The sequence below is a fragment of the Topomyia yanbarensis genome, chromosome 3 (assembly GCF_030247195.1).
Source record: "Topomyia yanbarensis strain Yona2022 chromosome 3, ASM3024719v1, whole genome shotgun sequence".
Taxonomy (NCBI): Eukaryota; Metazoa; Arthropoda; class Insecta; order Diptera; family Culicidae; genus Topomyia; species Topomyia yanbarensis.
The window spans coordinates 295,635,783-295,764,897 of NC_080672.1; the positions used below are offsets into that span (position 1 = coordinate 295,635,783).

Here is a 129,115-nt window from a genome sequence, read left to right on the forward strand (position 1 = left end):
CAAGAAAATGCCGTTGAATGAAAGCGGGACGGTTTGTCTCTTAACGTATCTGCACGTGATTTCTTTTTTATAAACTTCCACAGCTAGTTATTTATCTTAAAAAATGAGGAAATTTAAAGTATAAAATCGTCAAAATCCCTGCTTACATAAACGATAAGAAATTGATCTCTGATGAAAAGAGATGTGCATTAGTAAGAGGTAACTGTTGTACGAATTCGATATTCACGAGAAATTAAATTCAAATACATTAAAAAAATTGTTTTTTGTGGAACCACCCTAAACGAAACAAGGAAAATCGCTGTAAATCAAAAATCGTTACGGATAGAGTTATGAGATTTTCAATAAAGTTACTCAGAAATGATTTTTCTACATTTCTTTGGAAGATTGTGTTATCCTATCTTTTTTTCCGTTCAGGAGATATTTTTATTAAAACATTTGAGAGAGCCACCCTAATTTTGTTTACTACAATATTAAGTGCATTTAATGTGGAGAATTTGTTTCGAAGACACTGAATGTCTTGTACTTTCGGTTCACAAGTACTGGATTTTGGACCAAAAAAATTAATTTGTCGCCCTTGATGACCAGATGAATTAAACCAGATCCAATAGGCGTTTGGGACCAATAGGCGTCGTTGGGCGTAATTGCGCAAAAAAAAGATCTCAGTATGTGGACAGGAGAAGATCGGGGAACGACTACATTATCTATCACTGCGCTTCTGCGACATAGTGTCAACAAGATTCATTTCACAGTACGGAAAAGATAGAATCAGCTCCACATGACACATGAACAAATACATTCATAGGTACTTCAATGGCGATATGTGATGAAAATATGGATGGATCGACCTATTCTTTCCTTCCTGTCGCTACAAAACAAAAAACAAAGCGCTGCCATTACACAGACAACACTTTACACTTATCAAGAACAGATTTCTACCTGTCCATTTTGTGTTCAAACAACTCACTACTCGAGCAAAGTCGAACATCAAAATTATAACAAGTAGAAATCATATTTTGATAATAGCATCAAAATGAAATCTTATTTTGCCATCAGTTTTAGATTTTTTTAATATGACATCAAATTTTTATCTCATTTTGCTATCCTTGTTTCTTAGAAGAATTTTCTATGTTTATTGGTAAAACAAAGTGAATACATATTTTATCAAAAAAAAAATCTCAAAATCTCAATAAGCGTTCAATTTACTCTCACTGATAGCAGAATTAGTTTTTTTGTTTGATGTCATAGGACAATTTTGCTGCTCTCCATTTTTATCTTTTAACCGTTAAAACGACCAAAACGACAACAACCTGAGTAGTCATTTGCCGAACATCACAACATCAAGTTTAGTTTTCAATTTGTTGTCAGACTCAGCTCGGGTACCGCTCACAAACGGCCGACAAATTAGTAGCTGCTGTTCATGCAATAATGGTAACTGAACAATCACCGCCGCTTCCCAGTACAACCAAATCAAAAGCCAGCGCCGTCAGCAAACGCTTCTAAAAAAGACGTATTTGAATTCATACCATAAGTGGGGAATCCAAGCTCATTAAATTTCCTCAACAAGCCGTCGACACCAAAATTTTATAAATGTAGTGACAATTTTCGAATCTGTACTTGTCTTAACGATGCAGAGGTCGGTTACTAAGCATTGCATGTATCCATTCCGTGATATATAAAGCTACTGCATGACTTCATGTTACTTCTATATCTACAAATAATCCTAAGCTTGATTGCTTCTGCGAAAAAGTTTTTTCAATGTTATAGATAATATTGTGTAACAAGGTGGTAGTTTACTTACTCTATTGATAGGTATGTCTACCAAGATAAACTCGCGATTCTAGTAGTATTTTATACGTTCCTCTGATTTGATAAAGACCGATCGGTCTAAAGCTCTTTTCCTCCTCATAGGTCACGCATCGTCCTTTGGGAATGAATTTTACAATTATTTCCCGCTATGCTATTGCAATGTATGGTGCAAAAATTATCGAGCACCACACAGGTCACGAACGTCGTCAACCCTGTTGACGCAATTTCAACGAAACACATTAGAGTATATTATATATCCACTGATTATCAGTATGTTTCAAGAATTTTCAACGTCAACATTCATCTTTTCAGTACAAAATCGGCAACAGCGCATTCAGAAATATCGATGTATATCAGAAGAATTATTCCACACTAGTCGATGCCAAAATCAATAAGGGCCTAGTCGAGAACTACGGTCTAAGAGCATACACCGAAATAGAGTATTGTGATAGAACAAATGTTGATGAGTTCCCAATCGGTAATATGATCTCATAGTCATCAAACTGAAATTGATCCTATTTCTATTCCACCGAACAGATAATCTAGATGTAGCCTTCCTAGTGATTTTGGCCACTTTAATAGTTCTGATGATACTATCCAGCTGGTATGACTACTCGTGTAAGCTAAACATTGGCCTAGACCATTACCGCGAGAATATGCCCAGTAAAGGTAGGAAATGAACGTACCTGATATCTTTAACCAGCTTCATAAGTTTTTTGTCTCCTCCAGCATCCATGTTCCTTGCAGCGTTCTCAGTAATTCGCAACTGGTACCGCCTGACATCTCACTCGAGAGACCCCGTGAATCGTGATTTACGGTTCATACAATCGGTGCGGTATTTCACATTTGTTCTAATACTGATCGGGCACGCATGCATGTTGATGCAAACTCGCACCGCCTGGTTTTTAGAGGAGAAATTCCGGAAACCGGAGATCATGATCATCGTAAACGGGTTCCAGGTTGTGACTACGTTCTTTGCAATCAGCGCCCTAGTGTTTACCATAATGTACATTCAAAAAGTTCGAGAAAGTGGTCGGAAGCCAGGAGGACTGGGGACGATACTGATCATTATATTTCGCTATATTCGGTAAGAAACGTTGGCGTAAACCAGGCCTAAAGTACTATAACAGAAAATACTTATTTTCACAAGGCTTACGCCAGTCTACGCGTTGGTCCTCTTATTTGAAGCCACATGGTTTGTACGCCTACAGGATGGCCCATTCTGGCGAAGGGCTACTGAAACAGGACTGACCTACTGCCGCCGCAATTGGTGGATTAACCTTCTGTACCTGAATAACTACTTCACTCTCGATCAACCGGTAAGTGATCAGATATTGAAGCACATAATCGTGATACCATCTATAGTATTTTCCAGTGTATGCAACACTCATGGTACCTGGCCTGCGACTTCCAGTTATCGATAGTCGGAGTTATTCTCGTCACATTAATATTGAGATTACCGAAACTGAAGCTCTCGGTACTGACGGGCGCACTCACAATTACCTTTGCCATACCTGTAGCAGTTATCTATCTGAATGGTTTCGATGGGGTCTCAATTTTTTCTCCAGAGTAACACTGATGAGTGAAAGTGATGAAAAATGGTTTATCATTGATTTACGTTGTTCCGATTTTATTTCAGAGGCCGACGATTATTGTTTTGGTACGATGTTGGCTATCACAAAACGTATTTGCCGACGCATATGCATCTTAACATGTGCGTAGTTGGAGTCGTCCTTGGATTTCTATACTGGAAGGTTAAAAACTCTAACTACAATTTACGTTCGAAACGGGTAAGAAGAGAATATTATGTTTCATATTAGATTTTTTCGCGTGAAAATATGTTAACCATTACAATAGTCACAAAACTGTTTGGGATAGTTCTAATTTGACCTTGAGAACTGTGCAGTACGCCCATTGCAAATCGTCGATCGATCTGTTCAAGCCTCCATTGCTGAAGGTCATTTTAATTGGTCTTCCATCAGATAACATCCAATAGGTAATGTTTGTATCTCTTCTGTGCGACTGTTTTTTAAAATAACAAGGGGACCGGGAGACCGATTCAAAGTGCCACTACCATTTAGTAACCTTTCCCATCTCAACTGGTTCCAATCTTGGTTGTTGATCATACCCGCATGTCTTCCAAATCTTGACAAAGCCTCGCGCTGGCTGTGCAAGCCTCTCCTTGTTCTATCCATAATTTTTACGCCGGTAATTTCTTTTCTGTCCCCTTATCAGAGGTACACAAGACAAGCATAATTACTCATTTGGTGGATCACCATAGGTTTTCGAACAACTACGATTTTTTATTACTTTTATTTAGAAGGCAAATATGTATTACCTCTATCTGTTCCAGATCTTCCGAATAGTATGGTACCTATTGTTCCTACTTTGGCCCACTCTGTTCCTGTCGGGTCAGCACTTCTACATCAACGATTATCCCAAACCGTCGGTTTGGATGTCCATATATTTCACAGTTGCTAGAAGCTTGTGGGCACTGTTACTATGTATCGGATTTTTCGGATTCATCTATCGGGTGAACAAACCGCTGACCCGGCTGCTGAGCATTCGCCTATTTGAAGTACTAGGACGGTTAACCTATGGAGCTTACGTGGTGCATTTCTTTATCATGAAAATTATGTTCTACAACGTGCGACATTTGGATGATTTTGATGCATTCGATACAGTGAGTGGATATTTTATTTTTTCCAACATTCTAATTTTTCTCCTATCTGTTTCAGTCAGTACGAATCAACGCCACACTCTATTTGTCCTACGTACTTTCGTTGGCGTTAACTTTGCTGGTCGAACTTCCAGTTTCAGCTATTCAGAAGCTGCTTATTCAGAGCATTATGAAACCTACCAAACAACATAACCGCGAAGATGGCAATGCGGGACAAACGGACGAGGATCAACATTCAAAAGGGAATGGTCGCATCAATGGCGGATATGTCTTAGAAGCAACGTTCAAAGGTTTGCCGGAATTTCAGCAGCAATCGTAAAAAAGGGTAAACTCGATTAGCTATTGCACAGTTGGTCGCATGCCAGCCGCCACATGTATGGGATCGATAAATTTTCTCACGACCTTGTACGTTTTCCCTAAACTCTAGTGTATATCGATGTGGTGAACAACCCAACCTGCTCGATGGTAGTGTTAAGATTATATAGAATTTATACAAACAAGATTTTCTATTAAATATATTTGTTACAGTTGCATATCGAAATACTCCACTAGCGCTGCGACAAATGTTTATTCACTCGTTCTATGCGTATGCATAATTGTTCGAAATATGCACACTAGCTGCGACGATACGCGAGCGACTGGAACAGTAGCAATAAATGGTAGTAGAACCTCCAGTAAAGACCACGACTTTCTTTGTTTAGCTTCTCAACCGAATTTTTCATTATGCTATATTTTTCCTTAGTAGAGAAATATTTCTAAGATAAAAATTATTTTTCTCCATTAAGGAGAAAATTGTCTAAAGCCGTCATGCGCAGAGATCGTGAAGAACACAAAACCTATAAGTAAAGTAGTTAGGGAATTTGCGTTTCACTTCGTGTGATCAGAATCCGACAGTAACCTAGCGACAGGACTGAGCAAGCGCCGAATTGACACATAAACGAAAACACTATTTGTGAATCTGAGTAAACCCCAGTCCTGCGTGATGTCCCGCAATAAAAGGAGTTCTGATTAAGCTGATGGGAATTAATGATATTAATTATTCAGAACTCCTTTGCTTGCGGAACATCATGCAATACTAGGGGTTTGCGCAGAAACACAAATAGCATTTCGTTGTGAAGCTAGCGTCAATCCTGCACTAGCTTAGTCCTGTCAATAAGTAAATGTCGGATTCTGATGAGATTTATTTATTTGTTTATTTTGTTTAATACATCAACAGGCATATCAAAGCCCCAATGATGTTGGCCTAAATATTAATCTTATTTCTAATAATCAAGTCGCACATAAAAACAATAATCATACAATAGTTACAAACAAAGAATAAAAAGGTCAAGTGTTGTTAAAGATTTGATTAAAAAATCTGGAAAAACGTATACGTAGAGTTTGTCGAGAAACGTTGAAATTGAATGCTAAAGCAACCTTGTTAAAAATTCTTTGCAGACCAGTGATGGCTCCTGTAACCTCCAGACTAGCTCAGTGGGTGGTTGGAGGGGATTATGCTGGTACTCGTTTTGTGCGTACACATACGCACCCCGGGACTCATTCATTATGGGAACAATATGAAAACGGACCATTCATCGCCACTGCCGACGAAGGTAAAAAAAGCTAAAGGTAAACATATTATCTAAAGTGACTTACAAGCGGAACCCAGAACCGCCTTCTAGCTGAATCATACGAAGACGAGGGGTGACGACTCCTTTTGAGTCCGGAGAACGATTCAACTGTAGTGTTAAATGTGCAGGCAACGTTTCGTGAAATACTAAGCACGGTTTAACCACATTTACAATTTATTTTAATCCCCCTTTTTGTTCTTAAATCTATGTGACGTCACTTATCTAATCTACTACTTGCGGGTTATTTGTTGGTGTAGGATTGGCGAACCTAACCATCGATGATAACGGGCGAAAACTTTTTTTTTGTTTCGATTATAGAGGTTTAAACCTTAAGGTCATTCGCCTCTTCGGGTTAGAAAAATCTCTTATGGGACTCGAACCTAGGTGCGCTGCGTACAAGACAATCGATTTACCAACTACGCTACGCCCACCCCGGGCGAAAACTTGTAGTATAAGGCAAAATGTCAACAGTCTTTCCGTTACGATGACTCATGCGGCTGTTGTGTTAGCAGGAAGCGGTGTGGATGTCGCTCGTTGCAGGAAACTGATTCCGCCGACAATATGGCGACGAACTTCCCGTCGCTCTTGTACGGGCTTGATCCTTGCTTGTAGAAGGAAAGCTGTTCATTAGAACAATGGCGACGAACCTACGGGGGCGTCGTACTGGTAGCTCTTCGTCATCACGATTTCTTCCTGCGAATTAAACCGCTTCGAAGTTCAAAACCCGAAATAAAAAGGCCCGCTGGGGACCTGCCCAGCAGAAATTGGCATGTGTGTCGCGTGTTTTACAACCTTAACCTACACCAACGTTTTATCCGTTTCATTTTAGAATGTTACCTTTTTGACTCTTTTAAATCTTATGTTCCGTGCTTTCCATGTTTTGCTTCTCGTTTTGGTAACACTGTTTAAAATATATTTGATTTTAACAATTAGCCCTAAGACAACAGATTTTAATTTATTTTTTGACAACTAAACTTACTAACACCTTTTACTTCACATGACACAATTTTACTATAGATTACTAATATTCATCTTCATTTTAACTTGCTAACCTGATCTATAACAACAACAACCATTATAAGAACATTTAACACCACTTTAGAAATTTACAAAAAAACTTTACATTAATTTTAGTAAAACCGCGCGCACTTCTGATTTCTTCGGGCGTTGGGAGCAGAAAGAATGTTCTTGGCCGTAGCTGCGTATGGCTAACGTCGGATGATACCGAGAAAATCTCAGTTTTCGCGATATCGTCCGATCTGACATTTACATTGTCCGCTTTTGGCAGCCCTTCCCATGGCTGCAACAGCGATGAATGACTTGTTGCGCGACATTAATTGATCATACCGTTGTGATTGAGTACCCTACTGAGAGTACGTCCCAGACGTAAACGTCAGACTTGGAGGACTACTACTCACACAGTTGACAGTACAGTATACCTAGGGTAGGACTTAGGATGGATTGGTGGAACTAATTGAGCAAATCTAGAGTGTTTCTTTTATTGTGGCAAAGCTAACAATCAATACTGTAACCAGCGGTTACACTCCATACATACTATAATTTGTGCACCGGAATGGTAATCGGAACATAATGTTGTTGCGTAGTGCTCGAGGTGCGACGTTTATGTTGATTTGTTCCAAAATAGCTGAGGCAGCTATACGGCCTTGGTGAGTGTCAGCGATGAACAAAGCTCTTGCGGTATTCCTTTGAACATGTAGGGGCTCTAGTTGAATCAGCTGATATCGATCTCTCCACGGCAATCTACAGAGCGCGAAACGTAAAAAGCGGCGCTGCACACTTTCAATTCACTCAACGCCATTATTATAGTTCGGGCTCCACACTTTAGGGCAATATTCTAGAATTGATCGGGATAAAGAGCAGTTTAGCGATTTGAGACAATAAACATCCGTAAAGTTTTCGGTTATCCTGAATATGCATCCCAGTGCTCGAAGCGCTTTACCAACTGCATAGGAGACGTATTATTTAAACGTAAGTTGAGAATCCAGAATCACTCCCAGATCCTTCACGTGACTGACACGTTCGATTTCTGTTTCTAGTAGGTAGTTAAAATAAATCGAATCATTCTTCCGTAAAAAAGGTATTACCGACCACTTCGAAACGGGTTTACATACATGCGGTTCGTATTGCACCATTCAGCAAAGACTTGAAGCTGCTGTTGGAGAACTCTGTAATCTTCACCAGAACGAATTAGGCGAAAAATCTTGAGGTCATTCGCGAAGGATAATCGTGGAGTCTTCCAATTTAGATGTACATCATTGAGGTATATCAGAAACATCAACGGTCCCAAGTGGCTTCCATGAGAAATTCCAGACGTAGAAGTGAATGTATGGACCTGGCATTCTCCTATGACAACCGCTATCTCTCGGTCAGTGAGGTAGGATCGAAACCACTGCAAAATACTACCATTTATTCCAAATTTCTCCATTTTTGCTATTGCGATATCGTGGTTTATCTTGTCAAAAGCGGCAGATAAGTCGGTGTAAATAACGTCGGTTTGAGCGCGAAGTTCCAGACTCTCTGTTATTAAGGATGTTAAACATAATAGGTTAGACGCAGTTGACCGTCCAGACGTGAAGCCGTGTTGATCGTCACTTAGGTACTGCTTACAGTGAGCCTGAAGAGGTTCCATAATCACAAGCTCGAACAACTTCGAGACAGCACTCAATGAAGTTTTTCCTCGATAGTTATTGACGTCTCGCTTATTGCCCTTTTTATGGACTGGGAACATGTTCGCTGATTTCCAGCAAGATGGAAAAATACCTCTGTCAATAGATGTTCGAAAGATGTGAAGAAGCGGATTAACGAAAACTTCGATGTGCCTTTTCAGATAAGCGGAGGGGAACCCGTCGGGTCCCAGATTGAAGGATAACTTAAGTCGAGAGGAAGCTCTGGTAATCATCGTTGCATTGACATCGATAGCACCCAGAGTTTGACCCATAAGTGGAGTTCTGCTAGCGAACGTTTAGGATGCGACTTGAGATTACGCTGAATATTTTGCTGATATCGATAGAAACAGTTTTGACTGGCTCGTTTATACGCATGGTTGAGACTGACGTAATATTCTCTGAGTGATATTGTACGATACTTGGTAAACCTCCACAGGGCAGCTCTCTTGATAGACTTCAACCGTCACAGTGTACTCGTTTGCCATGGAGGGTCGCTTTGTCGATGGTGAACTTTCTTTGGAACGAGCCTGTCAATAACGTACACCAGAACGCTGGAAAAAGTTTGAGCTGTGGATTCACCTTCAAAGTCCAAAATATTTTCCCAATCGATGGTGGAAAAAAGGTCTGCGATACTGCGATGGTCGGCTTTACGGAATCCGGATAAAGGAATCCGTTGCGGGAAGACTCCGGTCGCAACGAATTACCTCGTATCCAGTACCGAACACCTGACTGGAAAGCACATCATCGTTCAACCACGTTTTGACGAAGACAATGATGTCAAAGTTCGCTGGCAGGAGGAGCGGTATCTGGTGCTGATATGACGCATTTAACGGAGAACTGGAATCGGGGAACATTTCAGCGCTTGAATTATTCTGAATGGATGGGTACTTGCCGCAGTAGGAAGTTTGGAATACCCTTTCTCCACTCGCGCAGACAGGACCGGGACGACTGGTGAACGTTGGCTGCAGTAGCTGGACTGTGGCGGGGGGATCAAAGGCTTTCTTGATACAAGCTGCGGTGCATCCCGGTATCCCATTAATGAAATCTATCCTGCTTTGGCTGGTCGAAATTGAATTCACGAACGAGTACTCCAGTGGGCCAAGTGGACGCTTTGAGTGTAGTGTCCTTTAGCTCACTCGGAAGCTCAACTCGGAACGAGACGGAATTGAGTTTCGTGATATCGGTGTCTTTTTTGACCAACAAAATTGCCTTGGGTGTGTCGCTTATACCGAGGCCTTCTTGGGTCGAGGTGGCTCAGATAAACTCAGAACTGATCCCGTTCATCAGAAACTGTTCTGATTTCTCACTGAATGGCTCTAGTACCACAGACAGCGGATGCATTGGCGCGAATTTTTGCATTACTCTCACGACTTCGTTTTTAAGTGGGCAAGTCCCCCGGAAGTCACTTCACAAACAGCTTCCTTTGAGTTAAAGAGCCAGAATTAGCCGGAAAGTGAGTCTCAATGCGGCTCGAGAGATTTGATACGACCGCGTTTAGATTGTCTACTGCCTCACATAACTTGTTTGTGTCCACGATAGGAGCAGCGGAATCGGATTGCTGCACCCATGTATTGAAACAGCAAACACAATCGTCACACAGCCAGTACAGATTCTTACTGAAGCTAGACAATAAGTCTAGTGCAGATCGCTGCCTACCAGGAATACGCGTGTGGTGAAAAGCCGATCCGCAACGGCCTCGGCATGCAATTCTCTCAATCCCATTAACGGGAGAATAGCATGACTTGCAACTCATACTCATGGTTGCTTTCAACCCGCCCTACACACTTAATTTTGTTCTACCGAATACCAGCTTTTTTCGTTATTTTTACCGAGTTTTACACAGCCGAGCACTCGGCTAACAAAGCTTTTACCGAGATCTCGGTAGAAGTGACGTTTGATTTGCTGAAAATCGGAAAATATAACGCTGAAAATCAGTAAATTGACGCCACTTTGCTGAGCTATCAGTTGAAAAATTTTACTGACTGTTCAGCTGTGCGGAAATTACCGAACTGAATTGAGTGTGTATATCCTGCTTTTTCGATCTCGTCTCGCTATGCGCCAAATCGGAATGTGGGGAACACTTTCCGCTGTTCGCGAGAAGACGAAACGAAAATTCCGTAACTAATTTAGAATTCTGCATATTTCGATAGCTACTGCTAACACAACCGGTTTCAAATCATTTCATTACCGATTTTTTTCCAACTGTGGGGATGGATGTGAAATATATTTGTTTGATGCAAGTTTCGCTCGTCAACTCGCTTCTTTTCCTTTCAGCTAATCTTAGCTTCGAACACCCGAAGACAACGAAAATCACTGCAATAGTCAAACCAACACCACTGAGGAATACATTTCGACTAATCAAGCTAATACAGAAATATTTTTACACTTACCTGAGATCCTTGATCAGTAACAAACTTCCTAAGCGCATCGAATAACCAAATTTGCTCCATTTTTTCTGATAGTTCTAAGGACACCATTCACGAATGCAAAAGTAATTATGTCGTTTAATATCACTTTCGTTTTGCGATTTCACTTCCACCAACTGACCTTTAATAAGTATTACACATAATGGTGCATCCAAGAAGAACTCTATGGTCATAGCCATCAACAATGGTAAAATTAGTAGTTGTGTTGAGTCTGAAAAATAAGAAAAAATATGTTGAGACTGGACCGAAACCTTTTTTTCCTTTCTCATATAAAAAAAGGTTATGCAATCACTCTAAAATTCGACTTTTTAACTGAGGTCCGGAAGGCCGAGTTTCATATATCATTCGATTCAGTTCGACGAGATCGGAAAATATCTGTGTACGTTTTTATCGAGGGAGAATCTTCAAGAGAGACCACTACCGAGTTGGCCGTGGCACTGTCGGATTCTTACTGCAGCTTTTTCTCCAGCTAGATTACCGACCAAACCTCAACCGTCTGTATCTCCGTATCCTCTTCCTCCCGGGACCACCATTGGGTATTACTTCGGGGGTGGATTGTGCTCTTGCACCTTTTCTTTCCTGAGCCCCTTGGCTGCTCGACTGCTCCTGTTCGTTGTGTAGGTGTTTTATTTATTTTTTTTACTCCCATTTTGTTTTACTTTTTTATTTTTGAAATATTTTATTTTTTTGCCCTTTTTTCACTTTTTATACCCACGTACAGTTTGTTGCGTTACCCGCCCACCGGCGACTGCCGTCATCAACGTCGGAATCCGTCGAGGCGTGAACCGATCCAGTGATACCGAAAACCTAAGCATCCCTTCACAGCCACCCACGCAGAATTTTTAACCGACGTGAAACTACTTGTTGATGTTGCTAACTTAGTGCTCGTTTCTCGCTACGTAGCCGGTCCACATGCGACCGTCACTGCGCTGGAGCCCGTCGGGACGTGAACCGATCTGAAGGAGCCATAAGACCTGGCTCGCGTCCCTTCGCGATCACACTCGCAATCGACTTGAACCACTCACCCATATCTTGCTAGTTGGTGTTGCCAGATTGTTGTTCTATTCGACATTTTTTCTTAAGTTCCGACAGTAGTAGTGTCACTTCTCTGCTGACGGCATTGCATGTGCCCTCGTCTCGACACATCTCTGCCTCTACGATAAGCGAAAGTATCTCCCTCCGCGCTCTGTCACAGCGGGTGACACAGAGTGTCCGAACTAATGTAGGTGCTGTTAAAAACAACCATGACCGTACAAGAGCTGCGTCAGATAGAAGGTTACTTCACCATGCCTCCCAGGTCGAAAGAACCGGTGTGAGTCTGTGATTGTGAGTCCAACTTCCTTTTTCCGACTAGTCCCAATCATGCTGCCATTTGGCCATCGAGTCAGCTGTCATTGTTTTCCATATTCCCCTGATCCCCTTCCGCTTATAGCGTTCGTTATCTTACACCAGGATGATGCCGATAGGGGTCATTTCTCCGATAACGCAGTATCGACGATGATACGCTAGCCAGAAAACGCCTCTTGCTACTGCATGGCCCGGCGTCGTTCGGCTTGATTCCGTTCATAGCTTTGGCCGACTACTCGCAAGTATAGTCGACATGGGCGTTGTAGTTCAGCCGGTAATCTACCATTGCGTCCTGCAGTTTCAGCACCCGCTTCGAGACTATGACATGCTCCCCGAGAGCGATTTCTGCTCGCTGCAGTACTTTGCAGTTGCTGTCCGATAGCACCTCCGTTTTGTGGCTATATGCAACTTCACTCCTTGCATTCAGTTTCCAATTCTGTTAATCGGCTCCATCGCCAACATTTCCACCTCTTCCGGTGTCTCTTCTAGTACCGCTACCGTCCACGAATCCGACGATCTCCACGCTCCTAGGTAGCTCAGGCGTCAGCACGTCGTTCTACATCCCGTTCCATAGCGTTAGACCCAGGATAGAGTCTTGCGGGATCCCGCCGTTATTCTATTCGATTTTTGTCCCACGTTTGTCTCATAGATCAGAACTCTGGTTATGGAAATAACTCCTTAGAAATCTACACAGGTAGCTAAGAACCCTGATTTTGTGCAGTGACTCCGCAATGGCTTCCCAACTTAAGCTATTGAACGCGTTTTTAACGTCTATCATTATCACCGCACAGTATCGATCTCCTCTTCTTTTCTATGTGCGCGCCATATCGGTTCTCTCAATAACGGTCCAAATGGCGTCCACGAACTAGTTCTCGCTTTTCATAAATATTGTCAGCCATATTGGCCTATACGACGATGGATCCTTGGGGGTTTTACCACCATAGTGGTAAGCCTAGTTTACACTTGTATAACGATGGAGCTGTTCAAACAGGGTTGCTATGATTAATAATAAAATCCACTTGTTTTGAAGTCATTCTGCTTCTTTAGTTAAAAACTTTTCTCAGCGAATTTTCACAAACTTACAATGTTCCACGAATGTGTTCAGTAGAAGAATACCTTTAGAAATATATAGTGTTCTTCTGAATGATTGATGAGGTGATTTTTTAAGAATTTATTTTCAATTTTAACCGATTTTCCATACTAATTTCCATATAAACTTTGAAATTTTTGGAGGGTCCGTAGACGCAGCCGATTGGTACCAAAATTTGCACAATTACTAAGGGCCATAAAAGGAATCAGTAGAACTTGGTGGAGCTAAAAGTCAAAAATTGAACCAGACTTCTGCACATCGGTTACTTAGTGCAGTTTCTTGCAATGTGTCCCTTCTCCCCACATTTTCTGCACAGATCAGCTCTGTCCGAGCCTTTGCAATTTCTCGCCTGGTGACCAAAGCCTATGTATTTGAGATATCTCTCCATTTGTTTGGAAACTCTAGACACAGCCTTCAGTGAACACACTGACTACCAAACCTTGATTCGGCCTTATTCCAACAGTTTATTAGCTACGGTCGTGGAAAGCCGTATCGACGTCGTCTGCGTGCTGCCGTACCCCTTCCTTATCTGGATTACCATTGGTGTATGTCCCAGATCATCCTTCAGCGCACTCCTCAGCTCATCTCCTGTTGTTATTTCGTCTAGGTTCCTACACTCAATCACTGTTTCATGGGCTGGGGCCCTTATGGTTGCCTCCTCGCTTAGAGACTTTTTAATGAGTGTCTTGAAGGCTACGCGTTTGACTTTCTTCAGTTCGAAGAGCATCTCACCTTTCTAAATAGGACGGCATTTTACCACATCCTCTTCCAACTGCTTCAACTGGCTGGCGAACTTAATGGTCCTCACTACATGGCGTTGTAGAGCTCTACTTTCTTTTTGAACTCCACCGTGTTGGTCCTCCCAAGCTGCAGTCCTACTTGGGGTGTGCTATTACCAGTTTTGGATGTAAATCTCTGATTCGGCACAAGGTCACGAGGTGGCCGCCTGGTTCGATACTGCGATCTCGTAAGTTTTCCGCTTCTTGTGAGCAAGATCGCCTCTCCGCATGTTGCTGGGATGCAGTCGTCGTCGTTATTTTGTGTGTGTTTTTTTCTATTTTTTCTGTATTTGATTTTGATCTTTTCTCCGTGATTCTCCATTTTGTTTGATCTCAACTCTGGGCCGCTGTCTCTACTAGTCGCCTCTCGTGATCCCATGATTATCTATGCAAGCAGGGAAATCACGTTAGGGTTGACACTATACTTCATGGGAAATAGTGTCCAGAGCTGGATCGGCGTAAAATCATGGGAAATAGTGGCCAGAGCTGGATCGGCGTAAAATCGTGAATGGTTCATCCAAACCTAGTGCCTCCATCTAAATGGTGACGAGTTTTGAACGTACTCGGATGGGACGGAGGGAGGCGTCCTGTTAGCCCACTCGCCATTTCAAGTCGGTGTCATCATTCCTTACTCAAGGAGATAAACAGCACGCCTGTCAGCCCAAAGTCGCCCAGAGTGATCCGTATCCTGTTCATTGACGTTCGTCATGGCCAGTATACCATAATCATGAAGTTGCTGGCGTGCCTGATGTGCAGGTTGGGCTGGAGTGCATTTATTGCTAAGGGACGATTCATAAATTACGTAACGCGTTTAGGAAGGAGGCGGTTCAACAAGTTGTGACATATTGTGACAAGAGGCGGAGGCGGAGTAAGCTAGAACGTTACGTAACATGTTTTTACCGAAGAAAATTTTTTTAAAGATAGATAAATTTGTTACAATTTGCTACATGGGGGGAGAGGGGAGTCCATTTTGGGCAATTGTTGCGTTACGTAATTTAATAATGGTCCCTAATCCTTGATTAGTGAAATCTTAGGATCTTAGCAGAAACGGCACAGACTCGCTTCGATTGAGTTGCTTTCGGAATTATAGCTTCCTTTAGAGGTTTGGCAGAGCTCATTTCAAACCCCACCATATCCTAGTACGATTTCCATGTGCCATGTGTGTGTGTACCTTACAATGTAGAGGTCGGATTTAGTCCAACCGAGTCATTTTTCATTACGTAATTTAAAGAAAAAATATTAAAAATTTTAACCAAATTCATCTATGCACTTTGTAAAACTTTTATCAAAGAATTTACATCCACTTTCTTTATGCGATCACTTCAACAAAAAGAAAGATCCTGTAGTCAATTATGCACAAAAAAACCAAAATTGTTAAAACACACTTCTTGAGCGTTTTTTCAAAAAGACATCTACAATGAGTGACTCTCATTGTTTACTTTCTCTTTTATTAATAATTCCGTCGCATTAACATTTATCCCTCAACTCTTTGCATAATATGCCAGTCAAAACCACCTTCTTTTGATATATACTGTAAAATAAGTGAAAAGTGCTATAGTGACTCCGTTATAATCGAAAGAGAAAGTAAACAAAGAGAATCACTCATTGTAGATATGTCGTTTTGAATAAAAGCTCTAGACTTTTGCCGTTTGCGCATTTCAATGTAGACTAATAAAACGCTGTCATGCCACCATTATGATTATTTTCGATGCACTACAGGACAACACTGCTATTAGTTTGCGTAGTGCTACTGATATTTGATAACAGATGGAGGTCGGGTTTATCCACACTGTCTGATTTGCCTCACCTTATCCTATGGTTTATTGAGAAAATGACTGAAAGTTTCAAAGAATCTCAAAGTCAAATAATATCTCTAATAAATCTCGTATTTTTCATTATTTGCGTAAAAACAATACAGTGGAAGAAATACTAGACAAATTTCAAAGTAATACTTCTTGTTATTAACTATGTTGTAACAATTTTCATCAACATACGCCGAAAACTGCATTTATGAAACAGCTTGATTCATCAAAAATATATAAGAGGGCGGCATATTTAACTTTTTGCTCCGAATGGCAAATATCTTTGCGTCGCAACTGGTATAAACTGGAGCATAAAGTATTTTCGCAATATGAAATGATTGAACAACATCTTCAAGCAAAGATCAGTCTTTATACAATACGCACTGCCAATCAACCAATTACCAAGCCGAATATTTTCCTTTTTGTCTGAACTGCCACTAACGATCGATTGAATATTTAATTAGGCGCTGGTTCTTTTCCTATCCATGTGGTTCGATTCGAGGCTGTCAAGTTCAGTCGGAAGGTTGATATTTAGGTACAGACCATTTCAGCATGGTTTGATTCCGAACGGAAACTTTTGCCATGATACAACACTGGTGTGTATATTGTACCGTGGCTTGTGCAAGCAGTTGGCATGTCGCAAATTAGTAGGAAAAGTATAATAGAAGAGGGCTCAAGCGCTAAATATAGAGCTTCTGTTTACGATGTAAGAAACCAAGGTAAAATCGATAAAACCAATATAGAACAGTAGATGATATAAAACATTACGAACTCGATGAGAATCCGCACTACTTTAAACGCAAATTACTAAGTAAAGTCATATTTTCGTGTTTCGGATCGTCCTCGTTAATAGCTAACATCCGACGAAACCACTAGCTAGACACTAAATCCAAAAAATGACTCAAAACTTATGTGTACAATTGTAACGACCGATCGAGGCAGATAGCACAGTTGGTGCCCTTCATGTTCCAAGACCATAAATCCTGTCTTCGTTTCCGTAAAGTAGATTTCAATTTCTAATTATTTCTTTTTTTTTTCCAAAATTTAAAAACTTTATGAACCAATAGTTTACGCAATGACATTCATTGTAACGTGTTTTATAAAAAGGATGTCAGACTACTGGGCCATATATGAAAGCTGTCCTTCAATGTTAGCTTCTTTCTTCGAGCAGCCTGGATAAACCGTGTATTGTAGTTAGTGGCTGTTTCAACCGGCTAAGGGTTAAACAATGGACCACCTGTTCCGGCGGTAAAAACCCAACAAAAGTGAATAGTCCCAATGGCGAACGGATTATGGGAAGAGCCAAACAATGGCACGACAAATCAACGTGAATTGCCTCGTGCATGTATACTTGCGAATAGTGCTATTGACGCATGTCTTATATCCGCCCACACAACTCGCGATATTTGTGCTGTCACTGTAAATAACATTAACAAGAAATACGTCTATTGTTTGACATATTTGCCATCACCTTCTGATGATTTCAAAAGGGTTGTATCATACTGTGGCAGAAACGGGTTTCCCCTCACAATCGGCAGTGATGCAAATGCCCACCACATAATATGGGGCCGCTCAGATATCAATTTGAAGTGCACCGAATTAATGGAATACTTAAGTAGTACACATCTGCACATTCTGAATTCAGAAAACCGCCCAACATTTGCACGAGCTGACAGAGAAGAGGTGTTGGATGTAACTCTCTGCTCTGACGGTATTATGCATGAGTTGGATAACTGGCTCGTACCAAACGACTTCGAACCGTTGTTATCTGATCATAAGTACACAATCTTTGATCATTTAAACGTCTCACTACATATCGTCACATATCGTAATCTCAAATCTACGAACTGGGACCTCTACGGAGAAGGCTTGGCGACCAGGTTTCATGGCTATCTTCTGACGATTGAATCTTCCAGTGACTTGGACGAGGTCATGGATAAAACAAGCTCACTCATAGTAGCAGCATACCATGAGGCTTGTCCGCTTCGAGTTATGCGTGCTTCTAAAGGAACACCTTGTTGGAATACCGAATTAATTCTACTAAAAAACTTATGTAGAAGAGCTTGGAGTCGCTGACGCAGGGACGGGTCGGAGGCATTTAGGCAGTTTCCTTTCTGTATGCTTTGCGATCCTCTGAGCGAAGTGGTTGGAAAAGCCTCTGCGCAAATGTCTCAAGTTTCAACGAGACTAGTAGATTAAATAGGTTACTTTCAAAATCGAAAGACTTTAATGTCAGTTCAATTAGAACTGCTAATGTTGAATACTCGTCTGACGAAGATGCAGTACTCAACTGTCTTTTTAACACACACTTTCCAGGCTGTACGGAGCCATCACTGACGACTGCCCATGAGTTCGTTTCAGGTAGGTAGGATGTTCTCAAGGGTGTGTGCTGTCACCACTTCTATGGAACCTTTTCGCCGATGGCTTATTGAGGAAACATAATGAGTTTGGGTTTCCGACGTATGGTTTCGCCGATGATTATCATATAATGCTCACCGGTATTTGCATTAACAAACTTTTTGATTTGATGCAACAGTGAGAAATCCTCTTCGCGAGGAATGGCTGTCTGGCTGGATGGAGCGACAACTTGAAGAATACGTAGTTTACTATTTTATACTGACGGATCTTTGTTGGAGGGCCGAGCCGGTGCTGGCGTCTATTGTCATACTGCCCTTCAGGCCCTTCTAAATATCTAACCATTCCACATACATGGTTACAATGGAAGAAGAAATTCTTGCTTCCAGTGATATTACACCCACATGTAGTTTTCCTTACAGAACATTCCATTCCATCCCTCTCGAGAAGATTGGTTGTCTGACTATATAGAAAGACAACAACATACACAAGCGGACAATTATATTGACGACTTTCTGATGGAGGCACGTGCTGATATCTACTGTCGTGAAATGAAATTAGAACAGCCTCAGTCGCTAGGTAGGTACTGTACTGTACTCCAAGCAGAAATCTTCGCGATTATGTGCGGGGTGCAATCGGCCCTTCACGCTGCAATCAAGGCTCTTAGCTCGGACAATTGGCGGTCCAAGCCAGTGATTACATGCCGAATTAAAATAGAAGATCTTAGCGTTAACAATACTATCAACCACAGTTAAAAATAATCGAGGCTCTTTTTTGACGGCTGAAAATGAACCTATAGCGACTCGCGGTGAATAGAAAAAATATTCATTCAACTATCCATCTTATTCATTCAGTTGAATATCGTACAATATATTCACTACACTAATTATCTAGAAAAATGTTTTCAAATGCCGATAAAGTATATGAAACAACAATCATCATGGCTTACATTGTGCCAGGGCCCGCTTTGATGCGTTTGATTCGTTGCTGCACGGTCGCTTCGTTTAATAATCGGAGCCGAATGAAAATCTGCATGGATGAATGGGCGGTTTGTTCGTTTGACGTTTTCAGCTGCATCACTGAATATTGAAAATGCGGCTGAATATGATCAATTTTCATTCAATGAATTTGAATATTTTTAACTCTGCTATCAACCTCGTTTGGGTGCTCGGACAATCCGGTCTTACTTGTAATGAATGCCGCAGAAAAAAGATTTTGTAATTTAAAATTCATTTTCATGCACATATATGGAACATGAATATCAATGTAAAATTAAGTTCCATCACTGAGAACTGAGATACAAGTAAAATTTTCAACTTGTGTAAGAAATAAAACTGTCGCTTTGAAATGACAACAGCAAGTAGCAACTTGCCACTGACCGGCGCTTCGATCGGCTAGCAATCGCTATACGGGATTTGTGTGCAAACTTGGATACAATGGTGACTCACGCATGCAAACCTGTGTGCGATGGTGATTTTTAACGTTTACACAGGTTTTTCGGGAAAGTTTGTTCCATCTTATATGTCTGTTTTCTGTGGTTCCACCACAAATACAAACAACTTTTCGAGCTTAATTGAAAATTACAGCTCCATTATACGGGATATCAATGCACTGAATTGAATTTTTTAATCCAATATAGCTGTAAAATAAACGGCATGAAATATCGCACGAACGGAAGTGTAAAATCATATGGGTTTTTGATGCTCCCATTGAGTGCATCGAATTAAACTTAATTTTCAAACAATTCTGATGCAAGCTTTGTATGAATACATTCGTATTGACTTACATGTCATTATATTTTGGTGTGCGGGCCGACGAATTAGCCAGAGCAGGCGCAGGGATTTATTGCATTGGTACTGAGTCTTCTTGATCAATTTCAGCTAGGTGGATAAAGGGCCTCTACGGAGCACTGCAACAACACTGTGGCATGATGAACAGGGCTTTAACCCTTTTTTTTATTCATTTCGTTTATTTGATAGGCACAAATGCGTTAGCTTGGCGGTGCCAAATTCTTTTGTTTTTACATTTTGGATATATTTAAACTAGGAGGTTACAATGTTGAAATATTTTTTTTTTAAAGAGAAAAATTTTACAGCTATCTTAAGACTAGAAATAAGATTCTATATAAAAGAGATCTTTAACCCTTTAATTACATTATTAGAGCCTTTTTCAGCAAATGTTATTAATTTCACGAAAAACTAAACAGAAGCCAAAATGTTGAATACTCACCTGCAAACTTTCTGATAATCTGGATTCATAAACATAAACATAATCCACTAAGACCCACATAATTGATCCGATGCTAGTATTCACTAGCTATAACTTACTACTATGACCTTTGATACAGGTTTTTAACAAACTATTTGAAATACAAAACTGAGCACTTTCCTTCAACTTTACGACACAAACGACATCGCTATTCCCCAGAATGTGCTTGGGAGTGTCTAATATCACTTTTTCACTAGCCATGAATATCAAAATGTCACAACAACGTAAATTTACCTAGTCACGACAAAAGGCAATAATCCGTTTGTTTCGAAAACTTTTCAAACTTATCCAATAGCAATTATTCTTGACGATCCTCTGCTCGTCTTTGATTCCACGCTAGAAACTTTCACCTTGATAAAAATCCGCTTCCGTGGAAAATAATCCATCACTGAATATTTTCAATACATCCGAATGACTAAAACCCGCCAAATGGAGAACGCGCGTGCTTTCAAGTCGACCGAAAGGAATACACTAAGCTTTCCACAGGCAAAATAAATACTACTAACCCTCATTTGCTGATGGCTGGCATGCTTTTGGCGTTCGTCCTCGTGGGCCATATACTCCGCCGTTTCCACTCATCCCACACGCAGGTTTGGTACTATGATACATACCTATGTGGGACACCGGGTCGTGTATCTTAACGTTGTATCCTTTTGCCGGTATGACATACAAACACTAATTCCCCCTCCCACTGGTGCATTGTACCGCGTTCTGCCATTACAGGTTGGATCTACTGCGTTACCTATCCGGAAATCAATTCCAGTCAACCACAATAGGACACTTGTAGGTAAAAAATTACCAAGGTAATTGGATACATAGTGGTTTAGAAGGCGAATAACGTATACTTTTTATATGCACCTTAAGATTGTTGCATGCTTCTTCTAAAAAATATGACTTATCGTTCGAGGATTAACATCTATTCCACCAAGACATTAGATCCGTGTGCAATTTGGGTCTAGTCCGTGTCCAACCATCTCCTCCCCGTGAGGGTTTTAAACTACTATTGAAAATTCCCTAACTCATTAAGCAGAGAAAATTTGAATAAATACTGCCAGCCATTTTGATACCTAACATCAGAGCTACAAATATTTTTTTTTATTTCGATTATAGAGATTTTAACCCTAAGGTCATTCGCCTCTTCGGGTTAGAAAAAGCTCTTATGAAAAAATTATAACCCGATGTGCGGGATCGGGACTCGAACTCAGGTGCGCTGCCTACAAGGCAATCGATTTACCAACTACGCTACGCCCACTCCCCAAATATTCAAATTCATTGAATGAAAATCGATCATATTCAGCCGCGTTCATTTTCAATTTTCAGTTAGGGTAATTTCAGGAGAGAGCCGCGTCGGGTGAGATGCCACACTTTCTATATCTCGTCATTTTTATACGGTAATATGATATTGTGCGTTTGTCTTTCGAAGAATTACAACACTGGAGATATAAAATAATCCTTATTTTTAACTCACGGCAATTTTATTAACGTTTATGTGCGTCCAGTCGCATCATGAAGTGCCGAAAGTTTTTCAGCACCAGTTTACAAATTCGTTTTTATTTAATTTACTCTTCAAACAAATTTAGTTCGAGATTTAATATCTACAGCAAAATTTTCGAAAATGCTATTTCAAAAAACTTTAATGAAGGTAGCGGGCATAGCTTAGTTGATCAGTCGATTGTCTTGTACGCAGCTCACCTGGGTTCGATTTCAAGCCCCGGGTCAGGTTAGAAATTTTCCAACCTGAAAAGAGCCGAAACACCCAAAGTCTCCATAATTAAAATAATAAAAAAAACCTTATTGAAGACATTCCACAACTAATTTTGTTGAAGACATGAATACTCCGTGTATTCAGAACATCAAATTATTTTTCACTATATGTACAAGAAAACCTTTAAAACAAGTTATTCTGATATTACTGTAATTGATAAATCTCACCTGTTGTGTATAAAGAATCTAAACCACATTTTATTCAAGGTAGTCTCTGTAACTTACAATAAAAAAAATTGGAAAGAACTGGCTTTAAAAAAATATGTCGTTTATTATCTCGTTATGCTGCATTCATATTACCTTCACATTTCCAACAAAGTTGTTTAAAATGACATTATCAACAACTTTGCTGAAGACACCAAGTCTCTTACTATTTTTAAAGAGTTAATTCTCCATAATTACTTCTAGTAAATTTAATCATTAAAATTATTACATCAAAAGATGCACTTTTTATGTTGGAAAGCTTTCTCAAGGTTGTTAAAACTCCAAAGTTGATGCTTTCGAAATAAAGTGACCTTGACTCTTAGAAAAATCAACGATTTTCAAACCAAATTTCTGACCACTGGATTTAAGCATTCAAACCAAATTTCTGACCACTGGATTTTTCCACGCCTCTGGATTTAAGCATTTTTCGAACACTTACCTACTTCTTGCTCAAATATTCTCTGAAACAAAACAATCAAAGATATTGCTACTCGTTAGTGAATAATATAAAGAGACAAATCGACTACAAAAATCATTTTTTCTGTCTATTTGATAATGTTCACAGTTACTAGAATGAACCTATAAACTAATATAATGATTCTTCATTGAATTCATTTAAGGTAAATTCACAAAAAACATCTCTGTAGAAATTGCCAAGAAAATAAGTCTGTAGAATGTTTTTGTCCGCTTTTTATGCTACGGGTTTAAGGCTCAAGTTACCTCAAGGCTTGGTAGTATGCGTAAGAAAAATTGTGTTCAGCTTTGCCACCAGATTATCCATTTAAACCTTTTCAAAACTCTAAAAGAAGAATATCAGTCGATTTATTAGATCATCACGATTCAATTCATGCAAAATACCTGCTGGAAAAACAATCGGCTTAGCTTGATGGTGCTTTTGAAAAGTGGCTGTGATTTTTTATCACACTACCACACCGAGCTGGGGTACGCACCACAACTGCGCAATGAAAAAACCACAGCCACTTTTTCAAAAGCACCGTTTAGCTAAGCCGATGGTTTTTCCAGCAGGTATTTTGCATGAATTGAATCGTGATGATCTAATAAATCGACTGATATTCTTCTTTTAGAGTTTTAAAAAGGTTTAAATGGATAATCCGGTGGCAAAGCTGAACACAAATTTTCCTACCCACACTACCAAGCGTTCAATTCTAACACATGCTTAAAAAAGGTAACTTGAACCTTAACCGATTCTTACATCGAAGCAAATTCATGCTTTACACTTAAAATGTATTGCCGATTTTTATATTTTTGTCCAATCTTCACCGTCCGGTCCCATAAATAACCTGTGAAAATCCTCCATTGTTATCCGGCCCTCAGCATAGTCGTAAAGTTTCTTGAATCATATGTTCTATGTTCATCACTAAGAACTTGGAAGTATGAGTAAACAAATTCTTGGCGCCAAATCGCTTAGTACCTAGTTAACCAACTGTATACTCTGATCTTCAATGAAGCCGGTGAATTAAAATCGGTAATTCAGAAAATACGGAAAGCTGGATGAATTTCTATATTAATTAAAACACAAACACTAATCTATTGCTCGATGACTAAGTGTACCCATAGCTTTCTGGCAGAAACCAGTCGCAGTCTTCCTGTACTTTTCTCGGTTTTCTGGTATGGGTGAACTGGCGCTACGAAACGCTGTCGGCAGAAACTGCAGGTTAGTAGCAAATGTGTCGCCTTAGACTATCTCGAACGGCTAAAGTTTATACAATTCCGGGATCACTCGGAAGTAGAGAGACTCGTTCCCGTAAGAGTTCTTCACCTAAAGCATAGATGAAATGCGTGGCAGATAGTTACAAAAACGACGCTAAAATATTAGGATATTTACCAATTCTTGTTGATGTGTTTCCTTGTTTTGAATAACACGCGTAACTAAGGCTATTACGGTACCTTTAGAAATTCATTGGATATGTTTATTAAAGTGTAACACCCTCGCTTGCGTTGATGTTTTTAGGCGCCATCAAGCGGCGAGTGTGGTCAAATCTGAAGGGACCGAAGTTACTCATTCTAAAAGGAAAAAAATGGCCACCTATTTTTGAGACGTTCTTCGTTGGTTTTACGTCTTTATTATTGGTCCTTGTATATTACTAATATTGTTGAAATACAAAAACGTACACAGTAGGCGTAGGATTAACAGTTCTAATTCGGTCCCGACAGCATGAAGTAACAAGTTATTTTACGCTTGTCCGGACATGCCGTAGACTCAGGTGATTCGCATTTCTAATGACTAAAGATCTTGACTCCTACGGTAGCAGACAAAAAGTTAAGTCGCCGGTAAGCTCTAAGCTTGCATATATGATCCTTCCACGCTTTTCTAAACTTTCTCCCTTCAACTCCTTGCTCTCCCTTGAGTACTATGGCTCTTAATATTGAAAAATATACTTCACCTTCCAGTCCCTTGCTAATTAAATGCCGTAACAACAGTTGACAGTCCTAATTTCATCTTTACTTTCCATCGGATGTCAATTGATGCTAAACCACATATTAGGCAATCAATCATAATAACCTTAATGTTACAACCAGTTGCAGCATTTTAGTCGCCTTCGATGGTTTCCAATTAATGTCTATGTAAGTTTGAAAATGACGTGACGATACAGTGAGCAGACATCAGTAGGCTATCATTTCTACCACCGTCAAGGATTGTTATATTCGGTTAGCGCATAAATGCTGAGAGCTCTAGAATATAAATTGTTGTAACGAGAGTAAATTGTAACTTGATAATTAATAATAAAAATCAAATTCAACATCAATAATTCGTTGATTTACTATAGCCTTTCTTGAGACACGTTTTTAGAATTGTCTTAGATTTGGAATTGTTTTCATTAAGTACTTTTCAAAATTTCATCTTGTTTCTAGTGGCTATACAAGTCATCAAAATTAAAAGCTTTATCCAATAATTTTTAAGCCCCTTTCGAAGTAAAATCCTGGCTACGAGTCTGTTTGTCAGTGATTACAACTGCGAGTTAAGAGAATACGAAAAACGGACCATTACACTATGACAATACTATCTGTCGTTGTGCCATCGTCGTTTGCTTCTTTATTGAGGTTGTTGCTTTGGAGGTACTAGATGCAATCTTTGTTTCTGTTCAGTTGGTACTGGCAATAGGTTTCGAAATACAACATATAACAGTTATTAGGTGGCCTTTTGATTGTGTTTTAGCAGCGTATGTCAAAAACTGTTTGTTGGTGTTGACTGTAGTAGGTTGTTTTTTGCTCGGATTCGGCGCATGGCGCGCTGCAAACGGCTGTAATTTAATATCTATTGCTCCGATCTGGATGAAATTTCGCACAGATATTTTTAAAAGCATGTACTTTAAGATTATTCAATGATTTTTTTTTTCGATTTTTTGAGTTTCAACTTTGTATACAACCCTTTAAGTAAAAGAAGTTATTCTTATCTAGTTCGGTTTCTCATCTTACTCAGTTTAGAAGCTATAAATCGTTCCGCTGCTATAGCAGGCCAAGTGATCAAATTTACCCGTGCGCCGCCGCTTTGCAAAAGCAAAAATTGATTCCTTCTACCTAGTGTGTGAAACGTGAACAAACAATGAGTGATAATGCAAAGCAAGAGTATGTACCGTTGCAGATAAACTGTGTTGCTGTTGACTGTTGAAGGTGAACATGAAGCACAACATGGCGGAAGTTAGTGCTGTGCAATTCCATCATTTACGTCATGCGGTACTGATTACGTTCAAAAACATTAGTCAAGCAGAATCATTCGCTTCGCAGAACAACTTGAAACACGCCGTCGAATGTAATGACATTTTATACAGCATCCCAACGTATATTGATAATGACAGTATTGAAATAATGCTACATGACCTGGCACTACGTACTACCACGGAGAGGTGAATCAACGTGAATAGTGTAAGGGAGGATACTTGGAGGAATTTCTTCCCAGGATTTGGCAACGGCGCTCGTGTAGTGAGACTGCAGCCGACAAAACCTATTCCCTCCTACTTGACCATGTCAGGCAGATGCGCTCAAGGTATTGTACATTCGCGACGAACACTAGTCACGTACCCAGGGCAGATTCCTACTTGCGAACATTGCGATCAGCCGCAACACCACGGAAAACCTTGTGCAGAGGCTGCTAAGGGAATTCCACCTGCTATGACCAAAGCCGATATACAGTCGTCGTATGCTAAACCACAACCGTTTGGTGAACCAACGACTGCGGACCGGGCAGTAACAAACACCAGCTCAACAACGATCGGGCCTAGTACCACTAAACCAACTGCCATTACCAACATCGAAGTAACAACGATTACACCAAATGCCTCCAAACCAATCAAACACCGATGAAGAAAAATTTACAACAGCGACCCGGAGGTACAAGAAACAAACAAGAACATCCGACCGTGAGCATCATGAATGCAGTACCGATGACGACATGAACGTGAACGAAAACGTGAGAGAAGACGGACCGAATGACTCTCAAGGTGCGGCAGACAACGCACCTCATGCGTCAACAATACGCTATGGATAGTTAACTTTAATTTTTACACGTTGTAAAAATCTTAAAGACCCACGGCTCAGTTATGCTAACGCATTGAGCCGTGTCAAATAAACAAGAAAAAAATGTTATTCTCATTATCTACTATATATAGTAGGTTAAGCAATAATAAGTTAATGTTGGCTAAAAGAGACAGAAAGAGGTTGGTTTGGTCAGCCACATACCACTCACACAAACGCCGTTATGAACTAGTTCGGTGCACAGTGCTAGGTGAACGTACTTCGAGTTCGAAATCGATGTAATCAGGGATTTAAATTTTAACGTTGTTATGTTCAACTTAGTGTTACATGTAATTCTTTGCAATAAAGATTTCTGTCAGGCCTAAACTTCTAAACGTCACTATTACGGACATGGTGGAGCTGTATGTATGCTTAAGATTAAGCTCCAATAACTGTTTCACCTCGTCTAGTGTTGGTCTAATATGAGTACATGAACAGAGACAGCGTATTCCCGTACGCATAACAATATTAATTAGTCAAATTTCGTTAAAAGTACTAGATAATTTAATAACCTTCATGAACATAATTAAAGGGAAGGGAAGAGCTTGAACGGTTCTAGAGATATTTATGGTACCAAAGACATGATACCGAGAAAAATGCATGTACAATTGTGTATACGATTGCTTGCAGATTGAAATCGATTTAGTTCAATGTTTTTATCTTCATAAATAATAGTCCGAATTATTTGAAATTTTCAGCGAATATTGTTGAAAAAAAGTCGCATTTAGAAAATATATAATAATCGCTTTTTTTTAAATTATTAATAAAACCTTCACTTTGAGGTGAAAATCTGTGGTCTTCCTTCGGAAGGAAAGTAAAGCCGTTGGTCCCTGTCCATGTATTGTCCCGGTCCATGTATTGATGGACCGATTTCTAAAATCCATACGGTAAAGTCATCTCTCTGCTGTCGGTCAGTTGCGGACAGAGGCCGACAAAAAATAAAATACGAAAAAATAAGTAAAAAAACTGTTCTGGTATCGGAAACTCTACCAAAAATCGAACCGATAATGAAGGCTTGACGAAACAGAAATGAAAAAGGCTGCGCACGCCTATGCATTCAATGTCATTTACACAAAAAAGAGCTATGACACGACACACTCAGGTAGAATTTTTTTGATGACGTTCAATCGTCATGCGAAAAATGTGCTTTGCAGAAACCAAATTTAGAAAAAGAATTTAAATTCTGTGACAGATCATGCTGGTGCAGTTTCTATGAACAAATGTTAACCCCTAACACCCAAGAAAATTAATGTGATCTATTCTCGACGAACATATTATTACAACTGTCAAAATTCACTTTTGGGGGAAATTCCGGACGAACCGTTATTCACCCAGCACAACCGTTTATAGCAAACAAAAGGGTTTTCTCTTTCGTTGGCTGCTATGCACTGTGTTTAGGTATTAACGGTTTCTCCAGAATTTCTCCTTAAAGCAAATTTTGTCATTTGGTTTTTGAGCCCTAATCATATGTTTGTCGAGTATTCTTTGTTAGTATGAATTTGAATTTCAATTTCCATTGAAAGCAACGTAAGTCAATTGTTCGTCCCATTGTCCTGGCAGAAGCCAAATCGGGAATCTGATAACAGGTGGTTTCCTGTGCCTGACTACAGGAAAGCATTGCAATCGGTCGATATGTGTTGTGCTGTTTTTCCCGGTTTTGGAATAGCGATCACTGTCACTTTCCTTCAGTCTTGCGGGACCGTGTGACAGGCAAGGAACTTCTTGATTAAATCCAACAAACGTCTTCGCAGTTTCCGGCATATTCTTCAACAAGTTGAATTTGATTCTGTCTAACCCCGAAGCGTTATTGAGGTTTGAGAAAAGAGGCAAGTAAGAACTCCGCCATCAAAAACGGTGATCCGCTCGCGGGACCGATAGTTAGCTCATGGATATTTCTCACGAACCACCTAATTTAATGTTAAGTTCACATGTGCACCAAATTCGTGGGACCTCCAATTTTGCTCCCTGGGAATAACAATCAATAATGTGTGACTGGAATTGATATGTTCCAACACATCGGCACGAGTCACATGACCCCTTGATTTACAGCTTGAACTTGAGTTGGAAACGATGGGGTAGGAAGCCTGATATGAAAGGGGAAGAGCTTAGATGTGTACCGATCATTCGCTTACCAACAAGGTCAAGTTAAGCGGCATCGTGTTCCATTAAGGTGTGCTGATGTTACATGGCATGATGGCATTACCCAAAATGTATTTTAGATTATATGGATCGTATATCGAATATGTGATACCAAAAGATACGAACAATCCACTAACAATCGAATTGCTTCGACTAAAGTACATTGCGACCTTCCAATTTCAAAGTCGTAGGATAGCAAACATCGCCCGATTCTCATCTTCACTCACCAAGCGACACAGTGAAAGAAATCTACGAAATAAAGATCACGTTCGGATTCAGTAAAAAATATAACCATTTCAGAAATAATGCTGAATTTTATATTAAATGTTGCTCATATTTCTAAAAGCATTCTAACTATCTTCTAATCTTCCATGATCTTACGAATATTTATTTAAGGTAGCCTAGAGCTTCGACAATAGTGACAGTATCATATGTATGCAATCATGAATGGTTCTCTGACAAGTTGGAGTACAGAACATTTCACATATTGTATTATTGGTATCAGTTTTCCCCCGCGAAGAGAGCGCAATCAACTTTTTTTTTGTGCAAAACTGTCGTCACGCATTCAATTCCGGAGAAACACAAGAGCTGAGAAGTGATCTCGACTATCGCTGACAGTATACGAAGGAAACATGGATTTTTACTTTTCTTTCTACGTTTGCTTACTAATTCGATATAATGTAGTCGGCACACTGAAACACTTAGCAAATGCCTTCAATTTTAGTTAATTAATTTAATTTATCCATTTTAATTATTTCTGTTATTTTCGCTTTGCAAGATAAAATCTATTCGAACAAAAGGAGTTGTTTTTTCTTTAAATAAAGCTTATCGCTAGTGCTTATTCTCTTACTTTGCTAGGTTTTGAAGGATTAAAACATTTGAAAATTTCTACTACACACTAAACGCCTTAAGCTACCTTACCAGGGGTTGATTCGTTCCACGTCCGCGGTGGACTAAACTGCCCAACCCGCTGGTGCTCATCGACAGCCCTCACCGCAAAATGATACCGTTGACCCTCCTGGAACTGTGTCAAAGTGACGGCCATCGGCAAGAGCATCGCCTTAACATCGCCTACATGGCGCCACATGTCCATTGAGGGCGGTGCGGTCGTTTCCTGGTACGCATAAATTTGATAGCTCACAATCGTTGCGTGAATCTCCGATAGATCATCCATGGTCCAGGATATTACGATGCCTGTTTCAATGTTGTTAATCCGAATGGATGGACGGGGCGGTGCTTGCTTCCATGCGGGATTGTTAGCCTGGATGCCTGGCTGGGGCAACGGTGCCGGATGAGTGAAATGGGTGGGTGCCGGGGTTGGCTGACGTACTGAACGAGCTATTATGCGACGATTCATATCTAAAATTAGAGGAAAAAACGCGAATTGGTTAGACACCGTTATTACCGTTTCAAAGGTGATTGAAAAACTTACCCATTTGTCCGTTCGCCATGCGCGGTTTGTAAGCTTGCTGTGTAGCAATCGCCCGAGGAAACCCATTGGATGCATTTCCCGGTCGTTGTACCAGCATTGGACGGGTAGGGGTTCCAATACCATTAACCATGCCGCCCGTCTGTGTTCCCGCCATAGGGCGTTGATGTAACACAGCTCGATTAACTACTCGCTGTTGCTGGTTGATAACCACGAGCGGTGGCATGGAGGCATTCTGTCGTTGAACGTAGTGCTGCTGCTGCCCGTTGAGAATGGTGATCGGTGGTTTGGGTACGACTGCTGCTTGCGGTGCGGTAGCGGTCGAGGCAGTTGCTGGCGATGCTGCTGTTGCTGGCTTCGGTGTGTCATCTTCGTCGGTAAGATCTATTAACGAATTATCCATCACGGGTGTCGTCGGCGTCGCAACGCTGGCAACCGCCTGAACTGTCCGCACGTTGGCCGTCGAAACGGCTGTGACCATCGAAGGGGTCTGACGGTTGATGATTTGCATAGTGGCGGGAGTTCCCTTCGCTTGGGGTGTTACTTTCTTCATCACAATCGGAGGAACGCGGGCGGGTGTTGTTCCCAATGGCGATGCCGCGGGTTCTGGTGTGCGTGTTCTGGGAAGAAAGGATTGAGAAATTAATATTGGAAGATACGGGGTTTTACTAGAAACTATCAACAAGATACTTACAATGGCGATCCTTGGGGTGATTGTGTTACAGGACTTTGGGGCTGACTTCCAGTGCCGTTGGTTGTGTTGTTAGCACCAGTGTGAACGTCCTGAATTTGTTGTCTCATTAGCTGTTCTTGCATTTGTCGCGTTTGTTGCTGCTGCTGAACCTGCTGAGTGATGGATAATGGTGGCCGCATGGGAGTGAACTTTTGCAGGGGCTTTTTTCTGGTGAGTGGTGGCACCGTACCAGGACTAGGTGTTGTCGGTGATGCAGCAGGCAATGCGGAATGTTGTTGCGGGGAGCTGGTGTTTGTCGTCTGGGATTGCAATGCACTTACACCTTTGTTGGTAGTTGGGGTAGCAGATGAACTGGCCGGCGAAGGTTTGCTTAATGTTGTAGGTTGCGTGGGGCGGTTGATAGAGTTCGGCTGTGGGCATGCCTTTATCACAACAGGAGGAGCTCGTCCAAAGCTTGTTCGCCGGTTTTGAACGATAGCTTGAGGAGCGCTTCGGTTAGGAGAAGCGGAGGGAGTTCCAACAGGAGATCGATTGATGGTTCCCTTGGGAGAATTGGTTCCGGATACAACATTACCCATCGACTGTCGGTTTCCGGAGACAAAGCGTGGCTGGGAAACCTGCAGACCGACTGCTCGTGTTATCTTCACTGGGGTAACGAAGTGTTGATTTTTCTTTTCCAAATCTTTCACAACCCGCTCGTGAACCATTTCAAGGTCTTTAAACTGCTTGTTTAAGTCGTGCACCTTTTGGCGGTAACCTAGCAAAAGCACATCCTGCCCGTCCAGCTGGGTTCTCATTTCGGCAATGGTTGATTTGAAAGCAACACTTTCCACAATTTTCTGGAGGACGAATTCTTCCAAATCGGAACGGTTCATCTTCTCCAGGGGTTTTTTGAACTTATCCAGGAAATCTAACCGAATTGTTTTCTTCTCCTTTGGAGGTTCTACGGGTTCTGGGTTCAAAACTAGTTTTAGCGCTTCAATTGTTTCCAAAGCTGACTTCTTTTCTTCTTTCGGCTTCTTCCGTTCCTCTACTGCGGACTCTTCCTTTATCTCCTCCTTGGGTTCCTTATCATTGTCCTCAACTTTGACCGGATCAATTTTCTCTTCTGTTAATCGGATTTTCTTGACAGACTCTTGTCCGTCTTTCTCTTCAGACTGATCCTCTGGACAAGGACGTTTTCCTGTGATTACAGCCGATGAATCATCTTTTGCCGGTCCCGTGGAATCTGTCTCCGATTTTAACTCGGGTTCCTTTTTTTCTGGAACATCCTCGTCGTCATCTATTATCAAAACCTCGTCCTGAGCCGACTTATCTTTTACCTCAGTCTCCTGCGACTTTTTCTCGGAAGACTCTTTCTCTTCAACCATGGCTTCCTCCTCTTTGCAAGTTTTAACCTCCTTGGATTCGACGTCCATCTTGGAAAGTTGACCGGATTGTTCAATGTCCATTGGAAGTTCACCTTTTACGGAGTCATTCTTAACTGTAATTGTCTCTGATTCCTGTTCTTCGGAGAGTTTCATCTCCTCAACGACAGTCTTATCAGAAGGGTCTACCTCTTCGACTTTTTCAGACTTAGCTTCTTGTAAATCTTTTTGAGCAATGTCTTCGTCCGCTGTATCTTGTTTATTTTCTTCGACTTTAGCTTCGATAACTTCATCAGGTTTAACCTCCGTTTCGTTTTGTGCAACAGTTTCGTTCGATTTTTTAGACTCCGTAATGGCCGGACTCGGTTCGTCAGCTTGCTCTATACCAGGTACTTCTTCGGGAGTCGATTCCTTAACAGCAACAGTTTCTTCCGGTTTTTCCGTAACCTCATCAGCAACATCCATTTCTTCACTCATGACCACCGAAGCTTTTGACTCGCCCTTTGCGTCTGTTTCAGGTTTCTTCGGTTCCGCTGTCGCCTCAACGACTTGATCAGAAGATTTATCCTGAACTACCAAACTATCTTCCCCTACTTTAGTATCCTTATCACATTTCTCTTCTTGAGCTTCCCTCACGTCGACAGAACATTTCCGTTTACTGGGCGGCTCCCCCTGCGTTATCTCGTCCTCCGCAGAATGAACATCATCGGTTCCATCAGCAACCTCCTCGCGATCCTCTGTATTCCTACTGGCCTCATCTTCCTCCATACCGGTACAATCTGAACCTTCAAAATCATCCTCATCATCGGCTTGCGTTTGCTTCGCACTACCGGATTCACTGCTGTGATCATCCGGATCTTCTTCGCCGTTTTCATCATCAGCCTCCATCCGGTCCGGCTCCTCCATCATTTCCAGCAAATCTTCCTCGTCAGCTGCTTGCAATGCCTGCCGGCAGGTCGGTAATTGCTGATCTACCTCGTCAACCAATATATTTGCATCTTCGGCCGGAACAGCTTCCTCCGTATCATTGGGTGGTGTTTTATCATCCTCCGTCTTGACATCAACAGATTCTGGCAAATTTTCCCGCGGAGCTTCTGGTATAGCGACGTCTTCTGGTTGTTCGCTGATCGGTTCCTCCTTCGAGGTGCAATCGTTTTTGAATTTTATTAGATCCGACAATTCAGGCTCGATTTCTTCCTGATTGGATTCTTCTTCAGCTACAATAGCACTATCAAACTTGATCAAATCCGATACCTCCACTTCGCTTGTTTTTGCTGCAGATAAAACGTCCTCCGATGCTGGCTTATCTTCTACGATTGTGTTATCACCTGGAGATTCCATCAAATCCGTATTTTCAGAACATTCCGTACCAACAACTGCACTGTCTGGTGCGTCATTTTGTTCTACCTCGGCCACAATTTTCTCTACATCAGGAAATTTAATCAAATCACTAAGTTCCGGTGAAAGCTGAGGTGTTGCAAAACGCTCTTCTTCTTCTTCTTCCAATTCAACCGTCGGTTCAGCTTCACTGTCACCCGGTTTCAAATTATCAGCTATAGATGTAACCATCTCTTCCATCAATGCAAATACTGGTGGCTCTTCGTTTTGTTCTGCTGTTGATAACAAGTTCAATTGTTCGGTATCCTCTGTTACCGAAGAATCTTCCGGAATTATTTCCGCCGATATCGTCGTTTCTAGCGTTTCTTTCTCATCCGCCATTCTCACAGACACATCCGCAGTTACATCGCCAATATCGACCGCAGCAGTATTCAAAATACTCAGTCCACTTTCGTCAATCGTCATAATACTTCCATCTGTAACTGCTGTCGCATCTGCATTTTCCTCAATTACTACGCTATCCTCAATTTGAATAGCTGACTCTGGGGAAGTGCCGTCTTCCTCTTCCGCTTCGACTCCAATGTCCTCCTCTTCTAATAGCAAAGTTTCATCTGCTTCATGGGGTACATCCATTTCAACGTCGTCTTCCTCCAGTAGTAACAGATTCTCCTCCTCATCCAACTCACTAACTCCGTTCGTCGAAGGTGGTGGCAGCTCATCCAACTCCATTAATGTATCGCCTTCTTCCACGGTACCGATGCCGTTGATGTTTTCATCTTCTCCATTGGCTGTGCCTTCCCGTTCCGTAGACGATTGAACCGAAGGTGGTGCCTGTTCGGAACATTGTTCCTCTTCCAACCCATCCATATTTTTGTCATCGGTGTGCTTTTTACTCTTGTTCAGCAGAATGATGTCCTCGATTAATGTATCTGAGATTGTCTGTGCCAGTTCGGTTTGGTTTGCGCTGGCATCCGTTGCTTGATCTGAAAATGACCAGACAATAAAGTGGAGTCAGAAATTGCTACAAATAGAATGTATGCCGTTGCTCATTCTGAGGGAACATTACATCTTTAAAAATTGTTTTATTTTGAACTGAGAGTAAATATTGTTTCATACTTTCTTATCAATGATTTAGTACTAATTCTCTCTAAATATATCAAATGAATCAATTAGAATATGTTCAAATCCTATCCAACGGTTGATATCTAAAAAAAACAATCCGAACTCACCTTCATTCTCCACATCGTCCAGGTCGCCGTACGTCAATCGTTCCATAGAATCTTCGTCCTCCGCTGCTTTAGTATCGTCAATATCCATTGTCACTTCCGACAGTGTTTTATCAACGACACTAATTCCATTTTGCTTAACTTCCGGAGATATGTCCTGCAAACTTTCCGCACTGCTGGCTACCGCCGATGTCGAGCTCATCTTTTGTAACTCCAGCACACCGGTTCCCAGCGGTTGGTTAACTTCCATCATTGTATTCTAGCGTTCTTTTGACCAATTTGTACTGTCTTTGTTACAATAGTTCAAGCATTTCTGGAAGGAAAAATAATTATTGAGGTTATGTAGAAGTAGAAATTAACAAAACAAATTCGGTACAAAACTAAAATTTACAATAGATAGGTTGATAAATTATATCACCTTGAGCAAACTATATCAGGTATAGTCGGAAAAGAAACAAAATTTTTTTTTCTGCCAGCGTCGGGTTGACTTGAAACGCGACAACAGTATACACAAAATCGGTATCGAAATATACAATGTCTTCTACTTCAGCATGTTACTCAACGGTTAAACCTAGTTTTCGGCTTTAATTCTGAGAATATCTAAATATTATATCACAATTAACTATATTCACTAACTTAATCATAAAAGTACACCATGAAAATGACTATTTTTAAAACAAAGTAATCAACTTCTCCCACTGTCTGTAATTTTTTGGCTCCTAACACGAGCGGGAGAGACGCTTGCACACACACCAGTGGCGACGACTTTTGACAGCTCTCATATATCGATGGATGTGTAGGTATCTTATGTCCGTATCTTCCATAAAGTAAATAGAGATAAATACAGCCATTGTATATATTCAGGTCACGGTATATAAATGAAACACATACGACCTGGGATGTATTCCACGGTAAAAGGAAGATGCAACGAAGCGACAGAACTATGGTTGCCGCGCTACATTACATGGACGGGTGCAACACTTCCTCCTATCGCTCCCCTCTAAGAACGGTTGGTTTCAAAATCGTCCAATGAAGGACGTTCGTTGGACCAATTTCGACATCGTCCAAATAACCGTTCAACGAACGTCCATCGTTGGACCCGTGTTGAACGATTTTGAAACAATTTTGTGGACGTCTCAGTGGGTCGTTGCACCAACCTCGGCACCAACGTTGTGCGACGTCCACCAGATCGTTCAACATGCGTTCATTATTGGAAATGTGTTGGATGATTTTGAAACAAATTTTTGAGCTTCTACGAACTTTATTTATTTATCGGTAGCATAATTTTCTATCTGCCTCTCGCAGTAAATTTTATGCATTGGACATATTCGGTCTATCTAGGGTAACCATACGTCCTGGTTTTTCACTGACTGTCCTGGTGTCCTGGGATGTCGAGAAAAACGATTTAATTTGTCCTTGCTTTTCTTCTGTAAGCCTAAAATATTTATATTGAGTCTATGCTGTAGTCGCTCTTATCCAGCACGCAGTTACGACCGACCCGAGTACGACAAACGAAGCTTAATACACGTGAATTTTCCAATTATAGCATCCGATGTCTTTTTTAATCCTTCAAAAGTGCTTCGTTATTTCTCTTTTCAACTTCCTTTTCTTACATAGAAATTGGAAAGAGAAAGAACGTTCGTATGTACGTTGGATATGAATGAGGTGTGTGTAGTCCGTTTGCAATGAAATTTGGCAGCCGAATAAATCCAACCGATTCCAGTTGTGGACCAAACTCTGGCCGATATCATTTTCGATGAAACGAGTTTCTTTTCGGCTTAATTCGTCGTTCAATCAGGGACCTGGAGAATTTCCTTTTGTTTCTGAGAAGACACATCGAAGTTTTGGTGACTCATCTTCTGCTAGAGTTATCTGGCCAATGGGATTTTTTTGATTTTGCTGGAAATTCGCGAACATGCTTCCAATCCTTAAAACGGGAAAAGGCGACACATCAATAACTATCGTGGAATAACTTAATTGAGTGCTCTCTCGAATTAGTGATTATAGATCCACTTCAGGATCAATGCAAGCAGTACCTAATCTAGGATGAATATGGCTTCACGCCTGGACGCTTAACAGCGACTAACCTACCGAGCAGTGTTGAAAAATCTTTTCTATATGTACTCTTCTATAGAAAAATCTGTACCGGATACTGTACCCAAACAATAACAAGGTTGTATTAAAAAATCATTTTTCTGGTACATATTTTTCATTCGGGGAATCAAACCAGACATTCTGACTCGGTTTTTTATTTGAGCTGGAATTCCAGTTAGAATTCCGGATGATGAGTTTGACTGGGTAATCTAAATGTCAGTTCCAGCTCAAATTCTCGTTGCTACTTTGTTTGCAACCAAAGGTGGCGGGAAGCTGAGATGGGGCTGGTAATATCAATAGGAAACTTGCTTGCAGGAATTCAAATGGAGCAAGTCAGAGTACTCGTATGCACTTCGAGAAGAATCGCTCGGCTTTTACTTACTTACATCATCCCTTTGATTTGCTGGAAGCAGGTTTCTCGCATTCTAATGTCAGCTTCAGTTCAAGCTCAATAGGTATCAGCTCCACTTCAGATTCTTGCTATCACTGCTGCCCAACTCAACGTTTACCTGCTGTTTACTGGGATGCATCGCAGGGTTAAAATATTTTACCTTGCTGTCAAGTAAAAAATCTGTACCAATTTGTACTTTTTTACCAAAATCTGTAATCTGTACCGTACAGAATCTGTACCAAGAATGCTTCAAAAATCTGTAGCTTTCTAGATAAATCTGTACTTGTGGTATCACTGCTACCGAGTCTAGCATAACAGAGAATATGGAATGTCGTGCTCAAACTGATTTGATTTACACCAACTTATCCCCTGTTTGACATACAACAATCGAAAATTTGAAGTTTGGAATAAACGGACCTAGCTATCCTATCGAGAGATGGAGATTGTCACGTACTTATTTTTACATCAGGAATGGCGGATGGAAGCTACTTGAGACCGTTGATGTTCCTGATTTACTTCAATGACTCGTACTTAGTGCTGAAAACTCCTCACCGGTCCAGTACACACGGTCTTAAAATATAAATAGCATGAAACCTTCGCTGAATGTGGTGTAGCAAGAACTGGGTGTGTTTACGAAAACGTGTCCGGTGATTGAATTAAAATGGAAGACTTTCTGGCCTACAAAACCCCAGAAGTTTTAAATTGCCGAAAGCCTGCGGAGAAGGCACAGTCGATTGAGAGGTAACGAAACTCGGAATTTTATTCATGAATCCATTCAATCCACGTGAACTATTTCGTGATGCCTAATATATTAGTCAAGACTTACCATTCGTGCTCCTGAAACAGTTCACAATATCATGAAATATTATTCATGTATTCGAGAACTCGTTCAAGATTCCTGGTATAATAGTCACGACTGACCATGCGAACCCGTGAAATAAATCACAAAATTATAAAATGTTATTCATGTCGTGAACTAGTTCATTTTATCTAGTGTAATAGTCACAAGTTACCATTCGTGCTTGTGAAATAGTTCACAAATCCATCAAATATTCTTCGTGTAATCGTAAACAGGTTCATGATTCCTAATTGAGTTCTACAAGATGACGGCACGAATGAAGTCATGATGAATGAAGTACATGTTTGACAATTCTCGGTTGTTTGTTTACTTTGTCAGTTGCATTAGTGCGAGTGTAACGGGTGCTCATCTGTTACATTCGAACTCACGTAACTTCCATGTAAACAAACCACCGAGAATTGTCAAACGAAGTTCATCCGGCTCATTTTATGGGGTTATGTCGGTTGATGTAAAACCTACTATATTGCTCACGATCCAATATCAGTGCTCGTGAAATGGTTCCCAAGTTCATTACATATTACTCATGTATTATTGAACTGGTGCATGATTTCTAGTATAATGAAATTTTTACGTAGACTAATTTCACAAAATTTGGAGTATTAGTCGTGGAATCATTCCTGTTCCGTGCACTTTTCATGAAATATTCAGCTGCTAGCGACCAAGAATAGATACAAGCTATAGATACAAAAAAAATATTAGGACCTCGAACATCGTTATTCATTTGATGCGGTTCAGTGTGATGTCTGGATAGAAAACGAAAACTGCGCTGAGCGCCAACAAATTGCGTTCGTGAAATAGTTTACAGAACAAGATACCGCGAACCAGTCACATTTTTATGATCCAGTTCACCTTATCACGTTACAACGAGTAAAAACCGATAGTAACCAAAAAAGAACAGATCGCGACAAAGCGAAAAGAAATTACGAATACCACGATGAAACTGCTGATATCATGTAGCATTACTCCACGTGTCAAATTTGAAAGTAAGCTCTAGAATAAAATATCACGATAAGATAAACAGAAATTACAAAAATCGTGACTAAGGTCCTGAAATTATAATCATAAATCACACAACTCGTGACAAAAATAGCAAAAAATGTCACTAAGATCCTGAAATCATGAACATAAATAAAAATGAATCCCTGCTCGTGACTAAAATATTACGACAAAATGAACAGAAATTATGAAAACAATGACAAAGTTCCTGCAGTCAGGGACATAAATCACATTACTCGTTAATGAAATATTCAAAATCGTGACTAGGATTCTGAAATTATGAGCATGAATCACTTTACTCATGACTGAAATCTCACGATAACGTGAATAGAAATTACGAAAATCGCGACAAAGATCATGAAATCATGAGCATTGATCCCGCTACCTTGGTATAAAAATCGGATAGTAAACTCATGAATAAAATAGCACGGTAACGTCATACGAAATGACAAAAATCGGGGATTAGCTCCGGAAATCATCAAAATCGCTTGACTGTCGGATGTGTATTCCCAAATTATGAACAAGAATCATAACAAAATCTGAATATGTCCAGCGAACAGTAACAGTAACCCAACCAAACATTTGAATGTAACGCCATGTATATAGTCGGGACGATCTAGTTTTGTGGAAACACAAATTGTTTCATGGATACGAGGTTTTCGTAAATCGTTCAGTTCACGAAATAGCAATAATTTTTTCATGGATTTATGATCGGATTTTTTCCGTGTAGGCACTACTTCAGTGGGGATTGTACTCATGCTCTTTTTATTTTGTGTTAATCGTTCATGTTTTTTCCATTGATGCTTTTTCTTGTTTGCTGTCAAACCTTCTCGGTATATCTGACCTGCTCAGATCTGCTGCAAATGTCGTCATCTGTTGAAACATGAATCGATCCAGAGATATCGACCCTAATGATTTACATCTCTTTACAACCACCTTCGCAGGGTTTCTTATCCTTCTTGACGTTAGTCGTTCCTATTTATTTGCTAGCTGCTGCTGAGAATTTTTCGGCGGCGGTATTCCTCCCGATACCGATGACAATTTTCGCGGGCTGTCAGTCACTCCGATGGAGAGATCATCGGCAATAAATAATAATAATGATATCTTGATTTTATCTGAGATCATGCTTTTTCCTTAGATCACTTTGCTAGTCCGCTGACCGACCTTTGCTGTGAAGCTGATCTACTCATAACTAGTGTTAATATCGAAACATGCCGAAACATGAACCGATCTAAAGATGCCAACCAACATAACGTACACACCTTACCAGCTATCGTCGCGAGGTTTCTTCCTTGGTTTTTTCAACGACTTGTTTTTAGAGTGACCGAACTTGAATGACACGGCTCGCTGTATAATTTCATCCCTGGACAGGAAGTTTATAATATTTTGAAAGTAATTCAAAACCCCCATGGGAGGGGTTTGAACCCTTAAAACCCTCCCCTTGTGCACGGGCCTGATCCATTGGTATTGAAAGCTTTTACACATTCTTCATACCATTTGTTATAAAATTGGTAGGATTCAGTCGTACATCGAGTAACGATAGATGACCAAATTTTGTATTACTACCCTCTGAGCTGTCTTTGAATTCATTATATGTATCTTCCGTAATGTCTGTCTCTGCCTTCGTATTCTTTAAGTTTTCACTTTACAAAGGACTCTAGGCTCGTGTATAAATAATCTCTTCTTAAAAAACCTAGCTTATGGTAAAATGAATGTCGAACAAGTCATCAGAGACGCCGACTACCCATTTAAAAACATATACATTGTTTTCGGTCGGAGCTTCTTTCGGATCAAACGTAATCCACAAAATATTCTAAAGATTTTGAAAAAAACTGATACCGACACCAACGGTGACAGATATCCCGAAAGTTTGCCCAGATAAGCTCAGAATTGTAATATTTTATCTAAAACAAGCAAATTACGTTAATGGCGATAAGGCTTGTATGAAGGACTACCGCGTCTACATGTCCGCTCACAAAGTTGAGATCGACAGCGGGGTCACTGATTCAAGTTTGTCATGCCTGGATCTACTAAAGCATGGAATTGGCTGTTTTAAGGTCCCTTTGCTCATTCGAGTGAAGTTTTTTTTAATGGCAATCGCACTGAAAGATACAAATTTATGTGTCCCTTCAAACTCGTTCCGGGGGACCTTTGGTGTTTAATTACGTCTTCTTCGACAAATCGGCGAAACCGTATGTCGGAAACCAAGCTCATTAAGTTTCTTCAACAAGCAATCGGTGAAAAAGTTCTATAGAAATGGTGACAGCACACCACTTCTATTGAACCTTGGAGGCTAAAGATACGTTATCAGAACCACCTTCAATATCAAGAACAACTCCTAAACTTGATTGCTTTTGCGAAAAAGCTTTTTCTATGTTGTAGACTGCATTGTGCAACAGGGTGGTAGTAGACTTACCCCGCTGACATGCATGCTGCATTGCAACATCCCGAATGTTGTGGTCGATTAAACGTCATACTAATTTGAGAAGGAGGTCAAACTGATCGGTCTAAGCCTCTTTGCGTCCTCATGCCACGCTATGCTAATGGAATGTATCCTATTGCAAGACCACAAGTAAAAGCTTTTTTTTAAATATACTTGACTATCATATCCTCTTTAAAGAAGAACTCCCAAGTAGCATTTCTAGTTTTATAGCACACTACAAGCGCAATCTATGTTTTGTGAAGGGCTTCAAGAGAACCATAAAATCTGAATTGTTACTAGGGCTGGAATGATTCCATCTTTTCCTCTAGACTTATACGGAGCAAAACCTTCAATCGCTCATTTGATAGATTCGGTTGTCACAATTTTAAGGGTCAGAACTACCTCAATCGTCAGTAATGGATCCGTATCCGTGGAAAGTGTATGTCAAAAAGACAGTTGAGTACTACATCTTCGCAGTTTTAATCGAACTGACATCTTTTGATTTCGAAGGTGACTTATTTAATCTACTAGTCTTGTTGATACTTGAAACATTTGTCCAGAGACTTTCCCAATCACTTCGCTCAGCGATCGAAGTGCATTTCCGTATGCTTTACGAGGCAACTTAAATGCCTCCGACGCGACCCTGCATCTGCGATTCTAAGCTCTCCTACATAACTTCTAAAGTCGAACAAGTTCGGTATTCCATCAAGGGGTTCCTCTAGAAGCACGCATAACTCGAAGCGGACAAGCAACTTCTGGTTGATACCTACGATTACGTAGACCTCGTCGCCTAAACTAACCGGTTTCGACTCACCAAATCTCTTAGTCTTCTTGTTCAGCGAAGCAACGTACATCTAACCCAACTTTTCCACAGTACGATGGCTAACGGCAACGTACGCTGTGGCGCTTCTCGAAGCACTACTGTTGGATGGGGCGCAGGAAGATTCACACTTACTTGATTTGGGGAAGATTTCCGCTGGTTTGAAGTGAGTGCCTCCGATTGGTATGACTGCTGAGACACGTACGTTAGTGGACGAAAGTGTTCATCTCTTCATCCTCAACAACCATTGTCCGGAGCATTTCGTTCGTCAACTGTCTATTATTATCGAGCGCCACGAGCTGACCGAATGAGACGTTTCCATACCTCTCCCATGGGGGAGACAAAGGGCGATTAAACGTCCACTTAATTCCCGCATTTCTAGGAAGTTCGTCCTATTGTCGGACATAAACTCTATCGACCAACCTCAGTGACCAATGAACTGGTGCACCGCCATCAAGCGTACTGTACGGGGTATCAAGCAGGTGAACAGTGCGATCCACCTCATCTCAGTTCGGCATCCAACGGTTACATCAAACAGACGTAAATTATTCCCATCCGTATATCTAAATGGGCGATGACTCGGTGTTGGTCGCTACATTATTAGAGGAACTCGAGGTAGACTTCACCATTCGTAAGACGGCAACACATTTCGGATACTGTGTCAAGCTGCGGAATGTAGATCACTTGTTCGTTCTTCACCGCCTGTCGATATCCATGGCCGCTCTTCTCACGGTAATGTTGAACAACCAGATGCGTAATTCTGTGCCTTTGTGGCATGACCGTTAGAAAACGTAAAGCGAATGACAGCAACTCTACTTTCTCGGCTCTGCCCTCCATTCGAGATAGTCCGTTTTCATCACCTAGCGGAGTGAGCTTGTAACTATTAGTATGACTGGGTTTTTGATCAGCACCTTCAACTCCTCGTACCACTTTGCAGTAGCGCCACACACACTAACGTGGCTGTATTCGATTTTAGTACCAGGCTCTACTCATTTGTTGCTCTTAGTTTGTAAAGCGGCAACCTTTTTTAGCTCTTCCGTCTCCAGCCCGATACGAATCGGATTAAGCATGCCATAGTCCACCAGCACTGTCTACTTCGAGAAGCGATTGGGTTCCACAATAGTGCCACTGTCACGTCGTACAGCAACAATTAAAGCCTCCATAGTGGTAAATTAAGAGCATACTTCTACCGTTACATCTATTCGGCGGGACTTCCGTAGCTTTACCATCTTCGTCGTTTCGCTCGGATTGATCTGTCTATCTAACGGCATCTGATAGCCGATCTACTTCGAACTCCCGACTTTATCAGGCGTTTCCGATGTTATCGCTGTGAAGAGACAACGCGATAATCATACAGCATCCACTCTTCCTCCTTCTATTCCGGTTTGGACACAAAAACACCATCGACCAGAGGTAACGGCGCTGGTACTCGAGTGGTTAGCGTTACTGCTTTTCACCCCTGGCGGTCTGGATTCAATCCCAACCGAAGTCGTTGAGATTTTCTGAAGTGAGGCACTCTGGTCACGTCTGTATTCAGAAGTAAAGCCGTTTGTCCAAGTCCCTTTGATGATGGGCCGATGTCTAGAGTCAGGCCCGTACGCAGACAATTCTCAAGGGGGGTTTCGATTTTTAATTAAGTTTCTTAAAAAAAAGTTATGGAAACCTTCCAACATTGAATATTTTTTTCGCGGCCTCAAGGGCCGTAGAATAAGTCTGGTATCAAAGCGAAATCTTCAACAGACACCCCTGTCTGCTGGCTCATGCTAGTGTCGAATTCTTACGGTAGTGGTTTGTAGTAAGCCTACTGGCTATAACCTAAACCTATTGGTACTCCCAATTATCCTGTCGGGGCCATCGATAGGTATTACTTTGGGGATCATCCATAAATGACGTAGCATTTTTTGTGATTTTTAACACCCCACTCCCCCACCGTAGCATTTCATCTCAAAACTCTAAATACCCCCCCCCCCCTCTGGAAATTACGTAGCTTGACGGTACCTCTTCCCCCCCCCCCACCTTGTCCTTGTAAAAATTCAAAACGATGTTAGTTAGATGAAACGGGTAAAGTTGTCGTGACATCAGGTCAACTCCTATTCCCCTATAAAAAAGCTACGTAGCAGGACATGACTCCCTACTTTCTGTCGTCACACATCATCACAAAATACAAAACTCCCCCCTCCCCCATATAAAGCTACGTCATTTATGGATGGTCCCTTGGTAGAGATTGGGGTCTTGCTGTTTTTTATGTGTATATCTCTCGTATTCTTTCCGTTCCCGTTGTTTCTTGCTTGTTGTTCAACTTAAGTGGTATAATTGATCTGCTTAGGTCTGTTGCAAGTATCGTCACCTGCCGACACGCAAACCGATCTAGAAATGTTGACCATAATAACTTACACCTCTTTAGAACCACCTTCCCAGGGTATCTTATCCTTCTTGGCAATACTCGTTCCTAGTTATCTGCTACAGCTGGTGCTGAGAGTACCCCCGCGACGGAATTTCTCCCAATAGCGATACCCGTTTTCGTAAACTCTCAACCATTTCGACGGAGACGTTATCCCCATTGTCTCCGACTTCATGTTGTTCGTTCGTTGTGTTTCCTCCTTGGATGCTTTTGCTATATTGTTGACCGACCTTTGATGTGTAACTGCCACCCTCGCCGGCTTTCTTTGACAACTTGTTTCTAGAAAGACCGAACTAAAATGATGTGTCAAAACAGCGAAGTATAAAAATTTTTCCTGATCAGGAAATTAATAAATTTTCAAAATTCAAAACCCTCATGTGAGGGGTTCCAACTATTGACCCCCCCCCCCCCCCCCCTATCGTTCTAGCAAGGCGCTGCTTCCGCAACTCCATCTGCTTTGCGAAGGACTCTTCTGTTACTACCAATTCCTCTTCCAACTGTTGCTCAGTTAATTCAAGTTAGTTTCCACGCTTCTTAGCCGTAGTCTCTAGAACTTTAAGACGCCTAATGTTTTGCAGATAGTGGATAACGCCTAGTAATATTCAACACCTCTTGGTTGACTTCTTTATACGGAAAATTGGCCAAATACTGACATTCTTCGCATTGGATCCAATCAATGTGATAGTTGACTGTGCACTTTCTTGGTTCGAAGGAGAAGAAGCTCCTACACACAATCCGAGAAAACCATTATTAGATTGGTTCGAACGGCAACCGAAAACAAATATTATTGCGCATCCGCATTTAGGACCATTCATAAATTACGTAAAGTAAAAATGCCCAAATATAGTCCCCCACCCACCATGTAACAAATTTCTTCGTCTCTCCTCCCTAGTACACAACAAATTCTTTTAAAAAATTGTTTCTTTAGTCAAAACATGTTACGTAACATTCTAGCTAACTCCCCCAAACCCATATATTACATTTGATCGTCCTCCCCCCCCCCCCCCCTATAAAAGTGTTACGTATTTTATTTTTCACTACGTAGGACATCTCTAATTGTTGGTTCTCTATATTCTGCAGCTTCCCATTTTCTTCCTCTACTCTTGTCTTAATAATCGAAGAGAACAGCAAACACGCTGACTCGTCAAGTGAAGTCAAGTAATTATGTTCACACTATGGCTTGAAACGTTTTTTGAAACTATTACCGTGAAAAAAAAGGAAAGTAGCGCTCACATGAGACAACTCCCTTAAGCTGGCTGGGGTTTACTTTGATACTATTAACTTCAAATTTTACTTTAAAACTGCCTCGAGCCTTTCCAATTCTAACAGCGTGTAACATTGCATACAACCACGATGGTGAACACACCTAAAAACAAGTACCCATACACGGACTTTCCCAGCAACTGCGATAATGCGAGAATAACCTACACATTCAAGGGAACGACCCAGTGAAGTGAAGTAAGGTACGAGCGAAAAAACAGACTGGCTATGGATTCGAATGACCGGGGATGAGGAACATTTTGCACATGCGTTGGAAATGGCTTGATGTGACAAGCAAGAATTCATCGGTTGGATCACCACGTCGGCCCAACTAACGAATTTGATCCGTTAGTCTGGTTCACTTACTAACTTACTAGACAATGGATGTAGTCTAGTAGATAATTACACACCACTATTATGTTTAATTGTCAGAATCCATTTGATGTAAGCGTTGACATTACGTTGCTTTTTAATGTGCCATGAATCAAAAGGATGAAGCACAACTAAAAAGCAACCCACCCAGTTAAAAAAGTTCAACCAGTGAATCGACAAGTTTTAATAACAATAAAAAAACAACAGTAAATAACAGTTTTTAATTGATAACGAAGAAAATAACTCAGTGATGACGGTAATCGATGTAAGAATGTAACAAACGATAAGTAGGCCAGTCGTAGAAGAAAAGGCTTTCTCAATGTTGACATTGCACTATACATCGGCGAAACACCGATATTGTATGAGACAATAAATCTAGGGTAACGAGAATAGTTTGGCTCTTCGAAAGCGAGTGCCACACTATTTTGTTAAACTTATGGCATATTCGTTTTTGACAGTGCACTACACCGGTCATTCAAACTTGGGTGTAATCAGTCTATCTCTTTCTTTGCACTACACCGGTGTAGCACCAAGAAAAAACGAAAACGCCATTAGCCTTCATTCGATGGAATGACTATAAAGTGGTATCCTTAAGAACCACTGTAATAAAAAACTGTTGCATCACTCATATTTCAGTGCAACAAAAACTGTCCAGTGATCAAAATCTCACTCTATCACTTCAAATGAAATGGAAAGGAGTATGGTGAAAAAAGGTTAATTGCCCTATCTATTTATTAAACCACGCCGGTGTGGCGAACGAAAGCACACTTTATCAAACATACTGTCAAACATACTGTTCGACTAGTAATGAAAATTATTAAGATTGACGATTCCCAAACAAAAATAAAGATACCGTTTAACACCTCTTATTTCTCGAAATTGCAACTACATTTATATATTTCTGTAACACACGACTGTGAACCAAGCATAGAAAAACGCCAAAAAATCTGACACAAAAACCAGCCTGCCGTCAGAGTAATAACTGCAAATGCTGTGAATTGTTGCGTTGCCTTGCCTGCCCGAGACTACCCGAGAAACGAGCACCGTAGGTACACGTGCTCTCAAAATGCTCACAAACATCAATGAGCCTCCTGCTTTCCTGTTCCACCCAACTTTTTTCATACCAAACTGGGGCCTCGCTTCTCCTTGAAAACATTTTAGTGTTCAATTTATCAAGTGATGAAAGAAAACCGAAAGAAAATAGGTTATGTTGTATCGGGCGAACGAAGTTTACCACAATTGGATGGTAAGATATTATCGCTACCCTGGTTACCCAGGGTTACAAACCGTTGTATTTTGTTTGACAAAATGCATACATAGCTTTATTCGTCAACAGAAAAACACTGACCAAAATCGTGGAACCGACTGGGATGTCACACAAACAGTTTGTGAACGATAACATTGAAATTTCAACCAACGTGTATGATTTTAAAGTACTTTCTTTTGTAGACGATTCTACACCGGTGTAGTGTAAAAAAGAGATTGATTACACCAAGTTTGAACGGTGGCATTTTAGTGCACTCCACTGGTATAGTCGGTGCTTCACACATTCAAACTTGGCTGTATGAACTCCAAGTCTTTTTCTACACTATACCGGTGTAGCACAATGTAAAAACCAAAATCCTATGAGTGTAGCACAGACTCCGCCAGTAAAGTGCAATAACAAAAACAAAAATGGCATTAGGTTATTCAAGGGCTTGTAATGCACCAAACAAAACAAAGCAGTCTGCGACCACCCGCATGAGATCGTGACAACAATCAAAACGGCGGTCACAAGGATGATAGAAAGTGAGGTTATCTCAAATGATATTGAATTTAAGCTGAATCGCGAAAACGCACCACCACATTCAGTAGAATATCGTGAGCATGAACAATAATATAATTCGTATAAATTTTCCTCTTACCGCTAGCTGAGTTGAACAGGGCACAACCGAAGCAACAAAAAATAACACGTCTCACCGCTAGCAGCACTGCACAAATACTAATAAGCCGTGTGTACAGCCTGGGTGCCACAACCAACCTAACTACGTTCGTTCTTTGCTCGCCATAGCCGAATGTTGCCGAAGATAGCCGAGTGGTAAAAATGAATTTAATGCAGTTGAAATATTTGTTAACTAATATTTATACAAAATATTCCATACATTTCAATAGTTACGACTTATTTTAAGAATTTTTAAAAAATTATACATCCTTTTGTTCAATTGCATAAAAATTAACAATAGAAATAAATCTCAATTCAAACTTTTACATCATTCAAAATATGTTTTAAATTAGTTGCTATACAATAGCAATGCCCAGCGTGTGAATGAAAAATGTAGCATCAGCCGACACCGCATGCAACACGCAGAAGCAAGGGCGCGCACGGGAAGCAAAAATAATTATTAATCTACTCTGAACCTGTTTTTGATGTATGAATTGGTTTAATATAAAGTGAAAATATATTTTAACTTTTCTTATATAAAGTTTAAATGTTTTTGAGAAATTTGTTAAATTAGACCTAATTACCAAAATTAACATAATTGGTTATTTTTTACTATTATACGTAAATTACATATAAAATATTTAAATTCAACTTCAAATGTAAATTTTATCAATAATCGACAAGAAAGCCAGTGAAACAACGTCTCGAGAAAAAAATCAATACTTCCAATATAAAAGCAAGATGGCTGCCACCGTCAATTTGGAGCACATCTTTGACCTACTAGTGAATGAGTAGCTTTGTTATATGAAATATCATTTCCTAGCACTGAAATGACATTCATTTCATTCACTATTGAAGCTACCATCAGCTTCAGCAGATTGTGATCTACGATAAAATAAAATTTCAATCGCCGATCCTATTCCCAACGCTAATAGCAATTCCACACAGCCAGTGTAGCAAGCAGCAAACTTCACCGTCCCTCTTTTGGTTTCACCAACGCGTATACCGCGTCGACTGTACCGTGATCTGCAGTGCAGCCATCCTACAAACACTCGCAAGGCGAGCGTGCCTTTGACAGGCCTATCGTAGAAACGAATAACCAAAGTATCGTAGTTGGCCACTACGGGCACCATAGATGTCTTGGAGTTGTAGTGTCCAATAATTTAAATGGAGCACTCCAAATCACATTACCACTAAATCAAGAAATCATGCCAAAGCGCCATAGTGGTTGCATTTAGGACTGAAGTAATAAGAGTGTCTACGAATTCTAAGTTATCAGCTAGTTGCTGGCTCCTAAACAGTAGAAACGTCGCAACTGTGTAGTTGCTTCGTCAACATACATACATATTGCGATTGCTTTCGAACGCCTCATATCAATCAATCAAATGGCGGCACGTATGAAATTGAAGTGCGAAACATCAAACGAATATTTTTTTTAATTAAAAAAAATATATATATTTGATTGAATGAATAGGAGTCACTACAAACAATAGTTTACCGCTGAACAATAGGCCCCATTTTTAGAAGAGAAAAAAAGGTGTACACAGTGCCACTTCACTAATACATATGCAGACAGGCAGTCAGGAAACCAACATGTATTTATAGCATCCATTGAAAAATAAATGTAGTTATATACAAGCATAGGTTCAATTATCGTTCGAAATCGAGTTTTAATTTTTCTTTAATCTGTTTTATTCCGTCATATAGCGTACCTACAAAGCTATTATATAGGTTAATGGGTATATTATAATAAATTTGTGAATTGTATTAAACATTGCCAACTCGGCACGAAATTTACATTATGAAACTCGAACATGCCTGTTGCACCACCAAATCATTGAGAAATATAATCCCAACAATTTTAGGTAACCTTGACTTTAATACTTTAATAGAATTTGTCGAGCAACTCGAGCCATATATAAGAAAATGGCAATGTGAAGTCCCTAAAATAGACAGTAGACCCACCGTTAAATTGCTTAACACTAGACTGCTGATTGCACTGAAACATGTCAACCAAAAAGTTTAGGTAAGTGCAGCAATAAATATAGCATAATATTTAATAAAAGTGTTTGTGAAAATTGTTAGTTTATTTACCATTTACTATTAAACTGAAAAATATGATCGTTTTCGATACGCTTTCAAGGCGTTGTTTCCATACTGTATCATTTTCCGAGGGACTCCACATGCGACGGCACTCTGTAAATGTAGCAACAGCTAGTGCGACTGTTACGTTCTGTTTGTGGTCATCCGGTTGCTGTGTATCCGAGGAGGCGCGGTGTAACGAACGTTTACGATTGTTAAAAGCATTTGTAGTGACATTTATCAGCAGTATTTTGAATTGTTCTGATATTTAAAAAAAATATGATTATAGGTTTGTTCCAGTACCACGACAAGCTGGAAGTACTCAGGAGTAAACTGGAAGGATATCATTTCCGTATTCTCTTCTCTTTTTTATTCTGACAGCAAACCGGAGTAAAAAGGAGCAATTTTTTTTGAAGCTCCTGTGTACTCCCCCAGTTAATCTCAGCCGAAAATGAACCGGAATTTCGGCTGGTTTCAGGTCGTATTCCGGCTCCAGTGACACAACCGGTTCTAGTTGTGTCACTCGAGCCGGAATGCGCACTGGAACCAGCCAGAATTCCAGTTTATTTTCAGCTGAAGTTTACTGGGCCGGATCAACTGGGAGGAAGAAGCGTGTAGGGGTACTGTAGGAATGGCGAACAGGTAGGGTAAGGCGGACACATGTTTTTCAGGCGTTAAACTTTTAAAATATAAATGCATTTAAGGCTCAAGTTACCTCAAGGCTTGGTAGTATGCGTAGGAAAAATTGTGTTCAGCTTTGCCACCAGATTATCCATCTAAACCTTTTCAAAACTCTAAAAGAAGAATATCAGTCGATTTATTAGATCATCACGATTCAATTCATGCAAAATACCTGCTGGAAAAACCATCGGCATAGCTGCATGGTGCTTTTGAAAAAGTGGCTGTGATTTTTTATCACACTACCACACCGAGCTGGGGTACGCAACACAACTGCGCAATGAAAAAACCACAGCCACTTTTTCAAAAGCACCATTTAGCTAAGCCGATGGTTTTTTCAGCAGGTATTTTGCATGAATTGAATCGTGATGATCTAATAAATCGACTGATATTCTTCTTTTAGAGTTTTAAAAAGGTTTAAATGGATAATCCGGTGGCAAAGCTGAACACAAATTTTCCTACGCACACTACCAAGCGTTCAATTCTAACACATGCTTAAAAAAGGTAACTTGAACCTTAATATGCACTCCAAGGGGTGAGTCGCTTAGCACAAATCGAATTGTGCTCAAAAATAAACAGTGTGGTAGCTTGTGCCATGGTGTTCATTAAAACAAAAGCAATGGTTGCTATGACTATTTAACTACACTTTGTTGCCAGTTTTTGAGTTGCCAGAAGTGTGCCTCATTGTGCCACACATTGTGGTAACGAGTGAAATGAGTGTCTTACTGTGAATCGTAATCTTATACATCTCGTTATCGTAGGCGATACAGTGTGTATGGCACATTATTCTAAGCGACTCACCCCTTCATGCACTCTATCATTTTAAATAACCTTGACTAATGAAACGTCTCAGTAGACCTTGAAAACTGTCAAATATGGAAAATTCAAGCAAACATTGAAGACAGCAGTGCAACTTCGTGCGGATGTATTTTTCAAGTCGCTAAATTAAAGGTTTATTGTGGAAAACAAAGGAAACTTTGTCCTATTCACATTTTAAGACTAATGAAAGTCGAATAGATGCGATACACTGTTGAAGAGGAGTTAGGAGCATCCGCTGTGTGATTAGACTGACGAAGCTCTGGAGAATGTTGCTGTGCAACGCTTTTGATCTAGCTTTGACGTTAACACGCATTTCTGCGGTGATGAAGAGTGTCGTGCTGAATTAATTGACTGCGGCTCTCGTAGCTAGGAAGCCAGAAAGCATCGCGCCCAGGGAGCTGTCTCAGAACGAGCGGTACAAATATGCGATGGACACCTTCAATTGGATCGCAGTCATTTATGCAGCGCGGGTGTCTAGAACGGCGGGTAATACTCCGGAGATGACCGAACTAAGGAACAGTACAGATTTTTCAAGCAGTATATATCCGTGAATGGATTGGCGGTACCGAAGGTAAACCCTACCCTAATAAACATCATTTGATTTAAGAGCCTAACAACGTGTTCAGGATATCATTCTATTATTAGGGCAGGTTGGGTTACCACCTCGGATCGAAAAGCTCGATTTGTGCCTCCCTGCTCACAAGTACTTTCGTCGTAGGGTTTGGTCCCTTACAAGGTTTATACCGCTGGTGTTAGTACTGATCGGACATTGTCTCGCTCTTGCATATTATAGCTACATTAGTTTGACATCGATATTGCACTTTGTACATGTCAATGTAATGGGGCGAGGTAGAATGATACGATCAATAAATGTATGGAGAGAGTAACGCTTTGTACGCTCAAGATGTTATAATCCCTTTACCCACGATTCTTTAGAAACACTTTTCATTGATCAAAATAATTCAGCCTCCGACAAAACTAAGTTTACTGGAACAGGGATATTTTACGCCAACGCTACCTTGGAAAATGGAAATTCAACTCCCACCAATAGAATCCACGCAAGCGATTGTATTGAAACTGAATACGTAGCTTGATTTTTGAATAAATCGTAAAATTTATTTCCATATACCACCAAATGTGGAGAATGCAGGGATACTAAATACCGCCACTATTGACATGTAATTCAACGTGCGATTTCTGTTATATCCCTGTAATATCTAAAATAAATAAAGCGACTAGCGTCTTACCCGCCACAGATCGTTTCAAACAACGAAACGTCAGGGAGGTAATAAAATGCGATTATCTCGAACAAAACCTAACTGCAAAAAAGAACCACCCCAATCAGTCAAATATCATAAGCAAAAACAAGTATAATTCGTATAAATTTTCCTCTTACCGCTAGCTGAGTTGAACAGGGCACAGCTGAAGCAACAAAATTTTACACGTCTCACTGCTAGCAGCACTGCACAAATACTATCAAGCCGTGTGCACAGCACGGGTGCCATAACTTACCTAACCTCGTTCGCTCTTCGCTAGCAAAAGCCGAACGTTGCCGAAGATAGCCGAATGGTAAAAGTTAATTTAATGCAGTTAAAAATATTTGTTTAATAACATTTACATAAAGTTTTCAAATATTCTAATAATGATGAATTCTTCTACGAATTTTTGAAAAATAATGTATCCCTTTGATCAATTTCATTAAAATTAACAATATAAATAAAATTCAAATTAAACTTTCACATCATTCAAGAGATATTGCAACCCAATTATTATACAGTAGTAATGCACGATAAGACCAGCGTACGAACAAAAAATGTAGCGCCAGCCAACAGTGCATACAACACGCAGAAGCAAGGGCGCGCACGGGAAGCAAAAATAATTATTAATCGACTCTGAACCTGTTTTTGGTGTATGAGTCGCTCTTATATTAAGTTAAAATATATTTGCACTTTTTTATATAGTTATAAAATATTTGCGAGAAATATAAGTAATTTCTAAAATTGAACATAATTACTCATTCAAAGTTATATAACACTTTTTTGTCATTATGTAAATTAAAACTAGAATGTAATTCCACTACAAATGTTAGTAATTTTATCAATCAATTAGGAAAGTAAGTATAACAACGCCCCGAAAAAAATCAATACCAGCGAAATAAAGGCAAGATGGCTGCCACCAGCACTACGTAGCACATGTTTTACCTATTCGTACGAGTTAGCTTTCTTCTACGAAATATGATTTTATAAATCTGAAATGAGATTTATTTTATTTCCTATTTTAGGAACCATCATATCCATTATACCGATTGTGTGTGATCCACCATAGGAATATCAGTTGCCGATCCTACAACGTGCTTAGCAATCCCCACAAGTAGTGTAGCAAGCAGCAAGCATATCCCCTCTTCTGATCCCTCCAGCGTGTGCATGCCGCGTCGGTTCGGTAGTACTGTAGATCACAGTACAGCCATCTTACAAACACTCGTAAGGCGAGCGTGCTGCTGTTGACGGGCATATCATTGAAACGAATGAATAAAGTACGTAATATGATGGATTTAAGTGTAGAATTTTTAGTGTCCAGTAAATTAAACTGAACACTAAATATTAACACTTAACACTGAAAGTTGCAATTCTCACCAAAACGATAATTGGGTTACTGATACATTTGGCACTGAATTAAGCGAAGTTTCTACTAATTCTAAATTATCGGCAATTTGCTGACTCATAAACAGTAAAATCGTCGCGTCTGTGTAGTTGCATCAGCGGAATTGCGATTGCCATCGACCGCTTCATGTACTGTCAATTCCATGAAGTTTCAGAAGTTGAATTCATACTTTTGATGCCAAATGTCTTTATAATGCATGAAATGTTGAGATTTGATGTCATCTAAAAAAAAAATTGACTGCAATCGCACCTTTTTACCTTTCCCAATAGAAAGGTATTGCAATTGCTCTGAAAGCCAACTTGTTAACCGAGGCCTGTGGATTTTTCAGAGAGCAGAAAAAATGTTTAAAACACCCTGAGCAGGAAAAAATGTACAAAAACCAGCAACTCAGGGAACGGGTTTGGACTGCCAACCGACCCGTTAAAACAACTACTCTTGCACGGAACCTGATTCCTCCCCGGCCCTACCTTACAGCATTGCTTCAAGAAGGGGTTATTATGTGCATAGAACACGCTTTAATCCAACCACTTAGTAGTTAGTTGTTCCAGTAGGGTTACAGCACCCCTTCTCGTCACACTACCAGTTTTCGACTATCCACACAACGTGAAAATATCTGTGCGGCAGTAGGAAAACTACCTGTCAGTGGAGAATTAGTGCTCTACCCACTACGAGGGCAATCTGGGTGGCAAACTCCAGATTGTCTAATGTACTGAGCCCTTCGGTTCTCTTGTACCATTCAACACTTCATGAGCGCCTTGGCTCTCTATTCGGTGTTATTTAGCATCGCAACTACTTTAGACCCTTTAGCTCCCTTCTGGTGCCATTTAGCAGCACTTCGCGAACTGCTCGGGCTAGTCCCCGATGAACGACCTACTCTGACGGAGAATTCACCGGCGAGTTCTTCCTAAACCGAGTTAACCAGCCAGGGCAGTTCGGTGATTCCGGTAGAGCAGGGCGTACTGTTCGCTGGTGCCCCGATGACTCGCGACTGGTGGTGTCTCGTCGTGATGTACACAGTCGTCCCCGGCGGTGAATCTAGCTTACGCCGACGGAGAATTCCCAGGCGAAAGAAGTTCTTCCGATACCGATTCTTCTTTGATTTTCGCTATTTCTCGCAGGCAAACTGGTAGGGTGCCGTGATCGGTCCGGCGATTCCGGGTGGAGCGTGGCGTCTGGTTCGATGGCGTCCCGACGACCCATACCTGTCGCAGTCCACTCGACTAGTCCTTGGCGGTGTATCTAGCCTACTCCGCCGGAAAGTTTCCCGGCGGTAGTTGCTCTCCCGTAACCGTTGCTTGCTGTTCATCACGTCATTCCCTCTGTAAAGCGGTTGTGATCTACGCATCACTCCGTTGACCGCGTTCCACGTGTTTACGTCGCTTGTCATTATGTAGACGACATTAGTCAAGTTGATGTCCGGCCCTCCCGCTTCAAGCATCTCGCTACGTGTCGCTTCGAACCTCGGACATTTGAAGATCACTTGCTCCGTGTCCGTGTCTCCTCGACGTTCTCACACTTCGGCCACAGTGTTGACGTTACGTTCCTGAACCGTTAAAGATGCTTCCTAAAGTAGCCGTGGCCCGACAGGAGCTGTGTCAGGTGGAAGTTCATCTCTCTGTGCTTTCAATTGACTCGCGTCGACAGGTTTGGGATTACCCGGCAGGTCCTTTTTCCTGTATTGTCCCATTCCTGCTGTCACGTCGCCAACGAATTCCTCACGTTTCTGGTGTTTCTTCGATTGAAACACTCAATATCTTCTGCCAAGGTGATAAAGATGGAGATCATCCCGGCGATAACGCATACTGCCATCGACGATATTGATATGTACGCACTCGCGGCTCGTACGGCCATCAGCCGAAACGTACTGTTCAGCTTTTCGCAGTTTCGCCGCACTCCAGGGAGAAACACTATATCGCAGTATCGATGCCCAAAACACTAAACAGCAGACTGACCTCTCGGACTACCGAGAGGTCCGACATCTCCACTTCTTCTCGTGTTTCTTCTGCCATTGTTAGTGGCACGTCGTCCCGCAAAACCCACGATTTGGACTTGTTTGGGCAGCCGCAGTGGAAAAACCCCTATCTTACATCTTACATAGAGTTAGACCGATAATGGAGCCTTGAGAAACGATCGCTGTGACTCGCATTGACTTCTACCCTTCATTCGTCTCGTACAGCAGCACTCTGCTCTTGATGTAGCTCCTAAGGATTCATTCAGCAATTCTCCGCTAGCGAATGACGGATCTCAATCGTAGCATGTCTGTAATAATATACGTACATGGAACTATTGAGAACCAGAGCTACAGGTCCAAAGCCCTGGTAATGGAGGATGGTTGTGATGATCTGGGCCGCGGTCACCACGTAAAGCAAGATAGGTCATAACCTCAATTCCAAGGCGTGAAGCGACCCGTGCCGAGGGATGAGTGATCGAGGGGGTGAAAAAGATGCTCGATCGTTAACGGAGCTTGTGGGGTACCTGGGCAACCCCCACAATAAGCGTCCCTTACCACGTTAATGCGGAGCTCTGGCGTGGCGGACATTTATTCTCGCGCTACTCGTGGGTACTAAAATGGAGAACAAAAATAAAAATAACAATAAACAAACGGAGGTGCCGAACCCCTTTGCTAGAGGTGGTTTGGCGAGGTCTCCCCCCCGTGGGGAGAGTAGTGGAGCGACGAGTGCTGCATCTGATAGCACCAGTGACCCCCCAGTAGTGGTAGGAAATAGTCCTACCAACGCACTGGACGGGCCACTATCCGCGATGCGCAAAGTGGTGGAGCAGCTCGATTCAATAATCGAGTTCACTAGCGCAAAGCAAAACATAAGCAAGGAGTTGAAGCAGAGCCTCCTCGTGCTCCGGAAAACTGTTCGTGTCGCAAGACAGGAACAGCAGGCTTATGCCAAGAGGGTGGAATGTCGGGAGAAGTCCGACAGAGAAACCCAGACAGTGGCCTCCAAGAGGGAGGGAAGAGAGAAGGTCGATACAGGCACTCAGACAGTGGCCTTCACCTTCTATGGAGCAGCCATGTCGCTCGGAGCGGCGGCCGAGTTCCCCTCGAAGGGAAAAGACAAGGGCAATCGTAAGACGGCGCCGAACGCGAAGCGCCCTAGGAAGTCACCAGGCGAGGGTGCAAAAACCGACATCACACGGCGTGCAACCGTTAAGGCCAGACGCTGTTTGGTCGAGGTAAGCGAGGGCGAGAGTGACCTCGCTGGGCAGAGCGATGGTACCAGCATCAGCAACCCGGCGCGACCGGGGCAGGGGGGCGTAAACCCCTGGACGCTGGTCACCAAGAAAAAGCCGACACCGACACCGGAGGTACCGCGGCCCGCGAAGAAGGCCAAGGACAGAGGTGAGGCCTTGTGGTTAAAAACCGACAAGGACAAATACGCCAACGTCCTAAAATCGATGAAGGCGGCCGAAAGCCTCTCGGCCCTTTGGCAAGATGTGCGTAGCGTGAGACGCACCAACACGGGAGAAATGCTTCTGGTGCTGAAGCGAGGCGCACAATCTAGTGCGGTGTACAAAGCCTTAGCCCAAGAGGTCCTTGGTGAAGGCGCCCAAGTCAGGTCGCTAGGGGTGGAAATGACTCTCCAGTGCAAGCATCTGGACGAGTTCACGACCGCAGAAGATGTCGTCGCAGCCGTTAAGGAGCAATGCGACATGACAATCGAGCGGGCCTCTGTGCGTTTTAGAGAGGGACCCTCCGGCACCCAAGTAGCCTACCTCAGGCTACTGAAGGCGGATGCCAAAAAGGTAACCGAGAAAGGTAAGCTGAAGATCGGCTGGTCGGTATGCCCAATTAGCATACCCCAGCCGCCTTCAGTGGATAGGTGCTATCGGTGCCTTGAGTCCGGCCACAAAGCCTACGAGTGCAAGGGCATAGACAGGAGCAAACTATGTCGTCGCTGCGGCGAGGAGAGGCATAAGGAGCGGGGTTGCACTAAGGCGCACAAGTGCCTTATCTGCACCGCTAAGAAGCAAGCCCATAATCATGCTGTGGGCGGACCTTCGTGTCCCTTCGGTGAGGCAAATAAGAAGAAGCCGTGAACGTCACACAGCTAAATCTTAACCATTGTGCAGCAGCCCAACAGTTGCTGTGGCAGTCGGTCTCGGAGGCGAGGACAGATGTCGCCCTCCTATCAGACCCGTACAACATCCCTGCCGGCAACGGCAATTGGGTGTCGGACGGGTCTGGAATGGTGTCAATCTGTACACCGGGACGGTTCCCGGTTCAAGAGGTAATACACTCATCCGCCGAGGGTGTTGCGATTACCAAGATCAATGGTGTGTTCTATTGCAGCTGCTACGCTCCACCAAGGTGGCCAATAGAACAGTTCAACCAGATGATCGACAGGCTCTCGTCAGACCTAGTGGGGCGGAAACCCGTAGTCATAGCGGGAGACTTTAACGCTTGGGCAGTGGAGTGGGGTAGCCGCTGTACAAATAGCAGGGGTCAAGCGCTAATGGAGGCGCTTGCGAAACTCGATACTGTGCTAGCTAATAATGGCTCCGCTAGTACATTCCGTAGAAATGGGGTGGAGGCGTGGATTGACGTAACATTTGCCAGCCCGAGTCTAGCTCCAGGCATGGAATGGAGGGTAGACGAAGGCTACACCCATAGCGATCATTTAGCAATTCGCTTTAGGATCAACTATGGTGTGCAGCATCCGAGGGCGGGAGATCCTTGTCAGGTACGCGGATGGAAGTCCAATCACTTCGACAGCGAAGCTTTCACCGCAGCCCTGGGACTGGAGGCCAACACCGACAGTCTAAGCGGGGATGCGCAAGTAGCTGTCCTAACACGCGCGTGCGACGCCACTATGCCGAGAAAAACACAGCCAAGAAACGGTAGATGCCCGGTATACTGGTGGAGTGCCGAGATTGCAGCTCTACGGTCAGCCTGCCTCAGAGCTACACGTAGGATGCAAAGAGCTCGCACCGAGGATGCAAGAGAGAACCGCCGTAAAGTGTTTCGAGCTGCGAAATTGGCCCTTAACAAGGCTATTAAAAGCAGCAAGAGAGCGTGTTTCGACAACCTGTGTGAGAGTGCAAACGCGAATCCGTTGGATGACGCCTACAGGATTGTGATGGCCAAGACCCAAGGGGGCTCTTCACCCCCAGAACGGTCTCCGGACCGGTTGGCGACGATTATCGAAGTACTCTTCCCGTCTCGAGCCACAAGCCCCTGGCCACCTGCACTACGAGACAGTGCGGGCACGGCCGAAATGGTGGCTCCAGTGACGAATGAAGAACTACTCGCAGTGGCTAAATCCCTAGCAATGAACAAAGCTCCAGGGCCGGATAGAGTTCCACACAACGCTCTCAAGGCAGCGATCATAGCGAACCCGAACATGTTCAGGCTAGCTATGCAGAGATGCCTTGACGAGTGCCGTTTCCCCGATAAATGGAAAAGGCAGAAATTGGTGCTGTTGCCGAAGCCCGGGAAGCCGCCAGGCGGCCCATCGGCGTACAGACCAATCTGTCTGATGGACACGACTGGCAAACTGCTTGAGAGGATCATCCTCAACGGGCTAACCCCGTACGCGGAAGGTACGGACGGCCTGTCAAGCAACCAGTTTGGCTTTCGGAAGGGTAAGTCCACAGTGGACGCTCTCAACTCAGTGATAAATATTGCCGAGATAGCGATCCAACGGAAAAGGCGAGGCATTCGATACTGTGCATTAGTGACACTTGACGTGAAGAACGCATTCAACAGCGCAAGCTGGGATGCCATCGCGCTCTCGTTACACCGGCTTAGCCTACCGGTGGGTCTGTACCGGGTCCTGGAAAGTTACTTCCAGAACCGCGTACTGCTATACGAGACCGATGCCGGTCAGAAAAGGGTTCCAATTACCGCCGGAGTCTCGCAGGGCTCGATCCTAGGCCCGGTGCTATGAAACCTCATGTATGACGGGGTTCGGAGACTGAAGTTCCCTTCTGGGGTCAAGATCGTCGGCTTTGCCGATGACGTAACCTTGGAGGTCTACGGGGAGTAAATCCCTGAGGTAGAACTAACCGCAGAATACGCGATCAACACGGTGGAGGAATGGATGAGCGCGAGAGGCCTGGAGCTCGCTCATCATAAGACGGAGGTAGTTATCGTCAACAACCGCAAGTCGGCACAACATGCAGTTATCCATGTGGGAGAAGTCGCGATCACTTCACAGCGGAGTCTGAAGTCTCTCGGAGTCATTATAGACGACAAGCTGACCTTCGGCAGCCACGTCGACTATACATGCAAGAAAGCGTCGACTGCTGTCGCGGCTCTATCGAGGATGGTGTGCGCCAGTAGACGTAGGTTACTGGCAGGCGTTGCCGTATCTATCCTCAGCCCGTCATGGTCAAAAGCACTGAGGGTAACCAGTTACCTACAGAAACTGGAGAGCACCTACCGCGTGAGCAAATGCTCAATCGTCATGTATGCGCGGAAACGTCATCCGATCCAGTGCAATTACCGTTTGTTCGACTCGAGCTTTCCAAGATACTCTCACGTCAAGGATCTTAGAGTCATGTTGGATTCGGTATTGACGTCCAAACTACATACTTCATACATTGTGGACAAGGAATGAAGACAGTTAGGGTTCATCTTCCGAATAGCTAAAAACATCAGGTATGCATACTGTCCTAAATCGCTTTATTGAGCATTAGTCCGCTCAACGTTAGAATATTGTTCAGCGGTTTAGAATCCGTACTATTAGAACGAGATTGACAGAATCGAGGCTGTTTAACGCCGGTTTATATGCTTTGGCCTTCGACATCTCCCGTTGCGAAACAGATTTCAATACTCAGCATCTCGTCTGTAATAAGTTTCTCCTGCGACTACCTTTTAAGAGAACCAACTACGGATGCAACAGCGCTGCTTCGGACTTCAGCAGATTTTCAATAGAGTTGCCACAGGATTTGACTTCCACTGGACTAGAAATATGATTACAAATAAGTTTTTGTTCATCCTTCAATGTAACTGCACTAACATCCACAGATGAGACAAAGGGATTTGTTAGTGTTGATACAACAAATAAACAAATATCGTAGAGTACTGCTTCTTGGAAAACCCTTTATTCTTAACATGTATGTCTTAACCCAAGTTCCCCTACAGCAACAAACCTAATATCTTCTTTCCAGGAAAAACATCGAAGCATAGCCAACCGCGAAGAAATGGTCGGATCCCGTTTGAAATCAGCAATCAGTGCTCTCTCATTTTTTGTTCGCTGTTCTCGGTTTTTGTCCAGATCCTGACTTGTGGTCCACTGTCATCCGTTCCTGGAACCTTTGGAGGACTATTGATATGATTATGGTCAAATGATGGATATTTATTAGTTTTCCCAATATGCGATGAATATCGTGTCACAGTTTCTTGAATTCTAAGTATCACTTGCACGTTGGTGCGAAGAACTTCGCCAACGTGCGGAACTACAGATCCGGCATCTACAGGATCTCCGACTTGCTGGGCGAAGGAAAGAGTATCGAGAGGAACGCGCGTTCTGGTCGTCTGACGGTCATGCACGATCGGAAAATCCAGCAGAAGCTGAAGCGCAAAAGCGATGAGAACGAGTCAAAACCCTTCTATGCCTTGGGCCGAGAAGTCTGTGCAACCGGATATACCGCCGTAATGTACATCCAGTCCATAGACTTCTTCATGCGAAACCGCATGTCCAATACGGCCGTTTCGTAGCTGCAGGCCACCACCCAGAAGCAGCGGCTGGAGGCAACGGTTAAGGAGATTTTCCCGACGAAATGCGATGTAATTGTGGTGATAGACAATAAGACATATCGGACTCTAAACGGCAACGATTAACTCCCACCAAAGAAGTGAGCAGCGAGGTCAAGTCCACACCAAGATCCCGAAGAAGGTTCTCTTGTGGCTGACCATCAGTGAAAAAACGATGCCGAAGCTACTGTTCTCTTCCTCGGTGCTGCTGCGAATAGGGTGGTTTACAGCACCAAACCCCTGCCGGCCAATTACATCCACCTCCGGAAAGGATGATAGTTTGGTCGGACCTGTTACTCGTTCACTACGCCAAATGGCCGTTGGAAGAGATCGGTCGTTTGAACATCACTGCGGTACCGAGCAAAGGGAACCCTCCGAACGTTCTCTAGCTACCGTCAACCAAAAATTTTCGGGAGGAGCTCAAACGCAGAATCCATTTCGATAATAACCAACACTACAAATGGGAATTTAAAAGTGAAACAAGGTACGGGAAAACAGACTAATTGTAAATAGAAACGGAGGATTATTTTTACATATGCGTTGGTAACCGCTAGGTGCCACTACATTGATGATTCGTTAGTTGGGCTACCACATCGGATCGAAAAAAAGATCGATCCATTTTTATATGAAATGTTAATATTCAGTTTGCTGTAAATTTGATTAAGGGTCAAACAAGCACCAAAAAAGTCAAAACATTAATTGACATGTTTCATTATATTAAAAATTTAGATTTGCTCTTCTTAATTTGATATCTTAGAAACAATCGATAGTGCAAGTAATCAATATAAGAATGCAATATAAGGTGAGTAGGCCTGTCTCCATGAAGGAGACTTTATAGTGTTTAACAAAAATACAAAAAATACATCACGCGTGTCCACTGCAATAGATTTGAATGTAATTGAAGTTTCATCAATATGAACATTCAGTGATCAACACTCCACATTTCCCCAAACACTCTTCTGGAACATTCTTCTAACTAATCGAAAATGAATAAAAATATATATGAAATTGTGCAGCAAGCGTCAACAGCAGTTAGTTTGCCGCTAGAGACCAGCTGTGTGACACAGAAGCACAGTGTATACGTGCTATCAACATGCTGTTCTGCCTCCTGCCTCCCTGTTCCGAAGTACTTTCGCCGTAGGGTTGAGTCCTTCACAAGAGATACCCATAGAAGATTCATATCGCTGGTACTAGTACTGATCGGACATTGGCTTACTCTTACATATTACAGATACATTAGTTTCACATTGATTGTAAGTTGTACGTTCATTTCAAAGTAATTGGAAATGATTTGCTAGAGCGAGATAGAATGATACGATTAGTAAATGCAAAATTTGTACTCTCAACATGCTATAATCCCTTTTCTCACGATTTATCATTAGTCAAAATAGAAAAGTTTTTTCAACATCGGACAAAACGAAGTTTACTAGAACAGGGTTTTTCGCGCTAACACTACCTTGGATATGCAACTCCAATAGAATCCACGCAAGCGATTACATTGGACCTGAAAACTTAACTGGATTGGCAAGCAAATCGCAAAATCTGTTACTATATCCTACCAACAAAATATAAAGAAAACCAGGGATACTGAATACTGCTACTATACAAATGCAATTCAACGTGCGATTTTAGTCATAGCCCTGTAATACCTAAAATAAACAAAGCGACTAGCGTCTTACCCGCCACAGATCGTTACAAACATTAAAACGTCAGTTACGGAGCCAATGAGCAGTGCGATTAGCGCAAGTGAAACATAACTGCGAAAAAAGTGTCACCCCATTCAGTCAAATATCGTGTGCAAAAACATTTATAATTCGTATAAATTTTCCTCTTACCGCTAGCTGAGTTGAACAGGGCACAGCCGAAGCAACAAAATTGTACACGTCTCACTGCTAGCAGCACTGCACAAATACTAGCAAGCCGGGAGCAACGGGTGCCATAACCTACCTAACCTCGTTCGCTCTTCGCTAGCAAAAGCCGAACGTTGCCGAAGTTATCCGAGTGGTAAAAATTAATTTAATGTAGTTAAAATGTTTGTTAAATAACATTTATACAAAATATTTCAAACATTCTAATAATGATTAATTGTTCTACGAATTTTTAAAAAAATATGCATCCCTTTGATCAATTTCATTAAAATTAACAATATAAATAAATTTCAAATCAAACTTTCACATCATTCAAGAGATATTTCAATTCAATCATTATACAATAGAATGAACGATAAGACCAGCGTACGAACAAAAAATGTAGCGCCAGCCAACAGTGCATACAACACGCAGAAGCAAGGGCGCGCACGGACAGCAAAAATAATTATAATTCAACTGTGAACCTGTTTTGGTGTACAAATCACTCTTATATTATGTTAAAACGTATTTCAACATTTTCAAGAGCGTTGGATAATATTTTCGAGAAATATGGGTGATTTCTAAATTTTTAAATAGTCACTTATTCAAAAATTTAGTTACATCACACTTATTTGTTATTACATAAATTAAACATAAAATGTAATTCCACTACCAATGTTAACAATTTTATCAATATATCAGGAAAGTAAATATAACAACGCCCCGGAAAAAATCAATACATGCGAAATAAAAGCAAGATGGCTGCCACCATCACTGCGTAGCACATGTTTGACCTAATACTACGCGTAGGCTTTCTTCTACGAAATATAATTTTATTATTCTGAAATTGAGATTTATTTTATTTTCTATTTTAGTAACCATCATATTCAGTATACAAATTTTGATCTGCCATAGGAATATCAGATGCCGATCCTACAACGTTCATAGCAATTCCACACAAGTGGTGTAGCATGCAGCACATATCGTACCCTCTTCTGATCCCTCCAGCGCGTGTATACCGCGTCGGTTCGGTAGCATCGTGATCTACAGTGCAGGCATCTTACAAACACTCGCAAGGCGAGCGTGCTGCTGCTGACAGGCATATCATTGAAACGACAGATTAAAGTAGCGTAATATGACAGATTTAGGTCTGGGAATTTCAGTGTCCAGTAATTAAATGAAACACTACAAATCACATTAACACTAAATGTTGTATTTAGCAGCAAAACGATAATTCGGTTGCTGATACATTTGGAACTGAATTATTCGGAGTGTCTACGAATTCTAAGTTATCAGCAACTTGCTGACTCAAACAGTACAAACGTCACGTCTGTGTAGTTGCATCATCAGCATTGCGATTGTTATCGACCGTCTAATATGCCGTCAATCCAATACCATCAAACTAAAAGACACGAGAGAAGTTGATGTGCAAACACATCAAAACTCGTTATCTAACGAAGTTCCTAATACAAAGAAAATTATTTTATTCAAGCAAGAGAAGGCGTAAAATTACAAACAATAGTATATTGCTGAACAATAGGAAGCAGAGGGTGGTAGGACTGTATTCAGTGCCATTTCAGTAGTGGCTATGTAAGCAGACAGCCTTCAGACTACACATTAAATATTTAGCTTACATTGAGAAATAAAAATATTTAAATACAAGTAGAGCTTTAATCTGTGGTTATATTCCGGTTTGTATATTATGTCTAGTACATACAAACTCATATAATTGAATATACTGCCCATAATACCGCCTTTACTTAAATTTTATATTTAAAATCTCGAACAAGTCGATTGAATGCGAAAAATTATCTTCACATTTTTAGGTCAACTCGTGCTTTAAAAATTCAATACAATTTATCGAAGAAATCATGTATAAAAACTGATCAATATGAAGTCTCTGGAATATACAGTATGCTTATAGTTTAATTTTCTTGCACTATTGGTGTTAATAATTTGTAAAAAAAACAAGCACTGAATCATAAAAAAATATCGTTAAAATACAGCATTTGATTCAACAATCGTGTTTGGGAAAAGGCTTGATTGATTAACCAATTTAAAATATTTCGATGAATAGTTTCCTTTTCAGTGTCATTTCCACGCTGTCGTTTTTTGAGTGACTCCACTTGCGACAGCGCTCTGTAAATGTAGCTGCAACAAGCGGTTGTTGCGTGCCATGTCTCTAATGTTCGGTTGCAGCGTAGCCGGGCCGTAATCAAACGCACAATGTGACCCCGTTTGTATTCACATGTAATGTACGCAATGTAAATTTTATCAGCAGTATTTTGATGTTCTCAACTTTGCTGAACCCAATAATTACATGGTGCAATGCTGCAATACTGCAATTCGTCATATCACATAACAAAATACCATAGTGAAGCTCAATTATAAGTCACCACAGAGAACAGACGTCCATCTTCAGCATTCAACTTGTGTAAAAATCCTAACGTTTTTAAGGTAGTTGGGATATCTCCACCAGGTGCGCTACTGTCATGTTTTTTAGTGAAATTGACATTGACAGCGGTTATACCTCTACCCAGTCAAATCATTCTGGAACCGGTTCGGAATTCTGAGTGGATTCAGTATGGATTTCAGCTCAAACGCATCAACCGATTGAGTCGGAATCGGTTGTTTCCTTTGACCTGGAATCCATTCAGCATTCCGAACCGGTTCCGAATAGGTTTGACGGTTAGTTGGGATAGCTGGTGTGGCGGCGCTAGTGTTTTAACGTATATTAATTCAAATGTTTACACAAGTTTTTTAAATATATTTATTCGATCATGGAAGTCTGTTCTCTGTGAAGTCACGTTCAACAAATCTCTTCTTGGTGTTCTTCAATTTTACATGTGATACGAATAGTAGACCTTTTCTTATTTAAACAGTAACACTATCTCGTTAAATGGTAAGATAACCTAGTGATCTCAAATTCTTATCGAATGCCTCCTCGCAGGGTCGTGTGGAAGGGGGGGGGGGGGAGAGTTGCGAACTCCTCCCATGCACAGTGTTTTAAAGCGCCATTCTCTAGCTGAAGATTAATAAAGTCCAAACTGATCACTTTGGAAGTATATTTTTTCGGAGAAGTTGTATAGGCGATTCAGTGATTAATTCACCTATAAGTGAAATACAAAATTTATTTTCCATCGTAATTTAGCTAGAGGTTTTATGTCTTAAGTAAAGTTGTAGTTTGTGTTATTACAAACAAAATTACTGAAGACATTGTTTATCTAGCTTCAACAGTTTACAAATAATGGATCATTCATAATTTTTATTTGCCATTCTCTTAAGTTCTTTGTATCTTTTGAAAGTTATTTATTGTATTGAAACACGTATTTTTGAGGAAAACATTAGATTCCAATAGTCCAATCCACGATTTCAACTTCCCGGTCGTTTTGACGTTTGCTGCGGGTGGAATGACAGCTGTTGTTTTTGTTTGTTGCGTACATTTTATACTGCGACCAACGTTTTGTTCGATTGTTTACATTTGGTTAATACGATTTGTAGTATTTTTTCGTAATTTAATAAAATTTTGTAATCTTATTAAATACGACAATCTGCTAGTTTGCACTGAATATCAAGTCAACGAAGAGTAGCTTTGGTCAGAGTTTTTATTTAGAGCATTTTGTTATTTGTGGGTGAAATTAATATTACGGTTCTTTGTCCTCCGATGTGTAAAATCTAACAATAGCTAACCAGAAATTTATTTATCGATTGATACATCATGGTACATCAATAAAACAAAAGTTATTAGGAACATTGATCCATACTATGTTGTATTTCGACTATTCGAGCTATCAATATCCGTGACGACTGACTTGTTGTTGACTTTTTAATGAACTTTCGTCGTATACTAACAATATAATAAAAAACGTAGTTTGGATCGCTACAATAAAAATTAAACTGGTTTGTACATACAGTCGAGGACATGATAGTAGAGGAAAATAGGTGGTTGTGGGAAAAGTAAATTTAACCAATAAAATAGTTTCACTTGCTAGTTCTATAGTTATAGAAAACATTCGAAAATTCTTTGTTCAAGCGATCTATTCAATGCGGATGAACGAGAAAATATCCCGACCTCAAACTGCCATGGTGTTGCTTGCTCCCATTTGAATGCTATAATCTGCTTCTTGGCAAATTTGCATGTACAGTCGACGGACAGACGGATTTGAAAAAAATTAGTTATAAATGTCACTTATCGTTCAATGGGTTCAAAGTTCAATGGCACCCGGTGATCGGAATCCTGAATGGGTCCTGTATGGTTTTCAGCTACATTGCAATAATCTAAACCTTACGGGTTAAAATGGTTTGATTTGATGCGAGACTGAACATTATGGAAGATAGTGTCTCCGGAAAGTTGTGTCCAGTAAGTCAAGGTTTTCTGAATAGTGAAAAAAGAACCTCTGAATTGCCCTACCAGCTGGCAATAAACATTTCATGTATTTTCTTCAGGATTTATCCCAGTTTTGGAGTTGATTGTTGCCATACTGAATCCATTTAGGATTCCGAATAAAATGCTGAATGGTTTGATCTGGAGCTTCATAGTATTTCCCAGTAATTTATACCGAAAATGAACCTGGTTCTAAATAGTATTCCGGCACCAGGGACACTGGAGCCGGAGTGCGAGTTAGAAACAGGTAGGATTCCGGCTAAACTTTACTGGGTTGTTATCGAAACGTACTTGCTACACTTATGGGATTTTCGATTGATTGACACTGGTGTAATAGAGTGCACTGGTTTTGCACCATTTTTGCACTTTCTAGCAGAAGTGTAGAAAACTGGGTATGTTCCATTGACACTTCTGCTAGAAAGTGCAAAACCAGTGCACTCCACTACACCGGTGCACATCAATAAAAAATCCCATTAGAAGTCTTCGACGCTTTATTGCGATGGTAATGTTCAAGGAATAAAAAATACCTAAAATACAAGCCAAACATACAATCAAATCAACGGCATTAATTCCATCTCCAAGAGTCGACATGAATTGTTCCTAGAAGTAAATTTGAATTTCAGAACTCCAATTATTCACGTGATCTCTAAGCGACGTGATTCGTTCACCTCTATCAATATTTAACGGATTTAATTTAGTCCCTTTACTAAGGAAGTAGTTTCTTTTGATGTGATTATATTGGGGATATAAAATCCTTTGTCAGCAAGAACTATATCAGCTGCATTCGCGAATATCGAGAAATTCGGCAACAGATGAACACAAGCGTTCCATTTGCTGCCAGGCCGATTAGAAATTTTGTAGTTTGCATAGGTTTGTAATCGCTTTGATGATCTAGCTTCAGGATTCTACCGTCTCTCTGTACTAATTTCGAAACTGCCAATAATAAATATCTTTCTGTTTCCATACTGTTATTTGAACGATCGAGGCGTATGCTTATCGATTGTATCTTTTGATACGATTTCGATTGCATACTTTAAGCACTCGTACATTGCGAATACTATTCGGTAAAAATACTTCGAAATTGTTGTAGCACACACTGAGTAATATTCATCAAATGAAACGTTACTTAGAAGATTTTGCAATATCATTACGAAGACTTCAGTCTTTGTCATTACACAGTAAGGTTTGGCTACTTTCTACAAAATTGTTAATGCGTTGAAAATTTCCTAATGCCAGTCATTTTTCAGCCAATCAAACCGTCGTTGTAATTATCGTAGTATCGTTTCTAGAAATTCAACACGATGTTGCAACCGTGCCAATTGCAAACGATATCGTTGTTTTAATAATCGACACTCGCGATTTTCATCGGAATGGACTCGGAATGATCCGTTTTGAATTCTCTACATTTGGTGTTTCATCTGAAATGAAAACAAATCTTATTAAACATACTCAGATTCTTGCCAGAGAATAATTACTCAAAAATAGTGACTAAATAAACTAAGGTCCGATTTCTTTACCCACGCATTATTTTTAAAAGTTCAGTGTGGGTGAAGAAATCGGCACTAAATCTAAAGTTACTTTTCATATTTCCACTGTAAGGATATACTAGAAATTTTCATATAGGTACAACTATTTACATGAAGAAGAAAAGCGCCCGGATGCAGCTGACCGCATCGGAAATCTGTCTGAACTAATTTTTTGATAATTTGGTGGAGAGTTGCGATTTTCATGCATAGCGATGTACCTTTTTTCTAGTTCGATGATTTTTTCAGATCTTCGGAAAAGCCCCTAGCAGAATAATAATGTGTACTGCTCTTAGAGCTGGCATGTATTGCATTATCATGAAATCCGCTTTTTCTATCACTACAATCTTCTACACGAAGATTGTACATTTTCATGTTTTCAGGGACATTGTTGCTCTCAGAATCTAAACAGCTTATGTGAGAGTACGCAATCGATGAGTATCACAGTTCCGCTGCTTTACCTACAGCAGGAATTAACACAAACGAACTTTCAACGTCTTTTCAGTCGACTTACAGTTACCTACTACACAGTCATGAGTCATTTTAAATAAAAATCACAACAACTATCCAAATACAGTTTGGTAAACAAACAGTGATTGTCAATTTTCAAACAAAAATAAATACAACACAAGAAGAAGAAAACATCGAACACAGTTCCACCCGCAGCTACTGTCAAAGTTAAAACTGATGACGTCATCGTGGATAAGACTATCTATTGAATTTGAAAAGATGTGGCAAATTTTCAGATAATTTTGGGACTACTTATACCTTAAATAACCTGCTAAAGAGAAAAAGGAGCAAACAACACCTTAAGATACTGAAAATACAACTTTGTACTTTCATATAGTGCTAAAATTGGAAGCTTTGATCACAGACTAGATGAAAGTACGTATCGTGGCAAATTCGTGTAACTGTAAAATTCGCATCGTTAAATATAAATTGGGTTATTAAGTTATACAAGGTGTTTGGCTCATGGTTAAGAATCTCTCAGGGGGTGATAGACTGCCATATTCGGAGAAAAAAATTGTTCTACACATACCATCAAATCTCAACCGTTACAGAGTTATTGAACTTTTTGTGTAAAAAACTTATTTGTCTTGAAATACCTCTAACTTTAAAAGTATACTTTGTATTTTAAATATTTTAGTTCTATTCCGCATTGAGTGATGCCCTCACATGTTTCAGCTAATGAGTTTAAGTAGCATTTTCAAAGTAATTTATTGAAAATTAAACAATTTTGGACGATTTTTCGTTCATTTCTTGAAAATCCTAATAGTTAAACTCATCATTTTAATAATTCAGATTGTTAGTCTTGATGAGCTGCTTAATTCGTTCTTTAACATGATACACTTACCTTTTCTTATTTTCATGGTTTTGGGTTATTCAACTTGGATATTGTTATCTCATTTTCACTAGTACCAGCTCCAATTGAAAAATTATGGCACTTATTGTACTTTTTTTCTTTTTATTCGAAAGCCAGGAAAATTTTACATTGAAAAATGTATTAATACCTTTCTGTTAAGTGAATTTAGTATTCTTTTAAAAGTAAATTAGTTTAAAGTTAGGGCTATTATTAGCATTTTCGTTAATTTTCTTAAATTAGTAAATAATAAACATCACCATTACTATCATGGAAATAATGCATCTCAGCAAGTTCTACAGTTCTTTCTTTGACTCCATTCAATTATCTCTTTTGGTTTCGACGCAAAATCGTTTTTATCACATCGTTTCATATGCAAAAATAACGATTTCAATCATTTGTGGCGAGCTCATGCTGTGTTAACTATTAAATAGCAGCAAAATGAAAAGAGATATAGACAAAGTGTCAAATAAAAAGTTATAGAGAACATTAAGGGGCATCAAATGAACAATAGTAACGATAAATTTTGTTGATTGATAATTAGAATAATTAAAAAACTCTCCAAAAAACACAAATTTTGAGTTATTTCGTTAGTAAAAAATCATTTAGTACACTTAACTAAAAGATATTTGTACATACACTGATAGGATATTTTCTCAGCTATCCAATGAAATCTTGTAAATAACAATATAAAGCATATTTTTTAGATTAGAGTCTTTTAAGCACTTGCAAGTCGGTTACAGGAAAAGTATAGTAATGAGATTACAAAGTAATGAAAAGAGATAGAAATATGTCGTCCAAGAACAAATTATGAATCGTCCTAAAACCCAACTTTTGGATAATAGATATTGCTATAATCATACTACATTATTTCGAGAAAATTAGCAAAAACCTCCTCAAAAACACTAACTTTTAACTACTTTACAATATATACGCGAACGGAGGTCTTAGTGGAATGTACGTAATGTTTCAAAGATTTTCTTCCATTAAATTCCACTATGTTTTTATAGTTAGATGCACTTGCACTTCACTATTTAACAGATACCGGTATTTCGATTACTACTTGTAATCTTCTTCAGTGTTTGTATCAGTCTATAGGAAATTACGGAATTGTAAAGTCGTTTTATCTAGAGAAGCGGGTAGGCTGTGGTCGGTGGGTACCTAGTTGCATGAAGCTGACCGTTTTTTGCATGTAGGTAAAATTTCGAAGAGCCATGAATATCCGTTACCTTGGTCTCGATTTAATAAGAAAGGAGACGAATGTTTGAAAATTTCCAAGCTTTCAGCTACGTCTAATTTCCAAGGACTAGAGACTTGACGCTGAATTTTAATATCTTCTATAGTTAAGTTATGTTTGTCTGAAAAAGCGTGTTCCGCTACCTTGGATTTGAAGTGGAATGGTAAATCTTTAGCAGATTCTCTAGAAGCTTTTGCTATTTCCGCAATATGCTCTTTGAATCGAATTTCTAATGTTCTCCTGGTTTATCCAATATAAACTTTATCACAATGTGAACATGATATTTTGTATATCCCCGATTTGCCCAGTGTTTCTATCGGATCCTTTGTGGATCCAAGTATTTGATTTTAGCTGGTAATTTTTACTACTGAAAACTAGATCTACACCAAACTTTTTTAATTTTTTCCTTAGTGGATAAGCCGTATTCTGATTGAAATCTACTGCTATCCTTTTTAAATTTTCAGTTGTTGGAGTTAAGGTTGTGAGGTTTTGCTTATGAAGTATTCTAGATTTTTTATTAATTATTGATTGGATGGTTTGCTCTGGATACCCGTTGAGCTTACCTGTTTTGAAAATGAATTGAGTTTCTTTAGTTTTTGCTTCTTCCCCTAATGGTAGAGTAAGCATTCTATGGACCATGTGGTGAAAAGCGGCCATTTTATGCTGATATGAATGGTTTGAAGTATTTGGTATAATTCTCTCAGTATTTGTAGGTTTCCTATATATTTCGAAAGTCAAGGACCCCCCTCTCTTTTTACAAGCACATCCAAGAAGGGCAAATTGTTATCTTTCTCTTCTTCATGTGTAAAATTGATATTTTTATGGATGTTGTTAATGGTTTTCAACATCCGGGATAAATTTTTTCGTTTGATAATACAGAAGATATCGTCAACGTGTCGCCACCAGAATGTTTAAAAGAAAAAGGTGAGCTACCAGAACGCTGGTAATTTCCTATAGACTGATTAACTACTTACAGCTAAAAGGTAATTGAAACTAATTACTTAAAAGATATGAGAACACCATTCAATAGGAAATTTTCTCACCTTTCGAATGGAACTGAAATATTTAAAATACAAAATATACTTTTAAAATTAGAGGTATTTTAAGACAAATAAGTTTTTTACACAAAAAGTTTAATAACTCTGTAACGGTTGAGATTTGATGGTATGTGTAGAACACTTTTTTCTCGAAATATGGCAGTCTATCACCCCCCGAGAGATTCTTAACCATGAACCAAACACCCTGTATAATAAGTAAGTATAGCTTTCAAATTATTTACAATATCACCTTGATGTCAGAGAGAAAGTTACAGGAAATGTTATGGGCCTTTTGAAAAACTTATTGTTGATGGAGAAACGCGAATAACTTCTGAAAAGGTCGTAAGAAAACAAAAGAATTGTGTTGTTAGAACGAAATTCGAAATATCTCGTGAACTACTACATTTCAGAAAATTTTTGTTTTTAGCATTTTGATTTAAAATAGCGTTTAAAATCATATTCAAAAAGAAAATTGTATTTTTTACTGCAAATAGTATGAATTATAAAATATGTCAAAAGTTGTTATTCGGAAAAAAATTTATTGAAAGCTTCTCCATGATCCAAAGACACTGAAAAAGGTTTTTTTACGTCTTTAAAACGATAAACATTAGATTATTGACATTTTATAATTGGGTAACGCGAATAACTTTTAAAAAGAACACAATCATACGAATTAACTGTTTTTGTTGGAACAAAATTCCAAATATCTCCGGAACTATCGCACTCTAGAAGATTTTTGTTGAATACATTTTTATTTAAAATAAGATTAAGAATTATATTCTGTAATAAAATTACAGTTTTGTATGTCAATTAGTATAAAATTTAAAAAAGTATAAAGTTATTGTTAGAAAAACTTTTTTATCGATAAGTTCTTCATCATACAATCACATTCAAAATATTTCTTTTCTCTTTAGGTTTTTGTTTCTAAAATATAAAAAATTAGAAATTTTTTTTGCATTTTATATTTTTAACATAAATTTTTGTTTTTGTAATAAATGACACAACATTTTTTTTTAATAAGAAGAGCAGGGATCGACACGAGTGGTACGATTTTCACAAAGTCCGTTCAGCTACTTGGTTTTGCCGATGACGTTGATATTATTGCACGAAACTTTGAGAAGATGGAGGAAGCCTACATCAGACTGAAAAGAGAAGCCAAGCGCGTCGGACTTGCCATCAACACGTCGAAGACAAAGTACATGATAGGAAGAGGTTCACGAGAAGAGAATGAGAACTGCCCGCTTCGAGTTTGCATCGGTGGCGACGAAATCGAGGTGGTTGAAGAGTTCGTGTACTTGGGCTCACTGGTGACCGCCGACAATGATACCAGCAGAGAGATTCGTAGACGCATCGTGGCAGGAAATCGTGCTTACTTTGGCCTCCGCAAGACACTTCGGTCGAACAGAGTTCGCCGTCGTACGAAGTTGACCATCTACAAGACGCTGATTAGACCGGTAGTTCTCTACGGGCACGAGACCTGGACCATGCTCGTGGAGGACCAACGCGCACTTGGTGTCTTCGAACGGAAAGTGCTGCGTACCATCTACGGTGGAGTGCAGATGGAAGACGGCACATGGAGACGGCGAATGAACCATTGGTTGCATCAGCTGTTGGGGGAGCCGCCCATCTGTCATACCGCGAAAATCGGACGACTACGGTGGGCCGGGCACGTAGCCAGAATGTCGGACAATAGCCCGGTGAAAACGGTTCTCAATTGCAATCCGACCGGTACAAGAAGACGTGGCCACAGCGAGCACGATGGATCGACCAGGTGGAAGACGATTTGCGGACCCTTCGCAGACTGCGTGGCTGGCGACGCACGGCCATGGACCGAGTGGAATGGAGGAATCTTTTGTATACGGCACAGGCCACTTCGGCCTTAATCTGTTAATAAATAAAACATTTTTTTAGTGTATGTTTTTTCGCACATAAATATTCATTCCCTGAAAGTCGTTCTCAGAAAGTTTTGCTGTACAAAAAATTGAAATTAATGCACGCACAAATGTTTACGCCCTTTTGAAAAATTGCTCTTGTATCAAAATATTGCAATTGTCAGAGAAAATATTGGAGATTCATAAATCGAACACAACTTCAAAGTTTCCTTCGAATCGACGATGGTCATAATTTGTGGCTGGCCGATTTCTCATGTAATCCCTCTGATTTCAGTTAGACTACATTGTACGTTGACGTTTCGGCCCAAACAGACGTTCCTGAAGTTGAGTGCCGCTCACATACTTGTTATATATGGGTATTTTCTTTCTAATATATATGTCTTGCACGAATGTATATTATAGAGCGTATTTTTTCGAAAATTCCAGTGAAAGTGTAATGTCTCTACATCGAAAGGTGACTGAGAAATATGGGATCAAGAGAAAACCGGAATTGTCGATAGAGAACAATATATTCAAAGAATGTTTGATTGGCAATCAGTGGTCTAGATCTGCGAACCGATGTACTTTTGGTGACCATTTCAATAGATGTTTAGCCCCTGAGTTATTACGATGGTAACGGATTATTTGGGAAATTCCAGTCTGACCTTACTACCCGATCAGAACGACATAACAGAAAGCTATCAAAATTATATCTCATGTTGATATTTATTACTCACTGTGTTATTTTTGTGATATCCCTATCAGCAAGGCAAGCAAACTTATATCAAGATTATATCTTCTGGTGATATCATTGAACTGCTAATATGATTTTAATGTACGCATAAAACGGTGCTGTTATAATATATTACATATTCTTTCACAATTATCTTTGAACGCTAACTGTAAACTGTAAAGCGGGCAAATGACCAGTTGGTTAAAGCCCCAATAAACAAATCAATCGATGAACTGTGAATGATTGTTATATTACACCAATGATCGTCTATTTGCTAATACGCTGAAGCCTCTTTTTATGCGTATTTATCCAACTTTTTAAAGCAAATTTTCGAAGTTTTTAATTGATTTCCTTATATTTGCGTTTTCCACACGAACATTCAAAGTTCCACGATTTTGAGAATAGATAAAATAGATTAGATGCCAGAGGTCGAAAACTTGAAAATAAGGTGTTTAACTTACTTGGTTGCATTTTGATTAAGAGATTACCTATTTTCTGAGGCAATTTCGACTATGTGGCTTATGATGTCAATGTTGAAGCCTTTATTCAAAAAGTTTTGGAATCGTAAAGTTATCAACAAGCTATTCTAAAGAATATAATTGTCATATAAAACTTATTTTAAAGAAGATGCAGGAAGTATCAAGCACTCCAGATGAAATAAAGAAACGCGGAGTCAAATAAAAAAGCATTTTTAAACTATTTGTTATGGTTTAGTCAAATGATTCTATAAATAATTTCCTTTTAATTAATTGTGTATATTGCGAAAACGAATTTCCAGAACTTAAAAAACTGTTTGATATATACTGATTTCCACAATTCCGTTATGAATTTTGAGTATCTTCGAGGATCTTCAGTCCGATTTTTTTTCAATTTATGCGGGTTTTTTTATAAACAACCGAAACTTGTTCAGTTTGTGGGTATCTGATTTTGTGCGTTCTCCGAATTACCAAAGCATTTTAATTTCTTTTATTTCCACCCCCGCATAAAAATGTTTAAGTTTGAGATTGTTGTATCTTTTCATTCCACCTAAGACAGTTTGACATTTACAATCAACTGACAATTACTTTGAATGCATGCGCATTTGTACTAATGTTTCCGTTGCATTCGATGGTGCTTCGTTCGTCTTAAAAAACATCGAACTAACAAATTTTCGTAATAATTAAGATACTTGATTAATTTTGTAGAAAGTTAAAAAAGGAATAATGCGACCTGTTCAAATTGTTGAAAGATTAATATTGTGAGTATGTTGTATAAAGCTATCAATATTTCAAAATGGCTTAGAAATCTCTGAATAAATACACATCCCTGCTGATATTATTGTTTGCTGTTACAATTTAAATATGTGTTTTAGATTGTGCTTGAAATAGCTAAAAACTTTTATGTAAAAATATTGAATAATTTCCTCCTTAAAACTAAATAAAATTTAGAAAAGAAAATGTATTTTAGAAAACATGAAATATTCTAAAATTCGTCACACCGAAGAATCCTCAACAATTTCTCGAATTTTATGATTATCTGTTATAACATTCGCAGTTGATAGATTGAACTATTGTGAAAAAAATGTATTTCTGCGAATTTTGTTAGAAGTGAGATAATTGTACTGGTTTGCTTAATCTTCCCCATTTGTAAGAAATGCCAATAACAAAACCTCAAAAGCGACTTTACTTGAAATGCAAGCCTCAAAACTTTGTTATAAGTAACATTTGTCGTATTCTCTGTAAAATAATATAGGTAAATTATCCGCTAAATGTTGCCATATCGCATCGACATTATTCCAAAAAATCGTGTAAATCATGTTAACGTACAAGAGAAGCACCGAAGCGCACTATTCAGAATCTAAAAATAGCCCCACTTCCCTAATCTGAAAAGATATTATAAAGCTATGCAGTCTTTCGTAATATAGGCAGCTGTAGTAGTGAGCAAAACTGTATGAAAACAAAGCGTATTATACAAGGAAAACAAACAGTTCTTTGGCTTTGGCAAAGTTCAATGTGTGCGTTCTGGAAACATCTTCTGCATCTATAATCGTTTTGCCCTTAATGAATGCGTAGAATATTATGCTAACATTAAACATCGGTCGAAAGCAACGTCGTTGGTTCATGCAGGAAACATCCCCATAAAACTCAGAATACCCAGGTTCAAATCTCTATATCCACTAATAACAATCAGCGTGTCATATATTCATAATAAACAATCAGCCAGCATGTATGCAATCGTTTGACAAATCTATAGAAAGCTTTTGCTACATAAAGCTTTTTGCTTCCAACCGAAAAGCGCCTTAATGTAAGCTATATTTTTCTATTTTATTCTATTTTTAGACCTGCACGCTAAATTCGTTGATGCTATACAATAGGTAATAAAAGCTATATTGTCCGAGGGAAAACCTAACAAATTTTGTTATAATTCTGATAGAAGCCTATCACAGGTTGTCATATTTTTGATATATACTAGAAGAATTTCTGTTATGTTTTCTGTTATTTTACCAACTAACGTGACCAAAGTTATAACACAACTTGTTATCATAACAAAGTAACTCAGTCTGTAATAATTTTGTTATTTCTTTCTGATCGGGTAACCCACCTGTAACATCGGAATCAAAAGTAAGAACCGAATGAAATTCAATAGCAGTTAATAGGATTATTGTATTCAACTAGTCCTTGACCCCTAAAGGAGTAATATACTTGTTTTCAAATTTCCATGAAGTTCTAATAGGTTACTACGATCATTTTGAGGTATTGTTCACAATGCTGTTCTCAAACATTGCAACGGTTAACTGGGGAGTGTTAACTAATAGTTTACCGGATAACTAAAATAATACACCAGCAAGATTCGCAATGAATTAAACTAATTTCGTTTTGACCTGGTGCTACACCGGTGTAATTTAAAAAAAAATGGAGACAGACTGATTACACCCAAGTTTGAATGAGTGTAGTGCCGAATACACCAGTGTAGTGCACAGTCAAAAATGAAAACGACATGAGTTAACATTTTTAATAACAAACATTCATACGGTATGTTCCAAAACACTTGTTTGCTTACTATATTCTCATCTCTTTTGAGCGACGATATAGACAAAAATATGTTATACTACTGTATCGCAAACACTGTCCCTCCCTAGTCATCCTGATTCCGATCGTAAGTTTAACAACAAATGTGTCACATACAACCACGCCTCAAACGCAAGTACGCAACAACAGTCATGAGAGAAAAATCATCACAATAAAAGGAGCCCCTAAAGCGGACCATGTGAAGTGGACAAGTGAAATGAACTCAAGTTAAAACACGAAGATTCCGTGTCGTTTTCGTTGATAACTGCTTGGAACAAAAGTGTTCATTATTTTATCGTCCGAGAACACATCAGCTTAGTATTGGTGATCCTTGCATTCAGTAGTCTTATTACAAGAAATGAGTCTTACCAGTGTTTACAAACTATTTAGTTCATAAGCCGTGTTCAGCTCTAATTCAGGGGTAGGCTGTGGTTGTCAAATCACATATATTTTGCGCGTACACAACATCTCGCCTCGGTTCAGCACTTTGGGCTCCGTTTTTTGGTTACTTCGCCCCAAAAAGAGAATATAGGGTAAGCGATTTCGCATGTCTCGTGTACTAGTCGTTGACATATTTTAAATTTATTTATTGCTGATCAAGCTGATGTTAGGCACGAAATACTTGCTAGACAGTGTCCCCCTGCTCCAATTGAGCTCGACGAGATAATAAACTATATACAATGCACTACCTGAAGCTTTATGAACAATCGAAATCGTCTTGGAGCACTACCTGCCGCTTCGCTTTAGGAAGGCTGTAATGTGGCTTTGGCAAAGGTAATCCCGCAACAAAATGCTCCGTCACTGACGGAATGTCGAAGAAGGGAAAAACTTCCATAGATTGGTATCTGCATCAAGCGAAATGATGTTCCGATAGCTTTAAAACGTTTCAAATTGCCTATGACGCTGCGTCAGTGGTGGAGTACTCTGTTCAGGTCATAAAGGTACTGTTACTCCTTATTCCCCTGAATACATGAAAACGATACAAGCAAAACCAGAACCACCATTCTCGTGCTATCTACGTTTTCAAATATATCTTTAGGTTTGTTCCAGCGATTATTCTTCGCTTCCAACTCGGAACGAAAAAATCTCCCTCCTGTTTAGTCCTGTTCGCTACCGAAGGCGAGAAAGAGTGAGGAAGAGAATACAGCAACTGCGCTATCCCCGTACGTTCCGGATAATTTCCAGATTCTCCGAGTGTTGAAACAAACCTATTCAGCCTTCTACTCCTAGGAAAAAAGAATTCATCAGGTAGTTCCTCATAAATATAATTATCACAACAGGAAGATAGGTAACTCTGACGCATAGAACAGAACATAAGCCATCAATCTAACGTCAACATACCACTGGTAATCTCACCGGCATAATCTATTTAAAGAGCTGTGTTCAATTCCAAAACACATGGCGCTAGAACGACCTCTAAGGTTAAAGCCATAATAAACAACAACAACAACAAAGTACATGGCATAATTCATGGACGGTCTTTTGCAAACCAATCCCAAATTCCAATAAACCCCAAAACTACATGGAACCAACTTGCGCTAACACGCAAGTAGTGTGAGTAAGAAACATTCTACCCACCGTTGCCTTTCCGCAACCTGGCACCATACAGCGAACGATACGATGGACCAATGACATAAAAATAATCAAACCAGCATCACAAAGGGTTTGTCAAAATGTCATTATTCGTATCAGGTTTATTCTCAGTCGTCGAAAAAGACCTTCAAATATATGGAACGCTGGGTATGAGAATTTTAAGAAGTGAGGTTATCTCAAATATGTTCTACCATCAATTTTCAAAGCAAATCGAAAAAAGTAAAACCGTGTTGAGTTGAATATCGTGAACGTATTCAAGAATAAGCCAAATACAATTTCCGCTTACCTATACCGCTAGTTGATTTGAACGGGGCACAACCAAAGCAACAAAATACCGCACGTCTTACCGCTAGCAGCACTGCACAAACACTAGCAAGCGGTGTGGGCAGAATCAACCTAACCTCGTTCGCTGTTCGCTACCCAAAGCCGAGCTTGGCCGAAAATAAACGATTAGCATAATTGAAATTATTCAGAGTTCTACGTAAAATGATCTTTTTACAAAATTATTGATTTATACTGATTAATGTACTGTTTTTTTTACAAATTAGCAGAAAATTGTGCTTGGCTTTGTTCACTCTCAAAAAATAAAAAATAACAGTTTTTTTTAACAATTTTAAAGTATTTCAAGTAAATAATCATTCGGTAGTATTCAGGGCTAAGGAGTGTACAAAAGAAACGTATAGCACCAAGCGATACTGCATTAAACACGTTGAAGCAAGTGTGTGCATAAGAAGCAAAAATAATTAATACATGACTGTACACCTGTTTACTGCGATACAATCGCTCAAAAATAATTTAGAAATGTATATGATAAATTTATTAAATTAAAAGTTATTCATAACCAATCATTCAACAATAACATTGTTGCATAGCACTGAAAATGTAGTTAAAGTAATCTCTGCCTGAAAGGGGAGCAAATAAAACAAGGAGAAAAATCAATAGTTTCGAAAAAAGCAAGATGGCTGCCACCATTATTTTAAGCTCGCCTTCGCCCTACATACTAGTGAAACGTCTATTTTCACCGTATATAATTTTCTAGCTTTTCAATGTGTTTCATTTTGTTCGCAACTCCAGTTCCAATCAGTTCCAGCAAATAGTCTGTGATCAACCCCCCATTTCAGTCGCCGATCCTACAAAATTCGTATAGAAATTTCAGACAGGCGGTGCGGTGTGTAACCATGAAAAAACATCACCCTTTCCTCTTTGGTCTCTACTGCGTGCAAACCGCGTCGGCTGTAGCTGTACCGTGATCTACACAGCCATCCTACAAGCGCTCACCAAGTTAGTGAGCGGATGAGAGGACTGCTATTGAATCGAATAACCAGCGTAATAGAGCATTAGGTGATGACTCTAGGACTCTTGATGCCTGCCAAATAAAATAGAAGGTACGACGCAAAATTAAATCCTCTAGTATGGTTGCTGATATATCTAGTACCGAATAGATCCAAGTACCTACATGTGTCACCAAAAATATTCAGTTTTTCAAAATGATTCTTTGAAAAATGTTATGATCTATTCTGTGGTTTTACGTATAATTGTCCCAAGTGCCATAGGAGTCCATAGATACATAAGACAATTATGCGTTGAATGGCAGTATAGCACACGTCTAAACAGTAGCGACCCCGCATCCGTGTAATTGCTTCTTCAGCACACATATCAAAATTGCTATCGAACGTCTAGCATGCCATCCATCAATCCAATACCACTAAACAAAGTACATCTACTGCTTTTAATGGGAATACCAAACCACGTTTTTAATCAGTGGCGTAGAACGGTGAGGAGGGGGGAGGGGGTTGGGACTAGCTATTGGGCTCAATGAAACGAGCGCAAAATGCCTCACGAAAACGGTAATGGTTCACGTAATTTGCCGCTGGGGAATATCCGAGTTCGGCGCTAAATGGCTTAAGTACGAAACGGGTTCAAACAACGAGAAGCAAGAGGAAAGTTGGAAGCTAAATGGCTCAAAGGTCGAGCCATTTCATGGACCTATCGAGGCTCAGAGTTAATTGCGGAAAACTCGTGAGCAAAAAAACAGTGCGAAACCCCCCCCCCCCCCCCCCCCTCAACCCATTATAATACTTTGATGTAGTTTCGTGGAGTACAAAGACAGAGCAGTTAGAAAAGAGTGTAAGCTAGCTACAAGAAGCTGTGCAAAGAAGAAAACGCCAAGCTCTGGGGCAACGCTTACCGTGCCGTGTTGGCCAAGATCAAGGATACAACGAAGCCAGCTGAAATGTTTGCTGACAAACTGATAACGATAACAGGAGGATCTCTTCCCGAAACACTACCCAACCGCATGGTCGCCTACACCGTACGTCGATGCAGACAGTGGATATACTGGGGACAATCGAGTTCTCAACGACGAGCTCTTTACAATGACAAAAGGACTGAAAGCGAAGGAAGCTTCCGGTTCGGATGGTATTCCCAATGTGTCACTGAAGATCGCGATCCTGACGTTTCCGGACATGTTCATGAGAGTGCTACAGAAGCGCCTGGATGAAAACAACTTGCCGAATTGATGGGTTATCTAGAAGCTGATGTTACTGCCGAAGCATGGAAAGTCACACGGAGATCCAGCATCGTATCGGCCTATATGCCTTCTTGGTACTCTTAGTAATCTTCTGAAAAGGGTCATCCTCAACAGGCTGGTGAACTATGCTGAAAGTGAGAACGGGTTATCGGCAGGGGCAGTTCGGATTCCGGAAAGGGATTTAGACGCGATGACAGCGTTCGGCTGGGTGGCCATCGACGTATCGCTGCACAGAATGTGAGTTCCGGACTATCTCTGCAAGGTTCTGAAAAGTAACTTTCAGGATCGAGTACTGGTCTACGAGATGAACAAAGGGCATATGTCGATGAGGTTCGCGGCGGGGGTGCCTCAGGATTCCATACTCGACCCAATGTTGTGCGATATGATGCACAACGGAGTTCAGATCGTCGGTTTTGCAGATGACCTCGTCCTGACGATAACCGGCGAGACTCTGAAGAAAGTGGAGATGTTGACGCCAAAGCTGATAGGCATCGTTGATACTTGGATGGGTCGAGATGAAGTTGGCTCACCACATGACAGATGTAGTGCTGGTCAGCAACCAGAAAAAGAATCAGCGTGTCAGGGCGTGATGGTCGACGATCGGTTTAATTACAACGCCATGTCGACTATCTACGCGAGAACAATTAATGCATTGGCAAGGATCATACCAAATATCGGAGGAGTAAAATGCAACACGAGTCGTCTCCTGGCGCGTATCTCGTCCTCAATACTGAAGTATGGCGTTCCGGCCTAGGCTGCTGTACTGAAATTAAAAGCGGAACCGAACGAAATTAACAAGCACGTTCCGCCTAATGTCGCCTAGTCATCTTCGGAGGTGGTATGCGAAATTGCCGGGATGATTCCCATCTGCATTACTCCGGCTGAGGACGTGGAATGCTACCAACGGAGAAAAGCACGAAATGCAAGAGAACTGATCCAAGCGGACTTGTTGGCCAAGTAGTAGCAACAGCCGGACAACGCGGAGAAAGGTATGTGGACCCATCGACTTCACCCAAATGTATCACCGTGGGTGCATAGGAGAGGTGAACTTACATATGACGCAGTTTTTGATCGGGCATGGCTGCATCCAGAAGTACCTGTATCGGTTAAAACATGCTTCGTCATCCTTTTACCCGTGAGTGTGAATGTGGAGCTCGTGGTCTTCGAGTACCCTGATGACCAGAGCTGGAAAGTATCAGTTCAGTTGTATCAAAACACGTGAAATTGATAGACGAACAAACTAAACCATCACTCATTGAACTGAACTTTCCGTTGAATGCATCATTCACTGATATTGACTGCCAGCGAAGTGATATTTCAAACAATTTCACGTTATTTATCAAACATACCGTTCGACATTGATCCTATGTTTGTCTGACAATGACCCGATGTTGGTCCGACATAAGTCCAACATTGGCCCGATGTTGGTCTGAGATTAGTCCGGCATAATTCCAATACTGGTCCGACGATGGTCTGACATTGGTCCAATGTCGGTCCAACATTGCCCGATATTGGTTCGACATTGGTATAACCTTAGTTTAACAGTCCATCTTATATCCACCAGTGGTGCAAATTTTCATTTTCAAATGCCAACTTTCAGCTCAATCAAACCCAACCATGATTCAAATTCAAAGCCTCCCTTAATCATTCACTTTCAAGTTGGCGGGATTTTCATAACCAAACCGTACGCCTTCATTTCAAATTGATGCTTTTTCATTCACCAACCAAAGTTCGTCGCTGTTGTGCTATCTTATGACAAGCGCCATTTAGCACATTTCGAGGAAAACGATTTTTAAAGTTTGAGATTGAATATCTTGAAACTTATAAATGGTATAAACATTCCAAAGAAGACAATTAATGCTTCTATCTATTCTTCATCAATCTCTCAAATATTACGAAAATCGTTTGACTATGTTGCGAGTTTTTACTATGAATGTAAACAAAAGTCGCACTCACACGTGTCATAGGCGTGTATTGACGACAAAATTTGTATAACGTGTCATAATCGTGCATGAAAAATTTTCCATAGAAAAAAATCATCAATTTTTAACTTTTATTCATATCTTTGCGTTCATATGGGCTATAAACAATCAGTGAAATGCATTTTGAAGGGAATGAGTCAGGGCATCTAGAAAAAATAGTTATTTTTAGTTACAGTGTTGCCAAATATCCTTTATTTCCATTTTAAAACTAAAACTGTGTTTTTCTCACAACTCGTGCAATTTTCTTTTGAAAATATTTATGTCATTGTGTTCCTCAGACATTTTCACGCATAAAAACATCTAAAACTTCAATATAACTTGAGCAAATCCCTAGATACAGTGATTTTAAGCAAAAAACTCACAATTTCTCATGACGTTTCTCGCAATATCTAAGTAACCAAGTAGAATTTCAAAATTCTGAAAACGCCACTTTGTAGAGATTTTTCAAACAAGTAATGTGGCATATCTAACTCAGTTTACCCCAAAATGGCGTTTGTCATAAGATAGCACAACAGCGACGAGTTGTCATCTGCTCTGTAGAAGCCAGTTTAGGTTAAATGTTGACATATTTTACGTTTTCAAGCATACATGAACAGTAAGAAGTGTGTTCAGAGTAGTTTTGCTTGAAAAATTTAGTCAATGTCCCAGTACAGAGATATTCACTGGGTAAATGAAATCGAAAATGAATGGAAAATGATTGAGCAGCTCGACTGTTTGAATGAATGATGTAAACGAATAACTGCGAATTGAACATAGTAGGGCATGATTTGAGATTTGTTCTTCCATCAAGTTCAAAACAACCTGGTGAAAATTTGCAGCTCTGATATCCACCACTAGATGAGTAGTACGCGACGTAGCACCGGATTCGGGTCGTCCTCTACGTCCGGTTCGATTTCAGTACAGCAGCCCAGTCCGGAACGCAATACTTCAATATTGAGGATGGCACACCCGCCAGGAGACGACTCGTGTTGCTCCGATATTTGGCATGATCCTTGCCAATGCATTAGTTGTTCTTGCATACGTAGTCGACGTGGATGTTATGATTAAACTCCATTGGAGTAGACTAGATCAACCGCAGGGGACTAGATGAGTAGTACGCGACGTAGCACCTTATTCGGGTCCTCGAGACCCCAACGAACCGGACGCCAGGCTCCACCGGAATCGCCGGACCGACCTCGGTAACCCACCGATTGTCCCGTGGAGGAGACTGAGAAAGCAGCGGAAGAATCGGTTTCGGGAGAACTTCCACCGCCGGGGAACTCTCCATCGGTGTAAGCTAGGTCTATTGCCAGGGACTAGATGAGTGATGTCAGATGAAGTACTGGTTTCGGATCGTCGAAGCGCCAGCGTACTGGAAGTCACGCTTCACCTGGACTCACTGGACCGACTTTGGCATCCTACATACCTATGCAATGTGCTGCACGTGAAATAAAGCCACAAAACATCTACAATTTTCGTTGTTTGATGGGTAATTCCCACTATTTTAGCTTAGTTGACCGCCCATGAGTTTCCCATGATTGATCAAAGCTTGTTTAAATTACATATTGAACCAATTGTATGATACTTGGGAGTAGACTCCTCACAGAGATGATGTTTATAGAGATGCGCGAAGACTGAACTAAAAAGTTCTAATCGAACTTAAAACAACGGTTCCAAGCGAGTAATGTAAACAAATATGGCGTATATCGGAAGTAAAGTGTCAGGAGTATTGCGATTGAACTAAAAAGAATGCTTGTAAATATGTTTACATGCGAAGAGAGTAAACTTTATATGTATACGTATTAAATAATTTTCATGATGCAAATAAAATACGAGTAAATTTAAACAATTACAAAGCCATTGATCGACTGTCTGGTCCCTCATTAATTTTGAATGGCATCAGTAATGTAGTCAACTGCAATATTGCTATTACTCATCAACTGCATTCTCTAATATATCCTCTCTAGTACAACGAAAAACCTGCACACATGCTCAGTAACGTAAATCATTGCGTTCCGAATTGATGGATTGAGTATTTTGCAAAATATTTCGAAAAAAGAATTCGTCAAGCATTAATTAAAACTATACACTGAGCCAAAAAATCACATACGTTTCATGTGAAAAAACACCTAAATTTTAAAAATGATTATGCACATCAGATTCATATGCATCAAATAAAACTTATACAATCACCGATGAATTTCAAATATAAAATGAATAACTTTCAATCGTGCCCCACATACATTTTATGTTACTATCACATACTCCTAGGGTTATGTGTAAAACACATAACTATTACAGGAACATACGATGTGAAAAAATCAAACACATTCAACATGGTGTCAAGGAACAGCACGGCGGAGAATACATTGCTCCCCGACTTGTGATTTTACTAATTAAATGTGAAGACGTTAGAAATATATATCCGCTATCTCTGCTCCAGGTTGAAGATTCCAAGATGGTGTAGAATGTATTTCAAATCAATGATCAACACAGCCCAGTAAGTCCAGCTGAAAAATGCGCAAAGTTCTGGATGGCTCTAGTTAGTGACCGGTTCCAGTGACACCATTGTTTTGTCACTGGAACCGGATATTAACTAGAGTCAGTTAGAATATCGGCTCAATAATCGGCTGGACTTTACAAGGATACTCCGCACCTTTATTCAACCCAGGTTCATTACCTATCAAAGCATTTGAATGCTATTATATAGGCAACTAACAATCACATGAATATCAGATAAACCCTCTTCACGTAACACGATTGCTATTATACATTTAGTTAACGATCATCTGAATATCAGATAAAAGGTATATAGGTTTCAAATAGAAAATATGTGGCATTCCGATAGAAAGTAACTGAACATCACGTAACATATATCTGTAGTCAATACTGGTTTTTATAGGACGGAAGCGAGAAAAGATTACGTGTGAAAATAATAACATTCATGTGAAAAGTATTATGGAAAATATTTACATGTTTTTGCATATAAAAGGTAAGTGATATTTTGGTTGAGTGTAGGTCACTCGCTGTGTACACAATATTCCAGGTTGCCAAAATTAGCAGACAAAATAACTTGGTAAACCGTGCAGCCAAATTTGCCTTTATATTCAGAGCATCTGAAACCTGTGAAACCTAAAGAGACTAACATTATAGTATGATCAATAACGTGGATGTCCATGCCCATGCAGGTCAAGTCTTGTGAATATTACGACCGAGCAATTCTCTGCAACATCCTCAAGTGTCGCAGGATAGGATTGTTGCTAGTAGGTAGGAAAATCAATCAGGATATATATTGGTAGATATAGTGATTTAGCTAAATACTCGGGCGCTTTGTCCTTTCACTTTAAATCAAAGTTTTTAGATGTGTGACCTTCTCGATGGTTAATTCCGACAATTTTCCTGAAAAGGATCGATAAAAATCATATACAGGGTGTTTGTTTCGTGATTAAGAATCTCTCGAGGGGTAATAGGGGACCATACTTGGGGGAAAAATCGTTCTACACGTATTATTAAATCACAACCGTTACATAGTTATTGAACTTTTTCTCCATTTGGCCTGTTTGTTTTTAAATGTCTTTAACTCAAAAAGTGTACTTTGTATTTCAAATCTTTTAGCTCCATTGGAAAGGTGAGAAAATGTCCTACTGAATAAAGTTCTCATATATTTCAGTTATTGGGTTTAAGTACCATTTAAGTGGTAAAGTAGCTAAAAATTTGTGTTTTAATGAGGTTTTTGCAATTTTTCTCAAAATAAAGGATAATGAACATAACAATACCTATTATCCATATGTCGGGATTCAGAACGATCCATAATTTATTATTCAACATGATATTAGTATCTCTTCTCGTTTCGTTGAAATTTCTTTATTTAACTTTTTCTGTAGTCGACTTGTAAGTGCTTAAAAGACTCTAACTAAAAATATGCTTTATATCTTAAATATCACGATTTCATTGGAAAGCTGAAAAAATTTCCTACCAAATTATGTACCTTTTAGTTAAGTATACTGAGTGATGTTTTACTAGTGAAGTAGTTTAGAATCAATGTTTTTAGAGGAGTTTTTTATTTTGCATAATTACTAATTAACAAACTTCATAATTGCGATTGTTCATTTGATGCTCTTTAAAATTCTTTACAACTTATTTTTGACACTTTATCCCTATCTCTTTTTATTTAGAATTTATTAGTAGATACAACATGATGTCGCCACAAAAGCCGTGGGTTCAAAACCGTCGTTTTCGCATATGCAAAGATGTGATTAAAATGATTTTGAGTCGAAACGAAAAGAGATCCTGATACGGACTCAAAAAGGAATCGTATAACTTGCTGAGAAGCATTATTTCTATAATAAGAAAGGTGATGTTTATTATTTACTATTTTGAAGAAAATATGCAAAAACACTGCACTGAACAAATTTACTTCAGCGAAAACAAAAAAAAATATGAAAGGTGGCACACATTTTTTATAGCTAGTATAAGAGAAAATAAGATGAAAATATCAAAGTTCAATAACCCAAACACGTGGAAACAAGAAGAGATAAGTGTATAACGTCAAAGAACAAATTATGCACCTTTTTCATACGAACAATCCGAAGTAAATGTAAAATAATCATGTTAACTTAAATAAAGTTTCCGAAAAAATGGACGATAACTTGATAAATAAAACTCTAATTTTAAGATACTTTACTTCTAAAATGTTACTTAGGTTCAATATGCAAGATATGAGGCCACCATTTAATACTAAATTTTCTCACCTTTCTAACGAAACTAATAGAGTTGAAATACAAATCGTACTTATTGAGCTAGAGGCATTTAAAGACGAACAAGTCAATTTCAGAAAAAGTACAATAACTCTGTAACGGTTGAGTTTTAATGGTATGTGTAGCACAATTTTTTGCCCCAAATGTGATCTATCACCAATCGAGAGATTCTCAACCATGACCCAAACCAAAGTTTAATTGTGAAATTACAACATTTTTCCTTCCGGTTCAAAGATGTCAGTGATCAAAGTTATTCCGAAACTTGCTCGAAATGAATAATTGCGTTAACTTGATGTACGCACACTTATGGAACGAAGTTCCGTATGTAAAATAGGAAAATTATGCTCGTTTTAATATGTTTCTATGAGGGTAACCTATCCCATTCTGATATTCACGGAAAGGGGATGTCCAAAAATTTGAAAACATCCGACCCAACCCGTACCCGATGGTAATAAAATCCAAACCCACCCCTTTTCCTACGGGGTGTTGGGTAAAAATACCCATGCCAGGAAACTCAAGAAGCTTGCTTTGAGCATGTATGAGAATCGAATTGAAGCTTGATCGTATGCGTGGGTAACATTGTGTTGCTTTGCCACCGGTTTAGCCAAGCTTTTCGTTACTCAGTTGTGTTGTGCCCCAGAACAGTGGAGTAGCGTGGCAAAAAAACAGCTACTTGTTCAATAGCACCATTCAGTTACGTCAATAGTTTTCTAGCAACTTTTGTGTAATTTGAGTCGTGATTATCTAATTAATCGACTGAAATTTTCTTTTATAGTTGAGTAATGCTTTTATTTGGATAAATCGGCAGCAAAACTGGATACATTTTTTCCTACGCATATTATTAAGCGCTCTTTTCTAGTAGACACTCAATCGAAGTTGCTTGAACCTTAATGTGACTTCAGGAAAGACCAACCCAAAAAAATGCTCCGTCACTGACAGAGTATGGAAATCTGCTCAGTCCTAGCTTGCTATCTACAACAATAGAGGTGATATCCCGATACCTAAAACTTTTGAAATTGACTATAACACTGCATCAGTGAGTATTCTGTTCGGACCATTAAAGTTTGCATGAATACATGGAAAAGGCACAAACAAAAACAAAACACGATTCCCGCGCTGTCCAAAAGCTCACATATATGGTTTGGCTTGTTCCAGCACTTCCTTTTTTCTTTCTACTGCTTGCTTGGAGTAACAAGATTCTCCCTGTCTAGCCTGGTTCACCATTGAAGGTAAACATAAAGAGTGAGGAAACGGATACAGCAACTACGTTATCCCCGTTTTTTTTTTTGGAATATCGCCAGCTTCTCTCAGTACTCCAGCTCCCAGGAGCACATGGTTAAAGAAACAAAGTTGATTTCATCAAATAGTTCATCATAAAACGAACTGCTAGAACAGGATGACAGGTAACTCTCCCGATTAGACCGGAGCATACATCAACAAAATGGTGTTAAGCTAACACGAAAAGTCTAATATCAACACACCGGTAAAATCTATGCAATGAACTGTGTTCAATGTCAAATCACAAAGTACATGGCAGAATTCGTGGACGGTCTATTTCGTATAATCGCAATCCAGTCGCATATTCCGACAGATCTCCAAGCTTCAAGAGACCGCATAGCGATAGCACACAAGCATTGAAGTGTGAGAAAGCAAAATACTACCCACCGTTGCCAGCCAACGCTCCTTAACCATACGGCGAACGATACGATAGGATGAACAAATACAAATAAAATCAAACAAGCCCCATAGGAGTTCATTCCATTTCTCAAATACAAAGATATATATTCAAAACAAGTCCTAAATAAGTAATAATTCAGTAGAATATCGTGAGCGCAATCAAGAATAAACTAAATAAAATTTCCGCTTACCACTAGTTGAGTTGAATGGGGCACAGCCGAAGCAACAAAATATCACACGTCTCACTGCTAGCAGCACTTCACAAATACTAGCAAGCCGTTTGTATAGCACGGGTGCCTTGACCAAGCTAACCTCGTTCGCTGTTCGTCATCCAAAGCCGAACATTGCCGAAAAAAGCCGATTGGTTAGAATAAATTACGTACACTATTTAAAACTATATTTATAAAAAACTTAGCTACTAAAATACTCAAAACATTTGTTATAAAATAGTGCAATTATGACTAAGAAAAAAATTCTCATAGGTGGATTATTTATCTCTTAGAATTACAAATTGTTTCAATTAAATTACTATACAATAGCATTGTATGCTAAAATCAGCTTACAATCCTGAAATGTAGCATCAGGCGATACTATATACAACACGTAGAAAAAGGCGTGCACGAGAATTAAAAATAATTAAATCATGACTCTATACCAATTTATTGCGGTACAATCGCTCAAAATTATTCAAAATATGTATATGAAAATAATTAAATTAAGAGCTGTTCATAATTTTCTTTTCACAAATGCACAGTTACATATCACTGCAAATGTTGTATCTCCGTTTGAAAGGTGAGCAAATAAAACAAGGACAAAAATCAATACTTTCGAAAAAAGCAAGATGGCTGCCACCATCAATTTGAAACTCGCATTCGCCCTACTTACTAGTGAAGCATCTATTTTCGCCGCATTCAATTTTCTAGTTTTTCAATGCGTTTGGTTTGTTCGCTAATTCAGTTTCAATCAGATCCAGCAAACAGTTTGAGATCTACCACATTTCAGTTGCCGATCCTACAAAGTTCATATAGAAATTCCACACAGCGGTGTGGTGTGTAGCCACAAGAAAAACTTCGCCTTTTCCTCTTTGGTCTCTACTGTGTGCATACCGCGTCGGCTGTTCAGTGATCTACACTGTAGCCATCCTACAAGCTCTCGCCGAGCTAGTGTGCGGTCTACTATTGAAACGAAAAACTAGCGTAATAGGGCATTAGGTGGATGAACCTAGGAGTTTTTTATGGCTACCAAATTAAACGGAGCGAAACATTAACTCGGATATTTCGGTTGCTGGTATATCTAGTACCGGATTGACCCAAATTCCTACATGAGTCACGGCAAATTTCAGTTTTGCCATTCGGTTGTTTGACAAAACTCAAGACCTATACTATCGTTCTACGCAAAATTGTCTCATTTTCTACAGAATAAATACATAGGACAACTATGCGTTGAACGGCTGTGTATTACCCGTGCATCTCTACAGTTGTTTCCTCAGCATGCATATTATAATTGTTATCGACCGACGAACATGCTATCAATCAATCCAATACCACTGCACAAAGAGCATTCACTTTTATTTGAAGTACAAGACACACGTCATCAACATCACAAAAGAGTGAGTGTGCAAAAAAGGCGTGGCGTTACAAACAATAGTAAGGGTAAGCTGTTTACCGCTGAAACTCAAGAGAAGATGAATGCTTGTACCATCGCCGTTAGCTGTAACATCTATTTATTTGTTTATACATCTGGTAGGACCAATCCGCTAACCCGATGGAATACTTGTCAATTTCATCTTGAAGGTAAAATTTTTCTCATGGAAAAAAGCGCCAGGAATTTGAGGTTGTTTTGAAATAGGACCAGAAGTAATGCTGAAACCAAATGTGTTCAAGATTACTATTAATGATTGTTGACAAACGATGCTGGTGGTTGAGTGATGGACATGACAGCTTCTCAGCACAGTGGGTCTGGGTTCAAAACCCCCTGGCTATAGCTTCCTTTGGAGAGGAAGTGTTTGTACTTAGAACCAAGAAGACAATACCTTCAGCAGTCATAGTCGATGAATACTTTCTCGGAGATTCAACTGAAAAATGTAAGTTGCCGTATTGAAAGTACTAAGAACGTAGATCGGCTGCGTAGAGCTACACCAATTAATCCAACGCATTATTCTAATAATATGGGCGGACGAAGAATTACCTGCTAGTTAGCTGGATGGACTCATTTGCTCCGTCTATCACTCCTGAACCCGGCGTACAAAATACTGTCGCGTATCCTGTTTAGCAGACTGAGACCGCTTGAGGAGTCCTTAGTCGGCGGATACCAGGCTGGTTTTCGTGAGGGTCGATCAATGACGGATCAAATATTCAGCCTGCGGATGATCCTAGACGAATTTCGGGAGTACAACTTACAGACCCACCATCTATTCATTGATTTCAAGGCGGCGTACGACTCAGTGAAAAGAAATGAGCGGTGGCAGTTTATGCCAGAACATGGTTTTCCAGCGAAACGGATTAGACTGATACGTGCGACGTTGTTAAACAGATACAATACAGCAGACTGCAATGGGCTAGTCATGTGGTACGAATATCGGAAGATAGAATTACGAAAACAACATTCAGTAGGGAGCCAGGAAGAGGACGCCGACTTTGGCTGGCCACGAACACGTTGGCTATACGCAGTGGATGAGAACCTGAGATCCCTGAACGTGCGGAAGGATGCCGCCCAAGACCGACAAACATGGAACTCTATGATACGCCCGGCATCGGCGAGATTACGCTGTAACCGACAAGTTAGGTAGATCGGCTATACATTTTTGCCAGTGACACTCGTTTCTTTCCAAAAATAGAATTTATTTCCAAAGCGCGTAATTGCAATTGAAGAAATATCTCAAATGGTAGAATAGACAACTTAGTCCACACATGATCCTATCTCGTGGCTCGCGTCGGTTGGTATCACCTTCTAGCATAGTAGCGAAATTAGAGGATGCAAGAGATCAAAGGTGCTATAACTATACGGTCCTCTAAAGAAATAAAGGGTTAGCGCAGACGCTTGCTCGGAAAACACACTACGCAAAATAAAGGCGCGATTAAATACCGCATGTTCAAATATGGCAGGAGATCAGCAACAGGAGGCGTTCCTATAACAACAGCATCATTACTGCGATGCTCATACGATACAAGGCATCTGAGAAATCAATGCCACCTATTCAAAGAACTAATGCGACCTAAATTCAAGGAACTAATGCCGCCTAAAGAGAAACCGCCAAGGCTATCCGAGTAGGGGTCATCCCAAGAACATTCCCAACAGACATCTGAATACGTTGGAGGGCACCACAGAGAACAGACTTCCATGTTCAAACAACGGGCCTCAAAACCTGTACCGTAAAATTTGTGCCCCTATCCAAGGTGTGACGCGACACCCACCGAGAGATGAATGGCGGGGTGGAGTCCTCTATACTTCGAACCTCAGCCCTACGTAAAACTATGACTGGTATTCGAAGTGATGACAAATGTCAAGCCAGACATGGAGCCTGTGGGGCATGAGGGCGCACCTAACAGTATTTTTACCCTTACCCTGTCAAGCGGGGTCCTACAAGGTTGACTTTCTTTCCGTAGCTATTTGTTGAAGCAAAACGGAACACACTAACAACACCGTAAACATAAGAAAATTGCGGCGACGGAGGCGAAGTGAAGGATTGCGTGGAAAGCAAACTTAAAGAGCTGCAGAAGACTGACTTGTTGTTGGACATTGTGTCCTGCACTTTGTCCATTCTCAACACTCCAGTTAGAGACGAGGATCGGACAGTGGGCAAGGAGGACACAGACCAACCCGGCGGACCAACCGGTGGATCGGAGGACGCCGAAAATAAAACATGAGAAACACGGTGAACTCGTCACTTAAGTGGAATGGCGAAGAAATGCTATGGGTGGCTGCTAAGAAACGAACACACACCCGCGCAAAAATCCCAATAGGGCAGGCACCAGTCAAGCGACAGCGTTCGACGGACACCGAGTCGCCGAACTAGTGGGTGAAGGAATGAACCTAAAAATATCCCTAAACCTAAAGAAATCAAGAAGCAAAATCCAAGACCGACACAAAAAAACTGAGCGGGGTCCAACCTTCAACGAAATGGTCAAGTCGCAGATGCTCACTGATCGATAGCGTCGGGAGTAGAGTTCAAGCAACACGAGAGCCACGCTTGACTAGGGGTTTGCCCAGGAACACAAATTGTGTTTCCATTTTTTTGGACGCTAGCTTAGTCCTTTAACAAAGTTAGTATCGGATTCTGAAGAGACGAAGTTGAAACGCAAGTTCCACAAGTAATTTACGAGACCCAAATTTAGGAAGTGCTCATAGAAGCAAGAGTATCTCGAAATCGCATGTGTAAACAAGGATACAACTAAGTGACCGCGGGATGCCACATCTGCGATCAATTCCTGGTAAGGCGTTTCACTGGAAGCCATTGAAGCATCGCAGATTCCAAAACAGGCGTTGTACATCAGATATTTTCCCGACAGCATCGACAAGTCCGTTGGAAATATCCTCCATCTGGTGTAGAATCAGAACGGTTCTACACAGAACGCTGGAAGGTCGTAGTTCGTGAAGAAAAGCACGATCCTCAAAACGGTAGAGCTCCTGTTGGCAGTAGAGGAGATTTTAGTCAAACTGATGACCTCCCAACACAACCAGCTGAACTATGTATCCAGAAAAGCTAGAATACGCCAGTTGAACCGAACGTGGAAGTTCTAGGCAAGCATGGACTGAAAAAGCTCATGTGTGTGGCTCAACGCGGAACACATCACGACTTCTGATCATAGCAAGCCTGCAGCAACGGTAACGAGTGCACCGGTGACAGCCCGTCTCACGAACTATACATAAAAACACCCTGTATGCGAAAGTGCGCAAACGGCAAGATCTGAAGGAGATACTGGGCCAAAGAAGGCCACTGGAACGTTGAGCAGTATACAGCCTGCGACTAGCCGTCGCCAAAATAAAGGGGGCATAGTATTGGCCCCAAAACTCGATGACCGAAAAACACCAAAACAATGAGCAGCATTCGCTGCATCCAAGGAAACCTTCATCACGCAAAAGGTGCCACAAACGTCCTACGGAAACAGCCCTAAATACCTTAAAGACACTGATTGCGAAAAACTTTGATTACAAAGAAATAGCCAACGTCGTGGGTGCTCATGATAATACGTCCTACATATCAATTCACAAGGCCCTGGCAAAAAGGATTGGTTGGTAAATTAGTGGGCCATGCGTAATATAGACCCGATGGTTCACCAAAGTGGTCCTTAGCCTCTTAACCAGTAACTCCTATCCCTACTTCCCCGCGGTGCCAGCTGGGGTACGAGCGACCATAGGAAAGATCGGGTAACCAACCCCGGTGGGACCATGGTCGTATGCTGACATGGAAGGGGGGCTCCTCTTTTCGGAGGGTGAGTTCATCCGAGCGTCTGTTCCCCATGTTAGGGGCGGCTCAAAACAGCGTCTGTTCTTCATGTTAGGGGCGGCTGATGTATCGTTCTCGTATCAGCGTGGGACTCTAAACAGAGCTGACACGATGGTCCTCCGGCGAAACAGGGGGTTGGGGAAGGCCCAACAAGCCGCCCTTGAAAAAAACCGTTACGAACAATGCAGAAGAAAATACGCATCGGAACAATCTGCAAAGACCTACGCGACGAAATAATGACTACGATTGGAAACTCGGAACAAGGAACTGCAGGTCACTCTGCTTTCCAGCTTACGACAGGATAAGAGGACGACCTGCGGACCCTTCGAAGACTGCCAGGCTGGCGACAAGCAGCAATGGACCCAGCGGAGTGGAGACGGCTTCTGCATACAACAAGAGACAACAAGGCTCTAGCCTGAACGGTAAGGTAAGGTAAGGCAAAAAAAACATGAAAAAAATCGGTAGGGGACTGGATTCTTGCAAAGATGATGAGTCAAGAGATCATACTCATATTGGGAGACACGAACACAACTATAACATCCAATAGAGGCTGTCCCCAGGGGGATGTCCTATCACCCCTGCTCTAGTCACTAGTGGTGGACAATTATCTCATTGATCTGACTGAAATAGGTTTCGAGATTGTTGGATATGCAGATAACATTGTCCTAATTGTGAGAGGAAACATGAATCTGTACTAAGCGATCGGATTCAAGTAGCCCTGAACTGTTTGGCTTGTTGGTCCTACACTACCAGCGCTAGACCACGATTGATTTATTCCTCCATTGTATGATGGCCCAAAGTTAAAGAAAAGCCACGTTTCACTAATTTTTATTTAGGTTATTACGTATTACAGTTCTCGACAAACATATGATTAGGGCGAATAAGCCAAAATTCACTTTGAGAAGAAATTCCGGATAAACCGTTAATCGCCAATCACAGCCGGTGGTAATACACAAAAGAGAAGTTTACTTTTTCGTTATCTGCTGTGAACTGTGTTCGGCCATAACATAACTCATCATCATGTTTTACCGCCCACGCCGGCATGACATCCGGTTTTGGGGTTACGGGTTGAAGAGTGCGGTCACACAGCAAATTCCCATATAAACTGGCAGCACCATAATGACCAAATGATGTAATACAAGTTGAATAAGGTGCAACAAAACTTGGATTTGCTGGTCTAGATCACTAATAATCATTCAAATTAGCTATACCCCCGTGGAACCAAATACCAAAGTTAATGTCACACCAATTTCTTAGCGAATTCTTGCCCGATTTTTACAGACATGATTTTCAGATTCATTCAGATCTGAAGTTACAGGTTGATTACTGCAGTCATATAGGAATTTTCCATGTAAACCGGTACAATTGTAATTTTTCAGTGGTTGAAAATTTATTGAAATGACTATCAAATTACTTCAATTGGCAGGTCTAGAATAATAATAATCGAAGATATTTCCGGAAGTCTCGGGCTTCGGACATAAGTGCTAAAGTTACATCGGTTCTTCAGTGATGACTGGACCAATTTTTACTAATCTACACACCAAAAAATAATGAAATTTAAACGACATGTAAATCAATACGAATGTAAACATATAACGATTGAATCAAAAATTGGATTGAAAATTACGTTAAAATCAATTGAAGCATTAAACAGCATATAATTTTACACATTCATTCGTGTAATATTACATGTCATTCATTTTACAGCAGTATTCGAGTAAAAATACATTGAAGTGCATTGGTTTTCCGTTTAAAGAAACTGTTATTTTCAATCCACGTATAAAATTATAATAAAATTCGTTAAAGAAAGCACGACAAGTCGTGTGTATTTGTGGTTGAACTTAATTTTACATTTATATTCATGCTCCAAATATGTGCATGAAAATAAACTTAAAATCACAAAATATTTTTTCTGTGTAGTCTCAAATGGAAGGTATAATATGCGGTTGGGGTTGTCTCTATTCTTTTCAATTCCAACCGTAATCCCTATCGCATACAATCACATCTCACAATGAAGGAAAGCCTAAAAAGGAATGATAGGGAAGATGAGCCCTTATTCAGCTCATTAGACAGGATCTCACACTATTGCGATTGTCACTCGGCTTACAGTGATTAGATTGCGCTTAAATAGCTATCAAAACCCTTGCTTCGTTGCTAAGAAGCAGTAGCATAAAAATGGTGGGATGAATAGAGGAGCCAGGATGAATTAGGGCACAGTTACTCTATATGAACTAAATGAACTAGAGCTATAGATACGAAAATTCCGAACAGTTTTCGCACATGCGTTGATATCTGCTTGGTCACGACGATTTCTAATAAAAATACGTAAATGCAATACATTTTTTTCCACGGGTTACCGTAAACCAACTTTTTTCTTCTAAATTAGACAAAGTATCCGCCTAGTTCTGATGGTAACCCTATGATTGATTAGACATATCAATTGAAGAAAGCCTTATCAATCATTACAAACTTTTCACCCCAGGAGTTATGTCCAACTCTATTCAAACTCATCAAGATAGAAAGTAAACAACACTTTTTACTGTCTAAAGTTTCATAGGCATGATTTTCTAACTACTTTCAAGTAAGTAACAAAAAATATACTATCCACATTAAAAATAAACAGAAAACAGAAATACCTGATTAGCGAATCGCCGTTGAGTACGAGCGGCAGCTCGTTTTAGAAACGTCTCTGAATGTCGAAGTCTGGGTTAGAAAATATGTCCAACCCTAGATTATTGTATACATCAAGCGAGGTGATGGTCCGATAGCTTTAAAACTATTCAAATTTTCTATGATGCCACATCAGTGAGGGAGTATTCTGTCAGGCCATTGAAGTTCCCCTGGATGCATGAAAACGACACAAACAAGAACGGAAGCACGATTCCCATGCTATCTACATGTTCACATTTATCGTTGGGTTTGTTCCAGCACTTACTTTTTGCTTCCAACTTCCTCCTGTTTGGTCCGATTTGCTACTAGAGGCATACAAAAATTGGGAAGCGAATACAGCAACTACGCTATCCCCGTCTTTTTCGGTTTACTTCCAGCAGCCCGGGGACAACTTGACAGATAGTGCTTGTTTCATATATGTACCACTAATTTGATGGTGGCGCTAGTATGCCTTCTCCGTACGGGTACCACGAACAACGAAACGAAATAGTTTCAAGAGAAAAGTGTGTTTCGTTACGTGTGTTATGAACGCCGTCAATGCAGCAAGAACAAAATTTAGAAAAAGCATATTCCAAAATGTGGATAAAGAAAACAATTATTAGAGAATAAATTTATCCCTAACTGGAAACTGTCAGCAAGGTACATAAATCTTATTATAAATTTAACTGGAAGTCGTTTTTTTTGTTTTATTGTTGTGTGAAGTGTGTAATCGGTAAATCATTTGTGCTTTTTGCCCGAGAAATATGAATGAAAATCATTTTGGCCAATGAAAGTAAATCACCAAGCCTAACAATTCGTGAACATATGACATCTTGTTTCAAATTAATTAAGAACGTCAAGAATTCTAGAATTTTGTTTGGGAATATAAACGAAATATGTAGGATTTTCTACACAGTTAGCAAAATTGGTTTTGGATAGAATTTGTGCGCTTTTACCAGAATTCTGGCAGCAAACCGGTAGTGCCCGGTTTTAGAATGCTGCCAGGAATAGGGGCCATGCATAAATAACGTAGCATTTTGGGGAGGTAGGGAGGGTATACCAAATTTGTGACGAAGTGTGACGAGGGGGAGGGTAGGGCCAGAAGTTGTGCGACGTAGCATTAAGTTTAAACCCATTGTTTAGAGAAAACAATTTAATGATCCTCCATTATTCCCAAGAGAAATAAATTTAAATTCAAACAAGTTACTTTTGATGCGGTTTTACGATTCGCGGAATTACAAGTTCACAAAAATACGAAAAGATTTGGTATGCGGATTTAACTTGCTAAATTAGTTAGTTAATGTTGCTAACTATTAGACTTAGTTTGGAAGCTGAATTAAATTTTCACTTCAGATTCAACCAAACAAAATTTAGTAATTTAGATGAACGTATGCTTCTTAGAATCATTGGCAGCTGCAGGATAGTGAACTGAGAGAACTTCTCTTTATGCTCCCCTTGACATATAAAATTCCAAACAAAATAATCAACACTATATTTGTGATGAAATGGGCTTATTTTGCACGAAATTTGCTGTTATAATGAAAATGTTGATAACATTTTGAAAGGACATGTATTTAAAATAATTGAAAAACATGTAATTTTTTTTTTCATCACCCGGGCGCTTTGCATGGGACGAGGGGGAGGGGGTAGGTAAATGCTACGTTATTTACGAGGGGAAGGTTAAAATTTTGTTACCAAATGCTACGAGGGGGGAGGGAGGGGTCAAAAGTCGCCGAAAAAAGCTACCTCATTTGTGTACGGCCCCATATACTCTTGCCAGAGTTTTATTCGACTTTTGCAATAATTCTGTCCAAAAAATTTTGCGATAATTTTGGTACGAATTCCTTCAGAATTCATTTCGCATATTGCTCAGCTCTAGCCCGACAGAAAACTAATTTAACGGCGTCCACCGGAGGATTGCATGTTGGTTCGATCTCGAAGATTTTCGGAAATTTCAATATAAGTGGAAGTGGCTCGATTTTGAAAGCCATCTTCTTGTATTTCTGAAAATCGATTTATTTTTCTTGGATTTTTTAGATCCAAAATGGAATGTATGTTTCTGTTAAGGTATGGACAGTTTTTAATTTGAACAGCAAAATAAATTTGGCGATAGAAATGCTTAAATTTTTCATTTTTTACAGCTAAAGAAAATAATAGATGAGATGCGCCTTTTTTAAATTTTGTTCCATTCGAGCCGCCATGACATCACCAAATCACCACAAAATTTGCTTATGAGTTCAATATATGGGAGCTGTCAAGTTGTCCCCGGGCTGACTTCCAGTTTCTCTGAGTACTGACACAAGCGTATTGAAATTCCTGCTCACAGGAGCTCATGGTTAAAAAATAGATTGCATCAAGTAGTTTTTCATAAAAGGAACTGTTATAACAGGGAGACAGGTAACTCTGCCGGATAGAACAGAACATATATCATCAAGATTGTGTCAATCTAACGCCAACATACCAATCTCAATCACACCGGTAAAATCCATGCAAAGAACTGTGTTCATAGTGAAACCAATTACATGACAGAATTCATGGACGATCTTTTTCGAATAATCGTAATCCAGTCTCATATTCCAAGAGTTTGCCACTCTACGCGGGACCGACTAGCGGTAACACACGAGTCGGAGTGTGAGGAAGAAAAGTACTATTCACCGTTGCCAGTCAACGCTCCTCAACCGTACGGCAAACGATACGAGAGGACAGCCAATAAATAATAATATAAAATAATCAAACCAGCGCTTCAAAACTCCATAACGTTTGTCAAAACGTCAGTTACGAGTTAAAGTTAATATTGAAAACAAATCGTAAAAACGTTACACCAGGTTCAGGAGAATATCATGAGCACAATCAAGAAAAAGTTGAATAAAATTTTCGCTTACCGCTAGTTGAGTTGAACGGGGCTCAGCAGAAGCAACAAAATATCACACGTCCCACTGCTAGCAGCACTGCACAAATACTAGCAAGCCATGTGTACATCTCAGGGTCAGAACCAACTCATTCTTGTTCGCTGCTCGTTATCCAAAGCCGAACATTGCCGAAAAAAGCCGATTGGTCAGAATTAATGAAATTATTTAGAATTCTTGTTAAATTTGTTATTGTTAAATTATTTCCAAAATATTTGTTTTATACTAATTAATAACTTTAATATTTGCAAACCAATAGAAAGACATACTTCACTTTATCCAAGTGCGCAAAAAACTCATCAAAATCAAAAAACTCACAATTATAAATTATTTTAACTAAATTGCTATTCAACAGTATGGAAGGCTAAGGTAGTTATCGCACGAACGGAAAATGCAGCACCAGGCAATACTACATAGATACAACGCATAAAAGCAAGAGTGCGCACGAGAAGCAAAAATGATTAAAAATGTCTGTAAACCTGTTTATTGCGGGACAATTGCTCAAATTTATTTAAAATTTATATGGAACACTACTTAAAGTAAAAGTTTCTCTTAATACCAAACATTGCTCATTTGACAATTACATAATCTCAAAACCCGAAATTTTAAGCATGAAAATGAAAGCAGAAATGAAATTTCACTGCTATATTGATAGTTTTAGTTTTGATTTAAAGCCGAGCAAATAAAACATAACCATGAGAAAAATCGATACTTCTGAAATAAAAGCAAGATGGCTACCACCATCGCATTCGCCCTACTTACTAGTGGAGCATTTATCTTCGCTGACATTGGATTTGTTAGCTCTGAAATGTGTGATTTTGAACCCTGATTTAGCTTCCAGCGGACCCAGCAAACAGTTTGTGATCTACTACATTACAATCACCGATCTTACAAAGTTCGTACAAAAATTCCACACAGGCAGCGCGGCGTGGTGGGTTGCCAAGAGACATCACCTTTTCCTCTTTGGTCTCTGCTGTGTGCATACCGCGTCAGCTGTACCGCGATCTACACTGTAGCCATACAACAAACACTCACCAAGCTAGTGTGCGGTTGAGAGGTCTGCTATTGAAACAAAAAACTAGCGTAATAGAGCTTTGAGTGGATGAACTTAGGAGTTTTTGTGTTTACCAAATTAAATGAAACATTACAACGCAAAATTACCTTCGGTATTTTGGATAGTGATATTTGGTACCGAAGGGATCCTTGTACCTACATGGGTCATCACAAATTTTTAGCTCTGCCAATCGGTTGTTAGAAAAATATTAAGACCTAAAAAGACATTCTACGCATAATTGTCTCATTTTCTACAGGAATCCTTATATACATAAGACAACTACACGTTGAATAGCAATATATAACCCGTCTAAACAGTGTATCTGTGTAGTTGCTTCATCAGCATACATATTAACATTGTTATCGACCGGCTAACATACCATCAATCAATCCAATAAACCAATCCACCAAACAAAGAGCATCCGCTTTTAATTGGAGCACAAAGCACCAAACCACGTCATCAATATCACCGGAGATAGTGTGAATGTGCTAAATAAACAAACTCGAAATAGGTATTGTACGCAGGGTACCGTGGTAGTATATCGCTGAACAATAAGTTGCTCATCGCCAGGAAGAGATGAGTGGCTTAACAATCGCTTTTAGTAGAAACATTTGTTCTCAAGTTTTCTACTCAATCTATTTATACCTCTAGGTGGAATCAATCGCAAAACCGATGGCACGCTTGCCATTCTCATTATAAAGGTGGAAACCATCTCCTGGGAAAAAATAAGCGCCACAAATTTAACGTTGTCTACCAAAAGTAACGCTAAACCGGCTACTAAAAAGAAGAAGGCTGCTGCAAGTAGTGACAGATCTGCTGTGGACGGCAATGGTGGTAGATTGGTAAGTGTGATTGCTTCTTACACTATGTGGTCTCAGATCAATCCCAAACGAGGTTGTTAGGATTTTCTGAGGTGTAAAATTTCTGGTCATATTTTCCTTCGGCAGGGGACTAAAGCTATTTATCCCGGTCCAGATGTTGATGGTCATATCAGATGGTGGCGTTGCCCAGACTAGATAGTCTAGATATATGTCCATCGGTGATAGATACTCTACGCAGACAGAGGCCGATGGAAAATCATTACGAATAAAAAATAAGACTGTTGTGGATAAACACATGGATACAAAGAAACACACCCTACTGAGTTCAAGAGTACTCTTCAAGGTTTTGGAAAACAGTGCCGGTTAAATGGTAAACTTGACTGCTACTCGGCACAGTGAGTCTGGGTTCAATCCCAGTCAAGTAATTTTCATTGGAATTTTTTCAATTGAAAGCCTCTGGTTATGTTACATCAAAGAAAGGAAGAATCACGACCTCCTCGACACACAATCTTAGTTGAAGGCAACTCGGTTGAATAAAACGACCGTATAACTAGCTACTGGGTAGAAAATAACTAAAACTTCAATTCAACCTACAGAAACCTATTGAAAAGAATGTTGATGAATGAGTTTTTGAAAACTTCACTATATGACAGAAGGTTGGTGTAGTGGGCCTATCAAGCAGACCAGAAAACAAATTATGCAAAATAAAGAAGATAATAAAAATCGGAACAGTCAGCGAATAAAGGACTACAATTGGACAGATATTGGAGCTGTGGCACAACCTATGTGATGTGTTTGAAATTGGCTTTATACCAGCGGTTCTGTACCTTTATCGTACCATGGACCCCTGCGAAAACACCCAGGGCTGTTGCGGACCCACACGTTATGTTACGATCAAATGCTTGAAATTCCAGCATACACCCGGAAAAGAAATTCATCGTGGACCCATGGCAACTACTTCACGGCCTCAAGGGGTCCGCGGACTCCAAATGGAGTGTCGCTGCTTTATACTATTGAGAGGATGATACGAGTGATCGACCGACAGGCGGCCAGCAGCAGTATATGTGTTAAGAATTGAAAACCGTTTTTACAACTACAGCATCATCAATGTGCAATGCCCACACGCAATGCCTGTATACTACATCTGCACACGCATCTGGTGTGAAACTTGACATCGGTGACATGAACACTCAGATATATTACGTGGCGATGTACAGAACGATGATCGAAACGAGCAGTCTGTTCACCGCTATAATAACAATGGCAAAGATGTGTATGCTTAGGAGCCTCCCATCATTCTCCGGAAAGGTAGTCTAAGGTCATCTGGAAATCACTTGACAAACGAACTGAAAACTAAAATTCCTTATTTTTAAAGTATATAAATACGACCGGATAATGTTCATTAATTTTGTTTTTTATTCCTCGCCTTTTCGGTCTTTCAAATCAGAACGGGTATTGTATACTACCCGACGTTTCGGCCACTGGTTTTGGCCTTTTTCAAGCGAAATATGTTATCGTTCTGCGTCTATACGACGTTTATTGACGTTGGGAAGGTTCACAGTGGCAAAAAGGTAGATGTGTAAACTAACCAGTTTTACTCACCAAACCGTTGCATATGAAGCAAAAATTATGAACCTTCCCAACGTCGTTAAACGACGTGTAGACGTAGCACGATAACATATTTCTCTTGAAAAAGACCAAAACCAGTGGCCGAAACGTCGGGCAGTATACAATACCCGTTCTGATTTGAAAGACCGAAAAGCCGAGAAATAAAAAAAACATAAAATAAAATTCCTTAGACACCCCAAACGATCGCGCCTACCAGAGTGTGAACATAGATTCTGCCCCATACCATATTGAGATCTGCATGCACTCAAAACTGTTGGCGGCGTACAACACATGTCTAGCATGTACATCGAGATTCGACATCGATGAGTTACGAGACGCAACTGGGGCAACGCCATCAACGAAAGAGCTGCTTTGTGCTACTCTTGAAGATAACTAAACATATGAATCGTCTTCAAAAAAATTTCTTCAGTAAAAACATGTTACGCCACGTTCTAGCTTACTCCCCCTCCCCCTAAAAGCGTTACGTAGTTTAGAAAATGGTCCCAGTGGCAAATCACAAGGTAGTGTTCTACAGCAGTGCACGTAGAGTAATACAGACTTAGTCTGCCGGTGGGTCTGTACCGGATTTTGGAAAGCTACTTCCAGAATCGTGTACTACTGTACGAGACCGATGCCGGTCAGAGAAGTGTTCCTATTACCGCAGGAGTCCCGCAAGGCTCGATTCTGGGCCCGGTATTATGGAACCTTATGTATGACGGGGTTCTGAGACTAAAGTTCCCTCCTGGTGTCAAGATCTTTGGCTTCGCCGATGGTGTAACCTTGGAGGTCTACGGGAAGTCAATCCCCGAGGTAGAACTGACTACATCACACGCGGTCAGTACTGTGGAGGAATGGATGAGCGCGAGGCCTGGAGCTCGCTCAACAGGAGGTGGTTATCGTCAACAGTCGGTACAACTTGCAGATATTCAAGTGGGAGAAGTTGTGATCGCTTTAAAGCGGAGATTGAAGATTCTCGGGGTCATCATAGGTGACAAGCTGACCTTCGGCAGCCATGTCGACTATGCATGCAAAAAGGCTTCGACGACTGTTGCGGCATTATCGAGGATGATGTCCAACAGGTGTGCGCCAGTAGACGTAGGCTACTGGCAGGCGTTGCCGTTCCTTAGGTATGGCGGCCCGTCCTGGGCGAGAGCACTGGGGGCAACCAGTTACCTTCGGAAACTGGAGAGCACCTACCGCGTGATGTGTCTCAGAGCGTCATCTGCCTACTGCACGGTATCACACGAGCATGATGCCAACAAGGCTGGTCATCCGGGAAGACGAGGAGTATTTTGAGCTGCATGACACTAGAGGAGTCCGCGAGCGTACCAGGGTGGCTTCGGTTGCCGGATGGCAGCGCGATTGGGATAACTCCTCGAAAGGTAGGTCGCCTCACCAGCTGATACCTAACATATCGAGCTGGGTGGGTAGGCCCCATGGGGAAGATCACTTTCATCTGACACAATTCCTGTCAGGCCATGGCCGCTTCCGACAGTACCTCCACAGGTTTGGGCACGCGGAGGCCCCCGTCTGCCCAGGTGTTGACGAAACTGCGGAGGACATACTGTTCGTATGTCCTCGTTTCGACGTCGAAAGAAGAGCAATGCTAATGATTAAAAACGATTATATAATACTAATTGTTACTTGCATAGTAAAACAACCAGTATTTAAACTGGTATTGTCACAAATCGTATTTCCACTGACAGCACGAAACCTGACGAAACACTAACTACACTGGGGTACAAATGTACCCCAAGCCAACTTTGACACCTGCTTCCACAAAGGCTATAAGCAAACTGGCTATACCACCTTTTCCTACTCTTACTAGAAACTCTAAATTGAATTATGGTTAAGGTCCCAAGTCGGTAAATGCCGAATTCTCGTTTTCACACGGCTTCAAAGAAGGTGTGGGGTACATTTTTACTCCAGTGCAATGTTCTAGGGCTAAACTAATGTATAGCTCCTATGTTTGAGTACTCCGAGGCCAAAACAAAACATACATCGGGTGGATCGCAGTTCTACACTATACTATACAGTCGTGATTCGTTGGTTGGGCCACAGCCTATGCCCAACTAACGAATTTAATTCGCTAGTTGGACCGACTGACAAATGTCAAAAACTCTCCAAAGAAGACATTAGTAGTGTAAGATTGTTAGATAGATTGTCAAAGTCAATTTGACATGAGATTTTGACGTTCAGATGCTTTTTAGTTGGACAATGGTCCAACTAGCGGAGGTCCAACTAAAAAGCGGTCCAGTTAAAAAGTGTCCAACCACTGTACTAAAACGTATGTCACATCAAAGAATCCATAATTGCAAGAATGAACAAGCACAAAAATTTCAAAAATGAAACTCAAAAGAACTGCTCATATTTGAAAGAAGGAAAAATCAGTTATAAAAGGTTAAAAATTCACTCGAAATATACTCAATATTAGGTAATGGCTAACAACACATTATTATTATTGCTTAGTGCAGTTTTAACCTTATGACTCATTCACCTGATAAAATATACATTCGTATGTTATGCCAAATAACTTTCAGTGAGATCACTTAACAAAATTATGCCAAATGTCCATTATGCCAAATGTTCATTGTGCCAAATGTCCATTATGCCAAATGTCCATTATGCCAAATGACCGTTATGCCAAGTGTCTGTTATGCCAAATGACCTTCAGTGTGATCAATTCTCAAAATTATACCAAGTGGCCATTATGCCAAACGACCGTTATGCCAAATACCCGTTATGACAAATGACCTTCAGTGTGATCAATTCTCCAAATTATCATTATGCCAAATAACCGTTATGCCAAATGTCCGTTATGTCAAATGACCTTATGCCAAATGACTTTATGCCAAATGACATTATGCCAAATGGCCCGCTCCTCGGAAAATGTACCGGTTGCTAAAGTCCCGCAATTTCCAGAAGAAATCTGGGTGAAACGGTTGCGCAATATCGCGACATGGAGCCAATGTCGCATCCCAGGATCCCGAAGCAGAAGTAACGGGTGTTCAATAAAAAATGAGAATTTTTTCAGTCATGTAGTTAAAAAACAAAAAAAAATTCAACGAATTCAGTATTTTTTTATAAGGGATGTGCATAGCGTAGTTGGTAAATCGATTGTTTTATACGCAACTCACTTGGGTTCGATTCCCAACCCCGCACATAGGTTTAGAGATTTTTCCAAAAAGAAATTTCTCTAACCCAAAAAGAGGCGAATATCCCTAAGGATAGAACCTCTATAATCAAAATTTAAAAAAAGTATTTTTTATTAAAAACATAATGTGTATTCTTCAAAAAAAACGTCAATGTATATTGGAGAAGGGGCCCTGGTCAGCCGTACGACGCAACTTAGTCGCGATGCTCTCACAAGAGCGCTGGACGGCACTGACGTCCATCTTCCAGATACAATTCCAGATCCTGGTGGTCAACTGCTTCGTATTCTTGGCTCGCTAATTATTTTTGTACACTAGGACACTGAGAGAGTTCCCAAGTATAGCAACATGTTCAGCTAATCAAAGTGCATGCCAATTATCTGCCTATTAAATCTGTATAAGATCCAGAGCAGTATTATCAGCTTCTGCATACATATCCATTGCGAGCAGAATAGTCTCCTGGCAGAGGATTAGAAGGTACGCAAAGAAAAATACATGTTCTTTCTTGGACATGCAAAGACTAACGGTATCGTGGCCTTCAATGTTTACAAGAGACATACGACTCCTTACAACACTAATTTATTATCAAGGAATTGGGGGGTTATGGAGTAGATCCTGTTGTGGTGAGCTTCCTATTGCAGAGATAGAAAGACAAACCAGACAACACTCGAACTCGAAAGTTGAGAGGACATGTTGCTGTTAAGAATGCTTTACATTTTTAAGAATATATTCCAGGGAAAACCCTCTCAGTAGAATACTCAACCTTAACGAGGATAACTCTCGGAAAAGGAGAAAACACTTCAGAAAAGATGATCCTTTCACTTCGACGATCTCAAGATCTTGGCTCACTCGAGTACTTTTTATGCATTTCACTATCACTCGATGAGGTAATGCCAATGGGAATATTGATCGGAACCCGTGGCGGAATCGGAACATTTCGAAAATGTCCCAGAATAACGGCAGTTGAGACAACTCAGGATCTGCAAAAATGTGCCAGATCGGTAATTTAGCCTACTCTAGAAGATCCAGCCAACAATAATATACCGTCCAATGCCAGTCTCTTTTTTGAGGTTTCAGAGTAGGATTCCTATACTGTTTCTAGAAGGAATTTATGATCAGGAGTGAAATGAATGTTTCTTAATGTCTTTTTCAAAAATTCGGAATAAATTCTATCTTCGACTTTTTTAATTGTCGGGCGATTTCCAGTATTGAGTATTTTTACGCATTTTGTTGTAACTGTTCTGCGAAAAATTATGGGTAAAAAGTACTACATTCATTTATGGGTACAAGCTCTTTACCCAAATTGAGTTATTGGGTACTTTATTATACAGTTTTTGGATCAATGACCTGGAGGATCTTAAGAAAAAATTGAGGAAAGCCGGAAAGCGTTCAGATATGTAGGGATGTGTCCTCCTCAGTCGGTGCTGAAGAGGTTCGCATTGCTACAATGAAGGGGAACAAGGTATAGTCGACATCCAGGCACAATATGTAACGCAGCTACGACGGCTGTGAGAAGACTTTGTGGAATATGCCAATCGACATGGAGTATATCGAGCAGTTCGTGCTGCGGAACGCAACTATAGCCAAATTCGTCTGGCGCCAGCGGACTACAATCTACAAACCGTGAAGGAGAAAATTGCAAAATGGAAGTAGAATGCTATGCACGCACCAGTCTCTGATCCAGACCAATATGATAATCATTCCTTACAGGATAATATAGAAGAGGAATTCCTGGAGATATGTTCAGCTCCAAGAAGCCGGCATATGCCGGATATGTCATTTGCCACACGAGACCTTTGACCTGGTTACCATGTACTAGCCAACGCAGTCTGCACCAAGCGTCACAACCGCAATGGCACCAGCAATTGGCGTTGCAACATGGTCTTTTGATAGAGATTGTTCCGAAATAAATATAGAAAAGGAAACAAAAATTTTCAGTAGGCCACCACTAATCAATTGCCTATCAACCTGGGAAATCAACTGCACAATCTTATTCAAGAGATTGAAAATGTCCTGCAAATTAGGAATGCGCAGTATTGACATTGGGCGATCCTTTGACAGTACTGCCTTTAAATCGATTCGGCGTTCGGTTGAACGCCGAATCGATTTTATTTGTTTACCATATTTTTCATCTAACCTAAGATGGTCTCCATGAAATTTGTATAGTGCACTGTCGAGTTGATCACTGAAATGCTGCGTTGCCGAACTGCGATAGTGTCGCAACCACGAGGACCCAGGTATCTGCTACGCCGCCATGATTTCACAGCCAAGATCTAAAACATCGCGTTAAGGTCGATTCACAATGTACAGAATCGATTCCATTTGACACCACTTTGTAATATTCGAGTTCATGTAATTAGTTGATGCATTATGATGTAAAGTCTTTGTTATTCACCAACATGTCTAAAACAACACTTTTCATCAATTATCGGTGCAATATTTTAACTTTTTAATAAACATCTACAGATTGAGGCATGTCATGCCGAGAGAGCAGAACAATTTGAACTGTCAGTGGGGCCCATAATTTGTGTGCTCGCTGAGATGTTGACTGATGTCAGTCCAATAAAAATGGGATAGGGGTGCCATATACGTGCGAGAGCCATTACAGATTACCCTCAATAAGGAGGTATATCCTAGATGCAGATCACTCTAGAAATGTATAACAAATTTGCATCAAATTAGAAAAAATGCATTTAATTTCCATTTTTGCATCAACTTTGCACTCCCTTGCAGAAAAGTTTGTTTAACAAACGCTGATTCACTTTGTTCGACGTTTTGTTGAATGTAGGGCTAATTTTTTGTAGGGTTTTGACGTCTTACACGCAATGCTAAATACATTATGAATTTCTATTTTGATGGAAAGAAATGCATTTAATTTAGCCGATTTTTAAAAATGCATCACAAGTGATCTGTCCCTAGGGTATATCACACCTTCTGTGGCGGCCTCCTCAACGAAGTGAAAGACCTTGGATTCAAAATAATGAACTACGCTGACAACATTGCTATCATTATTAGGGGCAAGCATGAATCCACGATGTTGGATCGTATTTAAACTGCTTTGAACGTAACGTGACAATATTCAATGTGAAAGGGAGAATCTTAGCACAAATCCTCGCAAAATAACAGCAGCCCGAAAATCATCTATTCTTAATGAAACTGCCATCAAATTTGCCACGAAAGTAGAAAATCCTAAAGTAATAATAGATCGCAAACTGTTGTGGAATCCACATTTCAAAAAAACTGCGGACAAATTCATACAATGCATTGTGGTTTTCCGTAGTGCATCCATGACTCGCTAGCTCTTGACATCAGCTTTTGAGGTCATAACGTGGCAGGCACGTAGCCAGAGGGGGGGCTAGGGGGCTAAAGCCCCCCCCGAAAATTTTCAAAAATAAATTTAAGAAACAACATGTTTTTCGGAGACTCTTAAAAAAATTGTATCTTGTTTGGTTTCAACAAATTAATGCGAGAATTGTGAGGAAGATTGCTATTTCGAACCACCGAAGACAGCGGTCAGGATATCTACTCAGTATGCTGAGTGTGATAAAACAGTTCCCTTCATATTGTGTGACTCGTCGGAAGACAAACGAAACTGTTACTTTAATTCTTGCTGTGGGGATCTGTCGAATGATTGAGTCGCAGAAGCAAGAAGTAGTGCTCCAGCCAAATACGGAGGCTATTGACTTCAGGTCTTTTCGCATAAGATCGATCTTATGCGAAAAGACCTGAAGTCAATAGCCTCCGTATTTGGCTGGAGCAACATTAATGATGTGAAATATTTGCTGAAGGTGATTATGGAGGTTATGCTTACGAACATCGCCTTTAACGAGTTTAACCATGTCAGGCGTTCAGTGCTGATGCCATTTAACAAATTAGCCCAGGCGAAACCAGTCATTTTGCATAACAACTTGTAACATGTGGTTGATCCTCATATATATGGACGATGAGAAAATCAATGCTCGGCTACAAGATCTGATACCACTTACTTGCACCGTGGCTATTAAAAGATTCCTGTCACATTTGGAAAAAATGGTATTCATTATAAAGGACACATCTAGGAAGTATATTAAATGGTGTTTTTGTGGTGAAAATCGTTCACCTAGATTTTCACCACAAAAATACCATTTAATATACTTCCTAGATGTGTCCTTTATAATGAATACCATTTTTTCCAAATGACATATTTCCTCCAACCTGACCCTGCACGTAAAAACTGAATGCGATAGTATTATTTTACACATTATATCTTTGCATATACATAGTCTCCAAAACCATTTCCTGAAAAACAAACATTTGCCAAATTTTGGCTGCTGTTCGGATAATATTGACGGCAAAAACTGCGTCTAGTATCTCAAAATCAACGGTCGGCACCATCATTGAGGAAGTCGACACTCGTGACCCGTCAGAAATTCGCGAACATGGACATGGCAGTAACCACTATGATGATAAGGAAGTGTACGAGATAGAAATGAACACCACCGCGACACTGTTGGTTAGGAAAAATATTTCTCAGCCTAGTAAATAGTTCTCCACATGCAATCGCTAGTTGTTCGCACGTGATCTGTAGGACAACCATTTACGTTTTATCACTTTCATTGTTCACATCATGGAAATATATTGAAGACAAGGCTTCATTTAGCTAATGCATTGAACCGAATAAAATAAACGAAATATATAATAAAATTGCAGAAGTTTTATAGAAAAGTGAGCTCAAAAACTGTCCCAAAATGAGAACTTTATCGCTAGTGGTTGAGTCTAACAAAACTCAGATATTATGTTTTATATTAGCCAGAATAAAGTTAGTTAAAGCATAAGCAGATTGAATTTCTGTAATAGGTTAGTGCACTGTACGCTTAGTAGAAACATCAGGCATCTCACTCAAGCGTGCTAGACAAAAACATTTCCGTTAGTTGATGACAATATAGTCGAGAAGACAGTTTTTGTTTTCGCGTCATTTTAATGCAATAGTATTTCTGTTGACACTCAATTTCATTTTATGCGGAGAATGCGGTCCGTATTTAAACATTATTAGTCCGCAAAGTAGTGATATTTTAAACAATCGAACAATAAGCAAGAAAAATGCCAAAAAATAAACAAGCCAAAAAGTGGTAAAACAGCGGTTTTTCTGAGGTGTTCATCAACCCAAGAATTGTATACCGTCGTATATTACTAATGTTGTTCACATACAGAAACGTACATAGTAGCGGTAGGACTATCTGTTGTGATTTTATCCTTACTTTTCAACGGATGTCAATAGATGCTAAACCACATATTAGTCAATCAATCATAATAAACTTAATGTTGTAAGCAGCAGCATTTCTGTCTCTTTCGATGGTTTCCAATTAATGTCCATGTAAGTCTAAAAACGACGTGACGATACAGTGAACAAACATCAGTAGCCTATCACGGAGAGCGACTAAAATGTTGTAACTAGTTGAGTCTACAGTCAATAAATTGGGATTAATGTTTCGATTTCATGTTTTCGTTTTATTTGTGTTCGTTGTGGAATAAAATGAGAGAGATGAGCAGAGATCACGAAGAAAAAGAGAGAAAAAATAATAAATAAATTGAAATCGACCCAAGAGCAGCTGTTCTATATTTTCTGGGCACTCAACTACAGAACAACAGAAATCATCAAAGAAAGTTGGCCTTACACCTACGTTACTCTTCGACAGAGGTGAAGTAAGTGCGATGTATACCCGTCCATATGTCGGAATAAAGAGATGCTGAAATTATTGAGCTTGTTCATATTTATAATATTTCTTTTTTTTTTCAATCTAAAATTTTATTTGAAACGGCTCAATGCGTTAGCACAACTGATCCGTGGGTCTTTTAATTTTTTTTACAATAAGTAAAAATAAAAAAATTCTAAGAATGTCGGTCTGCCAGATCTTGTTGACGCAGTTTGCTGCTGCGTGTTGAGATCTTTTTCCTTGGCGGTGAGGCCGCTTGGTGGTCATTCAGTCTGCCTTCTCTCGCGTTATCGTTCCCGTCCATGTCGTCATCGGTACTGCTTTCTTCCTGTTCACGATCAGAGGTTCTTATTTGTTTCTTGTTCTTATGGGTCGCTGTTGTATATCCGTCTTCATCGGTATTTGCTTCTTTATTGGCGATGCTAGTTGTTGGTTTGGGAGCGGTTGTCGTGGTCGTTGTACCTGCATTATTGGGTAATTGGATCGTTGTTTTAGGTTTATCTGAAGGTTTCGGTGGCTGCGTGTTAGAGTTGGCTGTAGTAGATGAGTTTTGACTAGTTGCTTCGGCGCATGTTTTTCCGTAGTAGGCTGTATAGTTACAGAATTGGCATGTTGGGGTCTGCCCGGGATATGTAATTAGCGTTGTTTGCTTATAGGTCACGCCATCCTTCGGTGATTTGCATTCGATAGTCATGTAAGAAGGTATTGGTTTAGTCACTCGCATTCTCACAATACGAACGCCATTGGGAATGCCGGAGAAAACATTTCTCCAGGTGTCATTCGTAATAGATTCTACTTCTCCATATTGCGACATGATTTGTTTGATGAAATCCTCCTTCGTGCGCGGGGCCAAATCATGGATACGCACGTCCACCATGTCGTTTTCCATATGCACGGGGATCTTGATTCTGGTGTTATTAAATTCGACCTCGTGTTGCATGTTGTTCTTTGCAATAAAGTTTTCGGCCTGTGCTAAGCTTCTAAACGTGATCAAAACACAGTTTTTACGTGATGTAGCTGAATGTAGGTAACTTCAGCGAGATTAAGCTCCATTTTCACTTTAACTAATTGTTCCACTTCCTTAACTGTTCGTGTTATCCCGTTGCACAGGCACTTTTGCTTCATTTGGCAAACTCATTTTACTCCGCAGCCGGGGGCAACGATACAATTTGTATGTGCACTGATATAGAACAATAGCTAGCTTGATTCACTGGTGCCTGTAGCCTGCTATAGCGTAGCAATTTTTTTTGCTTCTGCTTTTTGCGACATCAGAAGGTAGACCTTCTAGTTCTTTTGGTAATACATTTAACAAATTTCACGTACCGTCAAGTCCCCAGTTACCGTGTGTTTAGGTGGATTTGACGTGAAAATGAAAACCGCCCTCATAGTCACCGTAAAAATACCTATCTAAATACGTCACAATTTAGAAATAATATAAAACTATTACCAACAAAACGAGAATAAGTAGTTGAGGACATTTGTTTGGCACCAGTGCACATTATATGATCAACTTACGGTGTATTTAAAATTTTGATTCAACTTTAGTTGGAATGTTTCAATAAAACGATGAAACGAAAGGATTTGGGATCTGGATCTCTCCAATGGATTTAGGGAGCTAGTTCTTTAAATTTCGTGATTTTGAAACTGCACGGTGAACGACACATGCACGGCGACTGGCGATTTGAAGGAAAATTAGAAGATATTAGTAATCAGTGTTTTCATTCGATTTGTAGACAATTTTCTTTAATCAATTAAATTGTGGGCAGTTTCCTTCAGTTGATTTAATCATTTAAATTTATATTTTGATCCTATTGATTACCAAAAATCCTTCCTAACTGGGGTTCTAATCTACCCGACCAAGGCTAGTCTTGAAAATAGTTTCATTTAAATAGAATATATCAAAAAATTGTGTTAGCATGATGCCTTGGAACTGGTAATACTCGCAGAACACCAGACAAAGAAAATAGAAGTTGAACCGTCTCTGCGCATCTACAAATCGCTTGCTAAATCAGAAGATTTTGTACGAATTTCGACATTCTCTTCGTTCGAACATTTTATGGATATTTTTCTACTCATTTCGGTTTAGCATCTTCTACGCCTTTTAAAGGTGTAGCTTGGAACACCTAGTGTTTTCCAGCACCGTCAAGCATTGTCATATTCGGTTAGCGCATAAATACTGTGAACTCTAGAATATACTTTGTTGTAACGAGAGTAAGTACTATAACCTTTCTTGTGACAATGAACATATTTTTAGAATTGTCTTTGATTTGGAATTGATTTCATTATGAACTTTTCAAAATTTAATTTAGTTTCTAGTGACTATATCAAATTGTCAGAATTAAAAGCTTTATGCAAATTTTTTAAGCCCCTCCCGAAACAAAATCCTGGCTACGGGCCTGTAACGTGGTGAGCCTCAAAGCCCGGGACTTCGTAACATCCGAAAACAATAATGCGTCAAAAGATCCGAAATCATTTTTATGTCACAACGTCCGAATAAGGTTATAACATCCGAAAACGGATGTGCGTCATAATGTCCCGGACTTTATGGCGCACACTCATTTTCGGATTCTGTGACGCACCCCTTATGTGTCACAATGCCCCAGACGTTATGACGCACCCTTCTTGGGGACCTTCTGATTTGGTACGCCATGACGCAGTACCTGTGCTTAAAAATATCCGAATCAATTAGTGGGTTATATCATCTCGGACTTTATGACGCAATTCCCCTACTTCAAAACATCCTAGTATCAATGTGCGTCATAAGATCTCGGACATTATGACGTAGGACTACTTTCGGACATTGTCACACTAGAATGATTGAGAACTGTAAAACGTACATCTATTATCGGACCTTATGACACACCCTTGTGCGTCACAATATCCCGGAATTTATGACGCACATTATTTTTGGATGATATGACCTAGGACGTTATGACACTGTTCTTATGCGTTACAATATTCGAAACTATAAGCGCTTCTCAGTGTCCAGGATATCGACTGTGTCATAAGATTCGAAATCGAATGTACGTCATAACGTGCGGGACATGATGACGCACAAGGGGTGCGTTATAAGTTCCGAAAATTAATGTGTGTCAGCAAGTCCAGGACATTATGACACACATCCGTTTTCGGATGTTATGACGCAGACTGGTACGTCATAATGTCCCGGACGTTATGACGCACAACCCCTCGGATGTTATGATACAGTGCCATCAATGGCCGCATACTTCAATAGTTTGGTGGCTCAAAGTGGATATCACAAAGGCATGATAATAACTATCAAAATTTTAACGAATGGCTTGACTGGCAATCACGGATAAATAATCAATTTGAACGTTGAAGCTGGGCTTCGAATTCTACGCAAAGAAAACAGCGTAGGTCGTTTTAGGGGGGAGGGGGGGGGGGGGGGGGGCGTATTCCATCACAGCTTCAGTTGGTTGCTAGATCGATCATCCAGGTCACTTCATAATATTATTTCAAACAACGATAGTTTGTTTTGTGAAATACGGCTTTCAGATAAAGATAGCTGGAAAAAAATGGAATGGAAAAGGTACTATTGCACCGCGAGGATTTAAAATATTTTTATATATAAACAAAACTGAGAAATGCCCCTGACGTACCAAATGGATGTCACACAATGCATTAGATTTCGTTAGCATGAAACTTACGACATTACAGATGGTTGCGGGTGGGTCGGTGATCGAATTTATCTCACTACCTCTTGACACGCCCCTACTGGGATCTGCCGATTAAAAGCTATGTAATTGGTATTAATTCTGTTGATTTTAAATGGTTCGATTTATATACCAGAATTGTTCACGATATAACGAATAACACATGCACCCCTGTCAAAAAATGTACCACCATAAAAGATCGATCGGGATTCGAACCTAGTGCTCCTAGCGGCGTGTGCTATTATTGATTGTTCCGCTAACAAAATATACCAAAAAAAGCAAATTAAATTAAAAATGAAACAAACCAGACATGCACCGACCGCCCCTCGCTGAAAATGAAACAACAGTTCACAAGTAAACACCGGTTTCCCCCAGCAACCAACGTCACGCTGCTATATACATATAAACTATAGCGAAAAGTGCGACAGCACCGGCCTCAATAATGAACAGCGCATGCAACAGAAAAAGAAACCTTCAATCCCAATCGCCGTCAACTTGTAGCAGTCCATTCGGGGCGCCCCTCGCTCAAAGAAACAATAGACTACAAATACAAAGTGGAAACCAGACTCACCGAAATATGGTAGCCGTAGGAGGGGAGATTTCCGAGTACACCAGGCAATTCACACAGAGTTTTGAGTAAAGCACAAAACACGTCTTCAATTTACCAGCACTACACCAACACTAACATGCTCGTCAACTCATGGTGAACCAGCAGCCTGCTGTTGCTAGCACACGCTGCTGGCCTCGTTCCATATCTTGTTTCGTTCGGTTCCCGAGGTATACCCGAAGACGAGCCGAAGTGTGATGTTTGCGCATTACATTTGTATACAAGTTTCATTAAGTTTTTGAATATATTTTTCAAGTATTATTAACGTTGCATTAAAATATAAATGAAACCACTTTTAACCTTTTAATGAGTATGCATTTGACATCACACCAGATTATTCAAATAATGCCCCAACAAGAGATACTTTGCGAAAAATTGATAATATGGAACATTGAAAATCATGCATTTAAGGGGTTAAAATGAAATGTTTACAAAGTTTAGATGTATAGTTCATCACGCATCAAATATCGCTTCTAATAACTAATCTCCCAAAAGTTAACGATAACTACTTTACGACAAAGATACAATTTACTCCAATAACCAGAGTACAACAAAATTTCCGGCGTGTGGAAGTTCACTGACCGAATCAAAAGGTAGAACGTTTGGAACACCAACTTTACAAAGTGTATGAAGCGATAGCTCTCACAAGTAACGGAGTCACTTCCAGAGAATGAAACAACTTCGTCAGCGCGACTCAGAAGCAGAAGAAAAATCGAAAAATAAATCTGCCTCAAGGCGAACAAATTTCATGCGCTTCCATTATTACTTAATATATCTTTAAAGGTATACATATAGTTAGAATTGCATTGTAATGTTAAGATTGACGTAATTTATGTGTTTTCCCTCGTATCATGTTCTAATGAATTGATATTACAATGTCTATTAATTAAATCCATATTGGCTATAAAGAAGCTTGACATTAAGCGGTCAACAAAAATACAGTACACTCCACATCACATCATTATTTAGTGTGAAACTGGTAACAGGCTGGCAGCAATATGATGTCTCGCTTCCATGACGAACACATACAACTCAACGTCTACTGCAGCCAACTCTTGATATGCATCAAACGGGTTCAAGAAAGGGCATGGAAAGACGTCACTCATCAGATCGAATTAATTCAAGCGACTTTCATCCGATCAACATCGCATGGCTTCATTACACTCAGTGGTGTAGCGCTTCAACTCCCACCATCGGAATTAGTCAAAGTATGGAGTAATATAAATAAAACTTACCAAATTTATAAGGAAAACATTTCAATTTAATACACACTGATAGAACACTTGCATACTGAGCTCTGTGGCTAGTTTATACACCACTACAGTCATGCAGCAGTGAACAGCAGGCGAGGTAGCAGTGCTGTACCCCACATGTGACAGCCGAAGCGACCCGAACTTTTCCGAATGATAAATTTGAACAGATTCTCAACAGTCGGTAAATGAAAATTAAAATAACTACAATTCAGCATATTATATAGCATTTATTTTAGTTCAATGTCATTTATATTACAATTGGTTGGACTAGGCATAGTACAATTTAAGTCAGACATTTGGATATAATATGAGGATGAGGTGTTGTCCATACATTACGAAAAAACCATACTTTTACGCTATTAATTTTAAAAATAGGCGGTACATGCAAGGATTCAGAGTGAAATCACCAAGGAATCATTCGAAACAGACCGCAAACCAGCAAATTTCTACCGCGGGGGAACGATGAGCAAAATTCACTGCTGTGCTTCAACACAGCAGAGAGCTGCTGTTCGATCGGAGCCGCTCGAAAGTCGCGTTATTTCTGCTATGATGCAGCATGATGGCACCATAGTGAACGACCGATAACTTGTTCAGCGTTTCAGCAAACAGCAAATTCCGAGAATCGACCGTAGGAAATAAAATGGCCGCATTTATGGTACGTTTTGGCTTTAATGATGGGGTTAGGCAATTTGGAACATTTTGGAGATCATTTCTTGCAGGTTGATGGATGTTTGAGCATCCTGATGGATGTCTGAACAAATATTAATAATTAAATAGTAGGTATATACAAGTAGGATTGTCAACTATGCAGAATCCTATTTTCTATTTTTTATGTAAGAGTCAGTATTTTTTGTTGAAAATAGCAGCAAACTGGATTTCAATTATTTCGACTGAACCAAATAATACAATAATTGACCTAAATGACTAAATTGGAGCAGGCATTGAAAGCATTTTAATGCGGAACTTGTGTTGTCATGCCCTTGCTTACGAATTCAAATGAAAAACACTACCACAACGAAGGAATATTATCGCATACGTAACAGCCTACAACGTAACCTAACAGAACTATAGACAAAATTGAAAAGCCGAAATGTTTGGATCGATACAGATAATTGTCGCTATAGCATCGTGTTGAAGATGAAGAGGTCGATACAGATTTTATAAACGATGCTTTATCAATTAACGCTTTAGTTTACGGTACCGAGATGTATCATTGTACAATTGACATGCACACGAGCGATGTTTTTTCGCAACAATATTTTTCTTAGAAATTTAGGCTCAGTATACTGCATTCCAACAAGCAAAATTCAATGAAAATATTGAAAACTTCCGTAGAAAAATCGATCTTCTTTCAAGCTTCGGTGCTCTGTACATAAATCAGCCCTTATTTTTATTGCATTCGCAACTTTCCATCTCTCTTCTTCTCTTTAAATGTAGCCAATACTCGGCAATGGAAACTTTTAGTGAACGCTTCGTATCCCATAGCGAAAGAATCAATGACCCGGAGAAACTGGATGTAAGTACTGAGGAGCAAATTGTGAGTTATTTTCTGCATTCGTCTCATTGCTCTTTTTTATCCTGTAGCAAAAAAAAAGTAAACAGGAGGGAAACGTTTTGCTAGTAGAAATAAAAAGCAAGTATATGCTAAAATAAACCTATTTTCCAATCGAATCAATAAATCTGACAATAACACTACACCACATTCCAGGGAAACGACTCACAGCTACTCGATTCTTTCCTGTTATAATTTTAGGGGTCTATCGCCTCTTTTTGCTATTAAAGTATCTAATGTCTATGGATTATTTGGACCGAGTAATCAATTAAATGAGTGACATCCTGCCTAGTAGGGTTAAATTAGGAAAATCACTTCTAACAATTGTAGAATATGAATATGAGCGAAACGAACATTCGAGTCGACCACCTCGAATTACATCATACATATCATTTGAGTTCATGCATTGAACAAAGATGACAGACGCTGATCTATCTAACAGGTTCTAATGCGTTAGAGTATCGTTAGGAAAGCGGTAAAAATGAGTTTACCACCCTATGTTTGTAACAGAGCGGTTTGAACATCGTTCGATTACGTCCCAGCCCTTTTTTGTTCAGTTCGAGGGGAACGACACTCCTCAATTTGTTTATGAAATGAACATAAAATTTATATTTCTGAACGGATTGATAAAGATTTACATTAGTTAGTTCGAAATTGATTCGCTTTTTCATCATTGTCAAAAAATAGTTTCAAATAGCCGAAGATGGTTCGAAATGTGTCATGAAAAACAAAATGAAATGCTCGAAATTCACGTTTTGACAGCTTCAGTGCTCGATGAAACCAAAACAAAACATTTCCAGCAGCATAACTGCATGACCAAATCAAAACAAAAACATAAATTTTGTTGCCAGAATTATTGAAAGATTCAAACATTAAGTATACAGAGCTGCCAGTTCCATCAAAATCGTCGAAATTCGAGCAAAATTTGCTTGAGATTGGATAGATTTTTTGTAATTTCTTCGATTTTTCTTAACAATGCTCGATTTGTTAGAAAATTGTCAAAATTTTCTAAAATAACCGGAAAAAGTACGAATTCGTGTAAAACTGAACGAAATAAAACAATCATTCTGAAGTGACGTTCCCCTCGGTTCAGTTCGTTTATTTGATAAGGCACCTTAACTTTAGCTTGACGATGCCAATTCCTTTGTTTTACATTTGACATTTCTTGAGCGTTTTTTCAAAACGTCATATCTGCAATGAGTTACTCTCTTTGTTTACTTTCTCTTCTGTTAATAATTCGGTCACTTTAACATTTATCCCTCAGCTCTTTGCATAATATGCTAGTTAAAACCACCGTCTTTCGATCTGTACTGTAAAATAAGTGAAAAGTGTTATAGTGACGCCGTAAAAATCGAAAGAGAAAGTATAAACAGAGAGTAACTCATTGCAGATATGACGTTTTGAAACAACGCTCAAGATTTCTTAAAACTAGGGGATTACACATTGAAATAATGCTTTGCCTTTCCAATTGAAAAGTATAGCACTTGCGCTAAAAATCGGTTGTTTAACCGAGGCTCGGATGGCCGAGTATCATATACCATTAGATTCAGTTCATGTATGTATATGTGTAGGTGTTTTTTTAAGAGCAGAATAAACTTTCAAAAAGCCCTGATCTGGAGAAAATAAACAAAAATCAACGTTTCAGGAAACGAGTTTTGGCTGCCACCCGACCCGCTAAAACAACTGCTCTTGCCCAGAACCTGATTCCTCCCCGGCGGCATTACTTCGGGGAGGGTTTTTTATGTGCATAGCATCCACTCTAATCCAAATATTTAGTAGTTAGTTTTTTCAGTAGGGTTACATTTACCGAGCCCTTTGGCTCCCTTATGCCATTCAATAGTTCAACTTCCTTATCGTACCATTCAGTACCACTTACTCGTTGAACACCCAGCCGGATACTTGGCTCAGAGTCGCGCAAGCTCGTGAAAGGAGAAGGATGCCTCCACACGCCATCCTCCCACACACCACCAAAGATCGTTCGCACCACCCTTCTTTCGAAGACTTCGAGTGCTTGCAGATCCTCCTCGAGCATTGTCCACGTTTCGTGCCCGTAGAGAACCACCGGTCTAATCAGTGTGTTGTACATGGCGCATTTCGTGCGGGGGTGAAGCTTCTTGGATCTTAAAGTTTTGTGGAGCCCATAGTAAGCACGACTTCCAGCCAGCATGTACTTCGTCTTAAACACATTTATCTTCAGTCCTACTCGTGCTGCTACGCGCTTCAGTCGGGTATACAGATCTGCTACCGTCTCCTTACTTCTACCGATTAAGTCCACGTCGTCAGCGAAGCACACGAACTGTGCGGACCTCGTGAAAATCGTGCCCCGCATGTTGAACCCCGCTCTTCGCATTACACCTTCCAGCGTTATACTAAACAGCAGGCAGGACAACCCATCGCCTTGTCTTAGTCTTGCAACTCCGCTGGCGAATGACGGATCGCAATAGTAGCATGTCTGTAATAACCTACGTACTTGGAACTATTGAGAACCAGAGCTACAGGTCCAAAGCCCTGGTAAAGGAGGATGGTTGTGATGATCTGGGCCGCGGTCACCACGTAAAGCAAAATAGGTCATAACCCCAAGTCCAAGGCGTGAAGCGACCCGTGCCGAGGGATGAGTGATCGAGGGGGTGAAAAAGATGCTCGATCGTTAACGGAGCCTGTGGGGTACCTGGGCAACCCCCACAGTAAGCGTCCCTTACCACGTTACTGCGGAGCTCTGGTGTGGCGGACCTTTTTTCTCGCGCGACTCGTGGGATCAATGAGCGACGTGAAAAACAAAAACAAACAAACAGAGGTGCCGAACCCCTTTGCTAAAGGTGCTTTGTCGCGGTCTCCCCCCAGTGGGGAGAGCAGTGGAGCGACGAGGGCTGTATCCGACAGCACCAGTGACCCCCCAGCAGTGGTAGAAAATAGCCCTACCAACGCGCTGGACGGACCACTCTCCGCGATGCGTAAAGTGGTGGAGCAGGTTGATACTAAAATCGAGTTCACTAACGCGAAGCAAAATATCAACAAGGAGCTGAAACAGTGCCTGCTGGTGCTCCGGAAGGCTGTTCGTGCCGCAAGACAGGAACAGCAGGCTTACGCCAAGAGGGTGGAGTGTGGAGAAAAGTCCGACAGAGGAACCCAGACAGTGGCCTCCAAGAGGGAGGGAAGGGAGAAGGCCGACATAGGTACCCAGACAGGGGCCTTCCCCTTCCCCTTCTATGGAGCGGCCAAGTCGCTCGAAGCGGCGGCTGAGTTCCCCTCGAAGGGTAAGGGCAAGCGCAAGACGGCGTCGAACGCGAAGCGCCCTAGGAAGTCACCAGGCGAGGGTGTAAAAACCTATTTTAATCCACCTAGCGGTGCAATTGTGCCTTTCTCAATCATGAATCACGAGAATGTGTGCGTTGTTTATATTCATTAAAAACTTTTAAATGCATATATTACTTTTTATTATTATACATCACATGACAACCATATACAGGAAAATAAATCATTATTCGAGTTCTAAAATTTTGTAAAAGAAAAAACAGCCACGGTAATATTGAACTGAAAAAAGGTGCGAAATCGGCAAAGTCCCAAAAAGTCGATTTTCATAAATAAAATTTTTTCGAGATAACATAAAATCTCGACGTTTCATGCATTTTAAAGATGTTTGGCATCAAAAATACGAATTCGATCTCTGAAATTTTTTGAAAAAAATTAGAGTTCCGACTTATATGGGAATTTCATATGTGACCGAACGATTTAGTCTATATTTCCGGACCCATATAAGCGATCCGTACGAAATTTTATATACATCTATGGGGATGTTATAGCTATCATTTGGGTCTAAGTTTGTGAAAATCGGCCCAACCATTTCGGGAAACTGATGTGAGTTCGTAAATTTTGAAAGATGGCCGCTTTTCCCGGGCACTTCCGGAACCGTCTATGGTGGTCAATGTAGTCAACGAAAGTTTGTTTGGCCGTCGGTGACCTAGAACTGCAAAGTTAAGTTATTTGAGAGACATTTTAGCGAAATTTTTACCTTTTTTGCTTCCATCGGAGTATCGGTTTGAATCACAATTTGCTATGTGATCGCACGCCACAACCCGTAACTCCGGAACCGGAAGTCGGTTGGGGATAAAATGTAATAGCCATTTACGGGGACGCAACATCTTTAATTTGAAACTAAGTTTGGTTGATTCGGTCTAGCCATCTCCGAGAAACCGATGTGATTGTTAGTCTGAATTTGGATACTTCCGCCGGGGCTTCCGGAACCGATGATGGTGGCCAATGTGACCAAAGAGACTTTGAATGGCTGTTAATGACCTAGTACTACAAATCGAAGCAGTTGTGGTCACATTTTGGAAAAATTTTCACCATTATACATTCATTGCAGAATTTCTTAAAATCGACATTTTCTGCGTGATCGTACTCATCACCCTGTAATTCCGGAACCGGAAGTCGGATCCATTAGAAATTCAATAGCAGCCTATGGGAACGTTGCACCTTTCATTTGGGACTAAGTTTGTAAAAATCGGTTCATCCATCTCTGAGAAAAGTGAGTGAGATTGTGTTCGCGTACACACACACAGACGCACATACACACACACATACATACACACACATACATACACACACAGACATTTGCCGAACTCGACGAACTGAATCGAATGGTATATGTCACTCGGCCCTCCGGGCCTCCGTTAAAAAGTCGGTTTTCAGAGCAATTGCAATACCTTTCTATTGAGAAAGGCAAAACCAACACCATACGGAGTGTAACCGTCACGGCCAAACGCCGTTTGGTCGAGGTAAACCGGGGCGAAAATGACCCAGTCGGGCAGAGAGAAGGTACCATCAACTCGGCGCAACCGGAGCAGGGGGGCGTAAACCCCTGGACGCTGGTCACCAAGAAGAAGCCGACACCGACACTGGATGCACCGCGGCCCGCGAAGAAGGCCAAGGACAGAGGCGAGGCCTTGTGGTTAAAAACCGACAAGGACAAATATGCCGACGTCCTAAAGTCGATGAGGGTGGCCGAAAGCCTCTCGGCCCTCGGGCAAGACGCACCAATACAGGCGAAATGCTTTTGGTGCTGGGGGCGCTTGCGAAACTCGATACTGTGTTAGCTAATAATGGCTCCGCTAGCACATTCCGTAGAAACGGGGTGGAGGCATGGATTGGCGTAACATTTGCCAGCCCGAGTCTGGTTCCAGGCATGGAATGGAGGGTAGACGAAGGCTACACCCATAGCGATCATTTAGCAATCCGCTTTAGGATCAACTATGGTGTGCAGCATCCGAGGGCAGGAGATCCTTGTCAGGTACGCGGGTGGAAGTCCAATCACTTCGACAGCGAAGCTTTCACTGCGGCCCTGGGACTGGAGGCCAACACCGACAGTCTAAGCGGGGATGCGCTGGTAGCCGTCCTATCACGCGCGTGCGACGCCACTATGCCGAGGAAACCCCTGCCAAGAAACGGCAGATGCCCGGTATACTGGTGGAGTGCCGAGATTGCAGCTCTACGATCAGCCTGCCGAACTCCGCTAGCGAATGCCGGATCCCAATAGTAGCATGTCTGTAATAACATACGTACATGGAACTATTGAGAACCAGAGCTACAGGTCCAAAGCCCTGGTAAAGGAGGATGGTTGTGATGATCCGGGCCGAGATCACCACGTAAAGCAAGGTAGGGCATAACCCCAATTCCAAGGCGTGAAGCGACCCGTGCCGAGGGATGAGTGATCGAGGGAGTGAAAAAGATGCTCGATCGTTAACGGAGCCTGTGGGGTACCTGGGCAACCCCCACAGTAAGCGTCCCTTACCACGCTAATACGGAGCTCTGGCGTGGCGGACATATATTTCTCGCGCTACTCGTGGGTACTTACATGGAGAACAAAAATAAAAATAACAAACAGTCGGAGGTGCCAAACCCCTTCGCTAGAGGTGGTTTGGCGAGGTCTCCCCCCCCCCCGTGGGGAGAGTAGTGGAGCGATGAGTGCTGCATCCGAAAGCACCAGTGGCCCCCCAGCAGCGGTAGGTAATAACCCTACCAATGCATCGGAGGGGCCAATAGCTGCGATGCGCAAAGTAGCGAAGCAACTCGATTCTATAATCGACTTCGCTAGCGCAAAGCAGAATATAGCCAA

General features: G+C 40.4%; 3 protein-coding genes across 10 annotated transcripts in view; 1 reads left to right on the plus strand and 2 right to left on the minus strand.

The window, feature by feature from the left end:
• LOC131690828 (nose resistant to fluoxetine protein 6-like) overlaps nucleotides 1–5,658 on the plus strand; it is a 10,191-nt gene extending 4,533 nt beyond the window's left edge. The window contains exons 3-10 of the mRNA XM_058976885.1: nucleotides 2,119–2,284; nucleotides 2,344–2,475; nucleotides 2,536–2,893; nucleotides 2,957–3,125; nucleotides 3,182–3,375; nucleotides 3,446–3,596; nucleotides 4,160–4,489; nucleotides 4,545–5,658. Of these exons, the coding sequence (XP_058832868.1) occupies nucleotides 2,119–2,284; nucleotides 2,344–2,475; nucleotides 2,536–2,893; nucleotides 2,957–3,125; nucleotides 3,182–3,375; nucleotides 3,446–3,596; nucleotides 4,160–4,489; nucleotides 4,545–4,805 (1,761 nt within the window). The 3' untranslated portion in view covers nucleotides 4,806–5,658. The remainder of the gene's footprint in view (nucleotides 1–2,118; nucleotides 2,285–2,343; nucleotides 2,476–2,535; nucleotides 2,894–2,956; nucleotides 3,126–3,181; nucleotides 3,376–3,445; nucleotides 3,597–4,159; nucleotides 4,490–4,544) is intronic.
• The window catches only part of LOC131690825 (uncharacterized), a 396,059-nt gene extending 374,761 nt beyond the window's left edge, over nucleotides 1–21,298 (minus strand). Inside the window, exons 1-2 of the mRNA XM_058976882.1 lie at nucleotides 20,812–21,298; nucleotides 11,174–11,420 (exon numbers count right to left, since the gene is read on the minus strand). The gene's annotated coding sequence lies outside the window, so the exon portion shown is untranslated. The remainder of the gene's footprint in view (nucleotides 1–11,173; nucleotides 11,421–20,811) is intronic.
• Nucleotides 21,299–29,784: 8,486 nt separating this feature from the next.
• Nucleotides 29,785–120,286, minus strand: LOC131693409 (activating transcription factor 7-interacting protein 1). 8 transcript variants are annotated; one of them, XM_058981189.1, is made up of 5 exons: nucleotides 120,163–120,286; nucleotides 35,548–35,857; nucleotides 31,614–35,301; nucleotides 30,923–31,539; nucleotides 29,785–30,849 (listed from the first exon to the last, which is right to left on the minus strand). In XM_058981189.1, exons 2-5 carry the CDS (start codon nucleotides 35,795–35,797, stop codon nucleotides 30,398–30,400), a joined length of 5,007 nt encoding a protein of 1,668 aa, XP_058837172.1. In that variant the 5' UTR covers nucleotides 35,798–35,857; nucleotides 120,163–120,286; the 3' UTR covers nucleotides 29,785–30,397. The 8 variants fall into 8 exon arrangements, with proteins under 8 accessions (XP_058837172.1, XP_058837176.1, XP_058837177.1 ...); XM_058981193.1 differs by lacking the exon at nucleotides 120,163–120,286 and adding an exon at nucleotides 103,566–103,661; XM_058981194.1 differs by lacking the exon at nucleotides 120,163–120,286 and adding an exon at nucleotides 92,780–92,904.
• Between the last annotated feature and the right edge of the window lie 8,829 nt (nucleotides 120,287–129,115).

Coding starts and splice junctions, on each gene's coding strand:
- LOC131693409 (XM_058981189.1), bottom strand. CDS start 35,797: ATGATGGAAGTTAACCAACCGCTGGGAACCGGTGTGCTGGAGTTACAA. Junction 31,540..31,613: donor TCACCCCAAGGATCGCCATT/GTAAGTATCTTG, acceptor CTTTCTTCCCAG/AACACGCACACCAGAACCCG. Junction 30,850..30,922: donor CATGGCGAACGGACAAATGG/GTAAGTTTTTCA, acceptor CTCTAATTTTAG/ATATGAATCGTCGCATAATA.